The sequence below is a fragment of the Castor canadensis genome, chromosome 4 (assembly GCF_047511655.1).
Source record: "Castor canadensis chromosome 4, mCasCan1.hap1v2, whole genome shotgun sequence".
In the NCBI taxonomy this organism is placed as follows: Eukaryota; Metazoa; Chordata; class Mammalia; order Rodentia; family Castoridae; genus Castor; species Castor canadensis.
This window is the reverse complement of record NC_133389.1, coordinates 39,503,786-39,647,964: the sequence shown is the minus strand read 5'-3', so window position 1 is coordinate 39,647,964 and position 144,179 is coordinate 39,503,786. Positions and strand designations below refer to the sequence as shown.

Sequence of the window (144,179 nt, the reverse complement as noted above, 5' to 3'; positions counted from 1 at the left end):
TCAGTTCAAATGGCAAAAGCATACTCTACCCTGTTACTCCCATTAAATGCAACTAAAAGTCATGAACAGAATGTATGGTGTAGCTAGCTAAAGACTTGGGGGAGGGGCAGGATGTTAGCAGGAAGAAAATCAAAATCTCAAGGGCAATTTACAAATTAAAGGAGACTCCATTGAGAACATGGAGACTTTGATTGGATTCTGATGAAACACATGAATTGGACAAAAAGGTGGGGTAGGGATGTAGCTCAGTGTTGGAGCACTTGCCTAGCATGTATGAGGACCTGGGTCCTATCCAAGCACCACAAAAAAAAAAAAGGAAGAAGAAGTTATTTATAGGCAATAGGGAAATTTGAGCATTGGCTGGTTATTACATGATCTTGATGAATTATTGTGGCTCTGTTTTTAAAAACAGAATTCTTATCTCTTAGCTATACACTTGTAAGTATTTGCAGATGGAAGTGATATGATAACTGAGATTTGTTTTAAAATAATAGATGGCAAACCAGAGGAAATGGGGAAGAATAAAAGAAACAAGGTTTACCACTGTGTTGGTAATTGTTGAAGCTGAGAACTGGGGGTTCGTTATACTATTTTCAAGACTTTAATATATGTTTGAAAATGTCCATAATAAAAGTAGAGTTTTTTGTTGTTTTGTTTTTTTAAAAAGCAAGGTTCATGAAGATGGAAAGATAGGCTTCCTCTCTGCCTGTAGTTCCCTAGGTCTATAGTAACAAAGTACCACAGACAAGGTTGTCTTAAACAATAGAAATGTATTTTCTCACAGTTCTGGAAGTTAGATGTTTGGGCTTAAGGTAGCATCAGGTTTGGTTCTTTTGAAGGGCCATGAGGGAGAATCTGTTCCAGCTCTCTCCTTGGCTGGTTGATGGCTGGTTTCTCCCTGTGTCTTCATATCATCTTCTTGATCAAATCCTCTTTCTTAACAAGACACCAGTCATATTGGATTAAGGCCCACCCTAGTCTCCTTATTTTAACTGAATTACCTCTACAAACAGAGTCACATTCTGAGGTACTATAATTAGGACTCCAACACACACATTTCGAAGAACACAATTCAACCCTTAACACTGCTCCATCCCCAGTACCCAGTACAGTGCCTGGAAAATAGAGAGGCCTCAATAACTAATTGTAAAATGAATAATAGTTAGAGGGCAGTAGCTGGGCAATAAGACCATACCAACTGAGCCTTCCTCCTCTTTAATGTCTTTTCCCTGCTATGGTTTTAAGGATGGGCATCTCTCCCTAGAGGGAGAGTTTGTGGCAGTGAGTGCGATGGTTATCAGAAAAGTGATGTAGATAGAGCACACAGTGAAAAGAGTTGGCTTTATGGTTACCACAATTGTGACTGGCTCTTTTGTATAATCTGATTCTGTATGATCTGATTTACTGATCTGACATGGTCTTAGTGAGAAGTAAGATAATTGGATAAGACCAAGTGTCTTGCCCTAGGCAGGATGCAATGGGGCCTGGTAGAACCCTGTGTTCTCCAAGCACTGTGATTCCCCCAACCATAATGACTTCTTAAACTAAGGAGTACTCAGGACCCACCTCTGAGAGGAGAGGGGAGACAGGAGTTATCATTAACAGGTAGGAGCTCTGTTGAAATGCATGAAACCCAATAAAGCCTCTTTAATACAGCTCTGCACATTAACAACCCAAATGAAATAAGAACGCAGCTGACATAAAAAATGCAAAGTAAAACTCTTGCAGTCTCCAACACATTTAACTACTTAATGGGGAGCCATTATTCCTTTGATTTTGCCTAGGATATAAAAGAATAAGAGAAAATTAGCCAGTTCAAAGTTATTGACTATATGACCTGTTTTTAAATTGTGCTTAAAGCATCAAAATTAAGCAATTATGACAATACTAAAGCATTTTGGATAAGTGCTATTAAGTCAGCTATTTCTTTTCTTTCCTTTTTAATTTCTGACTCACAAATTTTATAAAAGCACTTTAATTTTTAAAAAATAATTTTTTTCTAATTATAAAGGCAGTATGTATTTGTTAAAGAAAAATTTGAAGAAATAGAAAAAGTATAAAATATTTAATACCACACTCAGAGAAACCAAGTGTTAACATCAGTGCATTTTCTTCTTGTCACTCATTAAGGTAAGATTGTGCTTATTCTCTGTATAGTTTTTTTTAGCCATCATATGATTTTTATTTTATTTTTTGCAAAAGTTTATTCCTAAATGTACAAGAGGCTCCAAGATAGCACTTCATTCTAGCTATAGGTGGCAGATTTTTTTTTTTTCTGGAACCTTCACTGAAAGTGTCCTCTGAATGATAGCAAACCTTAAGATGGTCCCACCAATTCGATCTGGCCCTTCACAGTTCATCAACCATACCAGACTTACTGGTCTTTATTGGTTGCATCTTACTGATGGCTACTAGTTACATCTATTACTACTACCCCCTCCCACTACCACTACTACGTGTCCACTAGTTACATGTACCCCAGGAAAAGGAGTAGAGTGGCAGGGTCTTCTGGTCCTCTTCTTGCAGGTGCTTCACTCTCCTCAGGTACTGGGCCATTTAGTTATTGTGCAAAGACAGCTCTCCAATGGGCTTCCAAAAAGTTGTGAATTTGAAGTTAGTTTCTCTGGGCTGGTAGAGTGGCTCAAATGATAGAATACCTGCTAAGCAGCATGAGGCCCTGAGTTAAAAAAAAAAATAAGTTAGTCTGTCTCTCTCTCTCTCTCTCTCTCTATTTCTTGGCAGTTGAATTCAGAGCCCCATGCTTCTAGGCAGGTGCTCTACCACTTGAGCCATGCCTCCAGCCCACATTTTTTGTTTTAAGTGAGAAGACTTTAGCCTGGGCCATTCAGGCTCTCCAGAAAAAATTATCAACAAACATGAGGGAGGAGTTGTGGTGTTAGCCCAGGCAGCAAAATGTATGAAAGGAATGTGGGAAAATGTCAGTAAAGAGATTACCAGAATCAAAGAACGAGGTAACGTAAATGACTATCGGGAATTCCTTCAACACAAATAAGGAAATAAAGTTGAAAATGTTACATAAAAAACTGAGGTGCAGAAAGGTATTAAATGTGTGGTTGTGTTGTGGAAAAAGGGCAAGGGAAGAGAGAAGGGAGGTGTCTCACAGTTCAGCAGTGAATTTGGCATTCACTTAATTTGCTCTGTTGCCAAGGCCCGCACATCACCTTCAACCATCACTGCACCTGCATCCCAGCCTCTGAGCTTCAGTAGTTCACAAGGGCAACCATATAACCGGTAGAATCCAGTGCAGACTGAAAATGTGGGCATCTTGCTCAAGAAGTATTTAGAATTTCAACATGGCAGTAGTACAGCATTAGTCTATAAGACACACAGATAAAGTACACCCTTCCAACATAATTTAACAAAAGAGCCTCCCTCCCCCCATGTCCCTTGCAAGGGGTGAAGTCCTAGTGTAGGATGGGGATATATAAGGGAAGAAGACACCTGGTGGTCCCTTGGCCCTGGATGCAATCCCACACTTCTTTTCCTGGGGTTTTTGAGGCCACCAAAGGAGAGCCTTTTGAGGTACTGGGGAAACTGTCTCCCTACCCATGACATAATCATCCTGCAGCCTCTTTCTGAACTTTCTTAAATCAGCTCTTTCCTTATCATCTTCTTTCTTTCTTTCTTTGGTACTAGGGCTAGAACTCAGGGCCTCCTGCCCCCAGGCCTTTTTTGGTTTTGGTTATTTTTCTAATAGGGTCTCAAATTTTTTCCTGGAGTCAGCCTCCATGGTCCTTCTATCTATGCCTCCCAGTAGCTGGGATTGCAGGTATGTACTACCACAACTGGCCCATCTTTATCATCTTTTTGTTCAACCTTTAAAAAAATATATGTTCAAATTTTTCATTCACTGCCATCTTTAATGTTTTTGCCCTCATGTGGGAAACTATTCTTTGTTGCTTTTGTATAATTTGTTGGAGTTTTTAGGAGAAGAAGTGATACATGAATGGGATTGATCTGCTGTTTATGACCTTGAAGAGGGACCAATAAAGAAGTAAGGACTGTGAGAGACCTGGGACAACCTGGAGCCCAAAGTAGACTTTGGGTGATGTTGTTGAAGGAGATCTTCCTGCTGGGCAGCTCTGGAGCCAGACCTCTAGGCACTATTTCATTCATATCTCTTAGCAGCTGTAGGACTCAAGCATGCTACTTACTTCCACCTCTGAACTATCTGTTGAGCCACCCTTTTTTCTTTCCTCCCTTCCTTTTGGTCATTCATGTCTAGGCCTGTAGTTCACTGGTTCCAAATCTCACCCTGATTTCCAACAACTGGGACCACATTGGTGGAGCAGAGGGCACATGTGCTGCTCAGGGAGTTTTGGGTCACTGGTAACAGAAACACAAATAATATAAAGTTAAGCGAGGAAGTTTTGGCTAAAGTAAATTACCCATGGCAAGGCATGGTAGCACAGGCCTCAAGGACAACAGTGACATGTTCTCTGTCCACTCATATCTCAGTGTCTACCTATATTCACACATTCTCTCACACTAGTGTATATGCTAGAGGTCATGAGTACCAGAAGTTCAGAGTCAATTTCAAGTCAGCAGCCATCTTATCATCTTCTACTAAGTTTGTGGCTTTGCGAAGTTATCTAATATTGTTCACAAAACTAGAGGTATATGTATGGAGACAAAGGAAGCTAAGAGGAAGGGTTCTCATTTCCACGGATGCTGAGTGACTATAAGCAAAAGGTGACTGAAATCCAGGAGGGAAAACCAGAGTACAACAGAAAGCCATCTGCACAGACTTTTGTTCTTGGTCCAGCTCAGAAATGAGCTGTGGAACTCACAAACACTGGAGATATTCTGGAACAGAGGCAATTTACTATAAAGCACCTGAATAAACAAAGACTCTCTTCCCCTTAATCAAACGCCAATTCTCTTCTTAAAGGGGATACTGAGGTTTCTCAGTTCACACTTTCCTTATCAAAAGAGCAGTTTCATATCATTCTGACACCATTTGAAAGGAGGTAACAGTCCTAGATATATTAGAAGAAATGAGATACTTCACAAAAACGAGGAAATGTAAGATGCTAAGGAAGTGAATAGAAATAAATCCTGAATCAAAATGTTGACTAGAACCAAAAGGTAGAAAAGGACTGGGGTTGTAGCTCAGTGGTAGAGCACTTACCTAGCATTTATGAGACCCGGGGTTCCATCCCCATTAGCACAAAAAAAAGGAAGAGGGGGAAAATGTAGCAAAGAAGAAAGAAAATGTGAAGAACTAGTGTAGTATTAGGGAAACACAAGTGAATTAAAAGCTATAAAACCTTTTGGAAAAGAAACACAGTGTACCTTCTCAGGAGACAGAGAGAGAAGGACCATGGCTCAAGATCATCCCTGGAAAAAGTTACCTAGATACTATTTAAAAAACAAGCTGGGCATGGTTGTATACACCTGTAATCCCAGCTACTTGGGAGACAGAGGTAGAAGGATGAAGGTGTGAGGCCAGCCCCAGGCAAAGATGCCAGACCCTACCTGAAAAATAACAAAATGCTAAAAAGGGATGGGGGCATGGCTTAGGTGGTAGGGTGCTGACCTAGCAAGTGGGATGCCTGAGTTCAAGTCCCAAGACTACCAAAAAACCCAAACAAACTCCAAACCAAAAAAATACAGTGTAGGTTGGTAGGTTTGTAGGTAAATAAATTAGATAGGTAGGTAGGTAGATAGACAGATAGATAGATAGACAAACAGAATTTACAAATTTTCTCTGTCCCAAGAACTGGTAGAGGCCAAATACATACATACATACACACACACACACACACACACACACACACACACACATATATGTTTTATTATGCCACAAAGGAAAATGGTTTTTTACCAGAGTGTGTAGGGGCATTGGCATTCTGGACCTTAACAAAAAGGGCTGGAATGAGAGGTCCTAACTAGTGATGAAAGTGAAAAACTAGTGATGAAGTGAAAAGTTTTTTTTTGGTTTTGGTGAGACTGGGGTTTGAACCCAGGGCTTCACATTTGCAAAGCAGGCACTTGCCTGATGAACCACACCTTCAGTCCACTTTGCTCTGGTTATTTTGGAGATGGGGGGAGTCTTGTGAACTATTCCCCAGGCTAGCTAAAGATTTTTGAAAGTATGTGGGTTTTGCTTTTTTTTTTTAGAGAGATATATGATGATGAAAACAAAATGATTCAAAAGCCACTATGCAAAACAAATCTTAATATTAAACAATAAATAAAGAAAGAAAGTGACCTATATATTGTGACGAAGTTGAAGCAGTACTTGAGAGGTTTTGATACAAAATATGGAAGAGGATGGAGGGGAAAAAACAAGTATGGTGTAGAAAGAAGAAGAGGGCAGGAGATACTCAGTAATTTTTAAAAGGAGAGTGGTTGAGAAACAAAATGCTTGCAGCCTCAGTTTCCCCAATGTGCAAGGTATTGCCAATATGGTAAATTCACAGTTTTAATTAATTAAGACTGGTTAGATGAGATTCAAAAGTAGGATATGGAGTCTGAGCACAAAGCTCAGTGGTAGAGCCTAGCATGTGCTTGGCAACCCTGAAACTTCAATGGCAAAAACCAAACAAACAAAAAGTAGAATATAATGTTATAGCCTACTTCATTCAAAAGAAACCCATAGGAGGTAGCTAATCAACAAAACACACCACAGCCTTCCGGAAACGAGGGGGTATTTGTCAAGCACATAGGATGTGCCAGGAACTGTTTTAGGTGTTGCAATCAGATGCATTACTCTTGAGGAGCTTGTAGTTTTTAATTTTAAATTGCTTTTAGAATTCAAACAGGTTTAGCACTAAACATAGTATGTTATTCTAGTAAGAAAATGAGTTTGTAACTGCAAGAAAATGATGTTGATCTTTGAAAGCTCTGATATGTGGTAATTTTTTTCTAAATGCCAGGAAGGTAGAAAGAAAGGAATAGAACCAAGAAGACTTTTGCAGGCTTAAACAGATGTGTAAGAATGACATCAGAAAGAATAATGCACAAAAGGAGAAGGGGGCTTGATTTTTCTTAAGTAACCTGGCATATAGCCAGCTGGGTGCTGGTGGCTCATGCCTATAATCCTAGCTACTTAGGAGGCAGAGAGCAGTTTAAAGCCAGTCTGGGGAAAATAGTTCATGAGACCCTATCCCAAAAATATCCAACACAGTGCTGGCGAAGTGACTCAAGTGGTAGAATGCCTGCCTAGCAAGTATGAGGTCCTGAGTACAAACCCAAGTACCAGCAAAAAAAAAAACCAACACAAAAAGGGCTGGCAGAGTGGCTCAAGTGCTAGAGCACCTGCCTAGCAAACAAGAGGCCCTGAGTTCAAGCTCCAGTGCCACAAAAAATAAATAATAAATAAATATGTTATAACATATAGCCAAGCACTGGTGGCTCATAGCTGTAATCCTAGCTACTTGGGAGGCTGAGATTGGGAGGACAGAGGTTTGAGAACAGCCTGAGAAATAGCTCACAAGACCCCATCTCCAAAATAGCCAGAGCAAAATAGACTGGAGGTATGGCTCAAGCAGCAAAATGCTTGCTTTCCAAGTGTGAAGATCTGAGTTCAAACTCCAGTCTCACAAACAAAAAAAAAACATGATCACTGTATCTGAAAGTACAGCAATCATGATTGTACTGCCCAATTCATTTTCACAAACTAAACACACCCAAGCAACCAGCATCCAAATCAAAACATAAAACATAGCCAGCATCCCTAGAAACATCCTCATGATTCCTTCCATTCATTACGTGCCCAGCCTCCCTCACCCCCACCAAGATGAACTGCTAACCTAACTTATAACACTATCGCTTAGTTTTGCCAAAAGTATTTTACTTTCTTAAAATTATTTGCCAAGGTATAAACTTCACACATGCAAAGTGTAAAATTAACCACCAAAAAATGAAGATAATAAACAATTTCATGTCCCTGAAATTTTCTTTCTGTCCCTATGTGATCCATCCCTCCTTCTACCACTGTCCACAGACATTTTCTGCTCTATCACTGTAATGTGGAGTTACACATTAAATACTGTTTTTTTGGTGTGGCTTCTTTCACTCAGCATAATGATTTTGAAATTTATCTATGTTATTGCATGTGTGAGTGGTTTATTCTTTGGTGTTGCTGAATAGCATCCTGTTATATGGATATACCACAATTTATTTATCCCTTTGCCTACTGACAGACATTTAGGTTGTTTATAGGGTTAGGTTTTTACAAATAAAGTTGCTATGAGTAGACGATGTGAACAAGTCTCTGTATAAACATAAGCTTTCATTTTTCTTGGATAAATTCCACTAGAAGTGGAATGGAAGTTGTATATTTAACTTTTTCAGACGCTGTCAAACTATCTTCCAAAGTGGTACCATCTTAAAAATTCACCTAGAGTTTACAAGAATGCCAATTACACCAAATCCTCACCAATATTCGATATTATCAGTCTTTTTACATTATAGTCACTCTAATGGAAATGCAGTGGGCTCTCAGCATTGGTTTAATTTGCATTTTCCAGATTACTGGTGATGTCAAGCAGCTAAGCATGCTCTTATTGGCCATTTTGTATAAACAAATGTTTATGGATGACCTGAGTATCTTTTTAAATGACAAGATAATCAAAACAGACTTAAATAAATGTTGGAATCCAAGAGAAATGAGACTAGATAATAGATATAATGTTGACAGATAACAAAGGCAATGCAGACTCTCTAACACCTACTCTACTTTAGTCCTCTGTTTCCAAGAGAAATATCTTCAGGCTTAAATGAGAAAAAGAAACCCCAATCCCACAGCAGGAAGAAACAGCAGCTTCCCAAGACAAATTAGAGAGTGAGGAAGAGAGTTAGTTGTCCATCAACATCCACTTCCCCTTTCTTTCTTTAGAACCTACAAGATTTAACTAGATACAGGGCAACTATACTTGTTAGCTCATGACTAACAGTTTCAAGGATGCAGGACTTTCAATGCAAAGGCCAGAAAAGGCCTGGGTGGGCCCTTGGCTGCTTAAAATGAAGATGATTATTTCTTAGCCTTATTTTCATCTGGGTGTCCTCATGTGATTAAGTGCTAGCCAATGAGATAAAAGCAAAAATGACGTATGAAGTTTCTGGGTTGTTCACATTGAAGCATGTCTTCCCCTTACTTTCTGTTTTCCCAGTACTGCAGAAAGAGGTGAAAAGAAGAGCATGCATACCATCTTAGACTGTGAGATGGAAGTTGACTGTTAATGTCAGAGCAGCAAGAAAGGATGCAGGGTCCTTGTTATGGAGCTGCCTATCCAGCTTTATGTGTAGTTGAAATAGGCTTTATTTTGCATAAGCCTCTGTATTTTAGCTGTCTACCCAATATAATATATTAGATCACAACCAGGCAAGCTAAATGATTTCAGTGAATTTAAATGGTAGTGGAAAAGGAGGAAGAAAACTAGTATTTATTGAGCAATCCAAGTGCTGAAAACACTTTACTGCTGGTGTCTTTATATAGGATATTTCATTTATTCTTTACAAAACCACTTACAAAGGGAGTTGGTTGAAATATACCAGGAAATAGGCAAAGTAATACAAGGGTAAACTTTTGATTTTTTCAAAAGAGGATAAAGGAATAGTCCATATACTTGCACTGAAGAATTTGATGGCCATCTTGGGTGGTCTTCTAGAGAGAATTAATGAAGGGAGGTTAGCGAGTAATTAAAAAGGCAGCAGTGATCAGTAGGCACTAATGCGGATGCACAAAAAAACAGTCCTGTTAAACTTGTCTTGGTTTCACTCTTCTGAGATAGTTGCTATACTGGTAGGTTGACTGAATGCAAGTCTATTGACAACATACATGACAGCCATGCAGATTTGTTTTGGGTACAGTGCAACTAGGTAGAGTAATAAGTAGTTAAACAGTCATACCCAATAGGTGTTAAATATTGCACCAACATCAGCTTGGAAGGAAATTTCAAGAAGCGTGACTTGATCTGGCTAAATATTTTTATCATTGATTTGGACAAATAGATGGTAAAGTACTCATGAAGTTAACAGATGACACAAAACCAAGAAAGAAATAAATACTAAAGAAGCATATTAGGACCAAATGTTGGCTCAAGTGGCAGATTGAATGTAAATGTGTATTTATATACTTAGTCTTATAAAAATGCAACAAAATCATCCAATCAAAAAAATTTTGGAGAGGGGATGATGTGTTAGAACAAAAAATTAGGATGTTTTAGGTGACGGGCAAAAAATGAGTCAACAGGGCAAAGCTGAAGTGATATGATCAACTGCACTGATGGAATGACAGTGTTTGCTGTAATGGACCATTGGCCTTGCTAGCAACTCCCAAAGTGGCAGTTTCATGCTACAGTGCAAAATATAAAGTGGTACAGCTTGGGAAAGGACTGGAGGTAGCATGGAACTGCCACTTTAGATGGAACAAATATTGGAGAGCTATCCTGTGGCAGCTTTGACCATGGCTTCCCATCTGGTTCTCATACTTTGCTCCTCTTTCTTTCCTTCTGACGATCCACCTTCTCTTAACCTTCAGCTTGGCATTCTGCTCCTGTTGTTTTTCTTGACGCATTGGTTCTTCCTCCTTCTTTCAGCTTCAAGAACGCTCTCTAACCTGAGGCCTTGGTATCTGAGATGCTGGATGGACATAAGAACAGAGATGCCAAGGATAGGCATCTATCCTAAGCATCTCCTTTTAAAGAAGTGTCTTTTCTGGCTGTCAGATGTATAGAGAAGATAGTTGAAAGTGGCAACTATTTAGTATGCTCTTTTCTCCAAATTGTAGAAGTTTCTGTGCTTCTGAGACTAATTTATAGTATGGAGTAGCATGCTGTATGCATATATCATAATACTATATGGTTCTGACTATATATACATGTACATATGTATATATATGAGAAAGTGCTAATTAAAAATAACTGAGAATAATTTTAAAAGCCAAAAAGGCCAGCTGTGGTGGCATACACCTGCAATCCTAGCACTCAGGAGGCTGTGGCAGGAGGATGGTGACTTCAAGGCCTGCTTGGGTAACATAGAGAGATCCTGTATCAAAATAAATTAAAAGCCAAAAAGAAGTTCTAGAAATTAAAAAATTTACAGTACTATTTCAGGAACTAAGCAGAAGATTAATTAAAAAAAATAACTACCAAGTGCCTATGGCTCACGCCTGCAATTCTAGCTACTTGAGGGGCTGAGATCATGAGGGTTGCAGTTCCAGGTCAGTCCAAGTAGATAGTTTGAGAGACCTGCATCTCCAAATAACTAGAGCAAAATGGACTGGAGGTATGACTCAAGTGGTAGAGAGCCTGCTTTGTAAGTGCAAAGCCCCAAGTTCAAACCCCAGTCTTACCAAAAAAGAAGAAAACAAAAGTATAATCCAACTAGACCTATCCATGTACGGAACATACCTTAAATATCTCTCCTCCAGAAAACTACTAAAACTACTGAATAAACAAGTGAAATATAGTTATGCATCACTGAAATTGCAAGGTAGTATGGAAGGTTCTCAGGACAAAAATGGAATGAAAGTGGAAATCCAAATAAGAAAGACAGTGTTACATTGGTTCTCACCTTGAGACCATCTGCTCAACCATGATGACCTTGAGCTTTCACTGGATGGCCCTTCAGCTTATGACAAATAGAAGCTAAAATACAAGCCTGCCTGAAGTGCAAAACCTAAAAGGAGATGCTTGCATAAAGTTGAAAACCACAAGGGGTATAGCATCAATGCAATGATAGACTACAAATAAATTCACCCTGAAGAAAAAAACAGCAAGTCTTAACTTTGGCAATGAGTGGAGAGGGAAATATCTACCCTGATAATGTGTAATCTTCAACAGGATTACACGTATGGGTTTTGGCCTAAATTCAAACTACCCATGAGGTTTTAAAAATCTCAGTCTGAAAATTTATAGTAGCCTCAGGCAGTCATAAGAAGCAAGCCAAATCTTTTATGAAAGAATATGCCTTGAAGTCAGGGCTCAAAGAATTTCCATAAAGTTCCAAATAATAGGAACTGTCTGTAAAGTATTGCAGAATATACTAGAAAACAAGATAACAGTGAGAGTCAACAGACAGCAGACCCAATCAACACAGACTTTAGTTACTAGACTTATTAGACACTAAATACAAATTTGTTTGTCTACACAAAACATTGTTTTCATTTCTAAAACTATTTCCATATGTTATAATGATATAATATTTCAAGACCCAAAAAAGGTCATTAAGCAACAAATGACTTATATAACACTATAAGCCAACTAGTCCTACAGACATACTTAGAATATTAATTACACATTTTTCTCAAGTATACGTGGTACATTCTCCAAAACGGATTGTATGTTAGGGCATAAAACAAGTCCCAATAAATATACTAACCATAAGGAAGTGAAGTTAGAAATCAATAACAGAAGGAGTTGTGAATATTCATAAATATGTGGAAATTAAACAATATACTCCTAAATAAGCAATTGATCAAAGAAGAAATCACCAGAGAAATTAGAAAATATGTGTACTTTGAGATGAATGAAAATGAAAACACAACATGTCAAAGCAGTAAAAGCAGTGCAAAAAGGGACATTTATACCACTAAATGCCTACAATTCAAAAAGAAGGAAAAAGTTCATATCAAGAACTTAATAGTAGGGCTGGTGGAGTGGCTCAAGTGGTACAGCACCTGCCTAACAAGCATAGTTGCTTCAAAAAACAAAAAGCACCTAATGGTCTACTTTAATATGATTAAAAGTGGGGGAGATACGGGTATGGTCCAGTGATCAAACATTTTCCTAACATGTACAATATCCTGGGTTTGATCCCAAACACTGAGAAAGAAAGAAAGGAAGGTTAGATGAGTCATATGATTCAGATTGGCCAAGGCTGGTAGCATCCTCTCAAAGAACAATTTTGGGTTTTTTTGGCAGGACTTGAGTTTGAACTCAGAGTCTTGCACTTTCTAGGCAAGCACTCTACCCCTTCAGTCACATTCCCAGTCCTGTTTTTGTTTTTTTGAGATAGGATCTCACTATGTAGACCAGCCTAACCTCGAACTCACAATCTTCCTGCCTCAGCCCTCCCTTGCCCCAAGACCAAAAAGTGTATGTGAGACCACATTTCAGTGGAAAAAAGCTGGACAGGTGATGCCATCCAAGTGATGGTGAAAAGTGTAAAATAGGATTGTAATCCAGGCAGGCCTCAAGCATAAAGCAATACTCTTATCTTCAAAATAGTCGGAGCAAAAAGGGTTGGAAGTATGGTTAAAGAGGTAAAGTGCCTGCCTAGCAAACATGAAGCCCTGAGTTCAAACACCAGTCTACCCCCCCAAAAAGAATAAAATACTTAGAAATAATTTTTAAAAAGAAGTGAAAAACATGTACATTGAAAACCATAACATATCATTGAAAGAAATTAATACAAACAGAAAGGCACTCTATGGATGGGAAGACTAGTATTAAAATGTCAAAAAATCTCCAAACTAATGTACAGACAGATTCATCACAACCCCTATTAAAATCCTAGTGACCTTGACACACTGACCCAAAAATTCACATGGAAATGCAAGGGATTCAGAACTGCCAAAGCACTCTTGAAAAAACAAAACAAAACAAAAGACAACCTTAGAGCACTCACACTTCCCAATTTCAAACCTTATCACAGAGCTACAGTAACAAGACAGTGCAGTATAAGAATAGACATATAAATCAATGGAATAAAACTAAGAATCCAGAAATCATCCTCTTAGATTTATTGTTTTTTGGTGGATAGCAGAGGCTTCAGCATGCTAAGCATATATTCTATGACTGAGCCATACCCTTAGCTCCATTTATTCTTTTTTTTTTAAAGCACCAATACAACTCAATAGGTGAAAGATTAATCTTTTCAAAAAATGGATTTGGGACAACTAGATATCCACATGCAAAAGAATGAAGTTAGAAGGCTGGGAGCTGGGGACTCACATCTGTAATCCTAGCTACTTAGAGATCTGAGATCGGCAGTGTGGAGGTCCAAGGCTAGTCAAGGCAAATAGTTCACGAGATCCCATCTCCAAAATAACCATAGCAAAATGGACTGGAAGGTGTGGTGTTTTGCAAGCATGAAGCCCTGAGCTCAAACCCCAGTTCCACCACCACCAAACCCTTAGAAGAAAAGATGTGAGCAAATTTTTATGACCTTTATGTCATATCTAACTATTTTCTTAGATATAACAGTGGAAAGCAGAAGCAGCAACAGAAAAAGTAGGTAAGTAGGGTTTCATACTAAAAACTTTTGTGTTTCAATAGATACCATTAAGAAAGTAGAAAAAAAAATGAAAGACAACCTGAAGACCAGGAGAAAATATTTATAAAACATATACCTGATAAGGGACTTGTATCCAGATTATTTTAAAAAATCTCTAATTACTTAGCAATAAACAGACAACTGAGTTTTAAAATGGGCAAAGGATTTGACTAGAGATTTCTCTAAGGAACTATGTAAATAGCCAATCAGTACATGAAAAGATACTCAACAACATTAGTCAATAGGAAATTTCTAATCAAAACCACAACAGTATACGACTGCCTCACACCCACTAGGATAGCTATAAAATAAATGATGGAAATGATAAGTATTGGCAAGGATGTAGGAAAATTGGAACCCTCTGATATTGCAGGTAGGAATGTCAAACCATGCAACCACTTTCAAAAAAATTTTGGCAGTTTCCCAAATGAGTCAACATAGAGTTACCATATTACCCAACAATTCTACTCCTGTGTATGTAATAACCAGGGGAATTTAAAGCATATGTTCACACAAAAACCTGTACATGAATATTCATAGCAGCCTAATTCCTAACATCCAAAAAGTAAAAACAATTCAAATGTCTTTCATCTGATGAGTGGTTAACAAAAAGTGGTACTGAATGTGGTATGTAAAATGGAATATTATTGGAATATTATTCTTCAGTAACATAGAATTAGATCAGTATATAATATGGATAAAACTTGAAAACATCATTCTGAATGAAAAAAAGACACAAACACTACATATTGTAGTAGTTCATGTATATGAAATGCCCAGAATAGGCAAATTTACAGAAGCAGAACATAGAATGTAGTTTTGGGGAACTGGGAGGACAGAGGACTGGGAAGTGACCACTGATGGGTATGAAGTTTCTTTCTAGAATGATGACAATGTTATGAACATTGGTAGAGGTAATGATTGCACAACTCTGTGAGTAAACTAAAAAAACACAAAATTTGTGCATTTTTAAAAGGTTAAGTTTATGGTGTGTGAATTATCTCTTAATAAAGTCGTTATAGAAGTAAATAACTGATATTAAATGGAAGCTCAATGGATAGGTTAAACTACTGGAAAGAATAAGTGAACTGGAATATAAATGTGATGATATGATCTCAAGTAGCACATAAAGATATAGTCAGAGGGAAAATATACAAGTTAATAGTCATGGAGGATACAATGAAAACATTTAACATATGTCCTATCAGGGTTCCAGAAGAAAAGGAAAGAAAAAATGAGAGAGAGGCCATATCAGAAGAGAGAGTGGCTGTTTTCCAGAATTGATAATGATATCAATTCTCACATTTCTAGAGACTGTAAATCTCAAGTCAAGATCTGGCAGCAATGGTTTCTAGAGAGGGCTCTCTTCCTGACTTGCAGTGTGTCCCCCACCCTCATGTGGGGGGAGAGCAAGAAAAAGAGAAGGAGACAGAAAGAGACAGACACAGATAGCAAGATAGAGAGAAGAGCTTCCTGGTGTCTCTTCATTTAACTTTAATTACCACATAAAAAGCCTTAGTTCCAAATGCAGTCAAATTGGGAGTTAGGACTTCAGCATATGAATTTTGGGGGATATAATTCAGTTCATAGCATATGGCATGATTGCATTTATATAACTTTTCAAAAATACAAAATTACAGAGATGGAGAGAAGATTAGTGGTTGCTAGGGTTAGGGATGGTGAGGGTTTGGGTGTGGCTAAAAGGGGCATTGTGAAGATCTTTGTGGTGATGGAAGAGTGCTGTCTCTTGAAGTCACAGGTGCTTACAGGAATCTGCACATGTCTTAAAACAACATACGACTGCATACACACGTTGTACCAGTACCACTTTCCTCATTTTGCTGTTATGTATAGTTATATAAGACACAACCAACTGGAAACCCTGGGGGAAGGATCCGAAGGGCGTCACTGTAATATTTTGTAGCTTTCTTTAAATATGTAATTATTTCAAAATGAAGAGTATTAAAAAAAGTCAGAAACAAAAAATAAATTACTGTTTAATATATAAAAATGTGATTGAAAGCTGACTTCTTAGCCGTGACGATGGAAGCCAACAAAGAGTGGAATGATATCTTCACTATGCGGAGACAGCTAATAATCTACGGTTGTATTCTCATTGAAACTCTTACCAAAATCAGGATGAAATAAAGATATGTTCTGATAAATAGAAACAGTTTAATTCCCATCAGCCCTTTTGGATGCTAATACTAAGGATGTGTTTCAGGTAATAATAAAAGAGTTCAGAGAGAAGGTTGAGATACGATAGCTAATCTAAATACGTTAAATTTTCTAGAAGAAATGGAAATACCATATATAATTTCCAAACTGCTATATGGGTAAAAATAAAGTTATGGGGAAAAAGCAGAATGAACTTTTTTTTTAAAGACAAGAAAGAGGCCATGCATGGTGGCACACACCTATAAATCCCAGCTACTCAGTGGGCAGAGACAAGCAGGGAGAAAGTTAGTGAGAACCTATCTGAAACACAAGCTAAAAAAAGCAAAAAAGGACTGGGTGAGTTGCTTAAGTGGTAGAGCACTTAACTCTAGCAAGGGTGAGGTTCCATGTTCAATCACCAATACTGCAGAAAGAAAAAAGAGAGGAAAAAAGAAGCAAAAATAGGACATACAGAAACCATACAGCAAATAGTAGAAATAAATTCAAATATAATTCTTATTAGAATAGATTCAGTTTTGAAGAAAAGTTTGTTGCAGAGATTAATAAAACAAATTTAGTTCTATGCTACTTTCAGGAGACCTACTGGAGACTTGAAACAGAGAAAGTTGAAAATGAAAGGAGAAAAAAATACTGAAGCAAAAAAATAGATGTATAACAAGACTAAATTGACAAAATAGATGTTAAAGTAAAACCAAAGGATATAGATATCCTATAAATGTAAGGAAGAAATTTCTAAGGGATCAATAACAAAAGTATAATGAGTAACTTGTGTCCCTTGAGAAGTTCAAATCAGGGCTGATAACCACTTGGTGGGGATGACAGGGAAGGCACTAAAATACCAGAGAAAGAACAAGATTAAGAACCATACATTTCTCCCTCCCCCTCCCCATCCTGAAAATCCTAATGCACATCTCATTTTTCCATTATTTTTCTCTCTCTCTCTTTTTCTTTTTTTTTTTTTTTTTGTGGTACTGGGGCTTGAACTCAGGGCCTTCACCTTGAGCCACTCCACCAGCCCCATTTTGTAAAGGGTTTTTTTGAGATAGGATCTTGTGGTACTATTTGCCTGGGCTGGCTTTGAACCACTATCCTCCTGATCTCTGCACCTGAGTAGCTAGGATTACAGGTGTGAGCCACTGGTGCCCGGCATGAATTCTCATTTCTATAGTAAAAAGTCTAGAGTACATGTGTGTATATGTAAGAGTATGATTATGTGTGCACTGTGGTACATGCACACACAACCATTTTTAGGAATTCAGTTTTCTCTGCTTTAGGATTTGTCTTCCAATCATTTGTCTGGGAAAATAGGTTCAGAAAACACCCAAAGGCAAAATTTTAATGTCCTATCTCATCTGCATCAGCAAGTTACTTGTCTGAGTTACTAATAGATATCTAAAGAAATACAAACAGTTCAAAGGCTTCTGAACATGACAACACCTTTTGAGGGTGGGGTGGGTAGCAACTGTTTGGCAATCATATTTAGCTGTGCTTTTGCAATACAGAGACTTAGGTTTTGAACTGCTAGATCAAGATCTATCAAAATTTTTCAAAGAATTTCTTGGGAGCCTCTGGGATTAGGAGGGAACAGAGCCAGCTCTACCCATTTCATGGTACTCCATGGTTGAGGCCCTGAGAATTGTATATTTAACATACATCTCCAGAAAATTCTGACTCACATTAAAGACTGAGGAAGATGATTTTAAGGGATGTCATGGCTTTAGCATAAATGAAGTATGCTCTTTTCAGTGCTCTAAAATATCAATTTCTCTAGAATATTCCTTTTTTTTTTGTAGAACTGGGTTTGAACTCAGGGCTTACATCTTGAGCCACTCCACCAGCCCTTTTTTGTGGGTTTTTTCAAGACAGGGTCTCATGAACTATTTGCCTGGGCTGGCTTCAAACCATCATCCTCCTGATGTCTGTCTCCCAAGAAGCTAGGATTATAAGCGTGAGCCACTGTTGCCCAGCCTAGACTATTTCTTGACTGTTTTCTTTCATTGGAGAAAGATTATAGACATTTGGAGGTGGTATTCTCACTTTATTCATTTCTTTTTTTGAAACCCTTTTGGGTCTGTATTTTCCATCACATCTCATTTATTCTCATCTACTATGAAAGATCATGTCCTTATTCACTGTGATGGCAGGAATCTGGCCTTAGACCACATCTAGGACTACAGCCACAAAGAAAAAACAAAAATAGTCATGGTTAGGGGACATGATTTCTATGATCCTAAAGGAGAATATACCAATAGTCTCAAGAAGACAAGCAGCAATAACTTATTGCAGATTTCGTCAAGTTACAGAACAAATAAAAAAAGAGGAAATGAAAATAGTTAATTTCAACTTCTGTAGTCATTGACTAAGTGGTCTACTATAATATAATTTGAAATATTTATTTAAGTTTTTTTAAATAAGGGTAATGGAGAAGGATTCATAGAAAGGCAATTTTAGGTTTTCGAAAAAGAGACAACAGAGCAAAGAAATGGCTGACTTTTTTTCCTTTCTCAAAAAGTTGCAGAATATTTTTACCAGAAGATGCAAGAGTTGGGGCTGGTAGAGTGGCTCAAGTGGTAGAGTGCCTGCCTAGCAAGCAGGAGGTCCTGAGTTCAAACCTCAGTACCCCCCCAAAAAAATCCCCAGAACGTACAAAAAAAATAGCCTCTACTCTACACAGTATCATCAGACACAAAACACATGACTGAACTCAATCTAGCTTATTAAGAATTAATTATATAAGAGCCACTTAATAATGCATTCTTTGGCTAGACTATAAATGTATTCTAATAGATTGAAACTCTGAGAAATAATTGTGTTGCTTTTGTACATTCCTCACTTCTTCAACATTGCTGACCATGTAATAGGATATTGAAAAATGCCTGTTGGTTAAAACTACTCTTTAAAATATTCACTATGAGCTCACATATTCTTATGAAATTTCAGTACACTATGTTAAAAAAGAAAACACTTAAAAGCTTCCTAAGAGTGAAAACAACTAACTTGCAGAAAGATAAGACTCATCTTGGCCTTTGTATTTTCCAGTTTTAGGCAGAAATACAGTGAAACAATTCCTTGAAAGGGCTAACAGAAAGTGGCTTGAGACATAAAATTCTATGCCCAGCCAATTTATCAGTCTGCAAGTCAGACCAAAAAGACTCAAAATTTAATTCCCTTTCTGAAAAAAAAATCACTTGAGCTTATGTTCTAGGAAAATGACAATGGAAGAAATGGAAATATCTTCAATAAATACTGGTCACAACTCAGAATAGCAGTAAAAAGCACCCCTAGGCTGTTGGCTTAGTAGCAGACATGAAGCAATTGGTTCAAATTAAACAAGTAGTCAGAAGGCCTGGAGATGAATGGATTTGATAAAAAACTGGATTCATGTCAGCAAGTAATTATGATTTAAGAAATTGTAGCCAGGTGTGGTAGTACACACCTGTAATCCCAGCACTCGGGAGGCTGAGGAGGGAAGATTGCAAGTTCAGGCCAGCTTGGGCTCAAACAAACAAAGAAAAAAGAAGTTGTTATGAACTTAGTGATATAATAAAAGTGGTAGTTTTTTCTGTCAACAAGCAAAACGTTAGAAACTCCATGGGAAAAAAAAACCCCAAAACCCAACTGCACAGCAAAAATCACAGCCCAGATGAAACAAATTAAATGTGGCATGATTCTAAATAACTTATGGAGTAATGACAATGACAAACCATTTGATCTGTATTAAATATTTATTTAGTAACTACACATATTTAGGAAAATGGCTCTGTTATGGTTTGTGTTTTGGGTTGCATAGTCTCATGCATTGAGCCTTGGTCCCCCATTGGTGGCACTATTTTGAGAGGTTTTGGAAGCATTGGGAGGTGGAGCCTAGCTGGAGGAAATAGGTCATTGGAAGTGTGTCCCTGGGGCTATATTTTACCCTTACCCAGTCCTTCCTCTCTCTGTCTCTCTCTCTCCTGTCTGCCATGACGTGAGTTGCTCTGCTCTATCTACTACATGCTCCCTGCCATGACCTTCTGCCTTATCTCACACCCATAGCAAGCTCTGAAACCATGAGCCAAAATAAACCTTTCCTCCATTAAGTTGTTCTACTTGGGTACTTTGTCACAGAAATGAAAAACTGACTATTAGGGTTTCAATCTTACATGTCCCCCACATCTCATATGGTGAAAGTTTAACCAACAGGCTGTCGCACTATCGGGAGGTTGTGCAGCCTTTTGGAGGTGGAGACTAGTTGAAGAAAATGAGTCATTGTGGGTATGTCTTTGTGATATACTGGGACCCTGTCCACTTCTTCTCTCTGCTTCTTGGTGGCCATGAAGTGAGCCACTTTGCTCCACCCACAGTGATGACCTGCCTTCCCACAGCCCAGAAACAACAGAGCCAAGTGAAAATGCACTGAAACCTCTGAAAGCGTGAGTTAAAACAAATCTTTCCTCCTTTGAGTCCATTTTCTCAGGTGTTTTGTCACAATAAACAAAAGTGACTAACACAAGTTCCATTTCCCTCTCTACAAGTCCAACTACATTTGTGGGTTCTGTGAAAAATAATATATGTATAATTTTAGTATTGTAAGTGACTTTTATTGGATTTTAATTATCTAAATTAATTTCTATTCATAGTATAAAAGACTTAATGTTAGTGCTAAAGTATGATGGAAATGTTAGAAATTTTTAAGATGTAAGAGTTGTGAGATGGAAAGAGAAAAAAGGGTATGAATATGCAAGGAATACATATGCATAGATCCTTATTTTTAATAATGAAAATTTGATAATATTTCTAAAGTTGAATATCAATTAAGTATAATATTTAAAGTTTTAAGGTAAGACAGTAATGAAACCATGTATCATACAAGTAAAAAAAACTTTGAGGAGAGACAGGTGGTATTGAGCTCAGTTCCTTATTTTGATAAGTGAGACCGAATAGGTGTTTGCATATGGTAAATGCAAACATATTACGATTATGCCTATTGTTCCCAACTCTTTGCTTTTTGTAATTTATAATGCATCCACACTCTGTCATGTTTGCCTGTTTCCTGGTAGAGCATATATAGTGACGTCCCTATCCACTGACTCTGGATTTGGTCATGTGAATTATTTTAAACAATAGAATGTGGGTGAATTGACAGTGGCCAGTTCTGAACAGAGGCTTTCAGAAACATGTGTTTGCTCCCCTTGAGCCATGGCTCTCTGCCATGGGAACAGTGTGCCCCAAACAATGGCCATTCCTTTAACCCAAGTCCCAAAATAAGAAGCACAGAGCCATGCCCAACCAAGTCCACCCTGCCTGCAGTCAATGACTCCCAAGCCTGGAAAGAATTCTGTTGTAAATAATCACCTGGGGACTGTTTGAATGGAAGCGAAAATTGACAAGCACACTATCTAACACTGATAAATCAAGAATTAGAGGTCGAAGTAAATTTAGAGCTGGGGGGAGATATCCTCCAGGAGAGGTAGAAGCAGCAATGCAAATGGTTAAAGGGATAGTTAAAGGTAGTTACTTTTGGAGATGGCGTTGTGGGAGGGTATGTTTTCATTTCATATCTTTCTGCCATATGTGAATTTTTATCATATGCATGTATTATACTTAAAATATACAAAGCAGGGGGGTGAGGCAAGGGAGGAGGCCCAAACAATATATACACATGTGAGTAAATGTAAAAACAATAAAACAAAAAATAAGATAAAATACACAAAATAGGAACGGCACTGCAGCTCAAGTGGAAGTGTGCCTGCCTAGCAAGTGCCAAGATCCTGAGTTCAAAGTCCAGTATTGTTCCCAAAATCAATAAGTAAATGAAATATACTATCAATAAAGTGATAAAAAAACCTTTAAAACATAAAACATTGTGGTAACAATATAAGACATCTAATTTGTGTCAGAAAAGAAAGTTACAGATGATGAAATGAGAGGAATTTCAAATAATGAAAGCATTAATCTAACTGAAGAAGCTGTTGAAGGCAAAGAAAATTGCACTAGAATGAACCCTTTGGAGGTAGGCGAAAGTTAGAAAGAAGAAATAAATGGCCTAAGAAATGTGGAGAGTTGGGGTGCTGTGGCTGGAGCAGAGAAATTTTTTTTTTTTTTTTTTTTTGCAGCACTGGGGTTTAAACTGGGTCCCATGCTTGCTAGGCAGGTGCTCAACCACTTGAGCCACTCCACCAGCCCTGGAGCAGAGAATACTTGTGGATGACTTATGGTGTAGTTGGAGGGCCTGGAATGCTTGGCTAACGTGGATAGAATTGTTTCATGAGTTAAGTGTTTTAGGAAGACCAATATGGCAGGGTTGTGCAGGATGTCTTCTGCATTGAAGAAAGTCCTCGGAGCTGGTAGAAACGATCTCAAGGGCCATTTAGAGAAGTGTGGCACATAGGTCATGGCACTGCTACTAAGTCATGTAGCTCTTGTTTCTTTGCCCTGTGCAATTTGACATGGCTTGTTTCATGGGTTAGATGCCTTCTAATATAGTAGAATGTTGTCTCTCTCTCTCCACCCCTCCCTCACCGAATCTAGGGCTTTGTGCATACTAAACATGCACTGTACCACTGAGCCATACCACAGTTTAATAATACTTTTTGTGTGTGTGTCAGTGTTGCTATGTTGCCTAGGCTGACCTTGACCTCCTGGGCTCAAGTGATCCTCCTGTATCAGCCTCCTGAGTAGTTGGGACTACAGATATACACCACGCCTGGCAATCTCTTCCATTTCTTTTTATTCGAAGTTCGTGTCATTTGATTTCCTTTTTTTACCTAGAATTTTGAAATTTTTTAATACGACATTCTTTTTTTTGGCAGTGCTGGGGTTTGAATTCAGATCTCAAGCTTGCTAGGCAGGCACTCTTTAACCTAAGTCACACTCTCAGCCCTCAACATTCTTACTAATACAAATTAATCTGAAAAAGTCTGACCACAAGCATGCTGATTATTTCCCTTTGGAATTGGTGAAGTCAGAGAAAATAATTTAAATTTATTTTTAATATGGACCATCAAAAATACTCACTTAATGTGGCCTTAAATGTTTATATCAAAAGGTTTTCTTCTCTCCAAATAAAGTTCTATGATAAATTCAAGATTCCTTTGAATGAAGAAAAAGAAAAACCAAAAACAAATATAACAATATACCTTCTGAAACAGTGAGCTTAGAAAATAATGCAGCAGATGGCTAGACAAAGTGTAATATGAAACTATGTTCATTGAAAAAATGTGGAAATATAAACCTTTCTGAAAAATTATAATAAGCCCTTTACTCCATCTACTCTTATTAGGTATTTCATAAATACCACAAGAGATTGGACACAGTTTGTGATGAAACTTAGAAAAATTTCTTTTTCCATAAAGCAAATGTGTAAATCTTTCCCTTTGGCTCTTCTTCTCCTCCCTGTGTTGAAAAGATACTGAGTTCTAGATTTTTGGTTAGTGGGTGGTTTCCAAACTGACTAGACTCTCCAAGTAGTTAGCTCTGCAAAATGCCCTGGGTTTGGTCTCCAGCAGAGAGAGATGACCAAAATTTTAACTATGAATTCATGGTATTGTTATATGGCATTTAGGAAGACTTCCACAGGGTGGGAGAGAATTCCAGTCTTTTCCAGTTAAGAGTGACACAGGGTTTTCCTGTCACCGTGTCTAACTCTGAAAACAAATCTCAGCCAGTTCATGTTTCACGTGCTTTGTCCACGAACAGATAAATCTTCGAGAAGCACAATGTACCAACTGTGCATAGTCGAAGGGTATTGAGAGCAGAGTAGGTTTTCTGTTTATTTAAATACTTGGGTAAACAAGGATCCAGAGCAAGCCTGTCACTCCCACTTTAGCAGTTTTTTGGCATTGCTGTCCCAATCACCTTCTTTATGACCATTTTCCATGGAAGAATGAGTAAGCTATTGTCATGATGTGACTTTGGTCACCTCTGTCTGTACTGTGCAACCGCAATTTGATTTTCTCTTAAAGATATCAAACCGGAAGCTGGCAGTACAGCATAGTGGTAGAGCACATGCGTGGTAGAGCATATGCTTAGTAGAGCATATGCTTAGTAGAGCATATGCTTAGTATGCATGAAATCCTGGCTTCATTCCCAAGTAAACAGCAAACACTAACTCTACTGCCTTTCTGAATTGCTACCATTGTCCTTGATGATTTTCATACCTAACTTAGGTTTTCCTTCTATTCTGACGCTTGCTGTCATCAAACAAACAATAAAAAAATCCCAAAAAATCATATTGATGTCTTCTCTGACTTCAAAAATTTTCAGTTAAGTTCATTTTTGCCCACTGCCTTCTTTACCTTCATTCACTATGTGTCCAGACAGTATGTCCTGGCCTTATCAATGCAAGCCCTGTTCCACCTGCTGTGCTTCTGGCTTTTTCTTCTGACTGGCCTCCTCAATCTTCCCATTCCTCCATATTTGCTTACTTCAGACTCCAACTGGGTTTCTGAACTAGCAGTTCCTAGAATTTTCTCACTACAATAAACATCAGAGCCCATTTGGATGTTCACGGCATATGAGTGGAACTCCCAAAAGACCACTAGTAAATCTTTCCTTTCTGACTCAAGAAAGACCACTGGAATGCAAGAAAATGGGAGCAACATTTTTAGAGGAATAATCTGCAATCTGCTCTAATTTTTGTTTTAAATTTTTATTTATTTATTTTTGGTAGTACTGGGTACTCAGTGCCTACACCTTGAGCCACTCCACCAGTCCTTTTTATGATGGGTTATTTCGAGATAGGGTCGCACATGTTTGGGCTGGCTTCGAACCATGATCCTCCTGATCATTACCTCCTGAGTAGCTAGGATTACAGGTATGAGCCACCGGGACTGGGCTTAAAAATTTAGTCTTAACTTCTGTTGCAGAACCAGTTAGAACAGCTCAAAGTCCTCAGTGTTGTATATTAAAACAAACAGAAAACTCAGAAAATAGAGAGAGGAAGACAATTGGCTAGAGATGGTGGGAGCAGAGGAATAATAGGGCCATGAGTTCTCTGGTTTTCTTCTTGTCTCATACATCCTGGACTGAGTGCTGGAGAAATGGGCAACCTAGGAACACCACAAGAGCCAATTAAAAAAAAAAATCCAAGAAATGCCTGCTGTCTTCAACCAAAGGACAAGAATGGGACAATGTAGCTATACAGAAAACTTTTAGACAATAATTGAAACCAAACACTGCAGGAAAACAAAATGTGACCTCACCTTTACCCCAGTCAGCAAAGATGAGAGCTTAGACTCCTACTTTCACGTCCACCAACATCACCATGCATGGCCCCTCTTCCATGGTCCTTGCCACCCCTCCGGGGGTGGTGTGGGACACCGATTGGGGAGTCAGAATTTTCATCACTGGCAATTGACAGAGTGATTCGCCCAAACACAATTTTTTTAAAAAGTGACCCAACCATTTACTGAGTAAAAACAGCAGTCTCAAAAGGTCACATACTGTATGATTCAATTTACATAATGTTCCTGGAATGACAAAATTATAGAAATGGAGAAGAGATTAGTGGTTGCCAGGGATCATAGATATTGGGGGATGGGGAAGGAGTGGGTGTGACTATAAAAGGATAGTATGAGGGAGATCTTTGTGATGGTGGAATAGTTTCGTATCTTGATTCTGGTGGTAGTTACAGGAACCTACATATGCAGTAAAATGGCACAGAAGGATATGCACATATCACAACAATGTCAGTTTGCTGGTTTTGATATTATGCTAAGTTACATGAGATGTAATCAGTGGAGGAAACTGGGGGAGGGGTACAAAGGACCTCTGTTCAGATTTTAAAACTTGCTATGGGTCACAATTATTTTAAAGTAAGAGGTTTTTAAAAAAAGACATTCTCCAATTCTTTACTGTTTTTTTTTTTTTTGGTTGTTGAATTCAGGGCCTCACATACTTGAGCCACACCTCCAGCACCAATTTTGATACTTTTGATACTTTTGCTATTCATGAATGTTGCAATCCAATTATTACCAGCTCTCTGCTTTCAGGGAACATCTGGGGCAGCTCCTATTTCCCTGCCTCCTTGGAACTTAGGTAATGGCCACATGACTGAATCTGGCCATTGTGCACTAAAGAGACTCTGGGAAGGACAGAGACCCTGTACAAGATGCTGCATGCCTTCCTACTATGTCTATCACCGAGGAATGGGTTCTCCTTCGGCATGGATTCACAATGAGTGAGCACCCTCTGTGACCCTCAAGAGGCATGGAGTGCAGGATGGAAAGGAACTTACAGCACCAAGTTCCTCATACATCCTGGACAGAGTGCTAGAGAAGTGGGCAACACAGGAACACCACAGAAGCCAATTAAAAAAAAATTCCAAGAAATGCAATCAAAGAAGTACCAGGATACAGGGCTTTTGGATTCAGCCCTCTCCTACAGTACTCCAACTATTAGTTACCTGCCCTACCTTTTGCTCTGATCACCAGATACAAGGCTTTGGTGGGTTCCCAACTGTGATTCCATCTTCTGCCCAGGACTATCCTCACCATGCTGACATCCTTCACCTGACCTCATGAATGATCATCACCCAAAGGATAAAGAGACTGCCACCACCCTCCCTTTTGCACCCTCTTGTTCCTGGACCTTAGAGCAGCGTAACTATCATGACAGTAATGAGGGGCACGGGAGTTCTGAGAGGACGAAGTGCTTCCCATTCCTCAGGATGCAGCAAAAGTAACAGTAAAATAATTGTTAAATTAATGCCTGTGTGTTTTGTATGACTCCACATACTTTTATGTTACTGGACTCCTCTATAGGCAATCTGAACCATGCAGTTATCCAGGCCAAAGGCACTGCTCTCCCTGAGGCACACATCTGTGTAACTCAAGGAAACCACTGACTCCTTTGGCACAGTGGGAAATGGAAATAATGCTGGGAAAGTCTTGTCAGTGTCTTTACTTTGGATTCCCTCATCTGTTATTTCCGATACTCTGATTTGTGCCCTTTCACCCATTCCTTGTTGGCAAATCTTGACCCTGTTGTGAGCCATTCAGTTCCTTCCTACTCTCAAACATGCTTACCCTTTTCTACCCCATTTCCTGTTCTTTTAGTGGGTAAGTGCAGAAACATTTTTGAATGAATAGGAGTGGGTAGATTGGGGGTGTTGAAGAGTAAGATACAATCCGTTGTAAAGAGTGTATTTCATTACAATGTAAATGGCACACAATTTTCTATTTGTTTTAAAGGCTTTTGTTTAATTGCAAAGGATTCTGCAACCAGATTTTTAAAAAGTATTATTATCCTATGCTGAAACACAGGAAATCTTTCTTAAAAATTTAAGTTGATACACCAAAATTCACTTATTTCAAGTGCACGATTCAGTTAAAGTTTACAGTTGTACAACCATTACCACCACACACTTTTAGAACATTTCTAACATTGCAAAAAGACCTCTGCTGCTCTTTGCTTTCACTCTACAGCCCTAAGCAACCACCAAATACTATATACGGATTTGCCTTTTCTAGACATTTCAAACAATGTGCCTTTCTGCATCTGGCTTTTTCCACTTACCTTACTGTTTTTAAGGTTCCTCTAAGTTGCACCTTTGTTCCTTTTTTGAGGGGACTGGGTGTGGTACTTGGGTTTCAACTCAGGGCTTCACACTTGCTTGGTAGGGTCTCTACCACTTGAGCCATGCCTACAGTCCTTTTTGCTCTGGTTATTTTGGAGATATGATCTCAGTTTTTGCCCAGGCAGCCCTAGACAACTAGCATTATAGGAAATCAGCCATAGATGCCTGGTTACTTTGTGCCTTTTTATTCAGTAAATCCATTGTGCAGGTATACCAAAGTTTGTTTATCCATTCAGCAGTTCTTGGACATTTGGATTGTTCCTCCTTTGACTGTACGAATAATGCTGTTATGAATTATTTATGTACAAGTTGTATGTATCTTTTTTTAATTCTCCTGGGTATATATTTAGGGGTGGAATCATTGGATCACACGGTGCTTTTATGTGTATAATGATAAAAACCTGACAAACTATTTTCCATAGTGGATGCATTACATTTCCATAGTAATTTATGAGGGTTCTAATTTGTATACCTCTTCACCTGACATGTTGCCTGGGTTTTTATTTTTTTAATTGCAGGCATGGTGGTGGGTGTAAAAAGCCTTCCCATTGTGGTTTTAATTTGCATTTCCCTAGGTGACTAACTACTTGTTAATGATTTAAATCTTCTTTGGTAAAATGTCTATTCTTTTGTCCACTTTTAATTGGATTATTAGTCTTTTTTATTGAGTTGTAAGAGTTTTTTATATATTCTGGATACAAATCCTTTATCAGATATATGATTTGCAAATCTTTTCTTCCAAGATTTTTTGAGACAGTAGTTTTGAAGACTACATCTTTATTTCAAACAGATTCATTATTGATGTGGAACATTAACAAGTTAATAACTAACTTTGTTTGCAAGGATTGCATAAGCACTTTTAAAATGGTACCTTTAAGGCAGCGTGTGGTGGCATCCCAGCGCTAGGGAGGCACGCCAGGAGGATCTGGCTACATAGCAGTCAGTCTCTCGCTCTTTCTCTCTCTCTACACACACACACATACACGAAACAGTAGTTTGTACCTTTTACTTTCCAATACTGTACTTGGAAAAATGTAGATAATTACAAAATAGGATAGAAAAATTCCAGAGATAGTCTTTGGTCATTTACTTTTTCTTACCGTTTTTTGGTTTTGGTGAACAGCACACCTCCCCCCACCCCGCTTTTGCGGTGCTGGAGATCGTACTCAGGGCCTTGCACATGGCAGGAGTCCTCCATCACTAAACTGCACGCCCAGTTTATAGGCCATACATTTAAAGTTTAAGATGTGGCCACTTAGATAACACAAACGAAAGTCTCTTATCATTGCAGCTCTTGGTTGCCAAGCAGAAAGAAACCTTTAAATGGCTTAAGAAGAAAATTAGTAAGAGAGGGCGGGCAATGCCTATGTGCTTGTACTCTTCAGGGTGGGATATGCCTCGGTATGGAGAATTGGTAAGGAGCGCTTTCCAGGGGAAATAGTGGAAAGGCCTTCTCAGAGCACTGCACATCCCCAAACTGTCCCTATCCTGCGTGGGGCCCTGGCCTCCTACGGTCCCCCGAGGCCCGGCCGCGTCTTCCGGCGGTGCTGGCCGATGGCCTCCGCTCTCACCGCCCCCCTCGGTCCTGGACCTCGTGCATCCCGGCCTCGTGCCAGACGCGGCACCCCCGACCGCCCTCCCGCTCCCACGGTCCTTGGACCTCACAGGTGGCTGCGCTCGCGGTGGGGGCGGCCTGGTGCTCGGCGCGGTGAGGGCGCCTCCATTTTCTCCCCCCAGCGGACTCGACGCGCAGCGGTCCGAGTTTGATTTTACTTGCAGCCTTTGTCCGTACGCAGGTTGGGGAGGGGGCGGGGGGGAAACCTCGGTGCAGACCTCGCTGTCGGGGCCCGGCCTCGTCTCGGCGGTTCCGCGCCTCCCCGCGGCTCGGGCAGGAAGAGACAGCCACGGCAACTCGCCAGAACGGCCAGGGTCCGGAGGCAGCCGGCGGCCGCGAGGGGGGCTCGCCGCGGGGGAGGGGCCGGCGCATCCGGGTGAGCGCGCGGCGCCCCCGCCTCCCCCGCGCAGCCGCACGGGCCGCCACGCCGCGCACGCCGTGCGGACCGCGCCCGAGCGGCCTGCGGGGCGGCCCTGCGGCCCTGGCCCCCCGCGCTCCGGGGGCTCCGAGCGAGCGGCGACAGCCGCGGTATGCAGGACGGCCCCGACTAGCGCGCCGAGCCCCGGGAGGCCTGGCGCGGAGGCGGGGGCGGGCGCGGCGGAGGCGGAGCCCGCTCGGGGCCCGCCCGCCCGCCGGGGGAGCCGCCGGCAGTGGCCGAGGAGGCGGCGCGGCGGACGGCGGCCCGAGAGTAGCGCCCGCGCTGCGGCCCGCGGGACCGCGCCGCGACCGCCCGGGCTCGGCCCGGAGGAGCGCCCGCCGCTGCCGCCGCCGCGCGCTTGGAGCGAGGTGAGTGTCCGCCTGTGCCCGGGCCGTCCGGGGCCGCGGCCGCCAGCGCGGGGCCGGAGCAAGAGGCGGAGGCCCGACCGCCCCGCGTCCCCGGCCCTTTGTGGCCGCTCTGCCCTGGGCCGGGGCGCGGGGTCCCGGGGCGGGGGCCCCGGGGCCGCCGGACACGCGGCGTCCTGGATTGGCTGCGGCGAGCTGCGAGTTTCCGTCCTAGTTTGACATTGAGTTAGAACCGTTTTTTTCTTCTTTAGAAGACGGAAGTTTGTTTTATTGACCAAAATACAGCTAAATATGGCTTCTGGGTTCGGCCGTGTGCTACTTGGAGCAACGGTACCGGCCTGACCCTCGCCGGGCGGGCGCGACGGGGGAGGGGCGGACACGCCGGCAGCCGGGGGCGGGGGCTTCCCGGCCCGCTTCCCCCCGAGAGGACCCGGGCCCGAATTGGCCAAGGTCTGTGCTGGGAAAGTAGCGGGCTTTAGGTAAGGTGGCAGACGTTCCTGGAAGAATGAATGAAGAGATGCCACTTACTCACCCAAAATACAATTAATGCCCGTGTAAGGATTTACCAGGAATTGTGATGACTTGCATTGTCATTCTCTCTCTTACCTGGTGAAGCGACCCCCTCCCACCCCCCAGTTTATGACCTTGGCCTAATTCTCAAAGCCACTGAGCATACCAGCCCTCAACCAAGTGTGGGCAGTAGGCAGAGTAGTTTCTGTGATTGCGAACTGTTTGCGGAGGGCAGAGAATGTCACCTTAATCATACTTTACGTTTAATAATACATTGCTTTCTGATAATTCCAGTCGAGAGCCCTGAGACCTAGGAGGCCCTGTCCTATCTTCACAGATGAGGAAGTTGAGGCCCTAAGAACTTAAGCTTTTCAGGTCACATGCTAAGCATCAGAGTTGGGATTCAAACCTGGTCTTGGCATTAGTCTGGCGCTTTTTACGTCACGTCTGTGTCTAAACCTAGTTTGTCCAGTGTGGAAGCCACTAACCACAAGTGGTTAACTCATCGGTCACTAGCCACATTTTAAGTGCTCAATAGCCAAGTGCGGTAGGTGCTATAATTGAATAGTGCTGGTAGTGACCGTGCATCGATTTATTTATTTGATAAATATTTGTTGAGTGCTATCTGTCTAGTTTTTAAGTCCTGGGTATACTGTTGTGAGTAAGAGAGACAGAATGCCCCTGCATTTTACAGAACAGTTTGAGGTTGCTTGCTATTTCAAGCCTCTGATATGGGGCCCCAACCCATATCAACTGAATTAGTATTTTTTTGCTTTAGCAAGACTCTGGGTTATTTGCGTGTATTTTGGAATCTGAGAATCCTTTATTCAAAATGCCAGTGATAATTGGGCTTGATGAATGTTCTGATGGTTTGTTTGGTACCTCTTTTAAGCAGCAGACTGTAACTGTTGGGAACATTCATCAGCTGTGGAAATACTAGTTAAGTGCCTTGCTTCCTCAGTGGAGTTTAAGCTTTAGAAGAGCAGAGGTTGTAGCTTTCTTTTCTAGCCAAGTATCCCTAGAGACTTTACACTGTCTGTTAAGCAGTAGGCGCTCAATAAATGCTTGCTGAATATAAATGAATGAACTGCTAGGATAGTTAAAACTGGTTGTGAATCCCAGGCTCACATGGCATCAGGTGAGCTCATGGGACCAGAGTTAGAGTGAAGATGATCTGTTGTAGCTCTTCAGTTAGAAGCCCTAGCTACTTTTGCTTCTGGTATGTCCTGTCTCTCTCCTTTCTCCTCTCTCTTTCCCCCTCTCTCCTCTCTCCTTTCTCCTGTCTCCTCTTTCCTCTCCTCTCCTCTTCTCTCTTCCCTTCGCTTCGCTTTGCTTCTCTTCTCTCAGAATTTTTTTTTTTTTTTTGATAGTTTGAACTCAGGGCTTCACACTTGCTAGGTAGTCACTCTGCTGCTTGAGCCACGCCTCTGGCCCTGTTTTTTTTATTTTGAGATAGGGTCTCACTGTGTAACCCAGGTGGACCTGGAATTTACCATCTTCCTGCCTTATCCTCCAGAGTGCTGGGGTCACAGCTATGGGTCATAGTGGCAAACTCTTTAATAAAAAAATCATATTAATTAATTTGAATATTAATCTTTTTTGGGGGGATGTTGAACTGGGATTTGAACTCAGGGCTACTTGCTGCCTCTGGCCCATTTTGCTGTGGTTATTTTGGAGATGGGGGGGTAGTCTCATGAACTGTTTGGCTCGGCTGTCCTCACACCTTCATCCTTTCAATCTCAGCCTCCCAAGTAGCTAGGATTACAGACGTGAGCTTCCTGACACCTGACTTACTTTCCTTTCTTTCTTTCTTTCTTTCTTTCTTTCTTTCTTTCTTTCTTTCTTTCTTCCTTTCTTCCTTTCTTCCTTTCTTCCTTTCTTCCTTTCTTCCTTTCTTCCTTTCTTCCTTTCTTGGCAAAACCCCAAAAACTCCAGACTGCATTTAGTCATCACCAGTTTTTCCATTAATATCATCCTTTTGGGGCTAGGACTTGGTGGTAAAGAACTTGTCTAGTGCACACAAGGCTCTAGGTTCAAAGAAAAAAAAAAAGTCCTTTTGTTCCAGGATCCAATCCAAGGTACTATCTTGTATTTAGGCATCATGTCTCTTTAGTTCTTGGCCTGTGACACTTTGTCTGTCTACTTGTTTTTCATAACTTTTGTAGCTTGGAGGAGTACTGTATACTGGTTTTCTTTCCTTTCCTTTCCTTCCTTTCGCTTTTTAGATAGGGTCTCACTAGGGTTCTCTCTTTCTGCCTCGTTCCTGGCTACTGTGTCTGCAGACATGTACCACCATGCCTGGCTCTGTTTTTTTTTTTTTTTTTTATGAATAGCTTCTATATACAGATAGGATCATCATCCAGTTCTGGGAAAAGGCTCTAATTCTCAGAAAAGGCCATAGTAGGAATAACCCCATTTCTGCTCTTACTTGTTATGTAATACATAATTTCTCTTTCTTAGGTGACAACATACAATATTAGTACTTTGTTTTCAGTAATAGACTTTTTGGATACAGTTTATAATTGAGATTTGGAAGCGTTACAACAGTGTATGTGTACTGCAGCTTTAAACTGTACTGAGTTTTAGTTTTATGATGAATTAAGAAAAGGGGAGAGATCAGATATAGTAGCGGTGTAAGTCAAAGAGGGAGGGACCAAGTGAAGGGTGTGAAAGAAAATAGAGGTAGCTGCATAGAGTAGGAGTGGATACTTGTTCATTTATTCAGTTAATATCTGAGTGATCAATGTATGCCAGACCCAGTGCTAGACTCAATCAAGATCATTGGGAGGCAGGACAACATTAAACATACAGATAAGTTCATCCTAATGACTGGAGCTTGGGATGAGTGCAGTAAAGTAAAGAATGCTGAAGAGACCTGATGGTAGAAGGTAGGGGTAGGAGTAAGGTATGTGGCTTGGGAAGGTTGCTGCTGCATTTAGTTGACTGGGTTGGTGAGGAAGGTGTCTGTAAGTGGCATTTGAACTCCTGTGTCTTGGTTTGGGGACCATTTCTAATTGCCTTCAACCTGCTTATCCCATTTTTGTTATTTCATAACACATATGCTTCTTTGTCAATGGGCATGGTGCTTATTTCTGTCTCTGTCTTTATATATGATTTCTTCTCTTCCTAAGATGTCTCCTTTCAATCTGTATTTGTGGAAGTGTTTTTTTGTTGTTGTTGTTTTGGTGGTACTGGGGTTGAACTCAGGGCTTTGTGCTTGCTAGGCAGATGCTCTAACACTTGAGCCATTCTGCCAGTCCTTTTATTTTGGTTATTTTTGAGATTGGGTCTTGTTTTATGCCTCAACTGGCTTGCATCATTATCATCCTTTTTGTGCTTTCCTGAACAGCTGGGGATGACAGATACCCACCACTGCCCCCAGCTGTTGGTTGAGATGATGACTTTTTTAACTTTTTGCCCAGGCTGGTCTTGAATCACAACCCTCCAGATCTTTGCTTTGCAAGTAGGTAGGATTATAGGCACGAGCCACTCTGCCAGGCTGAAGGCTGCTTCTTGTTCAAATATTTGATCACTTTCCATCTTTTTTATGAGGCCTTCATTGTTGTTTTATGCCTGTTTGTTACTTTACTTGAGTGTGTGGTGTTTGAGAGTACAGATAATACTTTACCTTTGTATTTGTGTGTCTTCACTTAACTCAGCATAAAGGATTAATACAGAGCTACCAGGGAGACCTGAAGTTCACATTTGGGAAGGTCTAGATTTTTAAAATTGAACTTCATTTTGAGATAATTGTAGATCCACATGCATTTATAAGGGATAATTCAGGAAGGTCCCTTTCACCCAGTTATTCCCAATGGAATCATCTCAAACTGTAGTTCAGTAGCAGACCCATGATAGTGACGTCGTTACAGTCAAGGTACAGAACATTTCCACCTCCACAGATTTTCCTTGGATTCCTTTTTTATGACCACTCTGCTTCTCTCCCACCTCCACCCCATCCTTAAGCCCTAGCTGTCACTAGCCTGCTATTTTATAAAAGGAATCATTTTATAAATGGGATCATGCAGTAGCTTTTTAAAAATTCAGCATAATTCTCCGGAGATTAACCCAGGTTGTTACATGTATACATAATTGCTTTGCTTCCTTTTTTTTTTTGGCGATAGTGAGGTTTGAACTAAGGGTCTTGTGCTTGCTAGGCAGACACTTTACCATTTGAGCCTTTCCTTCCTTTTTATTGCTGAATAGTGTTTCATAGTGTGGACGTACTTTTCTGGCTCTTTTAACCGTTTATCTGTTGCACATCTGGTTATTTCTGTTTTGTTGGCTATTACAAATCAAACTGCTATAATCATTCCTGTATAGGTTTTTATGTAAACATAAGTCTTCATTTCTCTGGAATAAAAGTACAGGAGTACAAATACTGGGTTGTGGCAGTTGTTTGGATAGATTTTTTCTTTTGTTTCTTTTTTTTTTTTTTCCAACTGTAGTTATTTTTCAGGTAGAGTATTGTGTTTTTACCTGGACTAGCTTACATAGCATGAGCCGCTGTGTCCAGCTTATTGATTGAGATGGGGGTCTTGCTAACTTGTCCCAGCTGGCCCAATCTCTGCCTCCCTAGCAGTTGGAATTGCAGGTGTGAGCCATAGTGCCCAGCCTTTCTTTAGTTTTTAAAGAAGCTGCCAAGCTGTTTTCTGGAGTGACTATGGCATTTTACATTCCTGTCGGTTAGGTGTGAACGACCAGCTTCTCTTTATCCTCCCCACAGCTGAGGGTGAAGGTGGTGCAGCTGGTGTGGCCACCATACCATTCTCATAGGTACACAGTGATGTGTCACTGTGGTTTTATGTGCTTTTCCCTGATGGATAATGAGACTTGAGTGTCTTTTGTTTGTTTTCTAAGCTACACCCCAGCCATAGTTCCTCTGTACATTTTAGGGAAATGACTTTTACTCATTTTCTAATAGGATTATATTTTACTACTGAGTTTTAAGAGTGCTTAATATGTTCTAGATATTAGTCCTTTGTCAAAGATATGATTTATCTGTAGATTGCGTATTCATCCCCTTAACAAGATCTTTTGTAGAGCAAAAGTTTTAAAATTTGGCTGGTGGAATGGCTCAAGTAGAGTAAGAGTAAGAGTACCTGCCTAGCAAGTGTGAGGCCCTGAGTTCAAACCCCAGTGCCGCAAAAAAAAAATAAAAGATTGAAAAAAGGTTTTAAAATTTGTTGAAGTCCAGTTGCTCAATTTATTCTTTTTCTGGATCATGCTTTTGGTATAAAGTCTAGGAACTCTGCCTAGACTTAGATCCTGAAGATTTTCTCCTATGCTTTTTTCCTGAACGTTTCATAGTTTTATGTAACCTATTTTGAATACATTTTTGAGACTTAGGTTGAAGTTTTATTTATTTATTGCTTATGGTATTTGATTGCTTCAGCACCACTTGTTGAACACAGTCTTCCTCACTGAATTGCTTTTTGTATGTTTGTCAAAAAATGTTTAGGCATATATGTCTTATTTCTGGTTTCTTTGTTCCATTGATCTATGTGTTTTGTCAATATACACAGTTTTGATTAATGTAGTTACTTGATAAATCTTTAAATCAGGTACACTGGTTCCTCCCACTTTATTCTTTTTCAGAGTTTAGTTACTCATGTTCCTCTTGCGATTTCATATAAATTGTAGAACATATCAAAACATCTTGCTGGGATTTTGATAAAATTACATTAGACTGGAATCAAATTGGAGAAAATTGACATCTTTACTAAGTTGCATTTCTAATCTGTGGTCACTGTGTGTGTTTGTGTCTCCATTTGTTTAGATCTTTGATTTCTTTCATCAGAATTGTGCATTTTTACCATCCATGTCCTGTACATATGTTTTCTTAGATTTTGTTGGACTTTTTTGTTAGATTTATACATAAACATAAATATATTTTTAGTCTTTGTAAATGGTACTGCATTTTTTAATTTGGTGTCCATGTGTTCATTGTTTAGCACACAAAAATATAAGTAACTTTCATATGCTGTTTTTGTATTTTGCGATCTTGTTGAATGTACTTATTTAGAAGTTTCAGGGGTTTTTTTGGAGCTTCCTTAGGATTTTTTTCTTTTTTGTGGTTCTAGGGTTTGAACTCAGGTTCTCCTGCTTGCTAGGCAGGGGCTGACTTTAGCCACTCTGCCAGATCCTTTTTTATGTAGGCAACCATTATCTATAGATAGGGGTAATTTTATGTCTTCTTTTTTACTCTACATGCGTTTTGCATTTTATTCTCCTCCCCCTTTACTGCACTGACAAAAGCGTCTGTTACTATGTTGAATAAAAATGATAGGAATCTCTCTGTATAGCTGTTTTTATCTCAGACTAGCAAAAATGCTATGTCATTCATATTATCTCATGTTTTCTGTTCAGCAAAATTGGAGTAGAGGGCAGAACAGGTTCTGCCTGGAAGAAACGGGGGTTGAGGGGGACAGGTTGGAGAGGTGGTCCAAACAATGTATACACATATCAATAAATGTATAAACAATTTTTAAAAACCTACTTACCAAGTCACATCTAGGTTGCTTAGTTACACATGACATTGAATGTTAAGGTATTAACCACAAGCTTCAAAACACTCTTTATATTATTGACATTTTTCCATGCCAGTGCAGTCACATGATTCTCAATAAAGACACTAGAAATGGATTGAAGTAAGCATATAACCCTTTGCACTTGGTCTGACATCAAAGTAAAAGTTGAATAGTAGATTTGGCCAAATGCTATAAGTAAAGCCAAATGTTAGTGTATCCCTAATTCCTAGAAACTGATTTCAGTGCCTAAAAATAGTTTTAAAGTTCATAAAAATTAATAATACAATTCACAAAAATATCTTGTGGAAAATTTTAAGTGTATAAGCCAAAAGTTTTTTATTAAAGTTATGTTGGGAATATTCATTTGTCTTTGTAGGAATTTTTTGTGTAAATTATCTTCAGTGAAGCTACATAAAAAGAGTTAAATTAATCAAAAAAAAAAAAAGGTGAAAAAAGACTGCCTTGTTTCTGACCTTAGGGGGAAAGTGTTCATTCTTTCACCATTAAGTATAGTGTTAACTGTTGGTTGTTCATAGAGCTCTTTATCAAACTGAGGAAGTTTCCTTTATTCCTGTCAGAGTTTTTGTCATTAAGTGGATGTTGAGTTTTGTCACCTGTTCTTGCAGATCTTCTGTTATGATCATGTGATTTTTCTTTTTATTTTTCTCCCCCACAGTTAATAGGGATTGAACCCATGTTGTCACACATGCTTGTCATCCTACACCTTGGATGATCTCTCTTTCTGTTTCTCTCTCAGTACTGAGGTTTGAACTCAAGGTTTCACGCTAGGCAGGTGCTCTAACAATTGAGTCATGTCCCCAGCCTCTTGTTTGTTCTTTTTGATATGATAGATTATATGGATTGACTTTTTAAAAATATTGAGCCAGCTTTGTATCCCTAAATAAACTTCACTTGATCAAGGTGTATAATTCTTTTTATATATACTTCTGAATTCTACTTACTAATATATTTTTAAAAGATTTTTGCGTTTATGAGAGCACTTAGCATTGTAATTTTTCCCTGTCAGCACTGTTTTAGCTATGCCACACAAATCTTAATGCAGTTTACATTCATTCACTTCAGTATATATACATTTTTTCCCTTAACTTCCTTATGACCCATGGATTATTTTGTAGTGTACTCTGTTTACGAGTGTTTAGAGATTTTTCCTGTTATCTTCCATTTCTGGTTTCTAGTTTGATTTCATCATTGTTGGAGAACATCCTCTGTATGACTGAAACTATTAAATTTGTTGAGGTTGATTTTTATGGTTGAAAATACGAGCTTTTAGTATATGAACTTATCTGAGATTTTTTTTTTGGTGGCGGTGGGGTTTGAAGTGAGGGCTTCCTGCTTGCTAGCTAGGCAGGTACTCTGCTGCTTGAGCACTATTAGGTCTTAAGCCTGCTATTTTAATTTTTGTTTCCTCTTTTTCCCCTGTACTCCTGTGATTTGCATTAACATTTTTAAAGATTTTTTAAATTTTGATTTACTGGTGCTGTTTTTGAGTGCAATTCTCTTTTTTTTAATTATTAGCATTTTATAGTTGTACAGGGGGTATATTATGACATTTACATAAGTGCCTACAATATGTCTTAGATTCACCTCCTCCATCTTTCTTCTTCCCCCCCACCTCAGTGTAATTCTTTGTGTAGACTTCTTTCTTCTCATTAGTTGCTCTAGATAGTACATTAGATATATTACGTACAGACATTATATTACATATAATCTATATTTGACATATATGTATACAATATACATATATGTGTAATGTATGCACATGTAATATGTGAATGTGTACATACATTATGTTACATACACATGAATACATTCCATATAATGTATATACTTGTAAATTACATATACACGCATATGTATTGCACATATGTATATACATGTGCACATATTACATATATTCTGGCAGTGTCATTTTACCTATTCAAGTGGAACATAGAAACCTTTTTTACATCCCTCTGTACTCCATTGTTTATAATATAGTTATACATACTGTTAGAACCACATCAGACAGTATTATAATTTTAGTTTCCACAGAAATTGAAAAACTCAAGGGGAAAGGGAAAGCTGAGTGTATTTTACCCAAACCCTATTGTGTTTACCCATATTTTTTACTTACTGTGTTCTTTGTTGACATCTCAAGATTCCTTCCTTTATAATTTCCTTTCTATCTTAAGAACTTTCTTTTAGCTATTCTTTTAAGGTAGGTCTTCTAGTGAAAGATTGTTTTTGTTTTCCTCTTTTGTAAGAATATTGATTTCTCCTTCAGTTTTCTCTGGATATCGGATTCAGTGTTAATCACTCTTTTTCTTTCGTCCTTTGAAAAATACTGTTCCTTCTTCTGGCCTCTCTGGTTCCAGGTGAGAAACCCTCTCTGATTCAAATCGTTTTTCCTTTGTTTTATGACTTCATTTTTGACTCACTATTCTTAGAATCTTCTTTTGTCTTTAAAATTTTCTGAAGTTTATGGTACCTCTTGCTATGAATTTCTTTGTATTTATCCTGTTTAGGCCTCACTCAGCTTCCTCAGCCTGTAGGTTTATGCCTCTTACCAAATTTAGGAAGTTTTCACCATTATTTCCTTGAGTACTTTTTCAGCCCCCTTTTTTCTCTTCTTTCAAAATGCTGATGACTTGAACACTGATCTTTTGTTGTAGTTCCCCAGGTTTCTGAGGCTTTGTCTGTTTTTCTTTAGTCTTTCTGTTGTTCAGATTGGGTACTTTGTACTGCTCTTATCTTCAGGTACATTTCCCCTGTCCCTTCCATTCTACTGCTGAACCTTCCTACAAATCTCTGTTGTGGTATTTTTTTCAGCTCTAAAACTTCTGTTAGGTTCTTATTTATAGCTCTGATTTATTTACTGTGGCTTTTACTTATTTTTCATTGTTTAAAGCATGCTTATAATTGTGGAAGCATTTCTGTCGTGGCTTCCTTAAAATTGTCATATTTCTAACATCTCTCTTATCTTGGTGTTGACATCTACTGATTTTTTTCTTTCTGTTTGAGTTTATCCTGGCTCTTGGATTGATGAGTGATTTTTCTTTTAATTAAAAACCTGGATACTTTCTTGTTATCCTACAAGAGTCTAAATCTTAGTTAAGCCTCTGTTTTCACTGGTTTATTTTGGATACCACTCCAGCAGAGAAAAGGGAGGGTGGGCATTTTTTTCTGCACTGTTATCATTGTATGGAATTAGAAGTACAGGCTCTCCTCTTGACCTCCCCTGACCTTAGAGGTAGAGTAACTTGCTAGCTAGTAGTAGAGGCCTAGGATCCCCAGAGGAAAGGATGTGGAAGAGTGTCCCTTGTTAGCACTGATGTGGATAAAAGCTTGGGCTTCCTAGTTTGCCTAGGGAACACCACTAGGTGTGGAGGGATTTGGGATTTTGTTAAAGCTAGTGAGTGTGTTAAAAAGTCTAGCCAGCCCATCTAACCTTTGTGGGGTGGGGATAGGAGCACTTTTTTGTGTGGCAGCACTCTGAAGTCCATATTCTTCTCACAAATACTGTCTTGCTAGGATGTCCCTTTTCTAGTCCTTTGGCTAAAGAAGGTTGTTTGTGTCTTTTGCATTTCCAGGTTGTTGGCTTCTTCAGTTCCAAATTTGGGATGTATGGGGCAAAAAATAAATCTCAACTATTAGTTGAGGTGGGTCCTTGAAAACTTTCTGCTGAGGCTGGCTTTGAAGATCCTACCATTCTCAGCCTCCCAAGTAGTTAGGATTACAGGTGTGAGTTATCAGCTCCCTGGTTTCTTGTATTTTTGTAGGACATACTCAATGTGAAAACCATTTTTAGTCCTTAGGGAAATTATACTTGGGATTGTTTTAAAGACAGATATAGCAGCAGTAATTAGAGTTGAGAATAAATTTCTGATTCCAGGTGATTCTTTTCAATTTTTAGAATTCTCATAATTTCTTATAAATTATAAAATATTTCTTAGAAGTTGTTTTAAGAATCCTTTAATGGGCCAGGTGTGGTGACTCACACATGTAATCCTAGCTCCATGGAGGCCAGAGATCCAGAGGATTGCAGGTTGAGGCCAGCCTGAGCAAAACGCTAGTGAGACCCCATTTCAATCAATAAGCCAGGTGTGGTGGTATGCACCTGAGATACCAGCTGTGTAGGAAACTGTAACTAGGAAGATAGTGGTTTGAGGCAGGCTCCTGGCAAAATCCAAGACTATCTGAAAAATAACTAAAGCAAAAGGAGGGGCTAGGGGCATGGGTTGAGTGGTAGAGCGCTTGGCTAGCAAGTGCAATGTTCTGAGTTCAAACTCGAGTACCACTGACCCCCCCCCCCAAAAAAAATGTAATTTGTGACTTCCGATATCAGAGAACATACATAGTTCTGTAAAGATGTCTAAGCATAGGTTTTGGAGATCTTTTGGTTTTCTCAGCTGTGACACATGAAATCCACGAAATGATTTGAAGACTATTCCTTAGGTTTAGGTGTCCTAGTTCTTACTCTTAACTTTGTGCCTTTAGCAGTTATCACTTCTCTTCCATTAAAAAATTTTAAGAATTCATTTATAGAAAGGAGTTCCATTGATTGGAGCCAAATACAAGTTACTGGATTGTTCTTTGGAAAGTGCACATTACATTTTATAATTTTTTAATTTCAGGTTGAAGAGTGGCTAAAAATTTCTGGGACTGTTGACGTTTTCATTTTATCATTGTTAGAAATTAGTCATCAGTAAACAATATTTACCTGTTCCTGTGTAAAAAGGTAGGAAGGCAGCACTCTCATAGTGGTGAGGTTTCACTGCTTAGGAGATTAAAGTACATATTTTGTTATCATTAAGACTAATTTTAATTATTTTAAATATTTCTGTGCAAAGATACAAAGGACTAATTTTAATTACTTTAAATCTTTCTGTGCAAAGAGAGTATAATCTGAAGTAATAGGACTGTTGTATAAGAATAGTCCACTTTCACCAAGAGTAAGGGCATAAGAAAACCAAACAGCTTTGCCATTGGGGATGGAAAATGGTGGCAAGATAGCTTCTGGTCTGCAAGATGGTCTCTGATCTGCAGCTTGGGAGGGGAATGAGGTGTAGGGAAGGAGACGGTGATTAATTGTAGACTGAGAATCTTTAAACAGGGCTGGAAATTCTTTGCTAAGCAACGTTTGGGGCATTTTAGTGGATGCAATGTATGGATACTCCTGGAGAGAAAGGACCATTTGTGATCAAAGCTTTTGACTGGAAGTGCTTTTAAATTAGAGCAGGGATATAACCTGGCAGCTTATCAACTGGCCCTTGACCTGTGATGGACTCTGGCCTCAGAAGGGAAAGTTTGAAGAGAATTAGGGCAACAGTGAGCTGGTTTAGACAGACTGGAAAGCAGGCTATTGGTAATTAGAGATGGGGCTACAAAATATAAGTAAGACAACGTAGATAGTGCTGTCCATGTGCCAAGCACTATTCTAAGTACTCTACTTATATTAATTCATTTGATCCTTTTGTGTGTGTGTGTCTGTTTGACACATATTGATTTTCATAAGAACCTTAAGTGACATGGGGTGGTTAAGTGGTGAAGCTGGGATCTGCACCTGTCCCAGTTTCTGTCCATTTAATACATCAGTTTGGCTCCAGAGCTTGTGGTCTCCACATGAGACTGCCTCTCTAGGACAGCTTGCGCAAGATTGAGAGGGACTTTGAATTCCAAGCAGAAATAAATGTAAGTTTGGAAGGCAGGAGGGAGCTGTTGAAGGGTTTTTGATGAGGGTACTGATTAACATCAGAATTAAGCTTATAGGTGAATATGTAATTGTTTAAAAAGGCAACAAAAAAAGGTAAGACTAATGCACTAGTCTATATGAATGTATGCAGGAACATGCAAGTGTATTTTTAGAGATGGAACAAGATTTTCTTGTCATTGATCAAAGAAAAGAGAAGTCATTCACCTAACCTGAATGGATGGCCCTATTAACAGCGATGGGAAAAACCCAGCAGTTTAAAGTTAGTTAATGAGTGTGTGTTTTGTTTTGTTTTTTTATCCCAGTGCTGGGGATTAAACTCAGGGTTTCATGTGTGTTAGGCAAGCATTCTGCTACTGAGCTATACCCTTGGCCCTCAATGGGTGTGTTTTGAGATATGTCGAGTTGTAGTTGCCAGAGACGGAGTCCAGGTGTATCTAACCTGCAGGCAGAAGGCATCATAGTTGAAGGACTGGAGAGGGAGAGGTTAAGTCTGCTGGTCCAATTTAGGATCATCAGCATTTACATAATGAAAGTGAATGAGGAATAAACTTAAAGGAATACTTAACAGTTTGGGCCCTTGAGGAGGAAAATACTTTTTATATCCTCATTGAGCAAATTTTTATTACCTGCCGTGTACTATGAATACTAGGTACTATGAATATAGAGTGAATAAAACAGACATGTTTTCTGTGTTGATTGGTCATATAATCTATTGAAGCAGATACAGATAGAGACAAGTAAGTAATGGAGAATTGACATTTCAGTGGGAGGTGTGATAGAGCACCTGCCTAGCAAGCGTGAGGCCCTGAGTTCAGGCTTCACTATCAGTAGAAAAACCCAAAAAACCAAAAAGATCCGAAACTTCTAATCATGAAGAGTAGGGGCAAAAGGGTTTCCAGTGAAATGAAAGATTTTTGCAGAGGCCATGTAGCAGAAGAGGGTTCATTCTGTTTGGGAAACTGAATGATGGAACCAAATGATCATTGTGACTGAAGGGAAAGAGAGAAGAAGGTGAGAAATTGTCATGGACAGCTGATGCAGTATCTTAAGGTTTTGAACAAGAAAAAGTGCTGCTTGAATCTGCTTTCTCAGTGGGGGCAGAGGAACTCTTTTTTGGCAGTATTGGAACTCGAACTCAGGGCTTTACATTTGCAAGGCAGGCGCTCTACTGCTTCAGCCACACCTCAAGCTCTTTTTTTTCCTCTGGCTATTTTGGAGATAGGTCTTGCTTTTTGCCCAGGCCAGCCCAGACCACGGTCCTCCTATTTTATGCTTTCTGCTGTAGCCGGGATGATAGGCATGCACTATCAAGCCCACTGTTGGCATCTCATAAACTGTTCGCCTGGGCTGGACTTCAACCACCATCCCAGTAGCTAAGATGATATGCATGAGCTATGGGCACTCGGCTAGGATTTTGTTTACCAAAGGAGGCAGAAGTCTTGATTTTTCAAGTGAAGTTTCCTGATTTCTTAATGTTCACAATTCAGTTTTGAAATCTTTTTTTTTTTTTCCGAAGAGGGAGAAAAGGATCAAAACTCTAATTTCTTCACAGTATTGGAAAGGGCTGGTGGAGTGAGTTGGTGAGTGTGAGAGACGAGGAGTGAGTAATTTGTGGAACCAGGAAGCCAGTGCTGTGGAAAGGAATGTTAAGTGTACACAGAGTGTTTTTGAGAAAGGAGAAGGACAGAGAGGAACAAAGAGAATATGAGGCAGAAGTGAGGTGGAAGGAGCCTGCCTCTATGTGGTGGGATTTCTCTGCAGTCAGAAGTGAGGAGGGTGTGTGTTAGTGAAGGTAGAGGTTGATACAGGAGAGGAGTGTGTAAAGAACAGGAAGGGCTCCTCTGTTAGGTAGCTCAGGCTTACAAAAGACTCAGCCTATGTTGTTTCAGAACTTTCTCTGTTATGTTCATATTCTGGAAGGTGAAACAGAAAAAGTGGAAAATGGGATTTGGGTGAGAGATTGTAAGTCTAATAAGATGGGGGATCTTTTTTGTCAGAGTACATAATTATAAAGACTATATTACTTGTAGGTTGGTAGCTGAGCACATGAAACTGGAAGCCTAGTCAGGTAGGAGAATAGGAGGTGACGTAAAGCAGATGGAGAAGAGCAGGTTGGCAGGACTGAGAGAATCTAAGCACCATAAATGGTCAGCAGTTGTGGTTGGGAGGTATTTTCTGTCTGGGCTTAGTTTTGACCGAAGTTTGGCAGGTTGGTGTTGGACCTGTCTATACCTTACATGACAGGACGTCACTTCTGGGGACCACAGTCTTAGAAGACAAGCTTGAGATGGGGCTGAAACTGGGTAGGAAGATAGCAAATCTTGTGCTGAAGTGGCTCATTGGGGAAGGTTGTTGCTGCCTAAGATCAGTCTTAATGTAAGAAAAAATATTTGGGGTGGTACCTAAATGAAATTGCAGAGTTTAACTAATCCTTCATTCAGATTTAACTATTATAGTATGTTACTGTTCATAGGAAAATACCCTAATGTAAAGTACTCACATATGCGATGAAAAAATAATAAAATAATATGTAGGAAAAATTGGGACTGAGGCTTTTTGCTAAGGCTACAGAGTTGGAGTCTGCCTTACCCACATCCACAAAGATGCTTGATTGCGGTCCCTGACCTGTTTTCTTCCAATTTTCTTGCAATTCCCAGACTTGTGGGATTAACCCATCATTACCTGGGAACCTAAAAGTACTTGCAGTACTTTTTTTTTGCTTCCCTCTCCCCCCTTTGCTATTACTGAGGTATGAACTCAAGGCTTTGCATTTGCTAGGCAGGGGCTGTACCACTTGAGCCATGTCCCAGTCCTTTTATTCTTTAGTTATGTTTCTGGTAGAATCTTATGCTCTTTTCTGAGGCCAGCCTGGGACCATGATCCTTCCTGCACCTCCCATACTTGATTGAAATTATGTACCACTATACCTGGCTTATTTATTGAGATGAGGTCTCATTAATTTTTGCTTAGACTGGCGTCAAAGTAGGATCCTCCAGATCTCTGCCTCCTGAGTAGCTGTTATTAGTGTGTGCCACCACACCAGGGTGTAGCAGCACTTTCTGAGGGGTGAGGAACTTGGAAAGGTCTTTGGGTTTTTCTCTCAGCAGTAGAAGAGCATTGGTTTGTTTAGTAACCTGTCAACCTTGGACAGTAAGCTGCTGTCCATTCCCTGTCTTCTGCTAAACAAAAAATGGAACTCTGCATTTAGGAAAGCTTTCTTCTCCCTATCTGATAGCAACATGTTTCTCATTAAGAAATTTTGTTTGGAGGGTAGGATATTATAATTTTTTTTGCAGTATTAAATAATGAGATTTCCTTTTTTAATAGAAAAAGTAACATGGTTTGTGATAAAATAGCTGGGCACTACCAAAGGTATATAGTAAAAAGTAATTGTGCCATTCCAGTCATAGGTCTTTCTGAGCCATGTGAGTTGCTTCAGATGCTTTTTGTGAATTAGAATATTAGGAAAAGATGTGGTAATTAAGCTAGAGGGAAAAGAAATCAATTGGGTATGACTTGCTGGTAGGCATGTTGTAAAAGTTAAATTTGGGGTGCATTTTGAAAAATGGAAGGAGGTAGGGAATGTGTGTTTTAGAGTGAGTTTTGGAAGAATACAGTACATTGGGTGTTAAGTAAAAGGTTCAGGTAGATTATGTCAGAGAAGAGAAAGGCACGAAGAGGCTTTTATACTCAGCTAGCAGGGATTTACTGGCGCCCTAAACTGGAAAAACTTCTTTTCTTCAGAGACCCAAATGGGAGTGCAGAATAGTAGCTTGATTCAGATCCGGCAGGAAACAGGTAGACAAACCACAGTTGACTGGATCTAGCTATGTAGACTAGGATGTAAAAACAGAATTACTGGAAAAAAATTGCTGAGGACTTTAAGCCTGAACTTAGTGAGCTGGGTAACTTTTATAACTTCGTAATATTCTCTCATTTCTGAGTATTCTCTGCCCTTAAATACTATTGCGCTGTCTTAGAGTTTTATTATATATGTATTGGTCTAAAATAAAGGAATTTCCATCAGAAGAGAGAGTGAGAGGAAGAGGAGAGGGTCACCTAGATTTGTTTTTTTTTTTTTTGTGAAAAGTCTCCCTTTGTGTACCAGTGAGTCTGAGACTAGCCTTTTTTTCCCTTTCTTAAGTCACACAACTTTCTGAAAAGCATCTCATGAAAATCTTTGCCCTTGACTTTCACTAGACAGGAGGTTTCAGAGTCAATAGACTCTTCCTTCCATGTACCTCTTCCCTCCTCACACTACAGTTCTCGATTTCTCTAGAGTGAAGCTCTTAGCCTGTTGCTCACCACATCTCACCCTCGAGATGCTCCTACTGTGGCAGAGAGGCAGATGTTCAGAGTAAGTATCCCTGATCCATTATGCTTGGAACCTGGGCTTGTTTTAGACTACAGAGTTTTTCAGATTAGGGATGTTCAATTTGTATAATAATAATAGTGTGATACGTGTAATAAAGGTTCTCACTAAAGGTATAATGTTTACCTCTTGGGATGATGGAAAAGAAGAAATAGCTGATTGCTTTTTTCATTCACCTCTTTCCTCTCAAGACATAGGACCTGAAGTCCACCTGTAGCCCTAGGTAAGTACAAGGCGTCTCAAGGGCATCATCAGGCCAACTGCAGATGTTTCTCCTTGTAAGACCTTCCTAGGGAACAGAGTAAAAGCTTTCTGAAAACAAACCCTTAACCCTACCACAGTGAAGAGCAGTAAGTTTATATACAGTGCGTTATGTCAGATAAAATTCTTCTTTCATTATCAGACTACACCTTCCCAGAAATCCAAGGTGTTTTGTTTTTGTGGTACTGGGGCTTGAACTCAGGGCCTTCACCTTGAGACACTCTGCCAGGCCTTTTTTATGAAGGGTTTTTCTAGGTAGGGTCTCGCAGTACTATTTGCCTGGGCTGGCTTTGAACCACGATCCTCCCGAGTAGCTAGGATTACAGGCATGAGCCACTAGCACCTGGTGAGAAGTCCAATTTCATAAAGAACTTTTTTCACATTATTTGCTTATCAATCTTTGTTCACTTGACTGCCACTGATATTTTGTTGTAGTTTAAAATCTTACCCTCATTTGCTTTTTTTGTGCATTTGTCTTTAGAACTTTCATCTTTGGTATTAGTGGTGCTTTAGAGGATATCTCCATAATAAGCTTAGGTTGAAATTGAGTTTTTATCCAAAAAACTTCAGGTCAGTTTATGTACAATATATGGTATAGAATATATATGGGATAGCATGAAATTAAAGCACTGTTCCTGAGGACTGTCTCCTGGGATATAGTAATACTTTGTTTTTCAGACTTCTTTAAGATGGCATTTTTTTCTTGGATAATTTTACCTGGAGCCTATTTCTTCAGTGGAACAACCTCTCTCTTTGCTGTCATATTATGTGTTGAACATATGGATTGAAAATACTGCTGTCATAATTTATTTAGATTAATTGTAGTTCTAAATTTTATGTTTTAATTCTTCACTGTCTTGACATCATGAATATTTTTGAGACTGTCCTAAAAAGAAGTGTTTTCCTTTAAGAATTATTTTTTTTAAATGCAAAGGGAGAATGACAGATACAGACATTTGGGAAAAAGCAATGACTAAGAGAGTGAATTTTTTTTTTTATATTGGTTAAAAACTGGTGTTAATTCCTTCAGATTCTCTCTGTGTCGGATAATAATGACATCCTGAATTATATTTTTTATATTTAAAAATGAAATTATTCCCTAGTATTTATCCTCAGTATACATTTGTTGTTTGGTAGTACTGGAGTTTGAAATTGGGGCCTTGAGCTTGCCAAGCAGCCTCTCTACCACTTAAGCTACACCCTCAGCCCTGTCAGTGTAATTTGATAGTTTTTGATATAGGTAGACAATGAACCTAATGAAACCCAGGTCTCTTTAGGCTTTTGTTTGTTTGTTTGTTTTTGTTTTTAGATCATCATGTGCCTGGAACATTGTAGGCTTACTTTTATGGAATCATAGTTTAAATTCTAAGGAATAGGACTAGCTGTGATTTTTTTGAGTTCAGGTTGAAATGAAGAATGAGGCCCCTTATTAAAAAACTATTAAAGTGAGCTTCAAGACAATGACAGCAGATTATTAAATCCAATGCCAGACTCTTCTAAGTGTAAGGTCCTGTGTGATGACACATTTCATAGGCCTATAAAGCCCGCCCTGCATGGAAATCTTGGGAGTTCATTTAGTACAGGCCCCTCCTTTTACAGAAGAGGGTGCATAGCGTTTATATACAGCTAGATGCTGATAATTACTGCCATATAATGGGACAAAAACATTAAAATATGCTTCTGAAGTTCTTAATTTTTTGCTACCTTTAACTCTGTAGGCATATTGAGACAATATAATTTAAAATTACTATTAGTTTTTCACAGTGGTTATAAAAATAAGGACATGAGTAGTTCAAATAAATAATCCCAAGGAATTTGCCAGTTTTCTCTTCAAGTTTGTTTTTAAAAATCTTTGTCATAGGAGCTGGGGGTGGGGTGGGGTGTAGCTTACTGGTAGAGCATGGAACCTTGGGTTCAAACCCTAGTATCTAAGTAAGTAAGTAAGTAAATGAATAAATAAATGTTTGTTATAGTTGCTGTCCTGCAAATTTATCGGCTTAGGTTTAAATTTCTTTATTGTAAATTCTGAGAGCTCTAATGGAACTCAAAAGACTCACAGGAAAAAGAATGAAGAAAAGGAAAGGGCCTTTATTATAGTGTAGGTAATGAGCTGTTTTACAACTTAGAATGGCACTGGTGTAAGTGAGACACATACCCTGCTGCCTGTTGGGCTTGTCGAAGGACAGCCGCATGAATGTTGTTGAAAACCTGCTGCATGCATCTGTGTTAATACGGGTTTTTAACCTTTTAGATTTTTTTTGGTGGTACTGGAATTTGAACTTAGGGCTTTTGTACTTGCTGGGCAGATGCTGTACTGCTTGAGCCACACCTCCAACCTGTCACTTTAGTTCTTTTCTTTAAATTTTTTTTTGTATTTATTTTTTTACTTCATGGGCAGTGCTGGGGTTTGAACTCAGGGCCTTGTGCTTGCTAGGCAGGCGCTCCACCACTTGAGCCATTCTACCAGTGTTTTTTTTTTTGGTTTTTTTTTAATTAAGCTATTTGGAGCAGCACATAGCTTTTGTTTATTTTTGCAACATCACTAAACTTAGGTAAAACTAATTATGACTGCTGATAGAAATAGATGGAAGCAGCTAGTAACTCAAACATGATTCGTAATTAAATCACTTCAAAATGTGCATTAGATACGACCTTCTGATGGTTACTTTGGCATACTCAGCTTTGTTTCACTAGCATACCCAATTTTTGTGAAAATTCTTAGCAATATAATGTGAGTTAAGCACTTCCTTTCAAGTTTGGCGTTCGATAGGCAGGGTCCCACACGGGTTCAACATGAGAATCGAAAAGTGTTAACTTCTGTTCAGCACCCATCTACCCAGCCTGGGCATGATGCCCATCCACAACAATTGCAGGGTTTCCAGGTTCTGTAAATCCAAGTGTCATAAAAACTTTAAAAAGAAGCGCAATCCTCACAAGGTCCAGTGGACTAAAGCATTCCAAAAGACAGCTGGTAAAGAGCTGACAGCGGACAGCTCATTTGAATTTGAAAAACGTAGATATATCTCAAATACCAGTGAGAACTATGGAGTAAAACAATTGATGCAATGAAGAGAGGCGAAGAAATCAAACAGAAACGCCACGCTAAATTGATAATGAACAGATTGATGAAAAATAAAGAGCTACAGAAAGTTCAGGACATTAAAGAAGAAGTCAAGCGACACATCCATTGTATCCAGGCCCCTCTTGTAGGCAAAGGAAAGCAACTGGGAGAAAAATGGCAACAGTTACAACAGGATGTGCACACGGGAGGTATTTCCTAGGAATCTTGCTGCCTATGGCCATTTGTACATGCATTCGAAAATCTGTGTGGACTTAGAACTTCTGAATTACTGATTTGTTACATACGGTCACTTGAATGAAAGGCAATTAAAAATACTTTTCTCCTACATTGCTGCCTGCACAACATCAGATCATGGAGTCAGGTTGCATCTCAGATTGCAGCTGTCTTCACTGGTGGACATGCTTATGTAAATCTTAGAAGTTCTCTGAATACAGAAGTGAATTATGGACATACATTGATCATGACATTTGCATTCTGGCACCAGGCAACACTTACATAGTAAGTTATTACAAAATTTTATGGCTAGTGACATATAAAATAAAATTTTCTTTGCAGTAAAACTCTCCTTTTATTAATATTATAGAAGGGGGCTGTAACAAGGAACTAAAAGTTTATATGGCAACCTCAGTGTCTTTTATTCTGATTTAAGTTTTTCTTTTTCTTTTTTTAGCTTCTTAGAGGAGCATAGTGACCTCATACGGTGAAGCCAAATTACGCTGTGATGTTTGACCTGGTTTACCTGTTCTGATAATTGGGGAGGAGAGTTGAGTTGAATAATCTTTGCCTGAAATGGCACTGTATTTTTTCTGCTTTGGAGAGTACTCAGTTCTAACTTGTGATTATTGATAGAGAAGCCTTTCTTCCTCTCCCACCACCCTACTTCCCCAGCCTAGAGAAGAATCTCAGTGCCTTTTAATGTTTATTGTGTGGTTTTCTTTAGAAAACCACCTGGCTGATTTTAGAAAACAATTTATTAACAGAATATCTGTCCATTATTTGTACATAAAACAAAACCATTTCTAAAATTAAAAAAATGTGAATTAAACCTTGTCTCCTTCTCTTACAGCATTGTAATCTCAGGTGACTACACTGGATAACCAAGGGAAGAGAATTTTTAGAAAACTGTATGAGTAGACAAGCTGGTCATTACTTGTGAAAACCGAAAGCATTATGGAGTTAAGGGAGTTTGTAGTATAAACAGCTACTGTGTGTAATAGAGCATCTCACATAACAGAAATCAGCTCAGTTGATTAGAAACAATAAGAACTAGCAGCTTTCTAAATTAAGAATGTAGGGATCATCTTTTACCATTTTACTTGACAGCTGGGATGCTAAGTCCAATTTTCAGTTTTTGACTGATTTTAGTAAAACTTCACAGTCTATCAAGGAGCCTTTCCTTCCTTTAAATACTCACCTGTGGAACTGAGACCCTTCATGTGAATACCAGACACCTCTTCCATCATGAGGTGGGATTAGAGCCAAGGGTATTCCTGGTTATATTGCCCTTTACAGAATAGCTTTGAAAATTATAAAGTGCTTTACAGATTGAATTGAGCTCAGTAATCTGACAACCATTTATGGAGAATGTGTAATAAGCCCAGTATTAGATTCAGTAGGTGATAGCAAGGTGAATAAGATAAATTCCTACCTGTAAAAGATGAGACATATGAATAGCTATATTTAGGATAAAAATATGTTTCAGTTGGTTTAGTCGTTTGTGTGATAGTTACTAGCACTTACTACTTTAAACCAGCCACTGTGGCCAGCACTACACATTCAAAAATGCTTTCCAGGGACTCATAGTCAAATGAATAAATGTGATATGTAGAGATACCACTGCATGACGGCACTGAAAAAGGTGCCATAGAGAGGGAACTATTGAGGTGAGCAATATGTCTGCCAGTCAAGGACTGAAACCTCAGAAACTTAGGCTTAACATGTGGCAGCTGCTGAGAAGAGTGTGCTTTTGTTCACCTTTTGTTTACTTAAAAAATGCGTGAACCCTGACCTGACGCCCATGTGAATATTAGATTATTTCCTACTGGAGTTTTTCAAATGAAGTATGTGACCCTTTTATTGAAGATGCTTATAATCCCTTAGTTTACTGAATTCTTCATAGAAAGAATGATTTAGTAATTAGCCCAAAAGCCAGTAGTATATTTACAGCATGGTATATTACATAGTTCAACTGCTAGTATATAGATTCCAATCCTCTCAACAAAAGCTTGTGCTTTATTCTGGCAGATGGGAAACAGCAAAGGAAATACCTGGGTCGGGAAACATTTGTATCTAGAAACAAGGTCTAAAGAACTAGGGGGTTTTAGTTATGATCAATTGATGAAATATGTCTTCCAACCACCACTGATTTCATTGTGAAGAAAACAGCCCACACGCAGTTTACTTTGTGGGCCATTTCCAGGGCACCTGTAATTGCTTTTGGAGCATTTGCAACAAATCCACAACTGGACCAAAAGATTAAAATCAATTTTGCATTGGCTTCAGTTGCTACTGTTAATCCATAACATTTAAACATACATTCAAGATCCTATTTGGTGAAAAAGAATTTTTACTTACTACTTAATAATATTGCTCAGAATGTGTCCAGCAGTGAGATACTTGGTACAGTGTGTAACAGTTTGCTTGCATTGCCAATTGGATCTGATCCAAAAAATTTAAATAAGAGTCATTTTGCTGTATGTAGAGAACAAATTCCAGAGGAACAGCAGTTCAAACTATACCAGTGTTTTCAGGCTATTCACAAAGGAACATTTCAAGCTTATGTTTGGGGAAGTCCATCTCTAAATAGCCCACTCCTCTTACACAATGTGGAAGACATGCAGGTTCCAGTTGAGGTGGGGAGTGCTAGGTGAGATATTTTGGCATATCCAATAGATGTTAAAAATTTGGAACCCAAACTCTCCATTCTCATTTACCATAAGATTTCTTCCTATAATCATCTTGGTTTTGTACTGGGTTTAGATGCTTTCTTTCAAGTTTACAGTGAAATCACAATTATCAGTGAAGCTCAGTGAGGTTGAAAATTTTCTTTGACTTAATACAATATTTTTCTACCTCTCCTGAGAATCCCTTGCTTTTGTAATCATGTCATTTTCTTGCTTGTCCCTTTTATTTTTAAGGGTCTTTGATGTTTAAACCAGTGAATCATTTTGCTAAATCAGTTGCATTTGTTCAGAAAGTATGAACACTAATAAAATATTTCATTCATCTTGGGAAAAAAAGCCTAAAATTCCCTGGAAGGTGTCAGTGGGTAAACTAGGAGAAAAAAAAAAAATAGAAATAGTATCCCATGTTTCAGGGATTGGAGAACTGAAGGTTGACTTGTCTCAGTTTGTTTGAAAATCAGTTTGTTCTCAGTCTTCTTTGAGAAATTTTTACTTCAGGTCCATTCTAATTGGATTTGGGATCAAAGTTCATACTACCAAACAGCACAAAATAATCCAAGCCAAGACTTTAGTGAAAAATGGTCTCAGGTTGTTAGGACTCAGAACCAAACTAAATCCTTTCTTGGGAATTTGGAACACAAGCCTTAAAGAATGAATACAGGTAAAGTCTTAATGATTACTTGGGTCATTCTATGAATTTTTTCATAGAAAATTGAAGTGTCCACTGATAATTTTTTCAGATTTATGATAGCTTAATTAAATAAAAAGTCAATACGGCAAAATCAGTTCTGTTATTCTAAACTAGCTGTCTATAACAAAAAATGTAATATCTGCCTAGCCAAGCACAAGGTCCTGAGTTCAAACCCCAGTACCACCAAAACAAACCAACCCAAAAGATTTTTAACACATGGTGTTCGGGTGACATTTAAGATCCCAGCTCTAGCAGGGAGGGCAATCTTTAGTTGTAAAAATGTGTTGATAGACATTAAAGAAGACCTAAATAAATGTGGGGACATAACATATCCATAGAGAAAAAGTCTGTTTCTTGGTAATACATTGATTAAACTGTCAATCTATACATTCATTGGCATTTAAAAAAAATCCTGCAGGGTATCATTTTATTTGTTTTTGTAGAACTTGATAAATTAATTCTAAAACCTATTTGGAAATAAAGGGTCAAAATTAGCTAAGATATTCCTGATACCAGTGCTTGTCCTATAAAGTTTTAAGACTTAGTGTTGATGCTGGGGTGTGACTAAGTGATAGAGTACTTTCCTGGCATGTGCGAGGCCCTATGTTTCATTTCCCATTGTTGCCCCCTCTCCAAAGAAGGCTTAGTGTATAATACTTACAATTGAGATAGCATATTATTAGGAAAGGATAGGCAAACAGATTAATAGAAATTAAGGCAGAAAACAGAACCATACTTGCTTTACATATGTAGAAATCTGATTTGTGACAGAGTTAAAGTTACAAATCACTAAGGAAATGGAATATTCTTTAAATGGTGCTGGAATTATTTAGCTACATGAGAAAAATTAGTTTTTTACCTCATGTTTTAAAATTCCAGACGGATTAAAGATTAAATTATGAAAAGTAAACCTTAAGCTTTCAGAATAAAGTATTAGAGAGTACTTTTTACCCCAGTCTTTGTCTTTTTTCTTTTCTTTTTTTTTTGGCAGTACTGGGGCTTGAACTCAGAGCCTTCACCATGAGCCACTCCATCAGCTCTTTTTTGTGATGGGTTTTTTGAGATAGATTCTCACAGTACTATTTGCCTGGGCTGACTTGGAACCATGATCCTCCTGATGCTACTGAGTGGTTAGGATTACAAGCATGAGCCATCGATGCCTGGCTACCTCAGTCTTTCTTAACTAGATGCCAAAAACACACTTATTGACATTTTTCCTTTGTGTTATAGCTAGAAAATATAAAGGCTCCATAATCAGGTAGGAGATACTTACAACACATAAAAGGATAAAGGTTTTTTTGAGTTTTTTTTTTTTAATGACAGTAATATACACATGCATATAGTAGGCCTGTGGTATCTGTGGGTGTACGGTTCCAAGGAGACCACCGAGGAAAACCCACAAATGCTCAGGATGCATCAAGTTCAGTACTCTAAAATTGCTAAAATTTACCTGCATCACATGCATAGTAGGTGTGAACCTCCAAATGTGAAATCACATAAAGTTACATTACTGTCCCAAAAATGACTGTTGTTATCCAGGCACCGGTGGCTTATGCCTGTAATCTTAGCTACTCAGGAGGCAGAGATCAGGAGGATTGTGGTTTGAAGCCAGCCCAGGCAAGTAGTTTGTGAGACCCTATCTTGAAAAAAGCCCTTTACACAAAAGGGCTGGTAGAGTGGCTCAAGGATTAGGCCCTGAGTTCAAGCCTCAGTACTGCAAAAAAAAAAAAAAAAAACTGTGGTAATTAATATTACTTAATACTGTTCACCAAAAACTAGGTCTTATTTCATGTTCTTTATCATGAATAACTTGGATGCTTGATTCATTTTTCCCATAGTGCTGCCCAACTTATTAAAGGTATGCCACCTTTCAATAAATCCAAAGTTTTCACTTTATCACTTAAATTAAGTACATTAAATTTTATATTGCTTTTTCGGGGGTAGATTTTCACAAAATTAAAGGCAGGGAAATTCTCAGCAGATTCCACATTGATTTAAACAAAACTGATAATAATGCAGGACTGACTGAGAGCTGCTCTGCATCAGCTGATCTGCATAATGTGTGTGAATTAAAAATTTTTAATTTTGAAATTTCTTTTTTTTTTTAGTTAATTTTGGACTGGTCAAAAGTGCATGTAATAAATCAGCAAATGAGGTGTATATGTCAGTACATACACAGTACACACAGTAAATATGAAAAGATCATTGTGCAAAGAACTATTCTGTAGAAGAAAAATGAATAAACTCTAAACATTTATTATGAAGGAAATGCAGATTAACATTGTCAGCATTGTGAACACTGGACAACTTCAGAAATAGTACTATATATATACCTTGTGGCCGTTGTCATCAAACCTTTAGTACAAGGCAAATAGTAAATATTTTGTGCTTTTCAGGCCATAATAACCTCTTTCACAATTACCCAACTTGCTGTTATGGTGCAGATGCAGCCATAAGCGATACGTAAATGAATGGATCTGGCTGTGTTCCCACAAAAAGGTATTTACAAAGTAGTCGTTTGCCAGTCCTTGCTCTGTGACATCAGAGTTAATGAACTGCTAATATGTATTTCATTTATGTAAAGTCCAGGAGTGGACATTTTTTTAATTTTATTATTCATATGTGCATACAGGAGTGGACATATTTAAGAGTACAAATTTGGGAGTTCTGCGGTTACTGGCACTCAACTAATTCTGAATACTGGCCTTAACATTTATAGTGTGTAAGTTTGGCCATAGCTTCAGGTTTGGGTTTTTTGTTTTGTTTCGTTTTTCTCAGCACAAACACAAACCAACTCTTGATGCAAAATATTTTTGATAAAGATAATTGAACACAGTAATGAAAAAGAAGCAATATGGAGATTTGCTCATTGAATGGAGCTTGTTTGGTCTTGTAGCTAATTCCTGTCCAAGGTGAGGATGGGATTTTTATTCTACCTTTCAGTGACCTGAGTTGCGTGTACATTGCTCTTGTACACGTACATGTTCATGAAGCGGTTCACCAGCAGCTTCCTGTCTTACAGCTTTCTTGTCATTGTGCTTTCCTTTCTATCCCATTCCAATGTTGAACCAGTGCACCATCTGTAAAGTTGCAGACATTGTTAAATACTTCTGCTATCAGCTGTAGTTTCTTCCAAGAAATAAGAAAACTGTTAATTTCAAAATGTTATTAGTTTCTATGCTGAGGTTTTTGCCATCAGGATGATTGTATAATACGGTTCAGCCATGGTATCCATTTTCACAGTGTTAGTTCCACTCCTTCCTTCATGAATTCACCAAAGCCTTTGCTGACCACCAGATGCCATTTTCTTTTCCGATTCTAAATGGTGGCCTTGTTGGGTGTGGACTGCTTTGCAGTTAGCTGGGTGTGGCATGCAGCATGTTGTTTTTATTTGTAAGATATCGAGTGTACTAGTACCTACCTCATTAGGTTGTTGGCAGGATTATATAATGCAGTGCCAGTAAAAAAGTGTTTAGCATGTAAAAAGTACTCAGTTTTTTCTTTTTGGTGGTACTGGGGCCTGGGGACTCACACTCACTAGATAGGCATTCTACCACTTCAGCCACTCTGCCAACCCTTTTTTTGTGGTGTTGGGTATTTTTAAGATAGGGTCTCATGAACTATTTGCCTGGACTAGCCTCAAACTGTGATACTCCCGATCTCTGCCTCCTGAGTAGCTAGTATCACAGGTGTGAGCCTGTCATACTTCTGTTCTCTTCATTTAACTCATATCCCTATTTTTAAAAAAATAGCCTTTATTGCTTTGTCAACTGCAGATACTTTTTATCCAACTGTGTGTTAACATATGGCTAATGTGTGACTGTAAGGTTTGAATAGCCTCACCCTGGAGTCTTGAGTTATGTTTAATTTCTTTTAGTTTGTAGGCCCCTTTGGTGGGTTATAGATTTACATTTAAATCACCAAACTCACTGTTACTTCCTGAATTCTTGGCAATACCCAGTTTCAGTTCCATTTAACCTTTCTCTGTATCCTTTAGTATTGTCCAAACATCACACTCTCTAGAGTCTCTGACCTCTTAGACCTTCCAGTTCTCTAAATGTTGATGTTTTGCCCACCATAAAACATCTGACTCTTTAGCCTCCTCAGCTGCAAAAAGAAGGTAAAGCCCACTTGAAAGGGTTGCTGTTAGGGTAGAATTTTCTAATGCATATTTGCCCATGTATTCTGAATTATTTTTGTTGGGATGAGGTCTGGTATGAAAACAAACAAAACTTCCGTCCCACGGGAGTAGCAGCAATAAATGAATGTAAGGCACATGGCACCTTGCAGCCATTAGATGGTTTCTTCTCCATCTTCTGCGTAACTGTTTTTTACTCTTCCATCAGACCACCAAGAATTCGTAACAACTCTCCTCCCTAAGACAGTGGCATTGTCTAACTCATCTTTGTTCTCCCATCATTAAGTAAAAATGTTTATTATATAGTAAATAGGTACTTAATAAATTTGAGTGAACGTGCCTGGGTTTTGTTCATAAGAAGGCACACGTGTTTTTTAAATGTGTGTATGTCTGTATTTATTTATGGTACTGTGGGGCTCTGTGCTTGCTAGGCAGATGCTCTGCCACTTGAACCGGGGGTTCAGCAAGACACTGGTGTTTGGAATATTGGACTACTAAATAAGTATGGTGATCTTAATTTAGGTTTTAGTTATCTGGAACACATTTAAAAGTTATTTCTCTGTTTTAACTTTGTATTTTAAAAAATTCTGGTATAATAAAAAGTAGAGGGGATGGTAAAATGATCCCTTTAAACCTGTTACCCAGGTTCAACAAAAATGGATTTTGCCACTTACGCTTTACCTCTCAGTCTCCCTGACTACTCAGTTTTATTTCTGTATATTATTTGTATGAAGGGGTTTCATTGTGATATTTCCATACATGCATAAAAATGTACTTTGATTTTATCCATAACCACCCCTTTACTCTTCCTTATCTCCCCCCTTCTTAAAACAATTCTATGCATTTTATATGTTGTATTTTTACACATGTATATTTTATACGTGTGTATTATGTCCTTTGATCATGTTGACCTCCCCATCATCCTCTACTTTTTTCTTTCCCCATTGTTTCACTCTCCATACAGGCCCTCTTTTATATTCATGTCTTTTTTTTTTAGGGACTAGATTCCACTTGTAAGAGAAAACATACGATGTTTGTTTTTCTGAGTCTGACTTACTTTGCTTAACATGATGGTCTAGTTCCATCCATTTTCCTGAAAAGGCAGTAATTTCATTCTTTGTGGCCAAATAATACTCCATTGTGTGCATAGGCCACATTTTCTTTACCCATTTATTGGTTCTGTAGCTTGACTATTTGTTGTGAATAGTGCTACAATTAATATGAGTATGCAGTTGTCTGTTTTGTGCTGACTTACATTTTAAAGCAAAGGAAGAAATCATGTCATTTTACCTCTAATATTCTTCAGTGTGGATCTTTTAAAAATGAAACTTTTTCTCCCCCCATTGCCAGTGGGAATTGATCCTAGGGTCTCATGCATTCGAGACAAACACTCTACCCATGAGCTATATCCCAGCCCAAAAATGAGGACATTTTTTAAATAGGACCACAATGCCATTATCATTCCTAATAAAACTAACAATAATTCCTTAGTAGTATGTAATACCCAGTCCATAATAAAATTTCTTCAGTGGTCCTTAAATTGTCTTTTTAAGTTGATTTATAGATGTAAAAGTCACACAAGGCACATTTATTATGTTTGTTTTTTATGAAAAAGCTCTTAAGAAATATCTAGTTTTTGTTATTTACCCCCCCCCCATTTTAAAAATAATTCTCCTTTAAGACTGCTGTGCTGTGTTTTGAGAATTAGACCTTTAGGATGTGTAGGATAGTACTACAGTTAATAAGCAGCAAATACAAAACTGAGGAAGTTAAGTGTAACTCTTCTTTGATCTTTGTCATGCAGTGAGATAACATGTGCAGCTCTGTTTGGGCTTTTAAAATTGTAAAGTTACTCCATACTCCTTAAAAGGTATATGCTTTTTGAAAATGTTTCATTGTATCTTTAAAATTTTTTATAGTTACTCCTCTTGATTTTATGGTTGTGGGAAGGAAGCTTGAGATTTGGCCCTAACAGAGTTATTTGTGTTTGGAACAGACTGCTGTAGAGGGAAGTTTATTCTTAAATTCTCTTTAACACTCAAGTGGAGAAATGTCATTCGCTAAAAGTTTATTAGTCAGCATTTTTATTGGTAATACAAAAATGTGTGCAATTGTTTAGTGTTTTTAATAAGGAAGGGAGAGATAATCCAAGTATGTAGAGATTTTAGTAGACTGTAATTTTGAGAATTAAATGGATTTTTTTAATGGAGTAATGTTTTGAGGTGTTGATGTGAATTAAACAGCTGGATTATTTTAGGAACCTTTTCAGTAAATTTACTTAACTTTCTATTTCATTGTTCAGTAAACAACAGGTTAATTGTGCTGCTTTTTTTTGTTGTTGTTTTTGTTTGTTTCTGAGAGCAGGAAACAAATCCTATAATCTGCTTCCCCAAAGAGGGGAGGGGAAAATCTCAAGAAAAAGTATTAGAAATGTCATCCCCTGGAGTAGATTTTAACTAGTGTCAATGCAGTTAGAGACTACTGGGGAGACCTAAAATCACCAGGAGAGAATGCAACTCTTAGGATATAAACTAAGAAAAGTTAAATGGCATTAGGGAGAAACTAAATAAGCCAGAAACCCAATTAGGAAAACAGTAGCAACACAAAATCTGATATAGCAAATTGCTGTCTACTTAAGGGAAAAAAAAAAGAAGAGTGTATGTGTTTTGTAGTGTGTGATATCTATGATCAATCTGTGAAGTTGAATTTATATCTTAAACACTATGTTTTTGTAACATGTTGTGATTTTAAAAAGTTTCTTTGTTTTGCTTTTTCAATGGTGCTAAATATTTTGGTCCATTATCTTGGACCAAAACCCAAAATCTCCCTGTTCCCCAAATAATTTTATTTTGCTTGAGCAAATTGAAAACTTTTTAGATTTTAAAAGGTCAAGTAAGTTACTGTCCAAGCAGTATCAAGCAATATTTAAGGGAGGTGTTCAGAAAGAGCCTTCATATTTATAACTGTGAAACACAGCCAAAATTTTATCTCTGGGTGCTACAGCCCTTTTATATTTTCTCTTTCCTTCTCTCCTGGATGAGCTCTGGGAATGCAGGAGGAAGGACAGGGAGGGAAGAGAGTAACAACAGAGATTTCCATTTAATCTGCACATTGTCTTTGGTCTTTCCTGCGCCCAGAGTCTGGAATCTTACAGTCTCAGTTGCTGTCCAAACAAACATTGGCAGCCCTGGTGGCTCTCAAAAGTGTGTTTGGCAGGTTTTTTGTCAGTTCTTTACCCTCTCTAGTTGGCCCCCACAGAGAGAATATATGTGTTGTCTTTACATTTAACTTGATCTGCAGGCTAGCTCTTGAGTTTGTGGGTTAGTTGAAAATGAGGAACAACTCATGAGCTGACCTCTCTCCTAAGTCTGGAGTTTTTAGCTCAGCTTAGGGCCTTTTGCTTATTGGACACGCACTCCACCACTTGAGCCCCACCTCCAGCCCTTTTGGCTTTACTGATTTTTTTGGATAGGGTTTCATGTTTTGCCCAGGGACAACCTCAGACCACAATCTACCTACTTTCATCTCTCTTGGAGCTTAGATTACAGGCACGTACTACCATCCCTGCTTGTTGGTTTGAGATGGGAGTCTCACCAACTTTTTGCCCAGGATAGTCTGGAACCTCCATGCTCCTGATCGGCTGGGATTACAGGTGTGCATCACCACATATAACCAGCTGTTCTCCTAAGTCATATGTTAACATTTTTGCCCTATTTCATTCTGTGTCAATTCACATTAGGTTTGGCTGCATCAGAAAGATTCTTGCATTCCTTCTTCCCCCACAAGATAAGAGTGTATTCCCCACCCCCACCCCATCCAGATATGGTAGATGTGTGCTTGCCAAGGACCCAGCTCCCCTTGGCTTTCTTTCCTTCTCAAGGTTATCTCATATTGCAAAGAAGGTTCTTGCACCTTATAAATTGTATTCACCTTCCAGGCAGCAAGATCACTAAAGGGCTAAGGGCAAAAGGGCCCATCTTCCACTGAAGTCATTCTCTTCTAAATAACTTTCCCATGGTACTGCCCAACTGCAAGGCAGGCTAGGCAATAGAAGTGGCCATTTTTAGTATCATAGCAGTTTACTTCCTAAGAAAGAATGGGAAAACAGGTAAGTGGATAAATAGTCTGTTACCCTTTTTTGTTGTTTCTTTTAAAAATTATTTTATGGTACTAGGGTTTGAACTCAGTGCCTCACTAGGCTGGTCCTCTGCCACTTGAGCCATGCCCTCAACCTAAAGCAATTTAAAATTGTAACATAAATGGAACAGGTTGTACCTGTCATGCAAATTGTTTTCTTATTCAAGCTGTCTAGTCACATTGATGCATATAGTTCTAGTTTATTCATTTTGACTGTTATGTAGTATTCTATTGTGCAGTGCATTTACCCATTTTCCTCTTGAGGTAGATTTAGGTTGTTACCTTTTGGGGCATTATATAAACAATGCAGCAATCTTGTCTCCTGGTACTCATGTGTAAGTTTCTCCAGGGTATGAACCTAGATGTGGGATTAATGAGTGATAGTGCTTTCTTCACCTTTACTGGAGAATGCCAGATCATTCTCCAAAGTGCCTGTGCCAAATTATACTTAGAACAACAGTGTGAGAGAGTTACTTCTTTATTCCTGACCAGTACTTGTGTTTTTACCAATCTAGTGAGGTTAAATTGATTTTCCTGCACACTACTGAGGTAGAGCATATTTTCATATGTTCATTGACCTTTTCTGGTTCCTTGTCTGTAATTTACCATTTTTAGTTGGATGTGTTCCTATTGTTTGTTTTATATTGTTCTTGAGGTGCTGGGATGGGACCGAGAGGTTGTGCATGCTAGGCAAGCCTTCGTACTGAGCTGCATACCCAGGCCCTGTCTTTTATGGTGATTTGGAGAAGTTTTTAATACATTCTAAAAGTAAAGTTTGTTATTTGTGTTGTGGAGATTTTCTTCTAGTCCTTGACCATTTTTTAACTGCCCACATGTCTTTGATTATACTAAAAATTAAGTTTTAATTTAGTAGAAATCATTCATCTTTTTTGTGCTGATTGACTATTCTTCAAGAAATTGTTTCCTATTCGGTGACATGAAGAGATGTACTTATTTTTTATTTTACAGGTGTAAAGATTTATATCCTTAAATCTTTAATCCACCTAGAACTGATTTTTTTCTATGGTGTGTGGTAATTTTATGTATAAACATTTATTGAATAGCTTATCTTTTTTTTTCTGCACTTATTTTAAGTTTTGATATATATCAGGAGGAATCTTCCATTGTTCAAAATTTGGCTTTGTTCTTCTATGTGACTTTAGGTCTATTTTTAAAAAGCTGTGTTGAGATACATTGGAACAGTATAACGTATATGGATTAATATCAAGAGAACTTACCTCTTTACTAAACCTTCCACATTTGAGCATGGTAGCTCTTAACTATTTTTTTTTAAGCCTTGCTAGGCATTTTTTCTAGTTGTTATTGGTGCAAAAGAATTACACTGAGTTTTGTATGTTGATCTTATTTCCAACAACCTTGCTAAAAGTTCTCATAAGTCCAAGATTGTATTAATGGGTCTGTCTGAGGGGACTATGGGAGGTAGAAAAGGGAAAGAAAAAGTTAGAGAATGAAGAATGCTGCAACAGCCCCTCTAAAAGTTCTGAAAAGTTCTGATTGTTGTTTTCTGTCATTACTTCTTTTTGTTTTCTTAAGTCTTTTGTTTCCTTTTCTTGGCTTACTGTGTTGGATAGTACATTATTGACAGGAGGACATGATAGAAGCATCTATTTTTGTCTTTCCCTAGCCTTTTTTGTTTTTTTTGTGGTATTAGGGTTTGAACTTAGCCTGGAGCTTACTAAGCGCAGCCTCTGCTACTTGATGCGTGATCTAGCCCCTTTCCCTAACTTTATTATTTCATTTTTTTTATTTTATTGAAATTACTATTGAGATAAGCCCTTTTCTATGTAAACTTTACAACAAAGATTTAACTCATCAATCATTTTTATTTATTTAAACATTTTATTAGGATATGATAGTTATACAGGGGGCTTCCATCGTTACATTTCCAATATACATATATTATACTCGGGTTTCCTTTTCCCTAACTTTAAAGGGAGTGCTGTTAACATTCCACCTGGAAGTGTTTTTGTTTACTGCAGATTTGGGGCAGATAGCTTTTGTTAGGTTAACAAAATTCCTTTTTCATCTAGTTTCCCAGAAGCTGTTTTGTTTTTGTTTTAAATATCATGGCATTGGGTTGTACTATTTTATATCCTGTATTAGTCTCTTGCAACTGTGTAGGTCACTTTCCCCATCTCCATCCTTTGCTCTAATTTTACCATATATTACATCTTCATGTTAATAAGTCATGCAATTCAGAATTATTGTTTTAACCAGCCATATTCCTTTTAAGAAATAAGAGGAAAAATAGGCTTCTTTTTACCATTGGGGGGTATTTTTCATTCTTTCTTATGGATCTGACTTTCCTCTGGGGTAATTTCCCTTCTACTTAAAGAAACTTCAGCATTTCTTATAATGTGAAGCTGTGAAACACAAGTTATTTTGGTGTTTCTTATTTATTTATTTAGTGCTATGGTCTCACTGTGTAGCGTAGGCTGGCCTCAAACTTAGGATCCTTCTGCCTTGGTATACTTAGTGCACATAGTGTGTGCCTGAAAATGTCTTTGTTTCCTATCTCATTTTTAGCAACTTGAATATGATATTCTTGAGTTACAGACTCCAGTTTCATACTTGTTAAGTTTTGTGATTACATAGCTCACTGAAATTCTGTTCATTAAACAGATCTTTTTTCTTTCAGATCTTCAGATAATATAGTTTCTTTTGATCTGTCTTTTAATTGACTGACCTTATCCTTTGTTGTTTCTAAGTGAATTTTCCATTTTAGATTTTGTATTTTTGCATTCTGCATGTTTTTTCTTTATAGTTTTAATTTGCTTGATAAGAATTCTCTTTATTTATTAATTTCTTGAACACATTTATGATAGCTGCTTTATAGCCCTTGCCAGTTAATTCTAACATTTGGGTCATGTTATATTTGATACCTTTTGACTGCTTCTGCCCTTCTCCCTTTTGGATCACATTCTCCTGCTTGTTTTCACATCTAGTAATTTTTTTTACCTGTTTTTTTGTGGTGCTGGAGATGGGACCCAGGGTCTCATGTACTAAGTGAGCAGTCTACCACTGAGCTACATCTCCAGCCCAATTTCATCTTTTAATGGACACATTTTGGTTTTTTGTCTTAATTTTAATAACTCATGTATTTGGATTTATTTCTATTGCTTGATTTTATGATTTCTATATTTACAAGTTTTCTGTGATTTTAAATTCCTTATTTTCTTTTGAATTGATATTCTTATTCTTTCTTTTTCAAATTTGATTTTTAAGCTTAACATTGTACCCAATTAGTTACTTTTTGATCTTTAGTGTGGTATTTGAATGATAAGTCTAGTATTAATCAAAATGGGTCCCAGGCAGAAGGGGCGGGACTGGGAAAGAAGACTGAAGAATGTTCAGAAAAGTCAGGAAAGCAAGCAATAACCCTGGAAGCCATGGGAGGAGAATTTTTGTTTTGTTTTGTTTTATCTATTTATTTATTTTGAGGAAGTACTGGGATTTGAACTAGGGCCTGCCTCACGCTTGCTAGGCAGGAGCTCTACCACTTAAGCCACTCTGCCACCCCTTTTTTGTGTTTTTTTTTTTCCGAGATAGGGTCTCTTAGACTATTTCCCCTGGTTGGATTTGAACCGCGATCCTCCTGATCTCTGTCTTCTGACTAGCTAGAATTATAGGTGTGAGCCACTGGCACCTGGCTTGTTTTATTTTATTTATAGCCAATCTGTTTCAATCTGTTTATAGTAATTTAAGATGGCTGAGACATCAAGTAGAATGAAGCTAAGAGACTGATTTTGGCATGATATTAGAGTGATTTGATCAAGGATAGTTTCACTGAAGTGAAGCCAGAGCTCAGAGACCATTTGCACATAAAATAAGTAGGAAAAACCCCTTAGGGGTAAATTGACAGTCAGGAGTGAGCACCTTCATGGCTATGCTTGTTTTTCCTTTGGAGTTTGATCTAACATCTCTATAGGTCTTAGAACTTAATGTTGACTGGGCTTTATGCCTCACAGACACACAATATGAGGGCTTGTACTAAAATCCTGCTTTAATAATTCGAGAAATGTAACCATAAAGTATCGTTTTAGTACATGCACTTCTCATTAGGGATGTTAATTTGAAGACTAAACGAAGGCCACATTTAGAAACCAAAAGATATTGCTTATATAGAGTTTAACCTGGTTGAGTTTACCTAGTAATTTTGTCATGTGATCTGGAAATCATTCACAGATCCAATGTTGATACATGGGACAAAGTTTGTCTCCGAGTTTCTCTTTGCAGTATTCCAAATGGCTGTTTTAATTTTCATTGCCTCAACACACATGTAAAAAGTTCATGATCGTTTCATCTAAGAGTATACCTCTAGAAATACCACTTAATATTTACTGGGTACTATGGTGTGTGAATGTGTTACCTATCCACTCGCTTAATTTATTGCATTGGGTTTATGAAATTCGTATGCTTTTCTCATGTGTAAAATAGATTCAGATATTTGCCATTAAAATAACTTTGTTAGAATCACATAACTAGTAAGTGTTGGAAGTGAACTTGAACTAAAGCATTTGCCCTAATAAGCAAACACTGACTTCTCTTTTAATATGCTTGCCATGTTCAGGTTTCCTAAGACTACCCCTAGTTTCTGTGATTGGCGGAGAGGACTCACAGGCTTCAGCATTTCATCATACTGACAGCTATGATTTATTTCAGCAAAAGGTACAAAGCACTATTAACATAGCGAAAAAGTACATGGAATGAAATTCGGAGGAAACTTCGAGCAAGCTTCCAAGAATCCTCTCCCTATAGAATGACATAGGATGTGCTTATTAATTCCTCCAGCAATGAATTGTGACAACACATGTGAAATGTTGTCTGCTAAGGAAACTCATTAGAAACTCACTGCCCAAGGCTATTACTGAAATTAGTCATGTAGGTCTATCACATACCCAAATTTCAGATTCCTAGAAGGAAAAGCAGATGTTTAGCATAAGCCAAATTGTTTATATAAACAGTTAAAGCACAGTGAGCCATGTTTATCATTTAGGGAAAGCTTTGTATCACTGTAGGGAACTTGTTTATTATATTCATGTTCTTAGCTGATAGCCAAAGGCCAGTCTTGCCAACCTAACCTTTCTAAGGATGGCAATTCCAGGCCTGCTATGTTAACTTTCCCCCAGTACATTAATTTATTCATTTAAAGAGATAAGAGTGTATGATTACTTTCTGACAAACAACTAGTAGAGAAGTAGGTATTATGGCAAACCAAAAACTTTAGTGGTACCTGTTATGAGTGGTCCCAGGTACCACTGTAATATCCTGGAGAACTCATACAACTCAACATAAATTTGTATTCATGGCTAAGATTTATTTTAGCAAAGGATACAATGCAAACAGCAGGAAAAGGATATGTATAGGAGAATGCTAGCCATTCTCCACGTCATCCCTCTGTGAGAATCATGTAGACATACTTTTCTCTCCTAGTGTGAACGTTAAGAGGTATATACATGTCTGTAGCCATGGATACACACAGGTATTACAGCCCATAGTACTACAGGAAACTGGTCACACATACACATTCTTGCCGTATGACCAGCCCTGGTAACTGAAACTTGGGACACCACACCGAATACTCCTGATAATTGCTTTAAACAGTGCTGTTACCATGGATTGGAACATAATAGGATAAGATCATTAACCTGAGACTGAACATTCTAGGAGTTTAGTGCTCAGATTTTGACCAGGGTCATTTCCATGCTCTGACTTCCCCTAAAGATTAGCAAGAACCTAGTAAAAACCTGCTTTGTTTAACTCTCCCCCCATAAACACTACCCTACATGAAATGTTCCATTTGCTGAATGCAGTATTTAATACTAGATATAGTCTCTGAGAATGATACTCTAAATTTTAAAAAATGATAGTAAAATAGTTGACAGGTTTCATTTCTCTAAAGGGAAGTTTGTAGATTCTTTTCTTTTAGAGATACATGTAATAGTGACTTTTAGATTTCCCATTTTTGTCTGCAATTATTTGTGTTGTACACTGGTATATGTTGTTAAAGAACAATACAGAAATGTGAACCTAAGACAAGTCACAAAATTAACCTTCACTTCATGAAGATCTGCCTTGTAATTGACTTTAAACACAGTAGGATCCCTTTTGTATAGAATTTGCAGAACTATCAGTTTTCAGAAAGCAAATAATCCATAGTTTTGGAGTTTTTGGGGTTTTGTTTTGGCAGTACTGGGGTTTGAACTCGGGGCCTTGTACTTGGCTACGCAAGTACTCTACAACTTGAACCACACCTCCAGCCCAAATAACCATAATTTAAAATTTTCCTGATTCTAGGATTTGGAACCATTTTTTATTACTTTATTGCTGTTGGAAATCTGCTTTATGTTGTGTCAAAAAGACAAAACGAGGAAAATTCCATGTGTCAAGGTGGGAAGTTCTCAGATAAAAAAAGTTAAATGGGTTTTCTTACTGTAGAATTCACATGACCTTTAGTACAGTGCAGTGTGAATCTAGGGTGAATAGAGTATATTTCCCTAACTTACTTGATCATGGAATTTCTGTTGTGAGAACCCTTGAGTATGGGTACTACAGTAGCAATGTTTAGAACAAAACAGAGCAGTGGATAACAGTGGCTACAAAACAGTCATTAGAAAAACATTAAAAGACTTTAGGTAAGAGAGAGACAGAAACTACAGAAAAAACTTAAAACCAGGCTGATGGAATGACTCCTGGTAGAGCACCTGCCTAACAAGCATGAGGCCCTGAATTCAAATCCCAGTACTGCAAAAAAAAAAAAAAATAGAAAAGGCAAAAAAACACCGTATACCTTATATTGCCTACTTTAAAAACATTTGGACTTCCCTATCTGGATGACTCTTTTCCTGCCAGATCTCCTGGGTTAATATTTCTCTTCTGCAGTGTGAATGGCACGTCTCTTCGACTGGTGTTTAACAGTGTGATTAGGCAGTGAGGCCTGGGTCATTTCTTTCATGACTTGTACTATCTACAGTACTTGATACAGGATCAAGAACTTCTTGGGGAAGACTTATTATACAGTATATCCAGAGAGCTTAAAATGAATTGTGCCTCAAAAATACCTCAACTTTTTTTGAAGGACTAATACTAGACATAAACATTAGGTACTATTATCCTAATAATGTCATTTTGGGGACTGGAAGTGTGGCTGAAGCCGTAGAGCGGCTGCTTTCCCAGCACGAATTCCTGAGTTCAAATCCCAGTACTGCCAAAAACCCAAAGCAAAACAAATACAAATCTAATAATGTCATTTTGGGAAACATTTTTGCAAGTTTTTAGTTTAAACCTTTTCCATCATCAAATTGTTTATGATCTTTATGATTTTTTTACTCATCAGAGCAGATATTTCACCATATTCATTTAAATACCTGTAAGTACTAGATTTCTTTTTGCAATTGGTGGCATACCATTTTAAGTAAGTAAAAATATCAGCGACTACATCATTATTATTGTTATTAATTTGCCCTATAAAAAGAAAACATACTCTTTAAGATCAGGAATAAAACATAAAACAGGGATGCCTGTTATAGCCTTCCCTGTTCAGTGTTTGTTTTTCCATCTTTAGGAGGCAACTTTTTTTTTTTAATCGGATTTTTTTTTAATCGGCATATGTTAAATTGTTCCTAGTAATGGTTTCATCATAGCATTCCCATGTATGCGTACAATATAGTTGGCTCATACTCAGCTCTGTTCAGTATTGTTCTAGAGGTCTTAACAAGGTGGCTGAATTTAGAATCAATAAGTAAGAATCAGGGCATCTCTATAATTAGTAACATAAGATTCTAAAATATCTAGCAAGTGTTTGCTAGCAAAATTTCTGTTGAGATCTTTAAAAGAGAAAATTATAAGATTTACTGAAAGATGTTAACAGGCCTAAATAAGTGGAGAGATGGAACTTTTTGTATATTGAAGACTCAGTATTATAAAGATAGTAATTTTCTCCAACTGTTTATAGATTTACTTCAGTCCAGTTAGAATCACAATAGGGGTGTGTGGGTGTGAAGCCTGACATTTTGATTCTAAAACTTTAAGGAAGACCAGTGACATGGGTAGCCAAGGCATTCCTGAAGAAAGAGTAAAAGTACCATATATGAAGAATCAGTAATCACAGTGATTAAGACAGCAGTGTGACAAGGGGGAAGACAGGCAGATCACTGGAACAGAACATAGAAACTTAGAAACGTGGCTTATGACAGAACTGGCATTGTACACCTTTAGGGAGGAGATGAACTTTCTACAACTGCTTCTGGGACAATTAGTTATTCACGTGGGAGACAATGGCATTGACCTCCCCTCCCTACTTAAACAGGAAAGGCAAAACTTTAGAAAAAAATTGGAATTAAATCATTATTTTTAATGATTTCTAGGCAGAGAAGAGTTTCTTCAATATGGGAAATTAGAACCATAAAAGATACTCCTTATTAAGATAAGCTATAAACTGGGAAAAGATACTTAGAGGACATATAATGACACAACACTGTATGAAGGTTTTCACAGAAAACAAGAAAACAACCTATCCAATAGAATAGTGGGCCAGACTGGAATAGGCACATCAGAGAAGAGGAAATAGAATGATTGGGAATGGTAGAGATGGTGAGGAAGTACAAATTAAAACTACAACCTGCGCTTGAGGCTCATGCCTATAATCCTAGCTACTTAGGAGGCAGAGATCAGGAGTAACGCGGTTCGAAGCCAGCTCCAAGCAAATAGGAGAGACCCTGTCTCAAAAAGAAAAAAAATCACAAATAAAGGGCTGACGGAGTCACTCAAGTGGTAAGAGTGCCTGTGTAGCAACCCTGAAGTCCCTATTTCAAACCCCAGTGCTGAAAAAAATAAAAGAACCTTGAATATACCACCTACAAAGCTAAGTTGTTGGTACATGCCTGTAATCCAAACACTCAGAATACTGAGGCAGCCTGGGCTACATACCGAGTTTCAGGACAGTTAACAAAAAATGACAGCAACTATACACACAAAAGCCTGACAACAGTATGTATTGCCAATGATGTAACATCCACCAGGTTCTTGGTGGTTTGCTTCAACCACCTGGGAAAACCATAGGTGATATCTAATTGTATGGCATATATGCATACCCTTTGACGTGGCATTCCAGGCATACAGTTTAAATCAAGGGTAGATGGGATGACCTACCAGTGAAGAACAGTTTAAAAAAAAAAACACTTAGATGGTTAAAAAGCAAAAAGAATACTTTATGATTTGTTATGTGAAAATTACATGAAATCCAAATTTCAGTGTCCATAAATTTGTTGGGATGTTGTCACACTCACTTGTGACTGCTTTCACAGTGTAACACAAGAGTTGAGTAGTTGCAGCAGAAGATGTATGGCCCACAAAGCCTAAAATCTTTACCATCTGACCCTTTGTCAAAAAGTTTGCTAACCTCTGCCCTAAATAAATACTCTTGTCTATGTATACCAGGAAACATGTTCAGGTATGTTTATAGTAAAGAATTTAAATGTCTGTTAAAAGTAACATGACCTTTTTTTTATTTGTTTAAGGTAGATATATAGGGAGTTTCCTTGGGATATTTCCATGTATACTTGTATTATAACCCAAGTTGGTTCAACTCCTATTTTTCTTCTATCTTACTCTCCTTACGGTGATTTCAACAGGATTAAAAATTCTGTATTCATTCTTGTGTAGAGAGTACACCAACTATATTCACCTTCTGAACTTCTTTTTTTACCCTCCTTCTCATGTGTGACCTCCCCTTAGCATGATCTGTTTTTCATATTATTGCTCTATTTGTATTAGGCCTGCATTCCACATATGCGAGAGAACGTGCAGCCTTTGGCCTTCTGAACCTGGCTAACTTCACTTAAGATGTTTTCCAGTTCCATCCAGTTACCTACAAATGACAAAATTTTATTCTTTGTGGCTAAATAAAATTCCATTGTATACAAATACCACATTTTCTTAATCCATTTGTCAGTAGTGGGGCCTCTTGGCTATTTCCATAGCTTAGCTATTGTGAATAGTGCTGCAATAAAATAAACATGGGGGTGCATGTGCTTTTATTGTAACCTGACTTACATTCCTTTGGGTATATCCCTAGGAATGGTATTGCTGGATCATATGGCAGATTGATTTTTTTTTTTTTCATTTTTCTTTTATTATTCATATGTGCATACAAGGCTTGGTTCATTTCTCCCCCCTGCCCCCACCCCCTCCCTTACCACCCACTCCGCCCCCTCCCCTCCCCCCCCAGTACCCAGCAGAAACTATTTTGCCCTTATTTCTAATTTTGTTGTAGAGAGAGTATAAGCAATAATAGGAAGGAATGGCAGATTGATTTTTAAGAAGCCTCCATACTGTTTTCCACAGTGGTTGTGCTATTTTACATTCCCATCAGCAGTGTATGAGGGTTCCTTTCACACCACATCCTCACCAACATTTGTTGCTGTTTGTGTTCTTGATGGTAGCCATTCTAACAGGGGTGAGGTGAAATCTTAACATGGTTTTGATTTGCGTTTCCTTTAAGGCCAGGGCATTTCTTTTTTTTTTTTTTTTTGGCCATTTGGACTACTTCCTTTGAAGAAATCAGTTCATTTGCCTATTTCTTCATTGGGTCATTGATTGGGGAAGTTTAGTTTTTTGAGCTCCCTGAATATTCTGGTTATTAATCCCTTGCATAGCTCCCAAGGATTTTCTCCCATTCTGTGGACTGCCTCTTCAATCTGGTGACCATTTATTTCTTTTGTTGTGCAGAAGCTTTTTAATTTCATGTAATCCCATTTGTCAATCCTTTCTCTTAGTTGCTGAGCCATTTTGAATTCTATTTAGGAAGTTGTTGACTTACGCCTATTAATTTCAATGCTCTTCCCTATACTTGCTTCAAAGATTCAGGTCTTATATTAAGGGCCTTAATCCGCTTTGAGTTGATATTTGTACAGGGTGACAGACATGGATCTCGTTTCAGTTTTCTGCATGCAGATACCCAGTTTTCCCAGCAACATTTGTTGAAGAGGCTGTTTTTTCTCCATCATATGTTATTGATGTCTTTGTCAAAAATCAGATGGGTGTAGCTGTGTGGATTCATATCTGGGTCTTCTGTTCTACTGGTCTTCATATCTGTTTTTGTGCCATTACCATGCTGTTTTTATTGCCATGACTCTTAGTATAGTTTGAAGTCAGGTATTGTGATACTTCCAGTGTTGCTCTTTTTGCTCAGTATTGCCTTGTCTATTTGTGGACTTCTGTGCTTCCAAATGAACTTTAGGGTTGATTTTTCAATCTCTGTGATGAATATTGGAATTTTGGTGTGGATTGCATTGAACATGTAGATTGCTTTTGGCAATATAGCCATTTTCACAATATTGATTATCCCAACTTACGAGCATGGGAGATCTTTCCACCTTCTGTAGTCTTCTTCGATTTCTTTCTTTAATGGTTTATAGTTTTCCTTGCAGAGGTCTTTCACATCCTTTGTTTTTATTCCTAGGTATTTTTTTTTGAGACTATTGTAAATGGAATTACTTTCTTATATTCTTTCTCAGTCTATTCATTGTTGGTTTCTTTTACAAAATCACAGAACAAGAGGGCAGAATAGGTCCTGTCTAGGGGTGGGAGGTTGATACCAGTGGTAGTGGGACGGGGGAGAAAGGGTGTGGGAGGGTGAATATTGTATAACTACTCTGAATACGTATATGTAAGTGGAAAATGAGACCTGTTGAAACTAATCCAGAAAGGGGATGGTGGGGGGGGGATAAAGGAGAATGATGGAGGGAGTGAATTCAAGTATGATATATTTGATACATTGTAAGAACTTTTGTAAATGCTACAATGTACCCCCACCCAGCACAATTATAAAAAAATAAATAAAACCAAAACAAAAAATAAAAGTAAAGTGGAAAGACTGTGGTATGCTAAGTTGACAGTACTATTCAGTGGTAAAAAACGAATTGACTACAACTACATGCAACAAATGGATGAATCTCAGAAACACAGTCTAAGAAAAAGTTTGTCTCACAGATTTTCTATTTAGAAAGACAAATGTAAACAAGACTTTGTTAAGGGTATCAATGAATGAGGTTAAATCTGCAGGAGACAAGGAAGAGTTACAAATTCAGACTAGGTATTGCCTTTGAGGAGCTCAGGAAGAGATGGAATTAAGAGAGGAAACTTTGCACATCAGTTCTTAAATGGTTGGTGGATACATATGCATTGTGTTGTGATTTATTTCTGTGATACATTTTATACTTTTGATATTGATATGTATTTGTGATTTGGTATATTAAAAAAGTATGTTTTAAGATAGTGTTATTTGCTTCAAATATATAATTATTTGTGACCAGTAGAGGGGAAGCTCATTAGTGAACATTCTTGATTTTACTTATAGAACCCTCCACTCCCTCCCAAGCATTTTGGTTATGTTAGGAATGCAGTACAAACTTCTAAGCAGAATAGAAGATTAAAAGAAGGATTCCTGGGTTGTCACAAAAGCTGAGGAAGAGCTAGGGACTTGGTTATCATCAGGGCTCGTGCCTCTCATTCAGTACCCCTCTGTGTGGGCTCAATCTTTGGCTGTAGGTGGGCAGTGTAACCAACAGCCTAACAGGTCTGTGACATAAAAGGCCAAGGAGTCAGGTTCTGCAGTTGGCTTGGGTAGGTCATTTGGCTGTCTTGCGGCCAGGGGGCCACATCTTTTAACAGAAGAAACCCTTGCCGGAAGAGAGGCTACACAGAATCATGAGCCAGGAAGCTGCCTCAGTTTCTGTCTGTTGTTTATTCTTTAAGTGTAAGACAGTGTACGTGGCATTTTGACATAGCTTTGTGGGTATTAGGGCTATTTTGAAGTGAGCATTAAGATCTCTTGATGTTGCCAAAACACAGTACTCAGTAGTTAAGGTGGGAAGAGAGGTTAGAAATGTCTGCTGAACTATTGTTTGTTAAAAGAGCCAGAATACAGCATGACCATGACAGTCTTTTCGGCTGCCACTTTATAATCACACCCATCTCCTTCTCTTCCCCCGATAATAAACACATTTAAGATTAAAATGCTTGAGTCAAAATGGAAAACTTGCTTTAACACATACCATGACTGAAAAGACACTTCATTGATAATAGAATAACTGAGATGTGAGTTAAGGGCAGGTTTGTATCTTTTGCTTTTCTGTGTCCACCATGTTCTTTGCATTGGGCACATATTATTTTATAAGTAGGAAAAACATAAACATTTAAGGTATTACTAGGTGTTAAGTCAGCTAATAGAAACTGATAGAGCTTTCAGGATATCAGACATTGTATACCCTCAATGGAAATACTTGGAGTCAGTAAATATTATAGGAGTCTATACCACAAATATCCCAAATGATAAGCTTATTTCCCTGACCTAATAATTCTCCAGGTATTATTTGGGATAATACCTGGGGAAATAGTAATTATAAGTAATAATTTGCTGGACTGCTGAGTAGTGTCTTACCGTATAGATGTACAGGTCACGTCTAATCTGGAATATAAAATACTCTGAAATCTGAAACTTTTGAGTGTAGATGTGATGCTCAGAAGGTTGAGATTTTGTAGTATTTCGCATTTCAGGTTAGGGATGTTCATCTGGTAAAATCTGCAGATACGCAAAATCTGAAAAACTCTGAAATCTGAAACAGTTCTGATCCCAAGCATTTCACCTGAGGCACTCTCACCTTTACCATCATTTGTTATCCGTTTACCAGGTGATGGATATTGATTGTTTATAGATTTTGATAATTATGATTAAATTGCTATAAAGATTTGTGTACAGGTCTTTGTGTAGGCACATGTTTACCTTTTTCCTGAAGGGTCTGATATAAAAAGGCAGATTTTTTAGGCATATATTAACTGACTCTGGATTTTAGAAGCCACAAAGCCACATTTTAAATCCCTTGCATTAGTAGTCAAGTGGTTGGCCAGTAACCAGAAGAGGTAGCCTTTCTCATGAAATAGCTCAAAATGTAAAATTACATATCTGGCTTCTGTAGTAATAACTATTGTTCCCTGACATCGTCCTCTGTAATCCTTTTGCTCGTTACCATAGTAGTAATTGGTCACTGCATGTGACACAGTCTCAAGGGTCACATTGAGTAAGCATGAGTTTAAGGCAGGAATATGACAGTAGTGTCCTTATTCTTACCTTGCACTCAGAGTTTGTTGGTCTCTGACAGTTTGTTACATAAATTGTTCAGATAAATCCATCTTTGCTGGCCACCCTTGTAAGAAGCCACTACATTGCCTATCAGCCGGACCCTTCAGAGCATCTGCTTACATGACTTTCAGCGTGTGGCACATGTGTGAAGTGTGTGTTTTCTCTGTTGACTGTCAGGATACACTTGGCTTGTTTTTCTCCTTATCAACAGTGCCACAGGTCTTCGAACCTCCATGTCAGCTACTCAGTAACATCACTTCCTTCTCTTTGAGACCCCTTAGATTGCTCCAGAGCTCCTTAAGATAAATGCTTTATGTGTCAGAAACATTTTGTCAGTATCCCAAATGACTCTCCAAATTCGGTGATGATTCCTTTAGTCAACAATACAATGGGAGGGAGGAGAATGAGAAATCAACTAAAAATTAGGAAAGTTCAAGCCAAGACTAGGTCTCAGATCTTATAATACCTTTCCTTTTCCATAATACTTCCTAAGGGTCTTTCCTGAGTGATTGGTGACTGTGGAGGTTTTGGATGGAATTTGGTGGGGAAGAGAGACAGCTGCTGCAGTACAGACTACTGGGAGAACTCTCTGGGTCTGGGAACTGAATGTGGATAATTGAAATAGATTGGAAGTGCTAGTTGCTTAAACTCCTGTGGCAGTTAATAGCTTGACTTTTGCCTTAGTATTTAATACAGAAGTTGAATAGAAAGGGTCTCACTGTTATTTAATTTACATGTCTAATTATAGAATTGAGCATTTATTGTCTGCTTAGGTTTTTTTTTCCGTGAAGTGCCTGTTTATATACTTTAACTCATTTTCTTTTCGGATATTGCTTTGTAAGATATATTTGTATAATCATGAGATTTCATATTAATGAAATGAATATATATTTATTTATATTCGTATTAAATTAATCATACAATTCACATTCTAGGTTCTGAGTTTTTAAGTCAGTCTTTTTTCCTTTTCCTCTTGTAGGATATGAACGTGATTTCTGATGAAACTGGATTGGAATAATTTTCATGATATTTGTATATTTATATATATATATTTTAAATTTTTGCGTTTGACTTAAAGTGCCATGAGAAAATTTGCATATTGCAAGGTGGTTCTAGCCACCTCCTTGATTTGGGTACTCTTAGATATGTTCCTGCTGCTTTACTTCAGTGAATGCAACAAATGTGATGAGAAAAAGGAGCGAGGACTTCCTGCTGGGGATGGTGAGTGACTTTTTAAAATGCAACTTTTTATAAATCTATTGCTAGTTTTTACTCATGTGAATAATGCAAAATTATCACTACTTAAGATTAATAATCCCTGGTTTCCTATATATGTGATGATATTTTGAACAATTCTGTAGTTCGGTTTAGTATTAAAGTATCACTTAATTGCTAAATTTAGTTTTTGTGTTCAGTATTAAAACTGTTGTTTTTCTACAAATTGCTTCATGTTACCAAGTAATGTAGGGAATCTCATTTTTGTAGTTATGAGAATTGTATAGAAGATCAATCTACCATAATGCTAAGAGAAAGATTAAATTGCACTATCAGATACCCAGAGAGATTTCTTTTGCCTTATCATCTCATTCCTAAGTCTTTAAATACATGTGATCTGGAGAGTTTACTTTGTTAATGCTATAGATAGCTCCGGTTAGGAAGGGCTTAAATCAGGCTAATATATGGGCTGCGTTGTTATAGAAAACATGAAGGACCTAGGTAGGTACTGCTGATATTTATGGCAGGGAACACTTGGAAAATTAATTTTTAAGCTCCTTACATTCAAACCAACAAACAAATGCTGCCTTATTTTTCTTCTTTTTTAGCCATAATGAAAATAACTATTACAAGAGTTAGTAATTCAGCTGTTCTGGGATTTGAACTCTCTGTGATTAAAACATACTGGCACTTCCCCTACTTTTAGAGCTTATATACAAATAGTTACTCTTTCCACATAAGCTTTCTTTGCATATGTAGTCACATTTAAAATTTTTACACTTTTATAATGAGATGTGTACTTGGTCCCCCAAAGTTTATAATCTAAAAATTATGTACACATTGGTAACTGTGCCTTCATAACCATAATTTTTATGGATGACTTATATAGCAAGCTCTGTTTATTTCCTCTTATGAAGTGTGCCTTAAGTTTTGTTCACTTGCTAGCACTAGATGCTAATAATAACTATGCTAATGCCTAACTTTTAAATTTTTACTTTATCCACAAGTTTTAATAAGCTTCATTTTTATTCAGTCAGCTTATTAATTTGCATATTTAAGGCTCTGTAGGGTGGCGAAACATGGCCTCCTTAACTGTTGTCAGAACTAGACCCCTTCTCTACCCTTATTTATTTTGGGGGGCAGCACTAGGGTTTGAACTCAGAGTCTCACCCTTACTAGGCAGGTACTCTGTAACGCTTGAACCACTCCACAGCCCCCTCATCTACCTTTAAATCACAGAACAAGTAATTACCTTTCACCAGTAAGAAATTCAGATACTGGATATGGATGAACTTTCCCCTCATCCTACTTTTATTCATTGGCATTTATAGTGGGAGTGTATGGTGGTCCATCTTAACTGCAAAGGTTTAAAGGATCTGTAGCATGTGCAAAGTCAGTGAAATTTATTTTTCGGGGTGGGGGGGCAATACTGAGCTGTGAACTCAGGGCCTTCTGCTTGCTAGGCAGGTGTTCTACCACACCTCCAGCCCTTTTTGCTTAGGGTATTTTTGAGATAGGGTCACACATTTATACCCAACAGGCCTGGACTGCAATCCTTCTATTTAAGTCTTCTCATGTAGCTGGCATAAGAGGCGCTGCTTCCATGCCCAGCTTCTTATTGGTTGAGATGGAATCTTTTTTTTTTTGTGGTACTGGGGTTTAAATTCAGGGGTTCCCACTTGGCAAAGCAGGTGCCTTACCACTTGAGCCACATCTTGAGTCCATTTTGTTCTGGTTATTCTGGAAATGGGGTCTCAAGAACTATTTCCCCACCCATCTTCCCAATCTCAGCCTCCCTAGTAGCTAGGAATTAGACGCCTGAGCCACTGTCACCCAGCCTTGGTGAATGTTTTTAAAGCTCTGGTGTGTGCTGGACAATGTACTAGGTGCTACTGATACAAAGCTCGACAACAAAATGAGAATTCCTCCCTTCAAGAAACTTGGTCTACTGGAAGAGAAAGAAAAATTGTAAAATAATCAGCATAATAAATATCACAGTAGAGATGTGCACAAGAGCAGAAAGGAAGGAAGGGATGATTTGGGGTGTCTGAGAAGGTGCAGTAAGGAGATGTGCTCCAGTAGAGTATCAGTAAGCATGTGCTTTTTAGGTCTGATGGGGGAGATGAAAACCTGCTTAGCCAAGGAAAGAAGCATGTGCAAGATAAGCAAGGGAGAATTGATGGATCAGAGAATGTGAGGCGAGAGCATGGGAACAACTTGGGAAGTGGCAGAGGCCACATCACGAATTCCAAGGATTTTGAACATCATCCTACAGGCAGTGGCATGTCCTTGAAGGATTTTTTTTTTTAAGGGTGTTAAGTAATTCTAATCAGATCTGACTGTTGGACTGGAAGAGAATGAGACAGGTATCAGAGAGCCGTTGGAGCCTATCGTAAATATTTGGACAAAAGTTCAGGGCCTACACTAAAATGACGTGGGGTAGAGAGGAAATGGACATATGTGAGAAGTGTTTAAGTAGTGTGATTTACATAATTTGGAAAGCCAATGGGTATTTGGAATAAAAGAAAGAAAAGTTTAAGATGACCCTCAGGTCTTCTTGATTGGACATATTGATAAGAAGTGGACCCCAAAGGAGGAGTAGCTTTGATGAGACTGGGTTATAAAAGCCCAGGAGTTAGTTCTATGCAGATTTTACCTAAGATGAAGTATTTATTTATTTTTTGGTGCTCTGGGGTTTGAACTTAGAGCCTATACCTTGAGCCACTCCACCAGCTTTTTTTTGTGTTGAGTTTTTTCAAGATAGGGTCTTGGGAACTATTTACCCAGGCTGGCTTCAAACCACAGTCTTCCTGATCTCTGCCTCCTGATTTAGCTGGGATTACAGGCATGAGCCACTAGTGCCCAGCAAAGATGAAGTATTTCTGATATGTTTGGTAATAGGGTTTCTAGTGATCCTCACAAGTGCCATTTCAGAGTGTAAGTTTGGAGGCCAGTGGATTTGATACACTATTGAAGAAGTAGAAGTGTGCAGCTTATTCTTCAGGAAGCTTTGATATGAATGAAAGGTGATACAGGAAGATTTTGCTATAGTGTGGTATCAAAACCATGAGGAAAGAATTATTCTTGAGGAAGATCTTAAGATTAATACAGTTTTGAAAACCGTTGGTGGCACAGATTTCAAAGAAAAGGATAGGTTTTGTACAAAGTACAGAAATGGGTTGGAAAAAACAACATGGAGCTAGGAGATAGCATCATTGCTTCTAGAGAAAAGGCTTCTAGAGAATGAACGATGCTTTCAGAGAGATTGTGAGGCTAGCATGCTCTGGAGGAGAACTGGATTTTAGTTAAGTGTGTAGATGGGACAAGATGATAAACAGGTATTTTAATGGCCTGGGGGTTGATGGAAGCCAGCAGAAGGGTGGGAAAAGAGCCCTGAGGTCTGAACTAGGTGAGTAAATAGCTAAGAGGAGATGGCTTGAGGGGCAAGTTTCCTAATGGGGCTTTGGGGTTGAAAGGAAAGGAAAGGAGAAAAAATGATTAAGGAGAACAGTTAATGTTAATAAGCATGAATAGCTTGAAAAATCTGCCCTGATCTGAAGTTATAGTGTTGTGGTTATTGAGATCCCAAGTTGTGTCAGAGCCTTGATGCTTGTTATTCAGGTTCCACTGGTGACAAATTGATGTGCTGCTGAAGAGATCTTTTTACCAAAGTGGTTGGGGGAAGAAAAGATATGAACTTTCCTGGTAGGACTAGCATTTACATTCTATGATTTAGAATTCTTGATAGAACACAGGTCTTCCAGAATTTTCATTTCTATGGCATTTGGAAAATAAAAAAGTGAAAAAACCAACAATAAAAGCAAAAACAATGAGCAGTTAATTACTCTAATTATTTTACTATTTATTTTATTTCTGAACATTCAACTCAGTGCCGATAGGGTGAAATTTACCAAAATCTCTCCTTTATAAGTAAAGGTGCCCTAGATACTTAGAATGGTTTGTCTTTATAAATTATGCTTAAGGTCCCTTAAAAGATTGTGATTGACATACATGACAGTTTTTGGGGGGCTTGTTATTGCCTTTATTTGTTTCTTGCTGAGTTTAAATATATTGAGGGCCAGTCTTTGGTGATTCCAGAGTAGTAGTTTTCCCATAGTTTTTGACTTGTATTTTGTAATCTATGCTATTTGAAAATTCCTCTGTAGCTAGGGGTACAAAATATAAGTATGAATTCACACCCTGAAGCTGTAGTATTGGTATGTTGCTTTGGACCACTGTCTGCAATAAACATCCTATAGAATAGCTTTATCAACTAATACTATTCTTAGGTAGATGAAGCCTGACTGGAGAGATTGTTTTTCTGTTCCCTTGATATGACCATTTTTGTGTAGAGACATTTTGAGGATGCCTGAAAAACACTGGAGAATAAAACTTTCAGTTTTAAAAATACGCAAGTAAGGTCTGGGAGTATGGCTCAAGTGATGGAGCAACTGCCTAGCAAGTTTGGCCCTGAGTTCAAACCCCATGCCACCCCAAAAAAGGGTAATGTAAAAAGCATTCTCATTCACTCTTGGCCTTACCACATTCTCTATCTATCCTGTTTGTTTATCTATCTATCTACTTATAAATATTTATTGACAGTACTGGGCCCAGGTTTGAACTAGGGCCTTTTGCTTGCTGTGGCAAAAGTGGTATTCTAACCACTTGAGCCACACTTCTCAGCCTATATTTGCTTTAGTTATTTTTCAGATATATCTGAGTATTGTGTTTTGTCTGGGCTGCCATAGAACCAAGATCTTCCTACCTGTGGCCTCCCTTGTGGCTGGGACCACAGATGCACACTGCTGTGCCCTTATTAATGGAGATGAGATATTACTGATATTTTGCTTGGCCTCGAACTGTACTCCTCCTTATCCCTCCCTCCCTAGTAGTTGGGATTATAGGCTTGAGCTACCATGCCCAGTTTAGATAAGAAATTTAACACTGAATAGTTTTTCTTTTGGAGGTACTGGGGTTTGAATTCATGGCTTCACACTTGGTAGGCAGATGCTGTACCACTTGAGCCACACCTCCAGCCTTTTTTGCTCTGGTTATTTTGGAGATAGGGTTTCCGTTTTTGCCCAGGTTGGCCTGGACTGTGATCTTCCTATTTTTACGCTTCGTGCTATTGCTGAGATGATAGGCTTGTACCCCCATGCTCAGTTTTTTTTTCATTGAAATGGGGTCTTGCATACTTTTTTTCTGGGCTGGCCTGGAACCATGATCCTCCAAATCTCGGCCTCCTAAATAGCTAGGATTACAAACGTGAGCTACCAGAGCCCGGCTAACAACAGTATTTTCTATGTTTGATATATTCTATAACCTAATTTTCTTGGAACACTTATTACCATCTCAAAAACATATATGAAGGTGCAAGGTCTGGCATATTGGGTTTTTTTGTATATGTATATATATCATGACACAACTTTTTTTGGCAGTATTAGGGTTTGAACTCAGGGCCCCATGCTTGCTAAGCAGGTGCTCTACCACTGGAGCCACTCCACTCCACCAGCCCTCTTTTTGTGTTGAGTATTTTTGATATAGGATCTGGAAAAGTATTTGGCCAGGGCTGGCTTTGAACCTCGCTCATCCTGATCTCTGCCTCCCGAGTAGCTAGGATTGCAGCCGATGGCCACTGGTGCCCAACTATAATACAACATTTTTTATTAGAATTATTATTCATGATTTCCTACCTTGAGTAAACCTTATTTTAACGTCTACTATTATCAAGTCTAGGTTTCATCTTGACTTATTTTGAATAGCTTTTTACTCACTTACTGATTCAGCATATTGTTACAAAGCTCCTGTAAGGCACACTCCTAAAACTGCGTAAAAAGATGCATGAATGAGTCAAACCCCAACCAAAAGAGATAATAGTCTATTGTGGGGTTGAGTAACAGGCTTAGCAATCATAATAAGAGATAGCAATTGATTGGAACATGAGTCCTAGATGAAATGATGTGGTAGTGTAGAGTAGTAATGACTTTAATAGAAAGATTCAGAAAAGCTTCAGGCAAGAGAAACCATTTTAGTTGGGTGTGGAAAGTCAACTAGGGAGTTTCCTATGTCAGAGATAGGAGTGGGAGGGGAATTGCAGAGAAGGCACTTGTGTGAACAAAAGCACAGAAGCAAGAGAAAACAGACATATTTGAAGGAAAGGTGTGGCCCTTGGACTAAAGGATGAAATCCTGAGGGGTGGAGGAGGAGTACCTAGCAGGTGATAGGTTTGGAAAGTTAGGTTAAATTCCATGGTAAAGAGGTTAGAAGGGCTGGTAGAGTGGCTCAAGTGCCCACCTAGCAAGTGTAAGGCCTTGAGTTCAAACCCCAGTATTGCCAAAGAAATTTTAAAAGGTTAGACTTTAGGTGACCATGGGGATAACGATGAAGGCTATACCTTAGGAAGGTGGCAGTCATATTTGCAATGGGAATGCAAAGCTATGCAGCAGTTCATGTGAGTGGGACAGGCTGAGGCGGTCTTGAGTCAAGTCATCAACATGGAAGTGGAGGACAGTGTAACCTCTTGGAGGCATTAACAGACTGGGAGAGGGTGGGCCCAAATATGGCTCTGGTTGTTGAGGTTACAACAACATAACTGTTATTAAGCACAAGCATGAATCAATTGCTATGAAATTAATGTTAAGTTTCCTCCTTGCTCAGTTCTAGAGCCAGTACAAAAGCCTCATGAAGGTCCTGGAGAAATGGGGAAGCCAGTCGTCATTCCTAAAGAGGATCAAGAAAAGATGAAAGAGATGTTTAAAATCAATCAGTTCAATTTAATGGCAAGTGAGATGATTGCACTCAACAGATCTTTACCAGATGTTAGGTTAGAAGGGTAAGTACTTGGTGTGGTCTTGACAGTATTTAAATGAAAATTATATTCCGCACTTCCAGTAAGTTGTACTTTGGTGCTATCTTTCGAGGTACTGGGTTTGAACTCATTCACGCTTGCTAGGTAGATGCTGTAACACTTGAGCCATTTTGTCACCCCACTAAGTTACTACTTACTGCACTTAAAACATAATTAAATGCTGGTGAAATAATACCTCAGGAGACTACTGGCCTATGTATTTCAACAATTTGGAAAATAATTATCTTAATGGATTAGTAGGGGATTCTAAATATTACCAGAATATTCATGTATTCAACTTTTCACAAAAAGATTCAACCTCTGTATAACTTGAAGTAGTAAATTACAAGGTCCTAAGTGTACAGGTTACTGAAGCTTTATATATGTGTACAGCTGTATGATGATTATCAAAACCAAGACAAAACATTCCACCCTACTTAAAACTTCTTTTATTTTCCTTTGCATTTTTTCCATCCCCAGAGACAACCATTGTTTTGACCTCTCTAAACAAAGATTGTCTCTTCTTTCTATAACTGGATCCAGGTATTCTTTCATGCTTTTGAGGTACATATTATTGCATATTTCAGCTATTTATTCTTTTACATTACCATGTATTAGTTATACCATAGTATATTTATAGTATAGTTTTGTACATTGATAGACATTTGAGTTGTTTCTACTTTTTGACTATTATAAGTACTGCTATTATGACATTTTTCTGCCTGTGCTTTCAAGGACTTACACTCATTTCTATTGTATGTTGGGGAAGGGAGAATAGGTTATGCATTTATATAGCTTTAACATGTGCTTCCATACATTTTTCTAATATGTTATCAATTTTCACTCCTATTATCAATATAAGAGGAGTAGTTATTCCATGTGAAGTAGTACAGAATATCTGAACTAGAGGACAACAGGTCCAGTTAAAAGGAAGGAAACTGTTCCAGCTGCTGAGACCCCTTTGCTTTAATGGTTCCCATTAATGCTGGCAGCCAGACTTTCTTCCTGCAGGGAAAAAATTGGAGGGTCTGTCTCATCTGAGTTGGACTATCCATGAGGAAAAAGTAAAACGCTACAGTGACATTTTAGATTTTTCCACCTAATCATCCTTATGAAAACACATAGCTGATGAGTTCTGCTCATATTCAGATTTTGTGCTTCTGTTCTTAATAACAGATTAGCATGGAATACTAGACATCATAGGAAATCCTCAAACATGAAAAGCAGAGTTTAAAACAGAAAAAGCAAGGAGGAGAAAGCAAAGGTGTAATTCAGGAAGAAAACTTTAAAAGGAGTAATTAATCTCAGCAAAACATATTTTAACCATAAATCAAAAATAGGATACCATTCAAAATATAACTAACACCAGAAAAAAATAGAAAAAGGAATTATGATTATTAAATAAGTGGAATTAATTAATTAAAACCTTTGTGCACTGACACCCATAAATAAATAACACATTTCCAGGCATACACAGTCTTGACAATGAATTATATTTTTATATGCATTCAGGGAAGAAATAGTGCCAAACTTAAATGTACTTTTTTAGATACTAATGTTTCAAGAAAATAGCTTGATCTTGTTATGAAAATTTTTCAAAGACACATTACAAGAAAAGAGCATATGTCATTGGTAAGTGACATTGATAAAGACTTAAAAATGAAATGTTAGTCAAATCCATTAATTTGTAATGTCAAAATAAAATCTCTTCAAAGGAAATTCCAAAGCACTATTGAGAAATGAAGTACTTAAATAAATGGAGAAATACTCCCTATGTTTGTGGGTTGAACCGCTTAATATTTAAAAATGTTGATTCTCTCCAAATTTGTTAATTCAGTATAATCTTAGCCATAACCTCGTGTGTGTGTGTGTGTGTGTGTGTGTAATTTAACAAGTTGATGATCAAATGTCACTTGAAATGCAAAGACCTGGAAGAGCCAGACATTCTTGTAGAGGAATTATCAAGATAATGTGGTTTTGTTGTAGAGGTAGACAAATATATAAGTTAAAAAAAACAGGAAGTTCATAACCTTCTCATGCATACTTAAACACTTGGTTGAGGACAAAGTGACACTGCATAGCAATAGAAGGATGATCTTCTAAAATATAAATCAACAAATGGCCTTGGGCCAACCTGATATACTGAAGGACAAAACAAACTGTACCTGCACTATACAGAGCAGTCTATTTTGTGTGCAGGATAGATGTAACTGTGGAGGCAAAGCATGCAAAATTCTAAATGTCCACATAGGAGAATTTCTTTTTTGAACTTGAGGAAGTTTTCTTAAATGAGACAAAAAAGCACAAAAAAAAGGGAAGTTTGATAAACTAGACTACATTAAAGACTTTTCCTTTTTTTTTTTTTTTTTTTTTTGCTTTGTTAGGGATCAAACTTAGGAACTTGCTTGTGCTAGGACAAGTGCTCTATCACTGAGTTATATCCCCAGGCCACATTAAGGACTTGATGTTCATTAAACAAGAGAGGAAGAAAATTAAGTCCCTGAAGAAAAAATATGACATTTATAGCCAGAAATAGAAGGCATTCCTACATCAATAAGAAAAAAAAAATCCAATAGAAAAATGTGTGCAAGACTTGAATATCACAGAAGAGATTATCCAAATAGTCATAAACATATGACAAGATACTCAAACTCATTAGAAATTAAAAGCAAATCAAAACACAGTGGCATACCACCTTATTCTCTCTCATACACTCTTGGAATATAAAGCTATATAACCACATTGAAACATGTTAAAACCTACCAAAGTGAACCTTTATATCCTTCAAGGATCAGCAGTTCCACTACTAGGTATATCAGAAATGCATGTATGCAACAGGAGACAGGGAAAAAATTATTTATAGCAGAATTATTTATCTTGGCACTAAACTGAAAAATCTAAATGTCTTACCAACACTAGAATGTCATACAACAGAATACTTTATAGCAGTGATAATTAACAAAATCTATATGCTATACCATAGATGAACTCACCAACATTACAATGAGCAAAATAATCACATCACAATATATACAAATAAACCAGGAGCAGTGGCTCTTGCCTTATAGTTCCAATTACTTGGGAGGAGGAGACTGGAGATCTAGAGGCTTGGTGTTTGAGGCCAACCTGGGCAAAAAAAAAAAAAAGTTAGCAAGACCTCATGTCAGTAATAAGCTGCACATAGTGGTGCATTCCTGTTGTCCCAGCTATGTGGAAAGCCGTACGTAGGTGGATTGCCATCTGAGGTTGGCTCCTGGCAAAAATGCCAGATCCTACCCCAAAAAAGTAATGGAAGCAAAAGAGGGCAGAGGGCATGCCTCAACTAGTAGAGTACCTCACAAGTGTGAGAGGCTTTGAGTTCAAGCCCCAGTACCACCAAGAAGGAAAATAGATACAAATTGTTTGAGAGGGTCAAAACAGGCAAAAGAAAACTAATATAAAGGACTGGGGTGTGGCTTAAGTGGTAGAGTGCTTGCCTAGCAAGCTGAAGGCCCTGATTCAATCCTCAGTACTGCATAAATAAATAAATACTAATATAAAGTGTTAGATTGGTGATTGGTTACCTTTAGGGAGGAAAGAGAGGGTAACAAGAGCAAGATGGACTTGTGAGGTGCATGCACATTTGCTGTGTAATAACTCATTCAGATCAAAATTGTATGTGTATGTGGGGGAGGTTGGTTGTTTTGTTTTTACAGTGTGGGAATTGAACCCAGCAAACTGTTGTTTTGTGTTGGGAATGAGTGGGAAGTAAAGCAGTTATAGTAGTGCTTCTGAGGTGAAATTGCTATGATGAGAGGAATGAGGTTGTTAATGAGGATCTGGCAATCACAGGAGATTGGTTTTTCCCTTAAGATGTTGTATAGTATAATGTATTTGCAGGATAATGGAAGTGATTCAATTGAAAGGAAAACTTTGGAAAAAAGAGTATTAATAGCAAAAGCCTTGACATAAGTAGGTGAGAAGGAATGTAGTTGATTTTAGATAAGAATGGGGATCATTCCAACATAAAAAGCACAATGTTTAATGTTTATGATCCAGATGAATAAGGGATGGTGCATTGTTGCTGGAATTACAGAAATTCACATCTGATGGCTTTTATTTTTTCAGTGAAATTGGAAACATGATAGTGAAAGAGGTTGATAAAGGTTCCGGAAACCTGAGAAATATGAAAGAATTTGTAGGGACTGATTAGGAAATGGAGTAGTGCTGCTGGAGAGTGCCGAGAGCCTATGTGAGGTTTGTGGTCATAACGTTAAAATGAGACCATTCAGCATGGACATGTTTTCTTTAGACATATACGCTGGCTTAAGTCAGCTAGCCGCAAAACAAGTGCAAAGTTGGATTGAGTTGAGCTAGATTTTCATAAAGTTTGAGCTAGTAAGTCTAGTTTTCTGCTTATTATCTTTTTAAATTTTTTTTTCCTCCTTTCCTGCTTTCCTAACAGGTACATTTTCAATAGGTAAAGTTTTAGCTTTCAACTCTTGATTTGGAAACTGTACATTTTATTTTTATTCCTCTAGAGTAGGATCTGAATGTTTGTGATTATCTAGTGTGGATTTATCTTTACTTATCTATATACTCAGTGCACATAATGTACTTTCAATCTAAGCAGTCATATTTTCTTTAGTGCTGGGGCATTCCTTAAATGTTGCTGTTTTCACCATTCCCTCCAGTCTGTTCTTCTGGACCTACATGCATATTTACACAGGAGCCTCTCAATCTATACTCTTAAGTGAATTTCTTATTAATTTCTTGATAGTGGCAAAATCCACTATCAAGTTTGTGATTTTGAACAAATTACCAGACTCTTCTATACCCCAAAATCCTTATCTGTAAAATAAGGCAAAAAAACATGGTTAATTGTGGGAAAATGTAAAGTGATTCAAATACTTCCTCGCACCTAGAATAGAGAGGTCTCTGTTCAGGGAATGAGCTCTATCTCATAGGGTGATTCTCAGGAAAAACTGACTCCAAATGGCCTTTTCCATCTCTACTCATTTTGCTACTCACAACCTGACTCCCAAAGTGGATTCACAATGATATGTCAGATAAGAAATGCATATAAACATTAGTCTGTCCCTACACTAAGCTGGAGTAAAGCTAGTCAGCATCAGCTTTTCAGACCAGTTCTCTGAGGTAAAAGGATAAATGCATGCAGCAGACCCTGGCATGTGACTTTTTCACCACCTCTGTGAATCCAGAAAAGCCTGCTTGTTCTAGGGCATGGGCTTAACAGGTGCTGTACCAGGCTGTGTCCAGATCATCCTCTGTCTGCCAGGAGCCTTTACTGCCTTATAGGTGTCTAAGGACATAGTGCGTGACAGGAAGGAGGAAAGAATGACGTTGTCCCACTGTTAAGAGTTAAATAGAAGTAGCAATCACTATATAACTTTTGTGATGTGTGATCTTAGAAACGGTTTACAACAAATTCCAAGTCATTCAAGCTCCAAATCCATCCTATGTAGCTGCTCTTAGATGTCTGAAAAGTAGTAATACCACGTTAGCATTAGCGCTAATGATGTGTCAGGCACTGAACACATTATTGCAGTTAAACAGTTGAGCACAATGAGAGTGATTTGCCCAGTTTACTGATGAGAAACTTGGATGTAGGTTAAATGATTTGTCTGAAGTATATTTAGCAAGTGACCCAAATGAAATTTGATCCTAGTCTTGATAACAAAACATGTGCTCTTAAACGTCATTTTGCCTGACTTTATGATTCTTTTCAGTTGATCTTAATCTGAATGAGAGTACACGGGGAAGAAATTTTGTAATGTGGCCAACACTGCCTGGCAAGAGGCCAGATGTCGTATGAAATATTGAATTGTCATTGGTAAAAGCTAATGACAGACTAAATTTAGTAGATGATAAAGAATAGGTTGGACATAGAGAGCATGATTCGATTATGTGTATATATTCACCTTGGTTTTGAAATTTCTTGGAAAGTCTTTTCTGAGTTCTTTGATGCTATAGTGTCTGACATATATATGGATGATGGTTGAGTGGCACAAGTTTTATCCTAAGTTGTGGATCTGATGTGTGGTTCTGCCACTTGTTGGGCAAACTATTCATTCTTCAAAGCCTCAGTTTTCTCATCTGCAAAATTGGGAGAGTAATACATCTGTCTCAGGGTCTTTGTTAGCATAAAGGGGATAATGCATCAGGGACCTTTAATTCAGTTTCAGGAACCTAATTGAAAGCAGCTAGTGAGCAGGACCTTTTGGGACCAGTACTCTGAGAATTCAAATAGAATCGAACTTTAACATTGAGAAGTAATAGAGTAAATATCACGCAACTTCTGTTGTTGTACATTCCTGAATTCTTAAGTGTTTGCATGGTCATCCCAGTGTTTCTGAGATGAGTACTATCTTAAGCAAATGTACAGCTGTCTTTTAACTTAGTGTTGTACATGGTGACAGAAATGAAACCATATTCATCTTTACTTATTATTAAAAAACTGGGGATTTTCTCCAGCTCTATTCCAGTGTACTGCTCACTCTCATTAATGAATCAGCTCACTATGGTAGTGATGGCATAGTTTGAAAAACCTGCCCATCTGCACTCGTCCTTTATTAGGGTATGTTTTCAGAGTTTGAAATTAGTGGCAAGTACATAGTAAACTAACCAAAGGAAAATAAGTAACATGAAATGAAGGGGGAATGTTGTGCAGAAAAGGAAAAGTGTTCATACAATATATAATTCAGCTATGAACAGCATTTTACACAGTTGTAATATAAATATTAAATAACTATGCCACCAAAGTTGTGGTATAACTACACTGACAGACTGAGGGACAAGGAAGTGTATGTATTGGTATGGTGAAAGGAACGAAGTAAATCCTCATATTCTATAAAAGGAACCCAGCGCATGATGCCTAGAACTAGGAATTTAAAAGTCAGGAAGTAAAAACAGACACGGTACTTAGAATTCTGTTTGAGTTTTTAAGCATGTATGTGTATAACTTTGATCAAACTAAAAAACAATAAATAAAAAGTTGGCCAGTTAATATTGGTTTCTACACACATCCCACCCACCACAGACTTGTTGATCCAGTCTAGTGTTTCTCAAGGTAGCTAGGTTAGGAAAGAAAGAGAAAAGGAGGTTTAAAAAAACTCCTGAATTTTAAGACACTCCTTTCTCATTCTTCAGACCAAAGAGGACTTTCTTTAGGTCTGTTTCTTTGCACATCCAGCGTATACTTCCTGTTTTTAGACTGTATCTGAGTGTGGGCCACCTAATGCCAGATGGGAGAAGAATAGAAAACTCACCACTGATTCACTTTGGATTCTGGTCTTTCTCCATGGACCTGCTACCATTTACATTTCAAAGCCCCTTTAAATAACTACCCTATGGATTCTGTCTGGACTTGTAGTTCCTGTCACTGGGAGAGATGGTATGGAGTGTAACTTACTCCATCTTCCCTTGGAACCAAAATGATACACCCAGGTCGCTGGAGGAATGGCTCAAGTGATAGAGTGCCTGCCTAGAAAGCATGAGGCCCTGAGTTCAAACCATAGTATCACACACACAAAAAAAGATACACCCATTTAAAATGAACAATTCAAAGATTTATAGTCATTTTTCAGGGTTCTGTAACTATCACCAGTTTTAGAATATTTCCATCACTTCTAAATGATTCCCCTATATGTTAATAATAGTCACTCTCCATTCCCACTCCTAGGCTTGAGTTGTCACTAATGACTCCCTATCTGTTTAGATTTGCCTTCTCTGAACATTTCATGTAAATGTCCTCATATACTATGTAGTGTTTGGTGACTGGGCTCTTTCCCTGAGGATAATGTTTGAGATTCACCCATGTTTTATCATGAATCCTTTGTTAGTTTTTATTGTCTAGTATTCCACTGCATGGAAATACCACACTTTGTTCCTCTTGTTACCAGTTGATGGACCTTGAGTTTGTTTCCATTAATGGCAATTATAAGGTTCCTAAGAATGTTTTTGTGGATATAAATGTTCATTTTTCTTGGGTTGATTCCTAGGAAGGAAATTGGTGAGTCCGATGGTCACTCTGTGTTTTAACTTATTTTAGAGATTGGTAAACTTTTTCCAGAGTGGCTCTACCATTTGCAGTCCTACAAGCAGTGTTATGAGGGTTCTAGTTTCTCCATGTCTTCATCAACACCACTTCTTTACTGTCTTATTTTCTTATAGATGTTCTACTGAGAATGAAGTAGTCTCTCATGATTCTAATTTTCATTTCCCTAACTACTACTAATATTGAGGATTGTTTCATTTACTTATTGGGCATTCTTACGCCTATGATATGTTTCCAGATCTTTTGCCTGTTTTCTATTAAATTATTTGTCATCTTATTACTGAGTTGTGAGAGTTCTTTTATGTATTCTCAATACAAATAACTTACCTGATGAGTTATTTATTTATTTTCTCCCAGTTTGTGGCTTGTCTTTTCATTTTTTTCCTTTGGGAACGCAAAATATTTGAAGTCAGATTTATCAGCTGTTTCTTTTATTAATTGAACTTTCAGTGTTGTTCACACCTAATGGCGAAAGACTGAAAGCATTGTCCTAAGATCAGAACCAAGGAAGGGACTTTTGCTCTCACCACTTTCATTCAGCACTGAACTGAAGGCAACCCAAAACTAAGAAATATGCACTGGATGCAGAAAGAAAAGAGCCCAAGAGATGTTCCCTCTTTGTAGTCCAAAAAACAACAGGGTGGGAGGGACGGAGCAGTAACTAGGTAAGCAGCTAAAACTGTGAGGGGAGAGAGAGGAATCCTGCCTCTGACCAGAGGATGTCTGGACAGCATGAATAGAATCACCATTACTTTCTTTTTGCTGTCTCTTGCCACTTGACTTCGACAGTCCCTGTGAAGTGTGCAAAGAAAAACTAAAGCCTTAGTTCTCCCCCAAATGACGGATAGACTTAATGCAGTGCCCATTGACATCCCAACGAGGGATTTAAAATTTTATTTATAAAGGCAAAGGAAGTACAATTTTTAAAAAGAATGAAGTTAGAGGACATATGGTACCCAACTTCAAGACTTCCTGTAAAGCTTCACCATTTAAGAGTGGTATGTTGGCAAAGAAATGATAGGTAAATGATAGATGGATGGATGGATGGATGGATGGATGGATGAGCAGGACGGTAGGGCATTCAGAAATAGACTCACACAGATAGGGCTGTTTGATTTTTGTTTTCTTTCTTCTTCTCTTTTGTTTTGTTTTTCTTTCTGAGACAGGATTTCATTGTATAGGCCAGGCTGGCCTCGGACTCCACATTCTCAGCTTGGCCACCTGAGTACTGAGGTTGTAGGTATGCACCACTGTGTTGTTGTGCTGTTTGATTTTTGACCAAGGTAGAAAAGGCATGCAATAGAGAAATAGTAAAAATGTAAATCTCAACCTGTCTGATACTGTATAAAAATTAAATCAAATTAGCTCATATATCAAAAACTTAACACTATAACTTTTAGGAGAAAATATTTAGGACCTGGAATTGGGCAGAGTGTTTATATATGTTACTAAAAGCATTTTTATAAAAGAAAAATTGGTAAATTGAACTTTATCAAAATTTAAAACTTGCTAAAGACACTGTAAAAAGAATGAAACGATATGCTATGACTGGAAGGGAATTTGCTAATCAAATATCCAACAAAGGACTTACTGAGATTATGAAAAGAACTTTTTTTTAATAGTACTGAGATTTGAACTTGGGTGGGCCCTCACACTTGCCAGACAGGTGCTCTTAACACTTGAGCCACTCCACTAACCTTTTGAGTGTGTGTGTGTGTGTGTTTGTGTATTACGTTTTTTTGAGATACGGTCTCGCTTTTTGCCCAGGCTGGCCTCCAACCATGATCCTCCTAATTTCTGCCTCCCAAAGTAGCTAGAACTGCAAGCATGAACCACCAGTGTCCAATTATTTAAAGAACTTGTAAGCATACAACCCAGTAAAAAAAAATTTAATGCAATGAAAATAAGGCAAAGGACTTGATACTTCACCCAAAATGCTTTTTGGTTGGCAAGTGAGCACATGAAAAGACATCATTAGCCATTGGGGAAATGCCAATTAAACACGTAGTAAGATACCATTCTATTCATATTTACATGGCTAAAATAAAAAATGCTGGACTGGTGGCGTAGCTCTAGTGGTAGAGTGCCTGCCTAAAGCGCAAGGCCCTGAGTTCAAACTCCAGTGCTGTCAAATAAATAAATTAATAAATAGCTAAAATGCTGGTAATATGCAATGCTGACAGAGATGGAGAATAATTAGAACTTTCATATATTTTTAATATGCATGAGAAATGCTACACTTTCTCTGGCGAAGAGTTTAGCAGTCTTTTGTGAGGTTCTGTTAACCATGTAACCCAGTGAGCCCCTTACTGGGTATTTATCCTAAAGAAATGAAAACATGTTCACATTAAAATCTGTGCTTGAATGTTTATAGCAATTCTATTCATAATGGCCAAAACCTGGAAACAGCTCAACAGGTAATGGATCAACAAGCAGTGAGATATCCATACAATGAAATGCTATTCAGCAATAAAAAGTAATAGAATACTTAAAACATACAACAGCTTGAATGCATTCCAAGACATCATCCCAAATGAAAGAAACCAGTCTTAAAGATTACAAGGCTGAGCCAGGCGCCAGTGTCTCACACCTGTAATCCTAGCTATTTGGGAGACTGAGATCAGGAGGATTGTGGGTCAATGCCAACCCAGGCAAATAGTTCACGAGACCCCCATCTCCAAAATAACCAGAGCAAAATGGACTGAAGGTATGGTTCAAACAGTAGCATGTCTGTTTTGCAACCACAAAGCCCTGAGTTCAAACCCCACTCACACCAAAAAAAAAAAAAAAATTACAAGACTGTTTACCATTCATATGACATTTATGAAAAGACAAACTCTAGTAATGGAGAACAGATATTGGTTGCCAGAGGTCAAATGTAGAGACAGGATGAGACCATAAAACGATAGCACAAGGGAGTTCTTTGGGGTTATGGAACTGCTTTGTTTCCTGATCAAAGTGGTAATTATATGAAAACGTACGTGTGTTGAAACTCACAGAACTTTTTTTTTTTTATTCGTATGTGCATACAATGTTTGGGTCATTTCTCCCCTCTTCCCCTCCTTCACCTCCCCCATTCCCTCCTCTCCCCCACCCCCTCACTGCCAGGCAGAAACTATTTTGCCCTTATCTCTAGTTTTGAAACTCACAGAACTTACACCCCAAAAGTTATTTGATGAAAAAAAACACAAAATAATACTAATGATGCAGATGTGGAACAACTGGAACTTGTCACGTTGCAGGTAAGAATATGAATCATGAACAACTTCTTTAGGAAACAGTTTATGGTTAAACTCCTAAAGCTGAGCTTATACATACCCTACTTCCCAACAGTACAGAAATGCATACATGTGGTCACCAAAAGACCTGCCTGAATGATGCAAGTACATAATCTGCACTGTATATAGAACCCAAACTTGGATGTACTGACGTCTATCAATGTTAGAATGGAGAAATAAATTACTGTGTGTGTTCATGTAACAGAATACTATGCAACTATAAAAATAAACTGTTGCACATGACAATATGGATGTTGTATAAACAAATGTTGAGTGAAAACATTTCAGACAAAAGAACATGCTCTATGTCAGTAGTTCTTAGATTATTGTCCTGAGATCTCAAGTTGTCTCTGAGACTATTTCAGGGAGTCTGAAAGGTCAAAACAGTTTTCATGGTAATACTTTGTCCTTTTTGCTCTTAATTCTTCAGTTAGTACACAGTGGAGTTTGAAGGACGCATGAATTAGGAGCCAAGCAGAAGACGATTCATACGAACATTTGAATAGAAAAAGTTTAAGTATTAACTATATTAACTATGATAGGACTAACTCCAAGGGGTTAAAACAATTATAATGGATACCATAAGGGTCGAGGATCAGTACAAGAAAGGAAAGACTGGAAGAGAGCCCCTCCCCTAAGGCTGGGATTCAGACCTTGGAGAAAGTCTGATTGCAGTTCCCTGTTTGGCAGAAAACTTTGTTGGTTTTCTCAGGCCAGACCTGGTATACAGTATCCTGCAGAGTGGTATTGGTAGGCAGACCTAACAAGCAGGAACTCAGAGCCAGAACTGGCAAATAGGATCAATTTTTCCAGAGTACAAGTTGCCAAACCTGGGAAGCAGAGTGCTGAGGTACCTAGGAGGCATGCTGAGAATCTACCTGTTGGGTTACTACTAGATCTCAATGGAACCTTTCAGGAGAAGGTCTGATTGCAGCTCACTGGATGGTAGATAAGTTTGTCAAGCCTCTGTACTCACCATAAGACAACAAATAAATGTACGTGCAAACTAGGAAAGCAAGTGTCTTTCTGCAGTGTCCCTACATCACCCTCTACTGACAGCTTAAGTATGGATCATGCCAGCTACAAGGAGAACAGGAGCCAGTTCTTATTACAGGGCTGAGAGGCCATAAATAGATAATGGGCACACTGTGTGATAGTGATGAGTCAGCTCTGATAGCTAATGTAATGTGTGTTTATGAATTCTTGTGTTTTTAAAATTCCTCTTAACTTATAATATAAATATTATTAGTTATAACCCACATAAAAAAGTCTTGGGGGTCCTTCATTACTAAATGTGTAAAAGGATCATAAGATAAAAAGTTGGAGGACTGCTGCTTTAACAACAGGTGGACTTACCCATGATGCTGGAAGTCCAGTAGAGAAGAGCACAAAGGAGGCCCCTGGGTGTTTCTCATCAGGGTGCATTTACTTTGTGGAAGTTCATTCAACTATAAACTAAGGATTTGTTGTCTCCTTCCCTCCTCCCTGGTACTGAGATTAGAACTCAGGGCCTTGTGCTTGCTAGGCAAGTGCTCTACCACTTGAGCCACTCCTCCAGTCCTTTTAGCTTTAGATTATTTTTCATATAGAGTCTTGTATTTCTGCCCCTACTAGCCTGAACTGCGATCTTCCTACCTATGGCCTCCCATATAGCTGGAATGACAGGCAGGCACTGTCACACCCACCTTACTGGTTGAGATGGGGGGGTCTTGCTAGCTTTTTGCCCAGGCTGCTTGTTGAACCACGATCCTCCCAATCTCCACCTCCTAAGTAGCTGGGATTACAAGTGCAAGCTACCATGCCTGGCCCTGTATTTAGAATTTGTTAAGGCTTTGTATGTATATTATATTTCAGTAAAAGCAAAGACTCTTCTCTCTCTTCTAACCTCCATACCTTGCTATAATGGCAGACACTCTACCACTTGAGCTATACCCCAGCCCCATACCCTCTTGTAAAACCTGTAGGTAACTTTAAAAATTAGCATAAACTTAACACTGGCTAGTTTTCATAATGACGTTGAAGAACAAAATCGGTACAGGTTAAAAGAAAACTGTGGCCTTTCACAGTTCCATATACTTTGTATTTCCCCAATATACATGCAGTGTATGTTACAATAAAGAAATTTCCAAGATAAATAGTTTATAAAGAAAAGAGGTTTATTTAGTATAGTTTTGGAGGCTGAACGTCTACAACATGATGAGGGCTGATGGCAAATGTCATCATGGCGGGAACACAAGTGGAGAGGAATTGATCACACAGCAAGACAGACAACCGAGAGAGGTTTGGGGGTCAGGCTCAATGTTCTTGAGAGAAGTCCCTTAAGAAATAAATCAGTTCCTTCTGAGAGCAGCATTCCCAGTGACCTCCCACAAGGCCCCACATCCTAAAGGTTCTTTCACCTCTCAGCATTGTTACACTGAAGAAGCTTCTTGCACTTGCACCTTGGGGGACAGCCTCAAACCATCTTCATACCAAAACACACAGACAGGTGGTTTCTTAACAGAATGCTAAAAGGCCCTCGGTTCTTCTCAAGTGCTTAAGGGCTCTCCAGGTAGGGCTGTGTGTGTGTGCACCAGTTCTAAGATTAGTTACAATTTCCCCTATAATTTGTGATTTGCTTTGGGAGAATATTATCCTCTGTGATTTGTTTAAGCATTTGACTTAAGATATTTCCTTTTGTTATCTGTTATTCTGGATGCTAATTTTGCTTCTCTTTTTGATTCTTCATCTGGTCTTCTTATAGTCTTATTCTTTTCCGTGCAGTTTTGGAGTTTAATTCTTTTAACATATCATCTAGGTTATTCTCTTTTGTAGAACCTACCTAATCATCTTAGATATTTCACTTGAGTTTTTTTTTCTTTTGGTAAGCTAGAAGCTACATGGTCATCTTGACAATTTTAATAATAAGTAGTGTTAACTTGGAAAGGGAGGTCATGTATGATACATTGTGATTCAACTAAATAATATAAGAAACTCTTTCTCTGAAATGCCTTTAACTCATGCAACAGGCCATTCCTGGCTTCAAAGTCTTGTTCAGTAGCCCACAAGTCAGGCATTCAGGATACATTTTTCTCATAAAAACATGGGATATTTTGGCTTGATCATCTGTGATGTACCTAAAGTATAGATAGTATTAATTGTGTGTATGAATAGTCTTGCCATCATTTATAGCAGTTTTGGTGGGAAGCTATTTTCAGAGAACATATTTTCTTTCTTACAGCCTAAGCAGCTAATCTTTTGGGCCCTATCTCTTTACTTCATACCTGGAGGAGAGAAATGTAGAAAGGGCAGCAGGTGGTGTAGGCCTGCATCTGGAAGTAAACAAAGGGTGAGAGTGGCATGAACAGTGAAGATGGGAGTGAGGCTGTGGGTCTTCTGGATCACTGGCAGTTACATTGAGGTCACTGGTATAGGAGATGGGACCATGCTGTGAAAGGGAGGTCAGGGAAATGGTATTTTCTTCCAACTGCCAGTGCACAGTCCTCATGAGAGTGCTTAGTATGATTGTTACAGAAGTTTCAGAAGAGTTTAGTTGGTGTTCTTTTTTCGTTTCCTCCCCTTTCTCCATCCCCACTGACGGGAGATAGCATGAGCCTGGGGATCTCAAGATTTGAGGAACTTGAGAGAACAGAGGAATAAGAAAGGAAGAGAAGGCTGGAGCAACTTTTAGAATTGTGGAGACAGTTGTGGATAGAGAGGGGGTTTATGTTCTGTGACTTATCCCTCCATGTCTGATTGCTTACTGCTATTACTATTCTCTAGTACTCTGTACTCTAGTAGTTTCATCAAACTCATAAGGCTGAAAGAAGAGAATAACCTTTGTAACAAAATGCTAGAAGCATACAAATAAGTGTTGATTTGTGTAAATATATTTCAGGTGTGTTTGGTCTTCTGATGATTACATATTTAGGCAGAGTCTTTACTGAAACAAGATGTATGTTGATATTTCATTGTGGAGGCAGCAGCAGGAGTTTGGTTATTAGAGTCTGGCCTTCAGAGCCTTCACTCAGGCCCTGCTGCTTCCTTGCTGTCTCCGTCTTTGGCTTCTCATTTGTGACATACGGCGCCAAGTTTCTGCTTTACAGAATGGCTAAGAGGATTTAAAAAACTGGTATATAATAGGTACTCAATAAATTCGATTTTTCTTTCTTCATGGAAGTTATATTTTGTTTAGATTAGTAAATTATACACACTCTAGTGGTTCTGATTTTTTTGTCCAGTTGGATTCTTGAAATATATTCAGTTTGAGATTGATAATGTAGCCTTAGTTCAATCTCCACTAAAATGAGTCAGCCCAAAAACTTCATCAGGAAGAGCTGCCTAATTTTGAGAATATAAATGACAACTTTAAAATAATTTTAATTTAAATATAGTACCTTAAGTAGGTACTATTTACTGAACATGCACATTAACCAAAACTCAAATAAATGAAAAGGTACCAAGAGTCTCTCCACTAGAGAAAACTATTCCTGTTCTTCTATCACCCCTTCTAGTCCAGAGCCATTTATTATTTAAAAAAAAAAAAAAGAATTTTGCTTTGTTTCTAGGTGTAAAACAAAGGTATATCCAGATAATCTTCCTACAACAAGTGTGGTGATTGTTTTCCACAATGAAGCATGGAGCACACTTCTGCGAACTGTCCATAGTGTCATTAATCGCTCACCAAGGCACATGATAGAAGAGATTGTTCTTGTAGATGATGCCAGTGAAAGAGGTAAGTTTTAAATTCTAATCCCAGTAATGTGCTACCTTTTGTCACTAATGGTTTACAAACTAATTGCTATAATTTTCAGTGTAATAATTTTATATAAATGTCCAATTTATCCAAAAATACTTATAGCATTTGAACTCATTTACCTATATGAAAAGTATATCCTTATGAAAGTTAAAGTTTAAGCATTTAATTAGTGCTGCATCTTGATCTTATTTTTTTAAAAAACAATGCTTTAGAATGCAAATGTTTGTGTAGAACAGTGGGGGGAAAATTGTTAGGATTTCCTCCTTGGCAACCTTTAGTCCTGAGTTAGCAGACAGAGTCAGCTAGATCCACCTTAGTCATGAATGGAGAAATTTAGTTCTGTGTATAGTAGGAGGTATCTTTGGTAGCAAAATGGAATCTAAGTTGGAAGAGCCTTAGTTCTTCAGGTTCTTCTCAGGTATTCCTATTTCCTTGCTTGTAAAGTTTCATGAATGATACATAGCTAGGTACATAAAAGGAATACACCAGATTAAAAGGTGGTATGTAATACCACTTTAATCTCATAGTAAATCTCTGCAATGACTTTTGTCTAATCATCCTTCTGAGAATTTCAGAATTTTTCCACAAGCTTAGAACCTCCAGCCTGTTTCATGAAACACTCTTTGGGAAAAAGATAATTAGGTGTCTCAGGCCAAATTAGGTGTCTGTATTCTGAGTACTACTTGAAGATTTCACACTGCAGAATACATAGAAGACTTTCACTTAGTCCATCAGTAAAAGAGACTTGTTAAACTTAGAAACCCAGCATTTTCTAATCTTTTTTTTTTCTTGTAGCACATCTATGTAGGAATCGTTGGTATCATGTATTCCTAGGTTCACATAAGAAAATTCTAGAGGGAAGTACAGAAAATAGCTTCCTACTGCTTTTCCCTCCTTCCTTGAAAAGCTTTAAACTTCATGGCCCATCATTTTTACTTTTTTTAGTGTCTTCAACTCTTTTGCCTATTCTCTCATTGCATCCACTGAGATGGTTTAGTCAAATATTATACCCTCTCCTTCCTGTGCCCACACTAAATATGTGCATTTAAAAGTAATTAACTTTAATCACATCATATATTATTAGGAGTAATTTATGTGTTAGTAACAATTTAAATCTTACCATTTTGCTAGATTGTACAAGTGCTAGTGAAGAATATGATACAGCTTCTCAAGTTCCTTATAGCTTATCTGCTTTCTTTAATTAAAGAAATAATTTATAATCACAAAATATTTAAGTAGTATTTAATATATTTCAGTGTCAAAATGAATGAGCGCTATTATGCATTAAGAATATTATGCATTAAGAATACCTAAAAAAAGAAATAATTACTATTGATTGCAAAAGTATATATCTCATGTGGATAATTTTTTGCTAGCAGTTAATCCTTTAAGAAAATTCATCTAATTTAAGGAACAGTATATGCAGTCATGCATCACTTAACAATGGGGAGAGTTCTGAGAAATGTATCATTAGATGATTTTGTCATTGTGCAAACATAAGATATACTTACAAAGACGTCTATAATGTCACTACGTGATACAATCTCAGGCACCCATCATGCATACTGTCATTGACCAAAATATTATGCTGCACATAACTGTACAAACATTTATCCTGCAAGTGACTTGTGCTTGGTTTACTTACATGTTGATATTTGCTAAATTAAATACTTCTCAAAGGGAGATATTTTTCTCAGATAAAATGAATTTCCATTTCCTCCTTTGGTTTTCTGTTATTCTGCAAGTACCTACAAAGACTGTGAGAATAGGAAGTTTTTGTGTAATGTGACCTCATTGGAAATGTGGGTGTACCCACAACTCTGGGTGACAAATTTGCATATACCAGTTCTCTCCCTTTCTTCATGCAGGCCTTACTTAATACTCTACCCTAAATCTGTGAGTGACAGCTGGTATAAGCAGGTGTCTACTTTGCTGTTCCACTAGGGGCTTATAGTCACTAGGTAGGGTTCCCCCAGTGCTACCCCAGAGTCCCTGATCAGGGTTTTGATTTTCCTTTATCTTGCTGCCTTTTTAAAAAGCCTAAAAATCCAGCCAGACCTAGTGATACATATTAGTAGTCTCAGCACTCAAGAGTTGTGGAGGCAGAAGGATTATAAATTGAAGGCCCACCTGGTCTACATAGTCAGACTCATGTCTCCAAAAGAAAAAGAAAATAAGAAAATCTCAAGAATCCAGGTTTCTATTTCTGATATCTGGGAACCATTATGTATTGTTTCTTGTGGTTATAATTGCAGGTTTACTATCCAGATTGAGTTTCCTAATGTGATTTTCTTTGGCACCATTGTGTAGATGACTGTTGTTGGATTCACAAACCAACGGAAGCTCTTTGCTTTTATGTAATTCTTTAAGTCTGCTTTTTCCTACTCATGAGACACGTTTCTCACCTGGACTGCTAAAATAAACCAGCAGTCTAGTCTCTGTGCATAAACTTTCATCCCCTCCCATGTGTTCACCACAGTGCACACAGAATGAGCTTTTCAGCATGCAAATGTGGTCATGTCACTTCTCTTATTGAGACCTTCATGACTTGGCCTCATCTTGCATCTGCAGTCACATCTTAAACCATTTTCCTCCACTCCAATCCCATACTTCCACTCGTTGTCCATAATTTGCCTGTGCTGGTGCTGTTCTCTCTTCTAGAGACTGTGCTGTAGGAAGCATTCTTCTCTATCCTCTCCCCAGCCTGGTTAGCATCTAATCACCCTCAGAGGTCAGCTCAAGTATGATTTATTTAGAGAGGGATTCTGTGACCTCCCTAGACATGGACACTCTCCTGGACTTTGATGTCCTTCTGAACACATCTTAGAACACTCCTTACTCCTGCACAGCTCTCATCAAAGTTTTCCTTCATTGACTTGTCTGTTTCATGTCTGTCTTCCTCCATTAGACTGACCTCTCCATTAGGCCCGTTTGCTAACCATTGTCGCCTCTGTGCCCACAATGCCTGTCACATAGAAAATGGCCTAGAACTTTTTGAATAAATAAATGATCTACTAGCATTTACTCCTCATATTTGCTTCTTCTTAATTAGAATGTATAGCATACATAGTATGCTCATGGCCTCAGGATATTTGATTTCAGTTACTCTACTAAGTAGTTCTGTTTGTTAAAGAAGTATGAAATAGGTACTACAATTATCCCATTTTATTAATGAGGTTTAGCGTGATAAAGAGGTATCCAAACTCTGTAAGCCAGGGACTTGACCTCTTAACCACTATGTATCTCATTTCTGATCACTTTGGACACAACTTTCCTATTATAGAATCTGTAGTGAAGTCAGATGAATCCCTAATTCCTGTTGGAAGTTACGTGATCATAATCTCAGGAAGTTAAGACTTAGAACTTTTATAGTGCTCCTAATCTGAAATGACTTTTAGTTTTCTTACTTAACAAAGGAAAGGCAAGATAGAATCAGATTTATTAGACTCTTGAATTACTTGTTCTTTACAGGTCCATGTAATATTTCTCAGATATTGCTGTAAACTGTAATTTTTTCCTGACATTCTCATTTTTTTACTTCCTTATGCTCCCTGGTGCTTAGAGATCCACTGATTGGGCAATAGTTGTAATGATATTGTAATAAATAAAATTTACCCTTGTTTTTTGGATGAAGTAGGAGCTCCTAATCATAATCATTTAACCTCTTATGAAGTGATACTTGATCATTATGATTCTCCTACCTAGCCTTAAGTCCATAATTATATATCCTCAGAAAGGAACACACCTCTGTTTCACAGCCTTACTGTATGAAGGGCACAGATGCCAAGAAAACTTGTAAAATAACAAGCTTTTTGAGTTACACCACTGAATCAGGCTTTGTTCACAAATGACAGAGTATTACAGCTTTCAGACTTACGGAACTTGGAGAGTAGATAGCTTTAGTTTTTAATAAGCATTTTAACTATCTCATATTTTTGAGAAAAGTTGTGGGGAGGCACACTGTGATACACTCAACCTTTATTGATCTAAGGTACTAGATGTGCCTTACCACATGAGATTCTGTCAAATTCTAGTCATAAAGTATACTTATCTATATTTGTGTCAGATTAAATGCTTCCACAGTCCTGAATTACTCTCTAGAGTTCCCTTCTAGAATATTCTCTGTTGTGTGTGTGTGTGTGTGTGTGTGTGTGTGTGTGTGTGTGTGTGTGTGTGTGTGTGTATGGTGTGTGGTACTGGCATTTGAATCAGGGCTTACAACTTGAGCCACCAACCTTTTTTTGCAATGGGTTTTTTCAAGATAGGGTCTTGTGAACTATTTGCCTGGGCTGTCTTTGAACCACAATCCTCCTGATCTCTGCCTCCCGAGTAGCTAGGATTACAGGCGTGAGCCACCGGCACCCGACGCTTATTTTTGTTTTTTGAGTTAGGGTATTACTGTCCTGCTCAGGCTGACCTGGAACTCACTATGTAGGCTAGGCTGGCATCAGCTCACAATCATCCTCCCTTTGTCTTTGTTTCCTTAGTGCTGGGATTATAGGCATGTACCACCATCCCAGTTCTTTTAGAATATTCCTGCTGTGGATGAAAAGTTGGGTATTAAAGTGAGGCAGACTTGAGTTTGAATCTTAGATCCAACCCTTAACAAACTGTATCACCTTGATCAAATTCACATAACAGTCTGAGCCTTGGATTTGATTCCTAAAATATGCATAATAACACAACCTCACAGGTACTTAGAAGGACTGAATAAGAAAATACGTCACTAGTTTAACATTGTGCTAAATAAGTCACGTAATGTTAGCTGTATCCAGGTGTGGTAGCTCACACCTGCAGAGTCCCAACTTCTCATAAGGGAGATTGGGAAGATCATGGTTTAAGATCAGCCTGGGTAAAAAAATGAGTGAGGCCTCACTGCAAATGTTTTTCTCTATGATTACCACTGTTCCCACCTTTTTGCTCAAGAATCTTGTTAGGTCTTTCTAATCTTAAAACTCAGTTTGTAAAGGTCTAGCAGTGTATATTAGAGTCTCCTTTTTAGTCCGAAGAGTATGGTGATCAGTAAGCCAGTTTGTTTCTGCTTCTGACAAATACCTCACAATTTTCAGAACTGTAACAGCTGTGGTATATTGGTGTGTTCTATTTCTTCTCTCTGTTGAAGTCTGGATTTAGTGTTCTAGAACTACTTTCTTTCTGTTGCTGTTTCTTAAGCATGAAAAGAAAAAGCAACATCTTTGCCTGACAGAGTTACTTTGAGAAGTTGTGGTGATATGCCTGTCCTTCATGATATCTGAACAGAAGATGCTCCCTACATGCACCATGTTAGGAGCAGATACAGTCCAGCTGTAGTCCACACTCCCATAAAAGAAAAAGGCTTCCTTTTAGGAAATGCGTTGCTGAGGCAGGGAGCATCACTGGAGTGCTCAGTAAATATGTGTTGAATGAATATTGCAGATCAAAATTGCTTTACATCTGTGTAGCACCAATTCACTCTTTTTTCATGTTACTGTTCTGTTAATTTTTCAGACTTTTTGAAAAGACCTCTAGAGAGTTATGTGAAAAAACTCAAAGTTCCAGTTCATGTAATTCGAATGGAACAGCGTTCTGGATTGATTAGAGCGAGGTTAAAAGGAGCTGCTGTGTCCAAAGGCCAAGTGATCACCTTCTTGGATGCTCACTGTGAGTGTACAGCAGGGTGGCTGGAGCCTCTCTTAGCCAGAATCAAACATGACAGGTAATTTTCTGGAGTCTGTAATTTTGTTCTCAGTACCTTTGTTATCTTTGTCCTAAACTGTATGGTGAGTTACAAAATTCTATATTTTTAAATAAATGCAAAAAATAATTTCTTCTCATGTTGCCTTTAAAATGTTCTGAAGAGCACAGTAAAGAAAATGTGAAGAAGACCAGGTCTGGTGGTGAAGTTTGCAGACCATCTTGGTGATGGATTAGGAAGCATGATGTTAGACTATGTATCAGATGCTCTGTTTACCCATCAGGAGCAGAACAGATAGAAAGTGAACTCAAGGAAGATAGGATAAAACCCTTTAGTTGTCCCTGCTCCCTAAGGCTAACATTGAGGCAGGCAGGTTATCTCATCTCTGCCCGCATCTTCCTTGGAACTGCAGCTCAGCTTGTAGCACAGCAAGTACAAGAACTAAGAGAAGCACAATGCTTAACTGAATAGTACTATAATCTCAGATAATGCAGGAAGAGTGTTGCTGCAGTGCACACCTATGTTACGCATTTCAAAGAATTACCTATTGCCTGACCCTGTCTTAGTTCTTTGAGGAGAGAACCTAGCTTCTACACCTGTTGTCAGTTGAATGTCTCCTTGTCATGGCAATTAGAGCTAGAGACTGTCTGTATCAACATAAGGGTTTAGAGTTTAGTAGTCATGTGGAGACTGGCGGGAACCAAGGCCACTGCATCTGTTCTGTTTATTTACAAATGCTGGGCCTACAACTCTCTACTTTCAGCGATGAATAAGAAAGACCAGCATTCGACCAAGGGGAAAATCCTGCAGCTTTAGGAAGAAGCTCATTGCCCTGAAGAATCAAAGGAACAGAGTATCTCTATAAATTGTTTTCTATAAATAACAGATAACTGATTTAGAAAATACTTGCTTGCATAAAGATAACAGCCTTAGAAAGAAGAGCCTGAACCCATAGGGAAAAAGCAACTTGAAGTGATAACAGTATAGGATAAAATTTGGTAAAGTAACAAACACAATAGCTTCCAGTTTGGGCTATGTGGTAGATTAGATATCCTAAATAACTTTCCTACTGAATAAAATATAAAAGAAAATTTTAAATACATTGAGTTGGCACAAAGATAAGAAATTTGTGATCTCAAAAGAGAGCAAATTAGCAGTCCATGCATTAAAGCTGGCTTTTAGTTATAAGATTTATGCCAAACTCTGGTTTTTTTTTTTTTTTTGTGGGACTGGAGTTTGAAATCAGGGCTTCATGCTTGCAAAGCAGTTGCTGTACCACTTGAGCCATACCTCCAGTACGTTTTGCTCTAATTATTTTGGAGATGGAGTCTCAAGAACTATTTGTCCAGACTGGCCACAAACCAAGGTCCTCCCAGTGTCAGCCCCCAAAGTAGTTAGGATTACAGATGTGAGCCACTGATGCCTGGAGTATATTTATTTTTAAAATACTCAAGATGCAGGGCTTAGTGGAGTGGCTCAAGTGGTAGAATGCCTGCCTAGCAAGTGTGAGGCCACGAATTCAAGCTTCAAGCCCCAGCATCACCAAAAAACAAACAAACAAAAAACCCTCAAAATGCCAGTTGAAAAACTCTTAAATATATAACCAGATAGTCGGTTTGTATATAAAAAAATACAAACCTGAAGGAAAAATGTCTTTTCTAATAACTTGAAAATACAAAACTTTAAAATTCTGAGATATATCTTAATGTTATTGTATTAATAAAAACGTGAGAAAATAACATCTTAAGTTGAGAGCAATATGGGGAAACTGTAGGAAATAATATATATTTCCAGAAAGCAGTGAGGAATAACATCATTAATTCAGTAATCTCAGTGCTTGAGTTTACTCCTAAAGCAAAGCAAACGCTTTTGGACATGAACAAACTCAGTTACCTCACTAGCAGAAATATTATAAAGAATACAAATGTCCAAGAGTTGCTTATTAAGAAAATTATTACTTTAGAATGATTAAATATTAGTTACTAAAAGTGTTATTTTTAAAAATATGTATAAATACCATACAATTTTTTACATGTGGTATAAATAGTATAAAGATGTTTGGGAAAGGTGCAAGAGGTTGTTAATCAACAAGTAACTATGACACTAATTTGGTGAGGACATGGCAAGTTTTTCACCATTGTCTTTAACATTATAGAATGAATTTTTACATAGTTGTTACAGTAAGCAAGAACATTTTGAAAGGTTTTAAAATTTGCTTTTGTGATGTTAGGAGAACAGTGGTATGTCCTATCATTGATGTAATCAGCGATGACACTTTTGAGTACATGGCAGGCTCTGATATGACTTACGGTGGATTCAACTGGAAGCTCAACTTTCGCTGGTATCCTGTTCCCCAAAGAGAAATGGACAGAAGAAAAGGTGATCGGACTCTCCCTGTGAGGTAATTTGTCAGACATTTTTCCTAAAGCATTATTGACAGAGGATTGTAAAACTTCAGGAATCATATTAAAAGAATTTTAAGTGTGCTTTGAGACACACAAAGGGATTGTATACTTCATATGTAGCTAAGAGGCATATTTCACAAATCAGTATTTCTTTATTATTATTTAGTAATTTATTTTTATTTATTTATTTTTTATGCTTCCCACCATAGCCATAGGTGGGGTGGCAGGCTTGGACACTGTGCCAGTCTCTTGGTTGAGATGTAGTTCTCAGGATCTGTTTGCCCTGACTGGACTAGAACCTTGATGCTCCAGATCTCAGCTTCCCCAAGTGGTTAGAATTACAGGGCTACAGGCACCTGGAAGTTGAAACTCTTTAGATTAAAATTATATGTCCCTGTAACATTCTACTTACTAAGTCTTTACTACAAAACAAGTTTTTTACTAAGTGGGGGAAGGCAATACAAATCTTATAATTTATCTGATCATTTGCTTTGAAATGAGATTCTTTTCGTTTTGCTTTTTCCATATGATTAGAAACACATTTGCTTTTAATTTTTTATATTTATTTATTGGTGGGTCTGTGGTTCGAATTCAGGGCCTTAGGCATTCTACCACTTGAGCCACTCCACCAGTCCACAAATCAATATTTTAAAGAGGAATTTTTCTTCCAGTCAATTAATAAAATTAGAATTTTTTTCATGTGTTCTGGAAATTTAGCACACATGCAGAATGATGACATCATATATATGTTCTTAAACTGTTACATGAAAATGTATAAGTCTAGTCTATGCTTAAGTCAAAGTGCTCCTTAATTAATTAAATAATACATAAAACTGGGTTCTTGACTATAAGATTTTTAATTCAGAGTGTTACCATCCAGATGATAGTTACTGACTGAAAAGGTTAGAAAAACTTATATCAGACATTAATATTAGAATTAACACAAAGTATGAAAAGAATTAGCATTAATACATTTGTAAAGTTTTCTTTTTTCCCACACTTGATCACATAGATTTTTTTTCTTCAGAAAGTGATAAAAATCTTCATGCTATTCAGGACATGAAATTTTGACCTCTGAGCTTCCTGAGCCAACCTAGGATTTTTCCCAGTTGCATACCCTCCAACCACTTCTGTAGTTCCTTTAGTTGCTTCAGAACCGAGTTTGTACTTCTATTCTGGGCTTCTCAGGGATGCTTCCAGTACAGGTCTGGAAAATGGAAGGGATTTTTTTTTTTACTGTGTTCTTTTCCCAAGCCAACCTGAGTTCTTACCAGTACAATGGACTTTCCCTTTCTTTAGCTCTTGCTTCAGTTCAGCATCTAAATCAGGGATTCCTAAACATTTCAAAGATAATGGACTTCTTTGAAAATCTGATAAAAAGCTATGGGTCTTCTCTAATGGGGAAGAAATGTACATGCACTTACACAAGATTCAGCAGCTCAGGAAACCCCAGTACAGGATGATACCTCTGGGCATTGGTCTGTTTCCTTTGACTTCTAAAAGTTTAACCTTTTCTCATTCTTTCTCTTCTAAAATCAGAATAGTCCAAATCTTTTTCGGAAACCACTATTTTCACCAGAAAGGCAAATACTGCGACCCTAAATAGGACATAGAATGAATAGATTTTAGGATTACAGAGGTGACCAATCATCTTAAAATATGATTCTTCAGAATAACCTTGGATCCTAGAATTTTATTGTTTTTTTCCCAGCTGGAGTCCATTTTTTTCCTCCATATTCATTCTTCATAGAAATGAAATGGTTAGCTGATGCTCATTTATTTAAATCTGCCCTCTTTATTATTTCCCACCTTCACCTTATATCTTGCATTCATATCTGTATATTAAGGAATTGGGCTCCTCTTTTGCAGGAGTATATTGATTTTATTCTGTATTTCCTCTCCTCATGTTTTCGTCCTAAAATCTCATGTTTTTGCAGAATTTGCCACCTTTAGAATCTGGCGTGTTAAGCCTAACCTGACTGTAGTTTGCTAAAATAGTCAACTTCCTTTATAATTGCTAGAGACTGTGGAATGAGTACATAATCAGATGCAGAAATAGCTTCAATTTAAGGAACCTGGGGTTGAAAGTCAGGACCAAGGGCCAAGAAAGATGCTAAAACTAGGAAGCATCCTAAGGACTTTGACAGAGAGCAATGTGTAAACAATGGGTCTAGCAGACAGCATGACTAGGGTGTGGGTCCTTGGTGACACAGAAAGCCCTTGGGGTCTATGAAAGTTTCTGAAGAGTGTGATAGTAAACAGTAGTCTATAATTAAAAACAGTTATCAAACTACAGTGCTTTTTTTTGTTTTTTTAAAGGAGGAAAGACTTGTTTTGGCTCATAAAACTATAGTACTTGTAAAAACAAAAACTGATTATAAATTTTTAAATCATTAAAATTAATGGTATAGTATTATGATTGAATTTCAGAACACCTACAATGGCAGGAGGCCTTTTTTCAATAGACAGAGATTACTTTCAGGAAATTGGAACATACGATGCTGGAATGGATATTTGGGGAGGAGAAAACCTAGAAATTTCCTTTAGGGTAAGTTCCCTTTGAAAAACATCTTTTACTTAACCTCAAATATAGTTATACTTGGATTATTCATGTTATCTCTAAATAAAAAATAACAAATTTAATGTGAGTTTAATCTGACTCCCCAGCCTTGGACCTATTAAAAAGTTTGATGATACTATTAAGTGTTCATTATAAAATATTTTAGCAAATAATCTAGTTATCTTAATAGTCTAGCTGTAAAACTTATATGAGTCTCTAGTTTTTATTTCCTATAATTTTCTAGGAAGTGATTCAAACTATAGAAAAATAAAATGTCATTTATATATGCTAACTTTTACTGTCAAAAGCACAGTTTTACATTGTGTGATAGGCTTTTTGTCTGATGTGAAAATTGTTCTCTTATATAAAACTTTATCAGCTTTATGAAAAGAAAAGGCACAGCAGTTCTGAGATGTCTAATTTAACCCAATTGGTCAACCTTTCCAACTCATGTTCACTAAAATCAGTATATTTAGATGACATGGTAGATTCTTAAATAATCAACTCTGCCACATAGCTTGTTATAGTGGAAGCCACACTAAAATGTACTAAAATTGAACCAGAGGGAACTCACATATTGTCGGTGAGTTGCTCTGTCCTCTTGTGAAAAGAGAGAGGTTATCTTGGAGAGTCTATCCAGCCTAACACTTCATGATTCTGGAAAAACTTGAAAGGCAGGCACACTAAATATTTTACAATCAAAACTTTTTAAAATGTAACTTTTACTTGTAAATAGTTTTGAGATTTTGAATTACATGAGAAAAATACAATTCGAAAGGAGGAAAAGGTTTATGTTGAATTATAGTCTATACTTGATCTTTCTTTTGCTCCGTTTTTGTTTTTATTGCTCTAACAAATAGAACAGAACATGCTATCACTATCACTGAAGAACTCATAATGGATCTGGCTTTGGTTCCCAATATACAAGTGGTAGCACAGGTTTGGAGAGGGTGAGCAGAAAAGAATCTGTCTGGATACTCCATGATCAGTTTTTTGCTTTTTGTAAAGCTCCATTAATAAATATATTATACATGCAAAACAAAGAATTTGAGCATTTCATGAATTAATGTGTCCTTGTTAATAAGAGCTAGTTGCAGTTCACCAGTTTGAGTGTAATGATGCCATTCTGAATCATGGCCTGCATTTAGAAAAATTCTGCTCTACATGTCACTTTTTTTTTCTGTATTTAGCCTTTAACCTGTCTTTTCTGTATTTTAATCTTTCAGTTTTGGTTTAATCAAAGCCAAAAAATTAGAGAAACACTTATCCCTGATGTATTGGCTTTATAATCAAATAGTAGGAACTCCTCTAGATGCCCTTGACCCTGTAAAATTTTAAATATGGAACTCAGTAGATACCAACACAGTTTTTTAAAAACTACCAGTGTCCAACATGGTCTTCTTTGCCTTTGTTTTCAGATAGTTTTGTTGATGGAGTAGAGATGCCAGTTCACAATAAATTTTCCATTTAAGTTTGAGTAAGAGCCAAACATGCTCCTATTGAATCAAAAAGAAAAATGCCAGGAGAAAACTAAGATAAGTTTTTCCTGGTTACTGAGCAATGTCTTGCTGTTGTTTTCAGATTTGGCAGTGTGGAGGGACTTTGGAAATTGTTACCTGCTCACACGTTGGACATGTGTTTCGGAAAGCTACGCCTTACACGTTTCCAGGAGGGACAGGGCAGATTATCAATAAAAACAATAGACGGCTTGCAGAAGTGTGGATGGATGAATTCAAGAATTTCTTCTACATAATTTCTCCAGGTTGGTTTATTTTGCATTAGAAATACAAGACTGTACCTTCCTTGTCCCTGATCCTAATGCTTTCCAAGGAGAGTTAGGAAGGTGGAAGCAAAGTTTTTAGAGACTACCGAAAGGAGTAATGAAACCACACTAGAGAAAAGCACTTGACAGAATGCCTGATAACATATTATTACTAGTAATACTAAATTATCCTGGTCAGTTTTGCCAGCCCTGGTATTACTGATGTTTATCTCAGAGTCTGCACCTTTAGCTACTCCACCATCCCTTTTTTGTAAAGGGTTTTTTGAGATAAGGTCTTGTGAACTATTTGCCTGGGCTGGCTTCGAACCAAGATCCTCCTGAGTAGCTAGGATTATAGGTGTGAGCTAATGGCGCCTGGCCCTTTTTTTCTTTTTTTTTTAAAGCATTTGATGTTTATTCTTGTGAGGTTTCATATAGTTGATTCTCATTTTCCTAGCTTGTATGATTTTTTCTGGATTTTTGGCTTTTTTTATCCAACATTAAAACCCCACTCTGTTAGCATGGTTTTAAAACAGTGTGTCCTGAGCATTCTCCGTGAGCAGGCCCTTGATGCCATCATACAAGGCTTTCATCAAACTATCTAGCATCACAAGACCAGTACAGAGCCCTAAAACACCTCAAGGAACTTCTCCAGGAACTTTTCTCTATTATTTAGGGTTTTGTGGAGGCTGTTGTTTTACCAGGCATATATCTGCCTGACATTGTTACTTTTTTGTCATCATTTTTCAGTTACTACAAGACTGTCAAGTAGCAGTGTACACATGTAAGAGAAAGCTGATTGGAAACAATGGCACTGTTTATAATTTAAATAAAATTGATCCTGATTTTTTGTTTTTGCCTTAACATATATTAAAGTTTCCTGATTCCATATAGCTTATATTTGTGTATACTGTTATTAGTATGTGTTTCATTTTTACATGAATTTCATTTTCCTTTGAAAAATTAAAATACATTTTAAAGCCTTTTCCTTGTTTTATACTTTGGAGGTAGATTCATGGTATGTCACTTATATAGTCACACATCACTTACCCAAATGATATTACTTTTCTCATTCAGCTGCTAGACTCAATACATAAATTGAGTCTATGTATTACCTGATAGAACTCTTAATAATTCAGAGTCAATTATTTCTTTGAACAGGTGTAACCAAGGTAGATTATGGAGATATATCATCAAGACTTGGTCTAAGACACAAACTACAATGCAAACCTTTCTCTTGGTACCTAGAGAATATCTACCCTGATTCTCAAATTCCACGTCACTATTTCTCCTTGGGAGAGGTAAAAACATATATGTATATATTCTGTGTGGTTATTGTGTTCTTTCTTTCATTTAAAAATTAGAGGTTAAACTTCCAACTTCTAAGGGTACTTAAAGTATCTTCATATCAAAATTATATAACCTCAAGTATGAGAAACTACTTCTTATCTGATATAGTCTGCTTCATACACTCAGATCTTAAGTTTTTATCATGTTATATTTTATTTAAAAAGAATGCTACATGATTGAGGACATGGATAAGTTCAAAAACTTATACTGCTTGTGGAAAAAAAAAATTGGGCACCTACTTTGGAAAAAATCTGGCATTTCCTAAAACTGTTAGATAGAATTTATATGGTAATACGATCCAACTACTTTTTTCCTCCCATGAGAAATAAAAATATTTTTCTCCACACACACACAAAAAGAAAAGAATGCTATGCCCCTAATCTTTGGACTCTTGTCCAAGATTCTGGACTCTGGTTAGAATATAGCAGTGTCTTTGGTAGGCCTGTGTCTCAAGCCACTTGAGAGCATGTGCTTCTAAAGCTGATTTCCTAGTGTTAGTCCAAATCAGAGTTTGAGAAGTATCAAAGTGAAGATAAATTACAAAGAACTGACTGGGAAATCAGAAAGACTATTCGAAATGAATTGTATTTATGGCACATGTCTGTTTTTTTTGGGAGTTTTAAATCTCTCAGGACAGGGAAGTTGGAAAGAACATTGAGAAATATGTTTGTTTCTGCTTATGCCTTTAGTTATTTCTCTTAGAACTCAGCAGAAATTTTTTTGAAACCTGAAATAATGTGCCTAATAAGGCTTATAATCAGTTAAGATAAATTAGCAAATTAGTTGTACCTTGCAGGAGCCTTTTTAATCCCAGTGAGTGCTCCTTCTATGGGATCTGGTATTGACACATTTTTACCTTTTGTTATAACTGCCAGATAGTCAAAAGGAACTATTTCTTGTTCACTGTTTCTAGAATGTCAATAGCCATCCATTCTATCTCCCAGCCAGACCTCTGCTCTGTGTTTAAGAATCCAACTTTAGTCTTCTTTTAACCTGGAGGTCTTTTTTTTTTTTTTTTTTTTTTTTTAATTCACAGTGTTCAGTCACTAGGTCAGAGTTCTCTCAGAAGCCTGAGTTCTTCTCCTTGATGGAAGACTGCTATCTTCTCCTGTAGCCTTAGCAAATTTCTATTCCTTCATTACCAAGAAAGAAGCCTTTGTCTTTTTATCGAATTCTCTTCTGTTGACTTCTTAGTTACTGTTCTTTCATTTATTTTTCCTTTTTAGTTACCATTCTTGTATTTTTGTTTTCATGATTGCTCTAGAAATTTTAGTATGCATTCCTGAATTATTACAGTCTACCTTAAAGTTAGAATTTTACTGGTTTGCAGTTTTACTGACTTTTCTCTCCTAGTTTTTGAAGCAGAAGTGTTGGACTACTATGTCCTACCTTTTCTTTATTAGAGTACAATACTCTAAGATATTGGACCATAAGATTCAAGGTTTCCTTTTTTAATAATCCTTTAGTTCCCCAAGATTCCTCTTTATGCTAGCTCAAGGCAGTGACTTTCAACACCGTAGTAGTGAGTTATATGTCAGTTAAGCAGCTTATGATTACTGTTTTTCAGCAGTCTAGAAAAAGTATATGAAAGTGCATTGCATATAGTAAAAGAATTTTTTGCTTTACTGAGTCATGATGTAAGATATATTTCTTTCTATAAGTTGTGATTTAAAAAGTCTGAAAACCACTGTCTTTTTTAAGGGAACATGAAGATTCTCTTCTGAATAGCCTTATAGTTATGTTTGTAGAATTTACTATAAGATGTCTTTGATCTTTTTGTTAACTCTTTCTTTCATTGTCCACCTTTCTAATAGATACTTACCTTTTCTGTGTCCCATGCCTTTCTGCCCAGAGAACACAAGAGTTCTACCTTGTCCTCATACAGTCATTATTTCTTCTCCCACCCCTTCTTAAACTCCCTTGCTTGGATTTTTTTCAGAGGCAGTCTTAACAGTTAAAGGATCTTATGTGTACATAGGCCCTTTGTATGAAAATTTAGCCATCCTTGTTTTGAATTCATAATCACTTAACTTACAGAAAGGCTCTAGAGAAAGAAAAAAGAAGTTCTGTTCTTCCAGGAATCAGTAGTACACTGCAGCCTACAGGCTAAATCCAACTTGCTGCCCATTTTTATATAAATAAACTTTTATTGAAACATAACCATGCCCATGTATGTACTCACTGCCTTTAGCTACTTTTGCACTAAAGCAGTAGAGTTGAGTAGTTGGCACAGAAACCGTATTGGTCCCCAAGCCTAAAATACTCTGGTCCCTTTACAAAATACCTGCTGACCCCTGAGATATGCAGTTAGGAGTGATCACTGAATCTTGGCAGCCTTCCTTATCCCATATCCTGTTCTAGCTTGTCATTGATCACTTGGAGCATTTATTGAGGCATTTTCTCTAGTTGATAAAAGTCAAACTTCTTTTGCTTCCTTCCTCCTCCTTACCTCATATGCTTTCTCCCACTTTTCCAATAGAAAAATTCCATTTCTATTGCGATGATGTACCTAGAGATAGGTATATACTGTGTATTCTTGCCTTCTTTCCATTGTTCTTTCACTGTAGCAGTGTGTTTCCTTAACAGCTGGGCCCTCTGCAATTCATTGCATGTCTTTCAGTTATAAAACTGGTTTTTATAGAAAAAATATGAGGCCAAGTAGAGGGAAAAATTCCAGTCTTTTTTTGTGACAAATGGGTAGGACAAATGTCCTTTTGTAAGTCATAATTACACGTGATAATATATGTGGACAGGGCCAAAACTAGGTGTATATCATTCAGTCTTCCTGACACTCGGGAAAAGTAACCTCCAGCTCTAGAAAAAACTTCTTCAGTTTTTTCATTCATTCAACAAATATTTGAGTACCTACAATATGATAGGTACCATTTAAGTACTAGGAATACAACAGTGAATAAAAATCCTGCTCTTGTTCATCTTATAAACTATTATGAAAAATATACACTATGTCTGGTAGTACCAAGAGCAGAAGGGATAAGCTGGGCACTGGTTGCTCATGCCTGTAATCCTAGCTACTCAGGAAGCAGAGATTAGGAGAATCCCAGTTCAAGGCCAGTCTGAGCAATTAGTTTGGAAGATCCTATCTCAAAATTCCCCAACACAAAAACAAAGCTGACAGAGTGACTCAAATGATAGGGTTCCTGTCTAGTAAGTATCAGGCCCTGAATTCAAGTCCCAATACTGCAAAATAAAACCCAGAAGGTATACTGAATAATGACTTGTGAACATGGGCAATGGTATTGTTTTATGGAGGACAGTTGAAAAAGACATCTCCTAAGGTAATTTCTGAACTGAGGTCTGAAGGAAGTGAATGAGCAAGACTTGTAAATTTCTGGGGAAAGAGTATTCTGGGCACAGGAAAGTATTAAGTACAAAGCTTCCTAAGATGAGAGTGTATTTGACATGTTTAAGAAGCAGCAGGGAGGCTAGTTGTCTAGAATAGAATGAAAAAGTAGGAGGGTAGTAAAGATAAGGTAAAAAATATAATAGAAGTCGAATCAGAGCTCACAGACCAGAATAAGAGTTTTGGATTTTATTCTGAGTAAAATGGGAAACCAGAGAGATGAACAAACTTCCATTTGAAAAAGGATTAGATTGTCTATTGTATGGAGCAGAACTGTACAGGAACAGGAGTAGAACTGGTATATTGGTGAAAGGAAGAGAGTAGTGAAAGATTGTAATCAAGGTTTTAGCCTAACACTGGTACTGCATGATTGCCATTATGGATATAGGAAGGCCTGTAGGAAGAGCAGGTTCTGAAAGGATTCACTAGGGGTGTTTGGGTCACATTAAAGTTGGGATCCAAGTGGCTTATTTAAACATCTCCAGTTTGGGGAAGAGGTTGGCAGTAAAGATCTAAATTTAATGGTTTTCCTACAGCCAGCATTATACTTAACGGAGAAAAGCTGAAACCATTCCCTCTGAAGTCAGGAACCAGACAAGGATGCCCACTATCTCCATTCCTATTCAACATAGTACTGGAATTCCTAGCCAGAGCAATTAGGCAAGAAGAGGGAATAAAAGGAATACAAATAGGTAAAGAAACTGTCAAAATATCCCTATTTGCAGATGACATGATCCTATACCTTAAAGACCCAAAAATTCTACTCAGAAGCTTCTAGACATCATCAATAGCTATAGCAAGGTAGCAGGATATAAAATCAACATAGAAAAGTCATTAGCATTTCTATACACTAACAATGAGCAAACGGAAAAAGAATGTATGAAAACAATTCCATTTACGATAGTCTCAAAAAAAATCAAATACCTAGGTGTAAACCTAACAAAAGATGTGAAAGACCTCTACAAGGAAAACTATACACTTCTGAAGAAAGAGATTGAGGAAGACTATAGAAAGTGGAGAGATCTCCCATGCTCATGGATTGGTAGAATCAACATAGTAAAAATGTCGATACTCCCAAAAGTAATCTACATGTTTAATGCAATTTCCATCAAAATTCCAGTGACATTCATTAAAGAGATTGAAAAATCTACCGTGAAATTTATATGGAAACACAGGAAGCCACGAATAGCCAAGGCAATACTCAGTCAAAAGAACAATGCTGGAGGTATCACAATACCTGACTTCAAACTATATTACAAAGCAGTAGCAATAAAAACAGCATGGTACTGGCACATAAACAGACATGAAGACCAGTGGAACAGAATAGAGGACCCCAGATATGAAGCCACAAAACTATAACCAACTTGTCTTTGACAAAGGAGCTAAAAATATACGATGGAGAAAAAGCAGCCTCTTCAACAAAAACTGCTGGGAAAACTGGTTAACAGTCTGCAAAAAACTGAAACTAGATCCATGTTTATCACCCTATACCAATATTAACTCAAAATGGATCAAGGATCTTAATATCAGACCACAAACTCTAAAGTTGATACAGGAAAGAGTAGGAAATACTCTGGAGTTAGTAAGTATAGGTAAGAACTTTCTCAATGAAACCTCAGCAGCACAGCAACTAAGAGATAGCATAGATAAATAGGACTTCATAAAGCTAAAAAGCTTCTGTTCATCAAAAGAAATGGTCTCTAAACTGAAGAGAACACTCACAGAGTGGGAGAAAATATTTGCCAGCTATACATCAGACAAAGGACTGATAACCAGAATATATAGGGAACTTAAAAACCTAAATTCTCCCAAAACTAATGAACCAATAAAGAAATGGGCAAGTGAACTAAGCAGAACTTTCTCAAAAGAAGAAATTCAAATGGCCAAAAAACACATGAAAAAATGCTCACCATCTCTAGCAATAAAGGAAATGCAAATTAAAACCACACTAAGATTCCACCTCACCCCTGTTAGAATAGCCATCATCAGCAACACCACCACCAACAGGTGTTGGCGAGGATGCGGGGGAAAAAGGAACCCTCTTACACTGTTGGTGGGAATGTAAACTAGTACAGCCACTCTGGAAAAAAATTTGGAGGCTACTTAAAAAGCTAGACATTGATCTACCATATGATCCAGCAATACCACTCTTGGGGATATACCCAAAAGACTGTGACACAGGTTACTCCAGAGGCACCTGCACACCCATGTTTATTGCGGCACTATTCACAGTAGCCAAGTTATGGAAACAGCCAAGATGCCCCACCACTGACGAATGGATTAAGAAAATGTGGTATCTATACACAGTGGAATTTTATGCAGCCATGAAGAAGAACGAAATGTTATCATTCGCTGGTAAATGAATAGAATTGGAGAACATCATTCTGAGTGAGGTTAGCCTGGCCCAAAAGACCAAAAATCGTATGTTCTCCCTCATATGTGGACATTAGATCAAGGGCAAACACAACAAGGGGATTGGACTTTGATCACATGATAAAGCGAGTGCACACAAGGGAGATACGAGGATAGATAGGTAAGACACCTAAAAAATTAGTTAGCAGTTGTTGCCCTTAACGCAGAGAAACTAAAGCAGATACTTTAAAGCAACTGAGGCCAATAGGAGAAGGGGACCAGGAACTAGAGAAAAGATGAGATCAAAAAGAATTAACCTAGAAGGTAACACTCACGCACAGGAAATCAATGTGAGTCAATGCCCTGTATAGCTATCCTTATCTCAACTAGCAAAAACCCTTGTTCCTTCCTACTATTGCTTATACTCTCTCTTCAACAAAATTAGAGATAATGGCAAAATAGTTTTTGCCGGGTAGCAAGGGGTAAGGGGGGGTAAGGGAGGGTGGGGCGTGTGAGAAGTGGGGAGAAATGATCCAAACATTGTATGCACATATGAATAAAATAAAAATAAAATTAAAAAAAGACAAATGATACGAGCATTGAGAAATGGTTGTTGCATTTGGCCAGGGAGGTTCTATAAGTAGTTTCTGTCTCACAGTGTGAAGAGAATTCCCATGGAGAGAGTTACAGACTCTGATGGCTTCAGGAGAGAATGGGAGAAGTGTAGCTCAGGAAAGTATATCAGTCTTTTGCAAGGAATTTTGTTGTAAAGTAGAGAAATCATTGATAGCCATAGGAGAATATGGGGTTAGAGAAAGGGTGTATGGGGAGGTACTTGTTTATTTTTATTAAGATAAACCTCCAATGCGAGTGACTTAAAAGAAAAAATTTGAACATACAAAAGAAATGGCCAGCTTCATGACTTATATTAAAAAAAAAAACATAAAAAAACAGGCAGTAGCAAGTGTTGGCAAGGTAGTGGAAAAACTGGAACTCTTGTGCAGCGTTGGTGGGAGTATAGAATGGTACAACTGCTCTGGAAAACAATATGGAGGTTCCTAAAACAATTAAACGTCAGGCCTGGGATGTGGCTCAGCAGTAGAGATTTTTGCCTAACATGTAAGTTACTGGATCCAGTCTGCAGAACGGTAAATAATAAAATAAATAAGTAAATAATACAGCTACCATATGATGCAGCAGTTCTACCTCCTTTTGTATTATATATTCCAAAGAATTGAAAGTAGGATCTCAGAGATAAGTACATATCCATGTTCACTGTAGCACTATTGATAGTAGCTAAGAGGTCAAAACAACCCACATGGGCCATCAGAAGATAAATAAATTAACAAAATGTGATACATATATACAAGGTAATACTCAGCATTAAAAAGGAAGGAAATTCTGACCTGTTAGAACATGGATAAACCTCGAAGACATGCTTAAATGGAATAAGCCATTGACAAAACAAAGTAGAATAGTGACTACTGGGGGCTAAGGGGAGATGGAAAGGAAGATTTATTTAATGAGTATAGAGTTAATTTAGGTTTGCATAATGGAAAATTTTTGGAGATGTTTCACAGCAATGTGAATATACTTAACACTGCTGAACTATATACTTGAAAATGGTTAAGATGCTAAATTTTATGTTACTTGTGAAAGAGGGTTGGTGGTTGTAGGAGTCATGTGTTTAAATAGGTGGAAGATGAGATCCAGGGCACAGTGGAGGGTACTGATTAAGGGGATGAAGGGAGTTCATTCTTTGGAAGAGGATGGAGATGGAGGCGATACAGACAATGAAGGTCAGACGTAGATTTAGAGGTGGAAGATATACTATTCTAATGACTTGCTTCTTTGAGTGAATATAAGATTATTGACAGAGAGAAGAAAGAGTGTTGCTGGTAGGAATTTGGGGCAAGGGTAAAAATGTAAAATAGAAATAAATGTAGGATATGGGAGAACAAGTAGATCATGGAGGAGAACCGGATGGTGCTGAATTAAAAACTTTCAATCTGGTTTTATTTTCTCTAGTGACAGGGCACGCACACCTTCCTCAGTTCAACCTTAGTAGCTACTGAAGCTAGTTTAGCTCCCTACCTCTGAACTTTGTTGTCACTTAAGGAATTTACCCTCAGATGAATGAGGGATACGTTGAGTTTCTTGACCCTCCCTCCCATGATTCTCACTGGTTTCTCATTAGTGAGTCTGTTTCCATTACTATAGCTCCATCGAGGGAGTAAAGACCCAGGGTGAGCCATGTGTCACAGGAAGATTTACAACAGTCACTCCTGTAACTTGCTGTAGAATAGGAAATAAGTTGTGTAGTTTTCTTCTTCCAACCAACCCCGTTTTGGACAATGCCTTGGCATTGTTAACTGGGCTAGAGTATCTGTGCTATAAAGACACTTGTCTGATCCTTGATAGATGGCTGTCAAGGCAAACTGACCTCTTAACTGCCTCTTGCCTACTGGCTTCTTGACTAAGTCACAGACTTTACAGTCTGTAGCCTTCTCAGTTAGCCTGTGGACCCTTAATACCATGTCATATCATCAGGGTTAAAAATCTGATTTCAGGCTGGAGGAGTGGCTCATGCCTGCCTAGCAAGCATGAGGCCCTGATTTCAGACTCCAGTTCTGCGCCCCCCCCCACACACACACACACCGCAAAAGAAAAAGTCTGATTTCTTGTGCAAGGTCATAATAGCACCCATTATAGTACAACCAGGGATGTTATGCTTCTGGTCATAACTATACCTATGCGAGCCTGCCTTTGCCAGTGACTAGAATTTAGCCTTCCAGAGATCTTTTGTTGTGCATCAAGGGCCCAGTAAAACCTGAAATGATAGGATTTTAGAGCAGAAAGGGAAACTGGAAGTATAAACATAACTAGGGTAGTAGTAACTTAGACTCTTCAATTAAATCTGGTATCCATACCTCCTATAGGACTTGGAACCAAATAAATGTGTTTCATTGTGATGACATCTAATTGTAGTTACTACAGGAGTTGGATATTGTAAACAACCATAAAAAGTAGACAACCCAGAGCTTTACTAGTTTAGCCAGTATTTTGGGCCAACCAATCCCTTCTGATTTGCTTAGCATATAATTTATGTTAAGTACCAATCTGAATGCTGCCAATATTCATTTGTTATCCTGAGTATAATGTTGTGAGATAGATGCTGTTATCCCTATTTCACAAATAAATCAATTGAGGCATAAATAAAAGGTTTAAACAACATACCTAATGTAACAGCCACAAAATGAAAGAGACAGCAGTTGACTATAGGTGATCTGTCTTGAGAGCCTGTGCTCTCAACCACTAATACCGTGTTCTTCCTCAGATCTAACTGGTATTTCCTTTGTAGCTGAGAGTAAATAAGTAAATCTAGATTCCATAATCCTAGATTCCAAACATGCTTTAGCAACTCTTATGTTGTCTATCCTAATGGAGGTACCAGCAGTCTGGAGGAGACTATAGCAGAAGCTAAGAAACTGAAGCTCTAACTTTTGGCTTGGTTTCCCAGGAGAAAGTGCATTCATAAGTATTTTCAACCCCTGAAGTAAAAAGTAATAAATAATAATATTAGTAGTAGACATGTACATCTAAGTTGGTACTATAAAAGTGTAGTTGAAGAGTTGGTGGCTATGCCAATGAGGAAAGAAAACAGTTATTGTGTGCCTACTATTTGTCAGTCTCTGCTAATGCCTCTGCGTTCTCTTAGAGCTCTCAACAAACCTAAAAGAAAGATTTTTATCCTTCTTTTACTGATAAGAAAGTTAAATACTGATGCCTGATGATCCCAAGATACTTGATTAGAAAGGGAAGACATGGGGAAAAGGGCTAGACTTCATGACAAAAATTGTTTGGGGAAATGCTGATTTTATTGTTTATTTTGGTGGTATTGGGTTTGAATTTGGCTACATGCTTGCTAGATAGGCACTCTACTACTTGAGTCTCTAGCCCTTTTTTCCTGGTTATTTTTGAGATAGGGTTTTGCTTTATTCCCAGGCCAGCCTAAACTATTGTCCTACTATTTTAAACTTCCCATCATTGCTTGATGACAAGTGTGTGCCAGGATACTCATTTTGGTTTTTTTTGTTTGTTTGTTTGTTTGTTTTCTGTTGAGATGGAGTCTCATGAACTCTTTGGCTTAGACTGGCCTGAAATCGAAATTCTAATCTCAGCCTCCTGTGTAGCTGGAATGACAAGCATGCACCACCATGCCCAGCTGTTGGTTGAGATGTGGTCTCATAAACTTTTCTGCTTAGGCTGGCCTTGAACTGTGATCCTTCCTATATTAGCCTACCAAGTAACTAAGATTACAGGCATCAGCCACCAGCCCAGCTTTATGTCTTTTATATCATATACCATTATTCCCCATCCCTACAAGAGTCACAATATATTAGAAAGCTGTGAGAAGTCCTATTTAAATTTGTTTAGTCCAGTATCTCTCCAGGCATATTTTATCACAAAACCCCTCTTTTTTAGTAGCATCTATATCAACACCTTGCATGATGGTATTCTTCAGATAAAGGTTTTGGGAACCACTATCTTAGAGTCAGTAACAACACCCCAAAATCTCACAGCTAGAATAGTAGAGTTACAATGGATCTGCATATCCGCACAGTGTACACACACTCTCATCACCTTGAGAGTGTAGATATTTCCTTCTGACCAATGTTAGTTGGACAGATATTCTATGATTCAAGTAGGAAAGTTCCTGTGTCTTTTATTTATGTATGTATGTATCTGTCTATTTATTTATTTATTTTGGTGGCACTGGGGTTTGAACTCAGAGCCTCACGCTTGCTAGTCAAGCACTCATCACTTGAGCTACTCCTCCAGCCTTGGAAAGTTCCTATTTCTAGTAGTTCCTCATCCTCTATGACATTCTTAAAATGTGAACATGGTACCTAACATTAGTTTGGCTTAGCTCATTCACATGTATAACTGCAAGAGGAAAGATGTATTATTCAGCCATAAGAAAATCCTATTCACAGGTCCATTAAGGTATGTAGCTCAGTGGTACATCCTAGCATGTGCAAGACCCTGGGTTCAATCTTCAGCAGAAAAGAAAGGAAGGGGGTGAGAGAGGAAGGGAAGACAAAAGAAAAAAAAAGGACCGTTAGCTTACTAGTCTTTCGTCTTGAACTCATTTATCTTCTAGGACCACTCAAAAGGTACAAATAAAACTTGGGGGAGCTTTTTACATTACTTTAACAAGTGACCAAGATGTAGTCATTTGAGTTCATTACCATATCATGCATCATTTCCCATCATTAATAAATAACTCCTCGCAAATGATGAAAGACTTTCTGCTGTGTGTCAAGCATCTGCACCTGCATACGCAGTGAGGTAGCTACTAGTCACATTAAATTTAAATCTGTTAAAGTTCGATAAAATTTAAAACTCAGGTCCTCAGGTCACAGTAGCCACCTTTAAAGTACTTAGTGGACACATGTGATTAGTGGCTACCATATTGGACAGCACAATTACTGACATATCTATTACTACAGAAAATAATAATTGAATGATGCTGGAGATGCTAACACAAATGGCTAGCACAGAAAGTTATCTGTCTTTCTCATGCACTGCTACCTTGTCCACAGCCACAGTCCTAAATTAATGTCCACATTTGACTTGTCAAGCTCAGTGTTTCCAAAAATCATAGCTAGTGCATACCCTTTAGAGTCCTCTTTAGTAGTAACTTAGAGGTATCCTAAAACAACTCTAGAAGATATACCATATCAAATTCCCAAGGTATCCTGTCAAGTTATTTTCCTGCTAGGTTAAGGAGAACATCAGGACCATAATGATACTTAGGATTATCTACTTCAGCCAGGTAAAGCTCCCTTCTTTTCCCTTACCAAATCAGCTTTAAGTTTAAGGGTTCCTAATAACTTAGAATCTCAGTTGCCATTAGACATCCTGATGACTACAAATATGTTACCAAACAAGGGACCATAACTCTTTCCAAGACAGTCATCGAGATATGATTTTGGACCGGACTCCAGTGGCTCACACCTGTAATCCTAGCTACTCAGGAGGTAGAGATGAAGAGGATCTTGTTCGAAGCCAACCCAACCCCAGGCAAATAGTTCACGAAAATCTATCTCAAAAATACCCAACACAAAAAGGGCTGATGGAGTGGCCCAAGTGGTAGAGAGCCTGCCTAGCAAATGTGAGGACCTGAGTTCAAACCCTAGTACCTCCAAAAAAAAAGGTAATGATTTTGAAGGTGAACAAACTAGAGGGAATTAATAGTGTTATAAGACCACTGGGCAGTTAGTTATGCATTGTATGTACATCAAAAGATGGGCTAAAACCCCTAAAGACTGGGAAAATTAAGAAGCTAGTCCATCTCTTCCATATATTGAAACTATATATAACCCTAACTTGTCAGAAGGCTCACACTTCTTTAGAAGTCCCAAGAAAGGAGACATTTGCCTAGAACATCCTTACAGTAGCAAGTCTTAAATTCTTGTGCCTATAATCCCAGTACTTGGGAAGTGGAGGCAAAAGGATCTGGGCTACTTAAGGGAACCTGCCCGCCACCAAAAAAAAAAAAATTTCAAATTTCACATGTATTTTTTCTTCCTTCTCTTTAGTAATATGCCTATGTTTTCTGTCATTCTATATTTTCTGAACACTGTTGTTTCACATATTCTTTAAAGTGTCATATGTTGAATAACCAACCCTAGTACACATTTCTATCCCAATATAAATACTGAAACAAGGGCATGTTACCACTGTTTCTACCTCCTACACTTAACTAAATAGCTGGAAATTGCTTACATAATCTTAAGGGCTACATAGAATTACAGTTTTAAATATCTGATTCCGTCTCCCTTAGAAAATGTTTGTTCCTGATTTTTCCGTTCTCCAGAGACTTAAAATTTTACTCCAGCAGACAAACCTCCTAGGTGATTCCCTCCTAGAGTAGTTAAATACAACTAGTATTAAAAGCCAGTCATCCTGGTTTTTAATATGTCATTGATAAAACACCCCATATTTAGGTGAGATAGTCCACATGTATTTCCACAGGAGAAGAAGACTTCCCCCTTCCTCAACTTACATCTTCTAGCCAGGCTAGAAAAACCCACCGGTATCTCCTCAGCTACAAAGCAAGCCACACATTTGTTGAGGCAAGATGGCCTCTGCTGTCCAGTGTCAAAGCCACTCAAGGACCGAAACAGTCTAATCATCAGGGCATCTCTCTGCTTTTCCTGCACTTTGGAGATATGGCATCAAGCCCATAAAACTGCTCCCATGACTGTCCGTATCACCTGGGCCTTACTGCAATATCTTACTGGTCCAACTTGCTCACTCTTTAACAGTTATGGGGAAGCCGTAGAGTCCAGTCCTTGGAGAAAGTCCACATTCAACATCTAGTGGTCAACAGTAACCCCAACGGATAGAAGCCAGATTTCTCATGTCAGAAAACAACCCAGAATTAGTTGTATGAATGTTGTCTTCCTTAAGATAGTGCCTGACACAGAGTAAGCACAATTTGCTATAATTTATTACCAGCATCACTTATGGAAGCATAGTAGCAAAAGTTGATTTATCTTTAAAAGAAAAAAAAACTTGCAAGGTGATAGGAAACCCTATTACATTTTGGGAGAGTTGCATTTTTTAAAACTCATTTTGAGTTTTGGCAAAAGATAGGCATTTTTTAAAGCAAATAGCCATTCAATTTGACAGAGAGGGAAGCTGGAGATAACATTTGTTATCATTAATGATTCCTATGGCCTCTATCCCCATTCTTCCGTAACCTTTACATCTATAGTTGGAAGGAAAATAAGGAAACAAAAGATTGGAGAGTTAATTATTTTTATCAGAACGATAAGGAAATAATTGATTTATGTGAATATATGAGATAATGATTCACTTTGAACCACATTTTTTTTTTTCAAGTAAGCCATTATCATCAAGTATTGCTTGGTTACCCACTGGGGTATGGGAAAGTTTGCTGTATGAAAATTTATAACTATAAAACCTTTATGTAATCTGTTGATGTGGTAATCACTTCCTAAATTGAAAGAATAGATTTAAAAGATTATGCGGTAAAAGAATTCCTGAACACTGACATGATATATTGGACCTGGTGGGGGGATAAAGAGACCTTAGGCTTTTCAGCTCAAATAATTAACAAGCTGTGGGATTATTAATAAATAAAGGGTATCTGGTTAAAGGGGAAGCTTTTGGAGGAATGATGAAGTGTGTTTCAGATACAGCTCTCACAGTGGTGTGAGGTATATTAAATCTTAGAACGACATTAGAAGGTTGAGAAATCTGCTTTGCATGAATTGAGTTTGAGGTGTTGGTGAGGTGATTAGAGATAAGGTGACGATGCAGATTGTTTTTGAGCCACCTGTGCTAACATTGTCTTAGTAACCTCAGTATAGTGCTGACTCAATCTCCCTCCCCCACTCCATTATTAGATTTATACCTGGCTCTCTTCTCATAGGCTAGAGTCTTGATTCTTTATTTCTTCCTTGCTTTTTTTTTTTTTTTTTTCCTTTTGTGGTATTGGGGTTTGAACGCCATGGCTCATATTTGCCAGGCAGGCGCTCTACCATAAGCATCTCAATTCTTAATCCTGGCCACCAGGAATAATAGTTTTTTATGTCTACGTCTTTGTGCCTTTTTAAGGAAAACATACCTGGATTTCTTAGTGCCTTATTAAAATATCAGTATAAAATGTAAGCTGTGTATTTATAAAAGTAAATGGCTTATTTGTGCTTTTAACTTTATCACACAAAACTACATTGTTTTTTCTGTCTACATAGCATGGCAGATGTATTCTGCTATACATCTCACCTCTGATTTACCTGCTAACAGTGCACCTATGGGAATAGATTTAGGCTTTTAAGGTGCCTATTAGTTTACCAAATGTTTTGAAACTGCAATTACTTAGGGAAAACAAAATATGAAGGAGCATTGTTTAAGATACTCCTAATTCTGATGGCTGGTTCAAGGTCTTTTTATGTAATTGAAAAATACCTAATGAGAAAATAAAGTTTGCATCACACCATGCTTCTAGTTAAGCCAAGTGCCAAAAAATACCTGTGTTATGTCTCCTGAGATGTCATCAGAGTAGTTATCAATCACTTATCTTGGTGATTAATATTGTCCGGAAGGATATTAGGCAAAGTGGAGTTTATTGGAATAAATACAAATTCTAGAGGAACGGTGTGGAAGAATGAAAGAAATAAGAATGCAAGGGATTTTTCCTCCTAAACAAAGAGATTACATAAACAGTTTGTGAGACCTTTCTAAACCAAATTATTTTAGATAGGCATTCATCCTATCCCATCTCCCCCCAGCCCCCTAACCTACAACATTTACCTGGGGGACTTGGGATCATTTCAGAGTAGTACAGGGAAAGCTTAAGTTGACTTAGTGTATGATGTGTATATGTACATGTGACCATCTGTCTAGTTAACCTGACTCCTGATATTTTCATTGTCTTATAGATACGAAATGTGGAGACAAATCAGTGTCTAGACAATATGGCTAGAAAAGAGAATGAAAAAGTTGGAATTTTTAATTGTCATGGTATGGGAGGTAATCAGGTGAGTATCTTAGAAATAATTTTTAAATTTGTGTTTTACTTTGCCCTTTTTATCCCATGACATCATTCAGGAAATATTTTTATATCTTCAAGGAGAAAAAAATATATAGACCATTAGATAAAGGGAGCCTTCGATATTATTTTTTAAACAAAACATTTGCAAAAGGCTCCTTGTAAGAACTATATTGACATTGCTGGGCACAAGATTTATTTTGTTCTTTTTAAGTCTTAACCAGTTACCACCCCAACACCATATTCAGTGTATACAGAGAACTAAGGCCATTTTTACTTTCCTCTGTGTATATTTAACTGTAGCTTTTCTGAGTCATTTCATTCTCCGTTACTTTCATAAAGTGAAAAAATCGTGTATCTTGAAATACTTGGTTTTTTTCCCTGCCAGGTTTTTGGGTATCTAAAATGCTAAATAATTTCTTGTCACTGCTGAGGCTGATAGATATGCATTTTTGTTTTCCAGGTTTTCTCTTACACTGCCAACAAAGAAATTAGAACAGATGACCTTTGTTTGGACGTTTCTAAACTTAATGGCCCAGTTACCATGCTCAAATGCCACCACCTAAAGGGCAACCAACTCTGGGAGTATGACCCAGTGGTGAGTTACCTGGTTTCTTGTAGAAATAAAATAATTATAGTGTGTCATTGGCATTTTACATTATTTATTGCTACAGTTGTTAATATTACCTAATATGGTTAATACAGCCATGAGATGTGGCCTGAATATTCGGTTCCAGCTTGTCTCTTGGTGCATGCACTGTGTGGGTGTGGCTGGCCCATATACTGAAGGTAAATAACCGTGACACAGCCATTGTGAGAACCCAAGAATTTTAAAAATGGAAAAGCCTCCTATTTTTAAGTTGATTAGAAAATACCAGTGTATTAATAGGCAATATAAAACCTACTTATAGTAGCTTAAACAATTTGAGTTTTATTTTCTTATGTAAGTTTTGGAGGTAAGTGGTTTCTGGCATGGATTCAATGGCACTGTGAAGTTTGGCATAAGATAACATCTCAGCTTTTCCATGTGGCCATGATGGCTGCTTCAGCTCTCACTGTCACATCCCAACTCAAGGCAGAAAGAAAAGGAAAATGGGAATGTTTTATTACCACACATGTTGGAAAGAAAAAGCTTTTCCCGGAACCCTCTTAGCAAACTGTTTATTTCTTGTGGGACAGAAATGACCCTCAGCTGTAGGGAAGACTAGGAAAGCAAGCACTTGGTTTTTTGGTCTTTATAGTATGAGGTATGAAGTGACCAAGAGACAAAGCCAGTCTACACATGACACCACAACAGGCATTCCACTAGGAAATGTTAGATTGGAATGTAAGAAGCTGGAGATGGTTTAACGTATTTAGAAGGAATCAGTTATGAGTATAAACTTTTAAAACTTCTGGATCGTTTTGCAAAGTTGCCCTCCACCCCCCAAAATAAAATTTTAATGTGGCAGGTTTCTCCCAGAAGCAGATTCTGAGATAAGGTTTACTGTTGAGATGTACTAGGGAACACCTTTTGAATCATTACACATTTAAAAGGAAAGGGAGAAGACAAAATTGTGCAGAAAGAGAAGTCAAGCAAGAAAACTCATCCAACAGCCTGAGCCAACTATATAGAGCTTCATGCTTGCAAAGCAGGTACTCTACTGCTTGAGCTACACCTCCAGCCCTTTTTGCTCTGGTTATTTTGAAGATAGGGTCTCACTCTTTGCCTAGGTCCTCCTAATTTTGGCTTTCCTGTCGTCACTGGAATGATTGGCACAGCTACAACACCCAACTTTCTATCATTGAGATCTGGTCTCACAAACATTTTTCCCCGGGCTACACTGGAACTGCAGTTCTCAAATCTCAGCTTCTTCCATGCCTTGGGGTGACAGGCATGAACTGTTGTGCCCAGCTCTTGGTTGAGATGGGGTCTCACAACTTCTTGCCCTGGCTGACTTAAAACTGTGATCATCCCAATTTCAGCCTCCCAAGGATTACAGGTGTGAGCCACCAGTGCCTGGCTTGGTGCACTGTTTTTTATGAGTAGAAATTGAAGCCCAAAATGGAAATTAATTGAACATGGTCACAGAGCAGGTAGGTGATTAAAAAAAATGCATATCTTAGACCTGGGATTCTTGGTTCCTGATCCAAGATTGTTTGTACAATACCATACTGACTTTAATTAACTGTGTATATTCATATATATTTAAATCTTGTTTATATTATGTGCTGCATAAAAAATTTGACACCTAGCTCTTTTGCTATGACTGTTTGTAGGTGTTCCCATGTAGGTTAAGGCCCAGTTACATCTAGAAACTAGAGACAGGAGATGGGAAAATCATTTTTTCTGGTTGCAGATAGACTTTTTGCAATAATTATTAAAGCTCTTTACCCTCTCCTTCAAAGGTTACAGTTAGACTTTAATCAAGCTTTTTCTGTGTGGAGACCAGTCATTGTTGTTCAGGTCCTCTGCTGGTCCCATTGATGAAGAGCCCACAGCATGGCAGCCACAGAACTCTGTATCTCCTGCTGGCTGCCATAGTCCATGTCTCCTGGGGGCTATTCAGCTCCTGAGTTAGAGTAAGTCTGTTAAATACCCAGCATGGAGCACTAACCTACTTTGTTACAAGTTTTTTTGTTTTTGGTGATTCTGGAGTTTTAACTTAGGGCCTTATAAGCACACTACCACCTGACCCATGCTTCCAGTCCTTTGTACTTTTTTTTCTTTTTTCTTTTTTTTTAGGTAGAATCTGGTATTTTTTTTGCCCAGGCCAGCCTGGACCACAGTCCCCCTATCTGTGACCTCCCACATAGCTAGGACCACAGCCATTTTCCACCATGCCCAGCTTATTGGTTCAAATGGGGAGGTTTCTTTTAGCACTGACTGGCCTCAAACCACAATGAAGTAAGTTTTTGTCCCCTTTTTTAGATTAGGAAACTGGATCTGAGATTAAGCTTTGCTCAGGAGCACATAGTTGATATATGAAAAATATGGAGTTCATTCCAAAATTGCCTAGGTACAAAGCCAATCCTCTCAACCAATAAATTACACAGCATCTGCACACAAAAAATTAAAATAACCACAGTCATACTGATTCTTCCAGGTTCATTTCTTAAGCATTTGTAAGTTGATAATACTGAGCCTAAAGTCAGTGTGGACAGACAGTCATTTGCCAGTTCTCACTTGACCACAACACAGAATTATAAGTGACTAGAAGCCAATATAGTTGTATGGAATCATTAGGTTTTGTTTTAAGTTAACATACATCAAAAGAGGCCTCATGAAAATTAGATATGGCTCTGTTGTAATATTCTGTTTTCTAGAACGAGTCAAGGAATCAGATAAATGTGTGTTCATTAACATTCCACATTTCCTTGAAGTTATTTTAACTGATTAGATAGCACTTTAGTCTTATTCCTGCACAACTACTTTGAAGACCTTAATGTGCCCAGAACACATCAGATTGTTTAGTAGGATCATTATAACTATGTATCTGTTAATTCTCGTCTGTCCTGCCAATCTGAAATTATCCTGAAAATCAACATGACAGCATCAAATCTAGAAAGTATAAATGAGTTATTTAGGAAAATATGTAGCTGTGTCCATCAGCCATTTATTAAGAACCTCCTTAATGAGTAAGGCACTGCATACTTGAATTTCACTACCCAACAGAATCTTCTCAAAGCATGTATTGTGATCTTCATTGTAAAAATGAGAAATTAACCCTATGGACTCTGTCTAACTCCAAGTTCCTGTGCTCTTCTACGCCCTACCACCTCCCTCTATCACCAGGATAACCTCTCTGGATTTGATGCAGATGTAGACTTAAGATTGCTTGCATCAAATCCCAACCATCTCAACATTCTTACAGCTTTGAGTCTGCAGAAGGACCTGGGTTCTTCTAAAAAAAAAAAAAAAAAACAAGACGTTTGGAATCACAGAACTTGAACAGCCTGATCACAGGGAAATGAAAAAACCCTGTTTGGAAATAGGTTGGAGGATCCTAAATTAAGAACCACTAATTTGTTCCATAATCTGATTTTTTACTTTTCTTTGCTTTTCTTTTCAGAAACTGAAGCACCAAAAGAGAGAGAGAGAGAGTTACAGAGCTTATGTCAAAAATTAGTGCTCAAAATTTAGATCATCTTACTACACATCCAGTGTACCCTATTGTACCCCCTCCCTTTTCCCTCCCACATAGCTGTTAATGCTATCTTTGTTTATATGTGTGTGTGTATACATACATATATATATATATACTTTTCTCCAGTGTCTTAAATAATTTATATTGCCCACCCAAAAAAAATCAGTTCCACAGGGTGAGGAATCCTCAAAAAGATGGCTGAGGGTTTTTTTTTCCTCCTTGATGTTAAGATTTTTTTTTTTTTCACTTTCAGAAATTAACCCTGCAGCATGTGAACAGTAATCAGTGCCTGGATAAAGCCACAGAAGAGGATAGCCAGGTGCCCAGCATCAGAGACTGCAATGGAAGCCGGTCCCAGCAGTGGCTTCTTAGAAACGTCACCCTTCCAGAAATATTCTGAGACCAAATTTATAGAAACAAATTAAGAATTGACTGGGCTACCTCAGCATACATTTCTGCCACATTCTTAAGTAGCAAAAAAGGAAAGTGCTTTCCTCCTCTGCGGGATGTAAGGTTTATCAGCCACTAAAACTTAGACTCTTTTAGCTTTTCACTAGCTGTGAACCAGCCTTCCTGTCCAAGGACGTGAAACTGCATAGGAGTGAGACTGCACACTGATGTTTACAAGATTGAAAGCGTTTTTCATCAGGAGTCGTGGGAAAGAATATCCAGACAATTGAACAGTCAACAAAATGTGCTTTCTGGAGAGTGCCACCTTCTAAGGTTTGCCTGCACATCAGTAATTTCTGCTGAATGTGCTGTCATAAGGAAAAGATTTCAACAATTAAAAAAAAACTATTAAACAGGGTTTAAAGGAAATTAAAACAGAACTATGAGAAAGAAGTACAATTTGTTATAGTATAGTATCAAATTTCTATATAGATTTTATACCTCAGTGGGGAAAAATAACTGATTCCAATGACATTCATTTTGTTTTCATCTGTGATAGTCATGGATGCTTTTATTTTCCTTGGGGTGCTGAAAATGAGCTGGGAAAAAAGCTCTTCGAACATAGTTTTAATTTCTTTCTATAATATTTTCATTTGGTTTGTGGGCTGTTGAAATTGTAATTTTTAATTACCTTCTAAAAATGGAGATTTAACATAATCTCTGATCTCAACTGAACCAGTTCGGTATCTCAGTTGCTCTTGGGTCAACTGGCTTATAGACTTGCGCACACAGACACACACACACACACACACATGCGCACACGCACGCACACATGCACACACACATATGTACACGCACATACAAATTTCTTACCACATTTTCACCTTCTTAACTTCATTCACCGATTATGCTTAATACCCAAGATTCATACTACTGTCCTACAGATTTGTCTTCTCAGCAATAAATCTTGAGTTCAGTTCCTTGTTTATGATTCCATTTAACAAAAGGCTTACAAGGGATGGTTTATTTTTTGGAGATTTGGAGATAATATATGATGGTTTTGAAACCGTTTTCACTCCATACGCAGGTGTGCTTCATTGTCAAGTGCATAGTTAGACTAGATTCTTGAATTGTAACATTGATCTGCTGCTTTTTTTTTTAAATAAAATTTGACTGAAAATGTTTAATTGGCATTTCTTAATGAGTTAGTCAAAGAAGTGCAGCTGTTATTCCATATTGTCCTGCATTTCTTCCCTAAATTCCATTTGGGTTAAATTGATTTGTTTTTCTCTGATTATTTTAATATCAAAAAATAAAATAAAAAAGAACTCCTGAATATCAATTAAAAGTCAGTGTCCATTACAAGATAATTTTTTAATCTCATAAAAAATCTTGGGACATTTTTCACCAATAGCTAAAGCAATCCACTGGCAAAAATGCATGTATTCTCCTTCTCGTTTGTTAGATTGTATTTAATGGTATTCTTTTCTTCGGTTATCAGAGACTCTCACTGCAGGCAGTGCTATTTCTTGTGCCCAAGAATGTTTCTGAAAGTTACATCATTTAATGATTCTTGCCAACTTGAGCATACACAGTTTCTCATATCCTATTCAAGTTAATCAACGTCAAGCACATGAATGCTTTAGGGTGAGGCTATCATGCAGAGTTCAAGAACTGTCCCTGGGAGATTCAAAATCATGCAGGTGCTGGGTGGAATTTTATTTCCTACTCTGTGAGTTGTGTTAATTCTATTCAGTAGGCCTAATGCTTGAATAAATTGGTTATCTAATCAATAAATTATTTTCATGCTCAGAACTTCAAGTTTTTGTATTCCAGCATAGCTTGGTCTTATTCATTATTGTAAGAAAGTTTTAACAGCATTGTAAATTAAGGTTTTGTTTTTTAAGTGGGTATGTGAAGTGATTTAATTCATGGGTACTTTTCAAACCTGATAGATAATCCCATTGCCTTTATTTTTCTAATTAAAATATTCCTAAATATTTGTAAAATATAAACTATTCCTCAGTAGTTGTGCCTTACATTGGTTTTATTTGAAGTTAAAATGGATCTCTTTACATCATAGTTATTTTTAGATTAGGCAGATGCTGATCTCTATTGTAAAAATAAAATTAAGAGGAAAAGGAAAAAAAAGATGAATATATAGAATTATTATTTGACCAATGAAGAATCCATAAGTGTGACAATTAAAGATCATTTGAGTCCCACGAATCAACTCCCCCATCTCAGTCACAGTCCATTTTAATGTGTTTCTCTGTCCTACTTGGTATTCTTGAGAAATACTACTTGTTCACTATTCTATAAACGAAGGATAGCACGTAGCCCATGTCCTCATTTCCCCTGTTCTCCATTTAACTGAAAAATGGATTCTTTCTCTGTAAGGATTTGTTGCATTTCTTGTCTTCCAAAAAGTATACCAAAGCAAATTTAGCTTCTTAATTAACATGTTCTTCAAAGAAGAAAGAAATTCAGAAGGTAGCATTTCCAAAGTGGTAACTGTAAGAGGCTGAATACAAAGAGCAAATTCCTTTTTATGCTGTTTGAAAAATTATGTTTCCAATTATATGGTATTTCCTCCATTTACTGATTTCTTGAAGATTACCAAGCACTTGCTTAATAAATCTATCAGAACCATTTTTTTTCAGGCTATGAGGCAGATACACAAAACTCAACTGTGTGTCTTAGCAATAAACACTTGAAGTTAAATTTGTAGATAACCATTTATAATACTATTAAATAAGTCATCTACCTAGGAATAAAGTTGTGCAAGACAAAACTTTTCAGGGTGTAAGACCTCTCCCTGAAACTACAAAATGGTGCTGAAAAAATGTGCCAAACAATAGGTATTCTCATTGATTGAAAGATTGTTAAGATACTGGTTTCCTACAAGTTCAATGAAATCAAAATCCCACAAGGTTTTCTTGTAGAAATTGACAGATTTACATGGAAACCCGGTAGATGCAGAATAGACAAGATAATACTGAAGAACAAAAATAAAATTGGAGGACTTACACTCTCCAGTTTCAAGACTTGCTCTAAAGCTACAGTGATTAAGAGAGGAGTAGTACATAAACAAATAGATCCATAAATAGAAGAGTCCTTGTCAACAAAAGCAAGCAATTCAGTAAGAAAGTGAAAGTTTTTCCAATTGAAACAGCAGTGTTCTGTTTTTTGTTTGTTTTTTCAAACCAGCTAATTCATAACCCCTGAGGGAAAGCCTAAAGGATAACACCTATGAACCTTAAAGGCACAGTCCCACAGAACCTCTAGCCTGCAACCCCTCTAGTTGAATTTGTTGTCTCCAGACTTCCTGACAGCGTATTGTAGTCATCCCTAACTCTTCTGGGACCTGTGAATAATACATTTCTGTCTGTCGAATTTTGGTTCTACTTCCTTTTTGTATCTCACCTGACACACACATCTGAACCTGATTTACCCCACTCAGAGTTGTCTTAGAAAGTGGTGACTTTGGCTTATGGCCACTGCTAACAAAAAGACCTCGAGACCAAATTAGAAACCATAACAATGGAGATCCCCAATGTAATATTCCCCAAATTGATCTACAAGTTCAAAGCAATCCTTATCAGAATATTCCATGTGTCTTTTGGGAGCAGAAACTGACCAGTTAATCCTGAATTCATATAGAAAATTATGGTGTCCACAGAGTAGCCAAAACAGTCTGGGGGAGGGAGAAGCAGTACTCTACAGGGCCTGATTTGCTCCCTGACGTTACTGGCAGGTCACAGATTAACTACAGTAATTAAGACAGTGTTGTACTGGTGTAATGATAGAGGTCAGTTGAACAGAATTAAAAGTCCAGAAATAACCCCTTACAGTGTGGCCAATTGATTTTCAACAAGAGTGTCAAAAACATTAATGGAATCATCTTTTCAACCAGTGGTGATGGGACAACTAAGTATCTATATGTGAAGTTGTACCACTATACCACACCAAGTATCATGCAAAAATTTAAATGGGAAACCCAGTGCAGTGGCTCACAATTATAGTCCTAGCTACATATACTTTGAGAGTGTGGATATTTCCCTCTGGCCAATGTTAGATTCCCCCTAGAGATCGGGAAATCATGGTTTGAGGCTAGTCCAGGCAAAAAGTTCTTGAAACCCCCATCTCAGTCAATGGCTGGGCACCGTGTTACATGCCTGTGACCCCAGCTACATTAGGAAGGACAAATAGAAGCACCTCAGGTGGGCTCAAACATAAATCGAGACCCTATCTCCAAAATAACCAAAACAAGACTGGGCACCAGTGGCTAATGTCTGTAATCCTAACTACTTGAGAGGCTAGTATCAGGAGGATCATGGTTTGAGGCCATCCCAGGCAAACAGACCTCGAGACCCTATCACTAAAATAACCACAGCAAAACAGAAAGCCCTGAGTTCATACCCCAGTCCCACCAAAACCAAAATAAATAATCACAGCAAGCTGGGCACCAGTCCCTCATTCCTGTAATCCTAGCTACTCAGAAGGCAGAGCTAGGAGGATCAAAATTTGAGGCCAACTAGGACAAAATGAATGTGAGACCCCATCTCAAAGCATAAAAAGGGGTGGTGGAGTGATGCAAATGGTAGAACATCTACGTAGCAGGAATGAAACGCTTGAGTTCAAACAAGTAGCAGAAAAACATTCTTAAAATGTTGGCATAGTCCTTCTTGACTTTGAATTATGTAGGGGTTTCTTCTAAAACCTAAAAACATGAGCAATATTTTTTAAATTGGAATCATCAAAACTTCTTTTTAGTTTATGCTTTTCTTTATTCCTAGCATCAAGAGTTTTAACCCAATTTAATTTTATATTTGTTTTATTGTACAGGAGGTACACTGACATTTACAAAAACTGACAGTTTTTGCATCTTAAATTCATTAAATAGATTAGCCTGTAATTCTCTTTTTTTGTTGTGTCCTTGTCTGGTTTTAGGATGAGTGTAATACTGGCTTCATGGAATGATTGTGGCAGTGTTTCTTCTCTATTTCATGGAAAAGTTTGAGGAGTGTTGGTGTTAGGTCTTCTTTAAAGGTCTTGTAGAATTCAGCAGTGCATCAGTCAGGTCCTGGACTTTTCTTTTTTGGGAGACTCTTTATTGCTGCTTCAGTTTCATTGCTTGTTATAGATCTGTTAGATTATTTATATTCTCTTGGTTCAATTTTGGTTGGTCATATGCATCTAGAAATTTGTCCATTTCCTCTAGATTTTCCAATTTATTTGAATATAGGTTTTCAAAGTAATCCTAGTGATTCCTGGATTTCCTTGGTATTTATTGTTATCTACCCTTTTTCATTTCCAATTTTATTAATTGGGGTATTTTCTCTCCTCACTTTAATCAGATTTGCCAGGGGTTTATCAACTTTATTTATCTTTTTGAAGAACCAGCTTTTTGTTTCATTGGTTCTTTGTAATTTTTTTGTCTCTATTTCATTGATTTTGGCTCTTGTTTTTATTTCTCTCCTTCTGCTGGTTTTCATCAAAACTTAAAACTTAGGTGCTTCAAAGTATAACACCAGGTATGTAGCTCAATGTTAAAATATTTGCCTAGCATTTGTGAGGCACTCAGAGCAAAGCAAAGAACACCATCTCACAGAACAAGCAAAATAAAGGTAATCATATCTGATAGGGAACTTATATCAGACCGTTTTTTTAAATGGGCAAAGGGTTTGAATAGGCATTTTCCAAAGAAGACGTAGAAATGGCCAATAAGGATATGAAAAGGCACCAATGTTAAAAATGCAGGGCTATTTATAATTGCTTGAAAATCTAAATCTAACAAAACACACATGTATAGAACTTTTATGATAAAACTACACAGTGCAAAGGAAATAAAGATCTAAATTAATGGAGAGACATACCATGTAATAGATTAGCAGATGCAACATAGTAAAGATGTCAAGTTTTCCTAATGCAATTGATACATGGACCTAATGCAATTTCTATCCAAATCTCAGCAAGATTTTTTATAGATAAGATTATTCTACAATTTATATAGAAAGTAAGAGATAGAAGAGTGGTGACAATTTTTTAAAAGAATAAAGTGGAAGGAATCAGTCTACCCCACTTCAAATTTATACAGAATAGAGAGCCCAGTAATAAACTCATGTATGTGGACAAAGGATCTCCTACAAGGGAGCCAAGACCACTCAATGGGGAAAAGAAAATCTCTCCAACAAAAGATACTGGGAAACTATAACCACGTGCAAAAGAATGAAATAAAAATAAAAATTAACTCAAAATAGATTAATGTTCTAAATGTAAGACTTAAAATTAGAAAACTCCTGCAGGAATACATAGGTGACGATTTCATGATACTATATTTGGCAATGACTTCTTAGATGTTATACCATGAGCATGGGCAACCAAAGCAAAACTAGACAGATGGGACTGCATTAAACACAAAAATTTCTGTGCATCAAAGGACTTGGGGTGAAAGCAACCCATAGTTTGGGAGGAAATATTTACAGATCATATCTGAAAAGGGGTAATTATCCTGAATGTTTAAAGAAGTCCTATAATGCAGCAACAAAAGCTCAAATAGAGTAAAATAGATTTTTTTAAATGTCCTGCTGTAATATAACTGAAGCTTGACATTATGCAATGTGAAGTAAGCCAGTGACAAAATACTGTTTTGATTCCACTTAAGTCAAATTCATAGAAAGTAGAATGATGACTAATAGAAGCTGAAGGGAGCGGGGAGAAAGGAGTTGTTTAGCAGACACAGTTTCAAGTGTGTAAATTGGAAACATTCTGAAGATTTGTTTCAAGCAATGTAAAAATACTTAATACTACTGAACTGTACACTTAAAATGATTGAGATAGGAAATTTTACGCTGAGAGTTTTGTACTGCAGTTTTTAGGAAAGGCATGATGTGTTTATGCATGCTACAACATGAATGTACTTTAAGAAAATGCTACATGAAGCCAGACACATACTGCATGATCCCTCTATATGAAATACTCAAAACGGAAATCTATGGAGACCAAAACAGATTAGTAGTTGGCAGGGCCTTTGGGAAAGAGGAAATGAGGGATACTGTAAATGGCTCAGGATTTATTTTTGAGATTATGAAAATGTTCTGGAGTTAGATAGTGAATATGATACCCAACTTTGTGAATATACTAAAAACCATTAAATTATATACTTTAAAAGTAAATTTAAAATACTTGAAGGTGAAGTAAAGACATTTCCATACAAATGTAAACTGAAAGACTGCCAACAATATGGATCCATAGGAAATGCTAAGCCTGGCACCTGTGACTCTCACCTGTAATCCTAACTACTAGGGAGGCTGAGATCAGGAGGATCATGGTTGGAGGCCAGCCCAGACAAATAGTTCATGAGACCTCATCTCCAAAATAAACAGCAAAATGCTCAAATGGTACAGCACCTGCTCTGCAAGCACAAAGCCATGACCCACAAAAAACAAGAAAAGAAATTGGTAAAAGAAGTTTGGGGGTGTAGCTCAGTTTGGTAGAGAGAATGCTTAGCATGCATGAGGCCCCGATTCAATCTCCAGCACCAAAAAGAAAAAAAGTTTTTCATACTGAAAATAAATAGTGGCAGGTGGAAATTCATGTCTATAAAAGGGAATGAAGAGCACTAGAAGTGATAAATATTTGTAACAACTGAAACAATTCAGGAGGGGGGATAAAGGAGAATGATGGAGGGAGGTGAATTTATGCTATATTTGATATATTGTAAAACCTTTTATAAATGCCACAGTGTACCTACCCCCAGCACAACAATAAAAAGTAGAAACATAAAGAAAAACACACAATTCATAGGAATAAATTTTTCCAGTGCTAGGGATGAAATGCAAGATCTCATGCATGCTAGGTAAGGGCTCTACCACTGAGCTACATCCTACCTCTTAGGAATAATGTAATATATTAAAAATATGTGCAAGACATTGATGCTGACAAATATAAAGCAAAACAGAAAATTAAGACCTAAAAAATGGAGATGTAAACTATGCTTATCAATTGGAAGATTCACTGCTTCCAGCTAAGTCATATAGACCCTTCATGTAAGGGTCTTAAAAACAAGGAAATGTGTCACCTCACACAGCAGAGGGCCAAAGGGAGACTCAACTTCATTTCTCACTGCCCTCCCCTCCCTGGAAACCTCTTCTGAATCAGATTCAAGATATCTGCAGCAGTTGCAGGCGTCACATCCGGGCACCATATCTGGAGGGAGAAAAAGGCATCTCTCTAGAGGTGAGGAAAAAAAATCCCTGGAACCTACAGCCTAGAACCTCAACTCTCCCAGAACACTTAGCACAGCTCATTGCCTGTCTGGAGACACTCATCTGTGCACCAGCAGTCACCAATGCGGGAGTGAGAATGCCCTGAGAGCCTCAGACCAATCCTTAGGCTGAAATGGGGATTGGGAAAGCCACCCAGTGATCATCACAAGGACATCATTCACCATATCACCAAGGGCCCTGTTTACCAGAACTGGAACTAGTAACTCCCTACAGTCTCTCTTTTCCTAAAGAGCTCATGAGTGCTCACTCTGTGACACTGAAGGTCCCTCCTCTCTGTTGTGGCAGCTAGAAGCCCAGAGTTTCATTTTGGATTCTCAAGCCACGGCACAGGTCTCTTCATAGAAACTCTGTGTTGACATTAACCTGCCTTTGTGTTGTTTTCCTGCCATTACTTCCTTCTTATCCTTATTTCCTCATTTCTATCCAGCTGGTCACTATAAACACTCACTGACAAAAAAGAATGACAATTCAGGTGGAGCTCACAAGGGAAGCGCCCTTGTTTATCAGTGCCAGGTGGCACTCACTTGCTATGAAGTCTGGAACTGCAGGGCAGTGTCCAGGCAGGTGACCTGAACCATTTCTGCAGGGTCTAATTGTGATGGCTATGTGTTTGATCTAAAAAGTTGACAGCAAATAAACCAAAGGCAAGCCATTGATCATCAGCTCCTCCAGATACCTGCTGTGTCCAGGACATCCAGAAGGTTTGCACTGGGGGCTGGTAGGACTCGAGGAACCACTCGGCCAACAAACAGGGTAGAATGGGGAGCCATTTATGAGGAGCCCTCACCTGGAATGGTTTTGCTTGATCTCCACTAACTCTTGGGGCTCCCTCTATTTGGGAGCAGCTCCCCTGACACTTGGGCCCAATACCACAACCTTTTGCCACCTTCAGTTGTTTCCTTCTTGAATCTTCTTTGATTCAAAGCTACTCCTTTCTGCTCTCCTACTTCACATCTGGTTTTAATGGGGGCATGGGGCAGGATCTCCTATCAGCTTCACCCCTGTTCTTCCCTACAGTTCCTTCCCAAGTAGGGTTGGTGTGGATCTTTGAGCCCAGCTCCCCAGGATGAACTCCTTCACTGCCTTACTTTTTTTTTTTTTTTAATTTATCCCAGGGTAGGCAAGCTCCCTACCACTGGGCTAAATCCCCAGCCCATCACCTTACTTCTTGACCCCATCTTCAGGCAGCTCTGACCCTGTCACTCTTGACCAGGTAGCAGAGGAAACCTCAGTAAGCCCACACCTGAAAGGATGAGTGGTGCAGCCTCCCTTCCACCATCCCTAACATTGTGAGGGACTCAGCAAGGGG

The 144,179-nt window shown here is 37.9% G+C and overlaps 1 protein-coding gene across 1 annotated transcript; it reads left to right on the top strand.

Annotated features, from left to right (window-relative positions):
- The first annotated feature begins 30,255 nt into the window (after positions 1–30,255).
- On the top strand, positions 30,256–136,607 carry Galnt1 (polypeptide N-acetylgalactosaminyltransferase 1). The gene is made up of 12 exons (XM_074069997.1): positions 30,256–30,383; positions 77,858–78,099; positions 84,751–84,925; positions 100,822–100,988; positions 106,500–106,707; positions 108,917–109,087; positions 111,522–111,639; positions 113,233–113,413; positions 114,575–114,714; positions 129,953–130,051; positions 130,526–130,660; positions 134,443–136,607. Exons 2-12 carry the CDS (start codon positions 77,961–77,963, stop codon positions 134,587–134,589), a joined length of 1,680 nt encoding a protein of 559 aa, XP_073926098.1. The 5' UTR covers positions 30,256–30,383; positions 77,858–77,960; the 3' UTR covers positions 134,590–136,607.
- The last annotated feature ends 7,572 nt before the right edge of the window (positions 136,608–144,179 follow it).

Coding starts and splice junctions, on each gene's coding strand:
- Galnt1 (XM_074069997.1), top strand. CDS start 77,961: ATGAGAAAATTTGCATATTGCAAGGTGGTTCTAGCCACCTCCTTGATT. Junction 78,100..84,750: donor AGGACTTCCTGCTGGGGATG/GTGAGTGACTTT, acceptor CTCCTTGCTCAG/TTCTAGAGCCAGTACAAAAG. Junction 113,414..114,574: donor CTTCTACATAATTTCTCCAG/GTTGGTTTATTT, acceptor TTCTTTGAACAG/GTGTAACCAAGGTAGATTAT.